Raw genomic sequence first — 137,376 nt, 5'->3', positions numbered from 1 at the left:
CCAAGGCGGTCCGGCGCCTCATCGACGGTCCTCTCCTACTCCTAAACTGCCCTACATGGACCCGGCCAGGAAGAAGGCTTACGGCACAGCCGAACCCGTTCGTCGACGGCTTCGTGCTGATCAGCCACTCGACGAAGGACGAGCAGCCGCTGCACGTCTCGAGGAACACGTCGTTCGACAGCATCGACGGGACGAAAGGGGTGGGCAGGCTGCACCGGCTGATGGGGTAGGGGTCGATCGGCGAGCGAGCTGCTCCGGCACTCCTCGGACCTGTACGAGAGCTTCAGTGAGCGGACGACGCCTGACGTGGCCACGTGGGGCACTAACTAACGACAGGAGAGGGAAAGGTGTTTGCGTCCGGCAACGACTACGACGCGGATGACTCGGATGAGGAAGACAGTGGCGCGCTGAAGAGATCAGCGGCGAGAGGGTCGGGATGGACGCTCCCTGCAATTGATGCTCCCCAAGGGGATCCGTGTCCTCGGCAGCTTCGTGCCATCGTTACTGGTGTTTCTGGCAAGACGAGATGAACCTGATGGCCTCCAGCATGGTGGTGACGTCGACGGCCAATCTTTAGGGCTCCTTTGGGAACGCGGGGAGCTAAGACAGGGGAGGTACGCCCCCGAGAGGGATTTTTGCGGAAATCCCTTTCCCCGTCATTTTCCTGGGTAGTTAGTCCCTGTACGTCGCTGCTGTTTGGGAGTAAAGGGCCCGTACAGCATATAAAAATCAATACAGATGTAAAGTTTCAGATCACGTCTCACAACAAATACAAATGCCATCCAAAATTGATACCGATGTACGTTGCTGTCCATCATTGCATGATCATTCATACATTCACATCAACAAATACAAATGCCAACTTCATGTCTTAAGTTTCGGAGCACGTCTCACAGCAAAAAAACCGCTTTAGTTCACTTGTATTTTGCCTCCAAGCCAATGCATCTCAAGGTTTACCATCACAAAAATCGTAAAATGTATCACTTCCAACTTATAATTTAGGCACCAGCTCAAAACTAACACTTTTACTATGCCATAAATGGCATGACAAAAATAGTAACAATGTGAATCTGAAAAGTGATGACAAAACCATGCAAGATCATCCCGTTGAGTCCCTCAGGAATCTCCTCGCCGTTGTGCTCCCATGAGACATCTGCAATATACTGTCTCATAATGCCACATGTTTGCAATATCAATTGGAACACCAGATTGTAAATATTTTATCTCATGAATAATGGAAGTGAAAGATCAAGCAACAAAGAGACATGGGTAGCTAACTATGCTAATCTCACATGAATATATAGTTGATCATTTATGTGTAAGGTAAGTAAACTACGGCATTATACTTTGATTACTCTGTATGTGGTACATATAGACATTCTAGCTCTATTTACTCAATATATGAATATGAGAATGCTTAATAAAAAATAAGTCTCTACAAGACAGACCTACTTATCTCCTGGACTACACAAGTAGCAAAACAAAAAGGTTCTGAATCTACTATTAATGAAGCAACAAACCAAACATGGTAAGATACAAGTTACTGAAATTTTCATGCTCAAGCTATTAGTTTGATTTGAACCATGTCAGTGCTAATTAGTTCAGGTCTCTGAATCTACTAGTTTTATTTGAACCTTGTCAGTGTTAACAAACCACTCAAGCAAGTGTGCTCTTATAGCAACTCCAAAAGTTTTCCAAAAAGTTCTTCCTCAAAACTATGTATTGGGGGCTCTTCCAAAAAAAATTTCCTCCAAAAATATATCAACCCACAGTAGATCGCTAATAACTAGCCCCCTATATTTCAAAATAGGCCACATCATCATAATTGGGCCCATTAGTTGGGCTGCTCACCTGCCCCTCACACAAGCACCTCCCCCTCGCGATCTCCAGTGTCGCCGCCAGGAGCTCACATCGCCGGAGGAATTTTCATGCTGCCAGGAGCTCATGTTGCCGCCAGAAGCTCACGCCGCCAGTCCCTACGCACAGAGGAATTTTCAGCCGCCGGAAGCAGCCCTGCGATTAAAGTAAGGTCAAGTAGATAAAGCAGGTTGAGGTCATTTTTTTTTTGTTCTTGGAAGCCTGTATAATAGTCTACGCTTTGACCTGCGATCAAAGTAAGGTCAAGTAGATAAAGCAGGTCAACAAAAACAAAAAAACACTATTTCATGGCTGCAATCTATTTATTCTTGCGATAATGAGGATTGTGTCGCCGCCCTTGCCTAGGAAAAGTAGTTTCTACGATCTCCAACTCCAATTGGAGATAGATACAATGGATTCGCTATGAGTCGACCAAGCCTTTCAATGCAACTGGTGCTGGATTCATCGTTAGATGATGACAATGATGATTTCTTCCTCTCTGTTACTCATGTGGTCCTGAATGCGGATGAGTTTGATGATGAAATAAAACATCGTGGTTCTATCCTAGGGCATCGAGTACTTTGGCGATATAGACAGGCAGGGCATCAGTGGTTGTATCAAGATTATTTTTTAGATGATCCTACGTACGAACATAGTTATTTCAGACAACGGTATGTAAATAATACATTTATTTTGACCATTTTTAAAAAATTCATATTATATATGTGTCTCATTACTCTTGACATGCAGGTTTCGAATAAGGCATACATTATTTGTACACATATGGAATACCGTAGAACAACACGATGAATATCACATAGTATCATATGGAAAAAAAACATCACAATAGCTACTAATACTATTTAGAAGAATCGAATTCTAATTAAGTACTCGGCTCATGATCTTAGCCTGCAAGCACATGTAGTATTTCTTTTGCTCGTCTGGCACGAAAGTAAGGTCCATGGACCTCCTGCCTCATCACCTCAAGAAGTAGTTTTTCATTTGCAACTCGATCCTGTTCAAGAGCAAATGCTTTGTTGAACCTCTCCTCTTTTTTTAGCTCTTTCTTCCCATCAGTTTCTTTCTTCTATGCCTACACATTTTCTAAGGTTGTTGTCACAGTTTTTTTCTTCTCTTGCAACACTGTTGCTTTTGCTTTCTTCTTACCAATTGGCCTTGTCAATGCATTATCCTCTAGGCCTTGAACCGCACCTTGTCCTATTTCACTTTGTAAACTTGGACTCAGATCAGCAGTTGAGCTTGTCTTCTGCTTCTTGTTAGATGTTTTAGCAGCAGCCAATTCATCAATTTTAGCAAGCCATTTTGGTTGTGTTCTCAGCTTATTCCAGCAATGCATGAACTGAAATACTTTCTGATGTTCGTCTTCGGACTTATACAAAGCACATGCCTCTGCAATCTGCACACACCAACATCCAAGGGATATTCATATATGATATATAAAAATAAAATAGTCAAAACAAATCCTGGTATTGCATAGTGAGTAAGTACCTTGTCTTGTATTGTAGTACCACTTTGACGTCTTAACTCAATCCATGTTAGACATCCACAAAACTTGTTCACACATTTTTGTGTGGTCTCCGCTGGTGCATGAGAGAATTTATGGTACGCTTTGAGGGACACATTTTGTGTTCATGGAAGTACTCATAGATACGAGACCAATACTTTCCACCTTTTTGATCTCTGCCTACGATTGGATCCAAACTTACATTCAGCCATCCTGAAACTAAAACCTCATCTTCATGATCACTGAAATTCTTTGATCTCTTATGGTTTGGCCTTGCGGAGGGGGCTGCTGGACCGACTTGCATGGCTTGTGACTATTGGTCAGCATGTGTTGTTACAATTATCAAAATCCCCTAGATTGGTTTCATCCATCACGTTGGAAAAATATCCATTTCCTACAAGAATTTAACCAGTGATAAGTTTTCTATACTAATTAATGCTTCCAGCTTTGTATCTATGTACATGTCAATTTACAATTATTTTGCATATGCTTCCAGCTTCTAGGATGGTTTACACAAGCCATTTGAGCTGTTGCTTTTCTCTGCCCATTGTTAGTAACTACAAAATTACTATCTGACCAGCCACTCCAATTGAGTACAATCAACAATATCCTAACTACAGTGATCATGTAGTACTTCATTCACAAGCATCTTCAAAGATATGAAACTTAACAGAAAAACAGCTTTGGTTTCAGGCATACAAGCCATGCAATTAGAACTATGTTCAGTTTTTTCATGCGTGAACAGAAGCTAGCTAGTGGACCTGTTGCATCTGTGCCACTGAATGGCTACTAAGTCAGTAACAATTGTCGCGGCATCCAGACTCTGATTTTCTATATAAAGTTCCTAATATGTAATAATAGACAGCAGACCACAACATCTCCACTGTCTCCATTATCCAATCAGTAAATTCATCTAGGTGTGATCTTACTGTTACGAATCAGGTACAGGCATTACCGTGGTTTGAATAATCTGAAGGCTAAACCATAATTATACAGGCTGCACTTTGCAGAGATCAAATGACATGTCAAGTAGATTCTTGAAGACAGATTATCAATCTAGCACTACTGATTTCATTTAAAGTTTACGAAAGAAGAAGATAAAACAATATCTCATCAGGTCATCATAATGATAAGTACAGAACATGGGCTTTATTGGAGGATAAATTTACTGATCTTTTCTTGATGTAAAACAAAGTTTCAATAGTATGATAACAAGAAATGATGGGTGCCAAGATTATTTGATAGAAAGTAGAAAAAAAAGGAACTTAAATCGTACATGATATCATAATGCCACAATTATGAACCATACCCAAGATTTTTCAGTTCATGAGATAGTATTGTTGAAGTTTGCTATGTGTTTTAGATTTGCTAGTAGCTCAACAAAGATATGGTATGGTTTAGCTGATACTATAGAGAGACAGTGGCTCCAGTCTACATTGTTGTGATTGTTATATTGTTCGCCGCTCTTATAGGACGAATGGGGAACAAGAGCCCTTTGATTCTAACAGAAATAACTATATTCAACTGGAGAACATATGAAAAGGCATTGCAAAGGTACATGGAATGTATTATCATCAAGAGTGTCAATGAATTCAAATCTGTGCAGGAATGACTACATCAGTTGCTACAATATGCTGAAATCAAATGCATATCATGCTTAAGAGTTAACTTTAGAAAATGCTGAGATTCTAAGCAGTAAGATAAAGTGCCAATGGAGCTATAATACTATCAGTTAAAGTTTTACTATTCAAGGCATGATGAATAACTTGCACAGACGGAAGATGAAACTGCATGAGACTAGCAACATCAGGCATGGCATCCAATTTGCAGTGCCAAACAAAAAGTTAGCAGTGGGCTAGTCAAATAAACTGAAAACAGTAGAGCAATGGACTAGAGCAGCTCACGTAGAAAGATTAGCATAAGATACATACTTACATAAGCATTCCAGATGATGCTGGGATTACAGACTATCTCATATCATAGAGAATTGAAATGAAGAGCTTATGATTCATACCATTCACAAATGAGTTGCCGATGGCCGCTTGTTCGAAGGCAGCAGAGGGGTCGCTGGATAGGTACAGCACCGTCGATACGGAATCCAAATCTTCGTCGGCAAGGGCTGCCATCGGAGGACCACCAGGCAGGTCGAGGTCGTCGCCGCTGGACCTCTGCAAATTTGTGCCGCCACCGGTCCATTGAGGGATGTGGTCACCGCTGGGCCATTGAGGGTGCTGGCCGCCGACGAGCACCACACGCCGTTGAAGCATCCCACCGCCGTGCCTTACTTGGTCCTGCTGGACAAGAGCGGTTGGTTGTGGTGCCTGCATGTGCCGCCCTTCGCTCTGCCACCGCCGCTCACCCCGCCGCCACCCCTTTCCCCGTCGCCGCTGTCGCCCCTCGCCCTACCGCCGCAGCACCTCGCCCCGCCGTTGCCACAGAGCTTCTTGCCTCACACGCGCGGCAAATCTTGCGGGAAGAGACTCTCACGCACGGGAAGGGGGCAATTGGGGGAGGAGGCTGCTCGTGAAAATATGCGCGGCAACCGGCTCTGTTTTGCCATCACGAATAGCTTGGGGAAGTTTTGGGAGAGCTGTTGGAGTTCTTTTTTTCTCCCTAAACAAGGTATTAGGGGTAGGATACAGATTCTTTTGGAGTTGCTCTTATTCCCAAAATCAAACATTGCCCTAGACAAGTTAGCAGTCAGATGGAATAAGGTACCTATGCTACTCCAGAGACTACCTAGTTACTATTCAGACTGAATACGGTACCTATCCTACGATGCTCATGGCAAGATAATATGGTTTCACATGACATCAGCATTGGAATATCAGTTATAAACCCCCACTTTCAGCATCCTGCCATGATGGTTTGCCATGCTAGATTATCCGTGTATCTTAATTGCAGTTGCAAATAAGCATATCAAAATTTCATATGTCAGTACAACATTTTACATGAAGCAGATCATAGAACGAGCCTAATCCAACAAACGTAGATAACATATTGCAGAAACTCTATCCAAATTCAAAACTTTCAGCAGATAAAATAGAAAGGGCTACCAAGGAAAGTGAACATCATACTAAAAAAGGGTACACAACTGAGAAAGGGAATATACCTGAGCAATCTTTTTCTTCAACCAAATCAGCCAGACACTTGGATTTTTGTGCCCACCAGTATTTTTCTACTAGTAGTAAGGAGCTTTCATAGTAACACATATGGATACTAGGAAAGATAAAAAATCGATGAAGCAGAAGTGCAGAACCAACAAGGACAGAACAACCATCAAACTTTGAGGTAACCAATTCAAAATATATTTGATAGAAAAACTCTAGTTCACTAGTAAACACCAACCAACATAGCAATCTATGGCTTAATTACTACTTACCGGTCTTTCCACCAACATAAAACAAACATCAAGACTAGTAGTAGGCATCATTCTTAATATTTTTATTTGGCCACATTATTCAGGAAGATGTTGTTTAAGAAAAAAAGGCACATTAGTTACAAGATGTATATCCGCTTGAAATTCTTCATACAAAAGTTTTTTTAATTTGTTATTTGAGAGGTGAAACTACAAACATTCTGCGTAAGGCCGTAAGGACATCAAGAAGATGAGCCAAATATCATGTGGGTTTTTCACTCGCTGCTGTGGCCACAAGCCTATTGATATTCGTGCTGCAATCAGTAAGTAGAAGTATCATGGGTCACTAAAAGAATTAATGGTTGGATGAATTCTTTTTGTGACGAGTGGTCCGGTATTTGCCTGCTCCAAGTAATTTTGTGACATTTATTGAGTGTCACTCATTTGCTTATTGTCGTTTGTTTAAGTGGCAGATAAGATGCACCGTATTTTTTTCTTTATTCCGAGCTATTGCTATCTCCGATTTCTTTTTGTGGGAGTGCTGCGCGATTACATAGTGGCGTAGTTGTATATGTTTACAGTTCTAATGGAAATGATCATAGGTGCACTGATGGAACTGCGATGTTCTGTGATGTCTGTTCTTGAGTTTCTTGGGATCTGGGCTGCTGCTGCCTTCGGTGTTCTTGATGTGTGATTTCTCCAGGACCCATCACCCCTCGTCCCCTCCTAATCTGGAGCAGCGCAGCATACCAAATTGCTGATGATTACCATTGCGATAGACAACATGTAAGCAGGACTTGTGCTGTTACTGATAGGGGAAAGCTATATGATGCTCGAGCATTTTCAAGCCTCCCCACACTCGAATTTGCGGCCAATAAGGAGACGCCACGCGGTCTCATCTTCCTTAATCCCGGCAAGCTTCAGCGAGCTTTTAGGGTCCGGGGGTTTCGAGGGGAGGGGGTTGTGTACCTGTATCCGGCGGCCGTAGAGGGAGCTCCGGGGTGGCATGGTAGCGGGCGATGGTAGCGGTTCGTGCTAGCGGGGCGGCGAGGCGGCGCGGGTGGCGAGACGGCGTGGGCGTCGCCGGCCGCGGGTAGCCGGTGGACAACCGGTTGGCTTGTGGAAGCAACGATGTGAGAATCGGTGATGGGTTAGCATGGTTGAGGTAGTGGGCGCGCGGGATCTCCGCCACCAGAGCCAGTGGGTTGGTGGCGGCAGCAAGGCGAGCAGCAACTAGCGCCGGATGGATTGGGAAGAGCCCAACGGGGGAGGAAGGGAGCCTCGCCGACAAGGAGGGAGGGGCGGAGGAGGGAGGGAGGGCCATGCCGACGCCGAGGACAGCGCTGGTGTCGTTGTCCAGATCAGCGGATCAGGACTTAGACTAGTAAATTTCTTTTATGCGCGTGAGCCTCAGATGGTTGCACGGGATACACGGATTAGACTGGTTCGGGCAAAGGAAGCCCTACGTCCAGTATCGAGGATGTTCGTGTTGCCCGCGCGGGGATTCTGTAGTAGGGGGTTACAGATGGGCGAGAGAGGGACTGGTCCCAGGTCTCTTTTACTTTTTGTGTTCTTAGGAGAAGTGTTGATCTCTTGATCTGCCGATCCCTTTCCCCCGGCTCTAGGTTCCTCCTTTTATATCGCAAGGAGCCGGCCGGAGTTACAATTGGGCCCGGGTAAAAGGCAAAGAGTGAGATGGTAAAAAAGGTCTGGCGTGGAGGAGGAGGGAGAGCCAAGGCGCTTGATGTCCTGCCGACCCTGAACGCGTGCCGCCGTGCATGCCGGGATGGGTGGTCGCCAGACGCCAAGTGTCGCCGCTCCCCGCAGATAGCTACTTCGGTGTTCGTAGGTTCCAGGTTAGGTCATGATGAGGTGGTTTCGTCGTCACCCCGCTGTCCGTTAGGGAGGACGGTGGATACCGCCGCTCTGGCGATAGCTTGTAGAGAGGGGGAGCTTCACGCCTGTACTGCCGTTCGCGCGGGGCCCGAGGGCGTGCGGGACCCGAGGACGGGGCCGCTCCCTGCTTCGCTCCGGTCGCCGCAGGTCATGAGTACCCTGCGACGAATAGAAACCGGCCGCCGGCACTGTAGTTCGCACAGGCCGGTCGTGCACGGGTACTTGCGCCGGGTTGCGTGAGGGGCGCGGTCGCCCTGCGCTCTGCCAGCTCTGCGGCGCATTTATGGTGAGGCCGACGGGGGGACCCACAGGATTTTGTCCTGTTTACACGGATCGTATCCGAGGGGGATTCTGACCCCGTGGCCCTCAACACGCCCGACTCTTTCGCTCGGGGTCGGGCGAGGCGGAACTTGCGCGGTACAGGGTCGGGCGTTCCCGACCCTGGGGTTACAGTCGGGCGAGGCGGAGGCCTCGCGGAGGGAGGTCGGGCGCTCCCGACCTTGATGCCTGGGTCGGGCGAGGTGATGATTTGATCATGCTTTGGTGGGCCTGGGCCTTTATGTTTGTTTCCTTAGGCAGCGTATTAGGGGGTCGTTAATATTTCCCCTCAATAGTAGCCCCCGAGCCTGTGGTGGAGCAGGAGTGCTCCTCCGGAGGCTCCTTTCGCTGTTTGCCATCGGTTCCTGCATTATGGCGCGCTTGTTTCATCTTCGCCACGCTTGAGAGAACCTATCAGTTTGTGACCACACGTGTGGCAGTTTTTTGCGAGGCTAGCCCCCGAGCTCCTGCTCGCTGCAGGAAACCGATCAGGAGGCCAGGTCGACTTTTTGATCGTTGCCCCTCAAGCGCCCGTTCGCTAGGACGGAGGGGTTGAGCCGGGCCACGTTATCCGCGTAGGACGAACCGTGGTGCTCGTTTGAGCTGCAAACGGGTAAGTTCGAGTGGAGTCCCGGTCCCCGTTCGGGGGGGTCCGGCTCGGGCCAAGCTGGTGGCGTACTCCAATTTCCCGTCAGTCAGTTCATATAGTTCTCGGATCCGTTCGATCGGATCTGAGGGCTCGTTGCCTTTCCCCGTGGAAAAACCATGAACTTTATACCGAGCGGGACTCGAACGTGAGGTTGAGGCGCCCTTGGCGTTTGCTCGCCTGGGTGTTGGCCGCTAGCGGGCCCGTCCCTTCTCACCCCTTGCTCGGGGATGTCCTGGGGCAACTGTCGAACCCGTGTTGGGCCAGCTTTCGAACCCCTGGACCGTATTGGGCCGTAGGGGCGTTTTCAGCCCCGTATCCCTTTCTTACCTCCCTGGGGGCCTTAGACCGGAGCGGAGCGGTTGATGTGCCAGGGCCGATCGTGGGGAGCGTCGTGGGCGCGAAGCCCGGGGAGTGGAGTTATGGAAGCGTCGTCCTGCGGATCGAGGAAGATAGGATGTTTCTTCGCGGCTGATCGTGCGCGCGATTTTCGAAAAGAAACGGGCGTGGCAGGGGCGTACCTGGCGCCGCATTTATGGCGGCCGGGGCGTCGATTTGGCTTCCCCAGCACTCCTCCTATAAAAAGCAGAAACACGCCGCGCCGGTTCCTCTCCTTTCGCGCTCAAGCCTTCTTGCCTTCCTAGCGCACCTGTGCTCGCCTTGCTCACCTCGTTCCTGTCGCTTCTCGCCGCGCGTTTCGTCTTCGCCTCCGTCGGTCCCCTTCCTTCTTCGGCGATGGCCTCCTGGGGAGCCTCCCACTTCACCGCCAACCGCGCCGAGGGCCTGGTGCGTAAGGGGCTCCTTTGCGAGAGGACGGCGGCGGACGAGTGGAGACTGCCGGGGACGGAGCAGGTTCCGTCGCCGCCCGATGGCTACGTCGTCTCCTTCGCCCACTTCCACGAGCGGGGATTCGCCTCTCCCCCAAGCCGTTTCTTCCGCGGGCTCCTCCACTACTACGGGCTCGAGCTCCAGCACCTCAACCCCAATGGGATCCAGCACATCGCGACATTCGTCGCGCTGTGCGAGGGATTCCTAGGGATCGATCCCCACTTCGAGCTGTGGAAGTACTTCTTCACGGTGAGCCTATACCAGAAGGCGGGGAAGGCCGGGAGCCAGCAGCGGTCGCCCCCGGTGCCGATTGGGTGCGCCGGGATCCACCTCCGTCATACTCGCTCCAAGGAGTACATGACGGTGAAGACCTCGGTGTCCCACAAGGGGTGGCACAATCAGTGGTTCTACGTGAAGAACTACTCGATCTCCCCCCAGCCGGCGTTCACCGGCCGCACCATCGACGCGGTGCCCGATGTGTGGGCGTACGGGCCGGTGGAGAAGGAGAAGAGGAAGATCTCCGACCTGCTGCAGGCCATCGGGCAGCTGAAGCGGGAGGGGCTCACTGGCGCCGGGGTCATCGGCGCATACCACGCCCGGCGGGTGGCGCCGCTGATGCTCCGGGCCCGGCCCCTTGGCGTCATGACCCCCGACATGCCGCCCGAGGGCACCGTCATGGCGACAGGTGCGCTCGCCGCCTCCGAGATCCAGCAACGGCTCCGGGAGGCGCTGGAGGATAAGGACGTCGACTACCCGATCCCCGGGCATCCACCTATGCGCCCGGAGTAGGGCTTCGTGGACCTGGTAAGGCGTTTGGGCCATCACTTCTCCTTCCTGCCGTCGCATTGTCTTGTTGTTCTGACGTGGATCCTCCTTTTGCTTTGCAGGGCATGCTGACCCGGGTTGCGGACTCCCTCCTACCGGTGCCGGAGGATGCCGCGCGGAGGGCTCGCAACCGCCTCCAGGCCGAGAAGGACAAACGCCGCAAGGACAAGGAGACGGAGAAGCGGCGGAAGAAGGCCGCCAAGGAGCTCCAACGGCGGCGGAGAGGGGTGGCCGTGTCCGACGACGACGACGATGACGAGGAAGAAGAAGAAGAAGAAGAAGAAGAAGAGGAGGAGGAGGAGGAAGTGGAATTGTTTGCCCCCCGTTCGGGGGCTTTAGTGATTTGTGACGCACCCCCGCAGACAAGGGCAGGGGGTGCGGCGGCGGGAGCGTCCGTGCGGGATCCGGCTCTCCCCGGTCCTGGGGCCGTGCCTCAGGGGCCAGCGCAGCGCGCGCTCCAGGAGCCTGCGCGGACCGCTCCTCAGGGGTCGGCGCAGCGTGCGCCTCAGGAGCCGGTGCGGAGCGCTCCCCAGGGGGTGACGCAGGGCGTCCCCCGGGGGTCGGCACAGGACCTCCCCCAAGGAGTGACGCGGGGCGTCCCTTCGGGGTCGTCCCAGGGTACCCCCCAGGAGCAGGCGCGGGGTGCTCCCTCGGCGCCGGCGCGGGGTGTCGCCCCGGCGTCGAGCCGGAGCGCCCCTCAGGGGCCTTCAGAGTCCGCCCCTGCCGCAGTCTCGGGTCCGGCGCGGGGCGCCCCCCAGGAGTCTGCTCGGGGGGCTCCTCGGGGATCTGTGGGGGCTGCCCCCGCCGTCGTGCCTGCTGGCGGAGGGCAACGAGGCGGAGACAAGCGGCCACTGCCGGACGCCCCGGGGTCGGCATCCAGCTCGGAGTCGAAGCGCGCGCGCCGTCCCTGTGCTTCGAGGGCGTAAGTTGACTCTCCCCACATGTCATCCTTTCTTTCTCCTTTCGTATGTTTCTGTTTGACGCCTAACCGCCGACGTGCAGCACTTCTCCTCGCGGCGTTACCCTGCGGCTAGCGCCCAAGAAGCTGCTACGGACGTCGTCCTCCTCCGGGGGGCGGGCCGCCACCCCGCCAGCGGCTACTGGCGGGGTTCCTGGCGTGGCCGCAGGTCCCCCGGTGGAGGTGGTCGCTGAGGAGCCGGTCGTCGGGACGGCGGCGGGGTCAGCCGCAGGAGGGGGAACGGACCCCACTCCGCCTGTGGCCCCACCGGTCGCCCTTCCAGCTCGGGTCGCGATTCCCCCGGGCCCGCAAGTCGGGGAGGTGATCGACCTCGACGCCGATGAGGCGGAGGAGGCGGAGACGGTGGTGGGCAGGGCGGATGCCCCCGCTGCCGTGGCGGGGTCGGAGGCAGAGGGGGCGCTGGCTCCCGAGGGCGCGACGGCGGTGAAGGCATCGGTGTCGGAGGCCGAGGTCTCCATCCCGGTTGCTCCCACGGAGGTGATTCCGGAGGCCGAGACGGAGGTGCCCATAGAGGCGCCGTCGGCGGCCGTGGTGGCGACGGGTGCGCAGGCGCCGGAGCTGTCGGCGGATCCGGGGGTTTCTGGCGTCGTAATGTCGTCATCGACGACGACGTCAGAGTCGGGCCTTGTTCCGCCCTCAGCTTCCTCCGTCCCCGGGGCGTGGAGAGGGCACATCCTCCGCTGGACGTCCCGCGACGACCCGCCGCGACGCCTCTACGCACTGGATGATGCCGCCGAGTGGCATAAGTGGCAGGCGATGCACGGCGGCGTCGCCCAGGTCCAGGCGGCTCTGACCTCGGCGTTGGGGGTTTTGGCCAACACCGTGGTTCCCGGCAGCCAGGTATGTTGTTTCTGCCGCTCGGTGATGAGCTCTTTCCTTTTTACTTTTTTGCCTTGACGTCATGCCGCTTTGCAGGCTCTCCAGGAGGGCAGCCTGGAGAAATCCGACTTCCTCCGGCGGCAGCGGAACCTCTGGGAACATTACAACACCGAGAGGGAGCGCTCCAGGGGTCTGGCCCTGCAGCTCGGTGCCTCCCAGGGGGCCGTTCGCGACCTGGAGGGGCGCGAGCAGGCGGCGCTGGAGGGGGCGTGGCGTGCCGAGGCCAAACTCCAGGCCGTCGCGGAGAAGGCCCGCCTCGACCTCCAGGAGTTCCAGGTTGCCATGGACAGGGCCCGCCGCGATGCCGAGGGGCTAAGAGCCGCGGCTACTGAGCGGGCCCGCCGAGATGCCGAGGAACTGGCGCGGCTGAGGGGGGAGAATGGAGCCCTTCGCACGGAACGCGACCAGTTCCGTTTGCAGGTGCACGGGCTCCAGACCGCCTTGTCCCTCAGTGTCGACCGGGAACGCGAGCTGAAGGCCCAGGCCGACGGTGAGGCTCTTTCTGCTTCTGTATTTTCGTGTCGTTGATGTTTCGTTTCATCTGACTTGGTGGGACTTCTTGATCGGCTCCTGCAGAGGACCTTGCCAGGTTGCGGGTTTTGCTCGACGAGGAGCGCGGCGAGCATGGCGCCTTGCGGGATGCGGTCCGCGTCGTCTGTGAGGACTTCGGTGTTGCTCCGGAAGAGGGGTCGAGCTCGCTGCCGGCCCGTGTTCTTGAAGTGCGCCGTCGCCGTCGTGAGATTGCCGTGGACGCGCTTCACCTTGGTATGCGGCGTGGCTTCGGGGTCTTCGGCTCTCACTATGCCGACATTAACTTTGTCGGGATGAGTGAGGGGTACTGCGCCGGCTACACCGACGCCGAGCTGGACGAGATCGACTCCGCGGTGACTGCGCCAGCAGAGGCCCTCGCGAAGCTTCTGGAGGATGAAGCCGTCCCCCCTGCCGACCCTGAAGCCGCTCCTGCCGGCCCCGAGGCTCCTGCCGCCGCCGACCCTGAAGCCGCCGCCGTCGCCGACCCTGAGGCCGTCGCTCCTGTTGACCCCGAAGCCGCCGCTTCAGCCGACCCCGGGATTACTGCTCCAGCCGACCCTCCTGTCAATTAGCTGTACCGGGCTTGTGCCCAAAAAACGTTTGTATTTAAGTCAGTCGTCTTGAACTTGTTTGCGCTGGCCATACGGGCCTGTTCTTATGACTTTTTATTTTGTACTAAGGAAACCGTTTCCCTTTGTTATTCCTTTGGTTTTTGAAAGCGTTCGGATGCGTTGCCGGGCGTGTCAGTAAGTTTTTGATGAGCGAAGGTACCGTAGCCGCTGGGGCGTAGGCTTTTTCGCAGTCCGATCGCAACTTGGCTGAGTACCGTTCACGCATCCTTATCTTTTTGCGTCCAAAGGTTTTCGAAAGGGAGTGTCCGATTTTTTGAAAGAAGAAAAACGTTTTCTTTTTAGCGGTGCCCAGCGGCTTGGGTTGGGACCCCTGATAGCCCCCGAGGGGTGTGCGATCCTGGGGCCAGGCCAGGGTCGGATACCCCTGAGCTTAAAAGAAAATGCCTTCTTGTTTCATGAAGATCAAAACTGGTAGCCCCCGAGGGGTATGCGACCTTGGAACGAGGCTAGGGTCGGATACCCCTGAGCTTAAACGAAAAGGCCTGAGCCGAGGTGGCTCAGGGTTTCTTTTTAGCAGAAGAACAAAACTGGTAGCCCCCGAGGGGTATGCGACCTTGGAACGAGGCCAGGGTCGGATACCCCTGAGCTTAAACGAAAAGACCTGAGCCGAGGTGGCTCAGGGTTTCTTTTTAGCAGAAGAACAAAACTGGTAGCCCCCGAGGGGTATGCGACCTTGGAACGAGGCCAGGGTCGGATACCCCTGAGCTTAAACGAAAACGGGGGCAACGCTATGTATAAATTATAAACGAGAGCTATGGGTAGAAGCGCCTTAGCTGTTCTATGTTCCAGGCGTTGCTGAAGATTTGCCCGTCAGGAGTTGCCAGCTTGTAGGTGCCTGGCCGTAGCACCTGTGCGACGACGAATGGGCCTTCCCATGGGGGAGTCAACTTATGCCGACCCCTGTTGTCTTGGACGAGGCGGAGCACTAGATCTCCAACGTTGAAGGCGCGGCCTTGTATCTTGCGGCTGTGGTAACGCCGTAGGGCCTGCTGGTACTTAGCCGAGTGTAGGAGGGCTACATCTCGCGCTTCGTCGAGTTGGTCTTGCGCGTCCTCGAGCAACGCCTGGTTTCCCTGTTCGTCGTATGCTTTGACCCTTGGTGACCCATACTCCAAGTCGGTGGGCAGGATGGCCTCGGACCCGTAAACCATGAAGAACGGGGTGAATCCTGTCGCCCGGCTGGGGGTCGTCCTCAGGCTCCAGAGGACTTCTAGGAGTTCCGCAACCCATCGTCCGCCGAACTTTTTAAGGCGGTCGAAGATCCGCGGCTTGAGACCCTGAAGTATCATGCCGTTGGCTCGTTTGACTTGCCCGTTCGTGCGGGGGTGCGCAACTGCCGCCCAATCCACTCGAATGTGGTGGTCGTCGCAGAACTGGAGGAATCTCTTTCCGGTGAACTGCGTACCGTTGTCGGTTATGATGGAGTTCGGGATCCCGAAGCGGTGGATGATGTCGGTGAAGAATTGTACCGCCTGCTCGAACTTGATTTGCGCCACAGGCCTTGCTTCGATCCATTTGGAAAACTTGTCGACAGCGACGAGTAGGTGGGTGAAGCCCCCAGGCGCCCTTTTGAAGGGTCCGACGAGATCCAGCCCCCAGACCGCGAACGGCCACGTGATGGGGATGGTTTGTAATGCCTGCACGGGCAGATGGGTTTGGCGGGCAAAGAATTGGCATCCTTCGCAAGTGCGGACTACCTGGGTAGCATCCGCAACCGCGGTTGGCCAGTAGAAACCTTGCCGGAAAGCATTGCCCACAAGCGTCCTTGGCGCAGCGTGATGACCGCAAGCCCCGGCGTGGATGTCCTGGATCAGCGCCTTTCCCTGCTCGATCGGGATGCAGCGCTGGAGGATCCCCGTGTGGCTTCGCTTGTAATGCTCCTGGTTGATGATGGTGAAGGATTTCGCACGGCGCGTGATCATGCGGGCTTCGGTCTTGTCAGTTGGGAGCGCGTCGTGGATAAGGTACTCGAGGTACGGGGCTCTCCAATCGGTCGGGGGGTCGGTCCCTAGTGCGGGGCCCGCCTCAATTTCCATAACCTCAGGGTCGGAAGGCTTGGCTTTCGGGGTCGGGTCGGGTGGGGCAGCGTTGATTTCCTTGGGATTGGTGCTCGGATCCAGGACAGGTGGTGTGTTGCCGACCTCTCCTGGCTCGGATTCCGACCCCAAGGCTGGGCATGCCCCGCCGACCCCTGCTGGCTCCGGGTGATGGATCGAGGGCTTCAACTGGTCGCTAACGAAGACGCCGTCGGGGACGGGCATCCGGCCTGATGCCGCCTTTGCGAGCTCGTCGGCGGCTTCATTGAAGCACCTTGCGACGTGGTTGAGCTCTAACCCGTCGAACTTGTCCTCGAGCTTACGTACCTCGTTGCAGTAGGCAGCCATTTTAGGGTCATGGCAGCTCCATTCTTTCATGACTTGCTCGACGACCAACTGGGAATCGCCTCGGACGTCTAGTCGGCGAATGCCAAGCTCGATCGCGATGCGGAGCCCGTTGAGCAAGGCTTCATACTCGGCGACATTATTGGACGCAGGAAAATGGAGGCGGATCATGTACCTGACGCGTACACCCAGCGAGAGACGAAAACGAGGCCCGCTCCGGCGCGGGCCCTCATCAGCGACCCGTCGAAGTATAGCGTCCAATACTCCTGCTCCTCTGCCGCCGGCGGTGTTTGTACCTCCGTCCATTCGGCCACGAAATCGGCAAGTACCTGGGATTTGATGGTGGTGCGGGGGATGTAGGTGATACCCTGGTCCATAAGCTCGACCGCCCATTTCGCGATCCTCCCTGTTCCATTTGGGTTCCGGATTACTTCACCAAGCGGAAATGAAGAGACAACCGTTACCGGGTGGGAGGTGAAGTAGTGACGCAGCTTCCTCTTCGTGATGAGGACGGCGTAGACGAGCTTCTGGATCTGCAGATATCGTGACTTAGATTCGGACAACACTTCGCTGATGAAGTACACCGGGCGTTGCACCTTAAGAGCATGCCCCTCCTCCTCCCGCTCCACCACTAGGGCCGCGCTGACCACCTGGGTGGTTGCCGCGATGTAGAGTAGGAGGATCTCGCCGTCGGCCGGCGAAACCAGGATTGGGGCCTTCGTCAGGAGGTCCTTGAGCCGGTCAAGCGCCTCCTGCGCCTCACTGGTCCACTCGAAGCGGTCGGATTTCTTCAAGAGCCGGTAGAGGGGAAGTCCTCGCTCGCCGAGGCGCGAGATGAAGCGGCTTAGGGACGCTAAGCATCCCATGACGCGCTGCACTCCCTTCATGTTCCGGATCGGCCCCATGTCGTTGATGGCCGCTATCTTCTCCGGGTTCGCCTCGATGCCGCGCACGGAGACGATGAAGCCTAGCAGCATGCCCCTTGGGACACCGAACACGCATTTCTCTGGGTTAAGCTTGATACGCTTATCCCTTAGCCTTTCGAAGGCTAGCTCCAGGTCGGGGACGAGCTGATCGCTCTTCCTGGATTTGACCACGATGTCGTCGACATAGGCCTCAACGGTTCGCCCGATGAGATCTCCAAAGCACTTAAGCATACATCGCTGGAAGGTAGCCCCCGCGTTTTTGAGGCCGAATGGCATCTTAACATAGCAGTAGGGGCCAAAGGGAGTGATGAAGGAGGTAGCGAGCTGGTCGGCCTCTTTCATCGCGATCTGGTGATAGCCGGAGTACGCATCGAGGAAGCTGAGTGTTTCGCACCCGGCTGTCGAGTCGACTATTTGATCTATACGCGGCAAAGGGAACGGATCCTTTGGACACGCTTTGTTGAGACCGGTATAATCGACACACATTCTCCATTTCCCATTCTTTTTCGGCACAAGAACAGGATTGGCCAACCACTCGGGGTGGTGTACTTCCTTGATGAAGCCGGCCGCCAGGAGCTTTTCGAGCTCTTCACCAATGGCCCTGCGCCTTTCTTCGTCGAAACGGCGCAAGCCCTGCTTCATCGGTTTAGAGCCGGCCCTGATGTTCAGGGAATGCTCGGCGACTTCTCTCGGGATGCCTGGCATGTCCGAGGGCTTCCACGCAAAGACATCGCTGTTTGTGCGGAGGAAGCCGACGAGCGCGCTTTCCTATTTGGGGGATAGGGCTGCGCTGATCCGCACCACCCCTCCACTGGAACAACGGGGACTGAGAGGGACTTCTTTGATACATTCGGTGAGCTCGAAGGAGGTTCCTGATTGCTTGGCGTCGGGCCGGTCCTCAACTGTTTCCTCAAGCTGGGCCACCATGTCGCCCGAGACGGTGATGGCCGCGGCGTACTCGCAGCACTCGATGTCGCACTCGTATGCCTTCTGGAAGGTCGTGCCAACGGTGATGACTCCGTTGGGTCCTGGCAGCTTGAGCTTCAGGTAGGTGTAGTTGGGATTGCCATGAACTTTGCGTAGCATGGGCGGCCCAAGATGGCGTGGTAGGTTCCGCGAAAGCCCACCACCTCGAAGGTGAGGACCTCCTTCCTGTAGTTGGAAGGGGTCCCAAACGTGACGGGCAGGTCGATCTGCCCGAGGGGCGTTGCCTGCTTCCCTGGCACGACGCCATGGAAGGGAGCCTTGCTAGGACGGAGACGGGAGCGGTCGATCCCCATGGCATCGAGGGTCTCAGCGTAGAGGAGGTTGAGGCCGCTGCCCCCATCCATGAGTATCTTGGTGAGACGCGTAGTGCCGACGATGGGGTCGACGACTAGTGGGTAGCGCCCCGGGTGCCGGACGCGTCCGAGGTGGTCTGACCGGTCGAATGTGATGGCCGGCGCGGACCAGTCGAGGAAGGCCGGGGTTGCAGGCTCGGCCGCATAGACCTCCCGGCGCTCCAGCTTCTGTTGGCGCCTGGTGTCATATGCTGTGGAGCCCCCAAAGATCATGAAGCAGCCATCTACTTTGGGGAAGCCGTCTTCCTTCTCCTCGTCGCCTTTCTTTTCCTCATCGGGCTTCCGTTTCCGATCACCCTTCACCGGATTGCCCACGAAGAACCTCTTCATGAGGTTGCAGTCTTTGTAGGCGTGTTTGACGGGGAACTCGTGGTTCGGGCACGGTCCCTCGAGCAGCTTGTCGAAGAAGCCGGGTGTGCCCTCGGGGGGCGGCTGCCCTCGCTTGCGTTCGACTGCGGCCACGAGGGGGGCCTCGCGCCGCCGCTTGCCCTTCTTCTTCTGCTGCTGGCGGTTGGAGGTGCCTTCGTCGGCGTCCTCCTCCCGCTTCGCCTTGCCTTTGGAACGATCAAAGATCGCTCCGACAGCCTCTTCGCCAGAGGCATAGCTAGTGGCGATGTTGAGGAGCTCCTCCGTGGTCCGCGGGCCTCGGCGCCCTAGCTCATGGACGAGGGGTCGACAAGAGGTTCCTACTAGGAAGGCTCCTATGACGTCAGCGTCGGCGACGTTGGAGAGCTCGGTGCGCTTTCTGGAGAAGCGCCGGATGTAATCCCGGAGGGACTCGTCCGCCCCCTGGCGGCAGCTCCGGAGATCCCAGGAGTTGCCAGGGCGTGTGTACGTCCCTTGGAAGTTTCCTACGAAAACCTCCTTCAAGTCGTTCCAGTTGCGAACGAGCCCTGAAGGGATATGTTCTAGCCAGGCTCTCGTGGAGTCTGCCAGAAACAAGGGTAGGTTGCGGATGATGAACAAGTCATCGTCCGCCCCGCCGGCTTGACATGCAAGCCGGTAATCGCTGAGCCATACCCCAGGGTTGGTCTCCCCCGAGTATTTGGCCACACTCGTAGGTTGCCGGAAGCGCGGCGGGAAGGGCGCATTCAGGATGCGCGCAGAGAAGGCCCGAGGCCCAGCCGCTCCAGGGCTCAGACTGCGGTCTTCCCCACTGTCGTAGCGTCCGCCACGGTGGACGTGGTAGCCACGGTCCGCCCCGTCCGCCCTGTCCGCGCGGGAACATCTCCGCGCGTTCAGTGTGTCGCGGGCGTCGCGAACGGGACCAACGCGCTGGTGGATGGATCGGGCCTCGCCTACCGCGAGTGGCGGTGCTCGCTGGGCGGTCGCAGCCGGATTCGCCTCCGGAAGGGGTTGATGGACAGATTCCCCCCGCCGTTCCGGGGGGGCGCCCTGCGTCGCCCTACTGGCGTTCTGGCCGCGTCGTCGAGACGCCGAACTTTCTCCCTGCTGGACGGCGGCGCACTCGAGTAGGTTACGCATCTCTTGGCGCGCCCGCCGCTCCTCAGGTGTTGCCAGCTCGGGGAGCTGTCGGAGTAACACCGCCGCGGGGGCGACGTTCTGGCTGGCGCGGGCAAAGAGCGGTGGACGTTCTCCATCCGCACAGATGCATTCCTGGACGTCGCGCGCTCGTTGTCGTGCTCCCCCCTCGTGGTGGGGGTGCTCTACTTCTTGGCGAGCGCCCATGTGCGCTTCCGGTTGTAGAGAGCCCTCTGGTGCCCTGGGTAGGGCCCCAGTCGTAGCTGCGGCGCGCGAGGGGGGAGCCCGTTGCCTCCCCTCGGCACCATCGCCGTTGGACCCCTCGGAGTGCGCGTCAGCCATGAAGCACTCGCGCGAGGGGCCAGGATTCTCGTTACTGGAGCTAGTGTCGGAGACTGCCCTTGCCACGCCCACGAGCTCGTTGCTTGCGGGCGACGTGGCGAGGGACCGCATTAGGAGGCAGCCATGAGCCCCCGTGGCGTTGCGTAGCCCGAAGAGCCATCCTTCCGGCGAGGCCCTTCTGGCTGGCATCCGGCCGCTCGTCGCTGTCGTGGTGGTGGTGCCGATGGGACGAGCGGGCAGGACGTGGACAGGGATCAACTCGATCCCATTTCCGGTGGCCAGAAAGTCCAGGCTCCCGAAGCGGATCAGGGAGCCCGGAGCGAAGCTGCTATCGCGATTGGCCATCTGAAACTTGGAGATGCACGCACAAAGGTCCCCTACCTGGCGCGCCAACTGTCGTTGTCCAGATCAGCGGATCAGGACTTAGACTAGTAAATTTCTTTTATGCGCGTGAGCCTCAGATGGTTGCACGGGATACACGGATTAGACTGGTTCAGGAAAAGGAAGCCCTACGTCCAGTATCGAAGATGTTCGTGTTGCCCGCGCGGGGATTCTGTAGTAGGGGGTTACAGATGGGCGAGAGAGGGACTGGTCCCAGGTCTCTTTTACTTTTTGTGTTCTTAGGAGAAGTGTTGATCTCTTGATCTGCCGATCCCTTTCCCCCGGCTCTAGGTTCCTCCTTTTATATCGCAAGGGGCCGGCCGGAGTTACAATTGGGCCCGGGTAAAAGGCAAAGAGTGAGATGGTAAAAAAGGTCTAGCGTGGAGGAGGAGGGAGAGCCAAGGCGCTTGATGTCCTGCCGACCCTGAACGCGTGTCGCCGTGCATGCCGGGATGGGTGGTCGCCAGACGCCAAGTGTTGCCGCTCCCCGCAGATAGCTACTTCGGTGTTCGTAGGTTCCAGGTTAGGTCATGATGAGGTGGTTTCGTCGTCACCCCGCTGTCCGTTAGGGAGGACGGTGGATACCGCCGCTCTGGCAATAGCTTGTAGAGAGGGGGAGCTTCACGCCTGTACTGCCGTTCGCGCGGGGCCTGAGGGCGTGCGGGACCCGAGGACGGGGCCGCTCCCTGCTTCGCTCCGGTCGCCGCAGGTCATGAGTACCCTGCGACGAATAGAAACCGGCCGCCGGCACTGTAGTTCGCACAGGCCGGTCGTGCACGGGTACTTGCGCCGGGTTGCGTGAGGGGCGCGGTCGCCCTGCGCTCTGCCAGCTCTGCGGCGCATTTATGGTGAGGCCGACGGGGGGACCCACAGGATTTTGTCCTGTTTACGCGGATCGTATCCGAGGGGGATTCTGACCCCGTGGCCCTCAACGCGCCCGACTCTTTCGCTCGGGGTCGGGCGAGGCGGAACTTGCGCGGTACAGGGTCGGGCGTTCCCGACCCTGGGGTTACAGTCGGGCGAGGCGGAGGCCTCGCGGAGGGAGGTCGGGCGCTCCCGACCCTGACGCCTGGGTCGGGCGAGGCGATGATTTGATCATGCTTTGGTGGGCCTGGGCCTTTATGTTTGTTTCCTTAGGCAGCGTATTAGGGGGTCGTTAATATTTCCCCCCAACAGATGGCGAGGTGGAGAGTGGTGGGCGGTGGTGGATCGACCTTGGGAGTGGGGTGCGAGCGGTCGGGTGGCGGAGAAGATAAGGAGGATGTTGACTCGATCTGGGCCATTCGTTTTAGATCCAAGGATTTGGAAATTCGAGTGTGTCGGGAGAGATAAATGTGCGGGTGGAAGGTAGGGAACAAAATTGGGTGCATCCGAGATGCAAAACTCATCCTGTGCATACCGCCACTGTTGGGCGACGTGTGGATGCCGAGCCAATCCAACGGATCGCCTGCTCCACCTGGTCTCGCATGCTCTCGGGCTCCCGGCTCCTCCTCACAGACAATCTCGGCTCGGCTCCCTCCCAGCATGGCGAGTACGACGTGCAAGTCTCAGGTGAAGATAGATGCTCAGCAGTTAATACGTACTACTTGTATGCTACTACTAGACAAACAAACCAAGGCCATGTTTAGCTTCCACCAAAATCCCAACTTTGACACTATGCAAAAAGAAGATTCCCCATCACATCAAACTTGCGATACATGCATGGAGTACTAAATGTAGATGAAATCAAAAACTAATTGCACAGTTTTGTTGTACTTTGCGAGACGAATCTTTTGAGCCTAATTAGTCAATTTTTGGACAATAATTCACAAATACAAACGAAATGCTACAGTTGCGCATTTATGATAAACTCCCAACTTTGGTACTCCCAAATTGGGAACTAAACAAGGCCCAACACTAGTTCACATTTTGGTTCTAGCTATTTTGCACAGAAAGCTTATCGGAGAACTACTAGTCAAACAAACCTAACAGTAGTTCATATTGGTTCTAGCTATTTTGCACAGAAAGCTTATCGGAGAAGCTTGTTTTGTTCGCTTGTTGTGTAAAGGTGAGAATGAGATGGCGGCTGAATATACACTTGATGCCACTTTGCAGTTTTTTTTTATTATGTTGACATATGGATCTTACTTGGCGCAATTTATAATTACAATTTGATAAGCCATCCAGCGAGTGGGAGGAACGGATGGATGTTCTCAGGTAGCTCTATCCACAGTTTGTGTCGGATGCCAGCAGCTTCTCAGCTTGTTGCTTGCATTTTATTAGACACATCCATCATATTTCAGATTTCCAAGCATCCATATGTATTTCGAAAAAAGAGATACAATGTCCACTGATCCTGAGAGACCATCTACAATACAAATAGGTCTGCACACATCATACATTGACACTTCATCCTGCCAATACAAAAAATCAATCTACACATGTAAGTTCATCCCTACACTATTGCCTTGCGAGCACTGCTGAAGAAGGATGTGACGACGTGGAGACACATCAACATATATGACTTTCAACTAGGAGTCTGAAATAAAATTGCTTTAGTAATTGCAGACATCTTGAACAACTTGACATATTAAAAAAACCATCATCGTCTAACTTGATTGTAGTACCTGTGCGGCCATACCTGACACAAGAACAACAATAAGCATGTACTCAAAATACCCTAACCAAAAATGTCAAACTCAATCATAATTTGTGAGTTGTGACTCACTGTCCCGAAGCATTTGGGTAAGCCACCATTCCGAACCCAAGTTCTCCGAAATTATCACAGTAACAAGATAAATCATAAAATAAAAACTTCTATGGAACCGCCTTATCCGGAGCCGTTCCTCTCATCTGCCGGCCTCCCGCCGGGGCAGCATCCCTGGCGCACCCCTTGTTCTTCACATCAACGGCCACTTCTACCTCCGCATGGTGTATCAGGTTCATCAATTGATGTTCTGTTCTACAGGGCATAGGCCAAATCAAGTATCGTCAAAACTATCAGAAGTGGCACCAGAAGATCATCGTCCTTCTAGAGTGATGGCGGAATGTAAGGAACAAGGCTAATATATGTGAAGTGTGCCCAGGATTAATGTTGTTTTTTTATCACGTGAAGCTATCAAATTTGGCTAATAATCAAAGTGATCAAAGCTCAAAACAGCATAACAACAGTAAATGGAAGGCGCTCCCCGTGAGGCCCTGAATCCATTTTGCTCCATTTTGTGAACAATCCATTTTGCTCCCATTTACTGTTTGAGATCTTGCTGAATAGGTAGTAGCTGCTTGAGCAGGAGCAGCAAATTCTCCATTGGGTGCTAATATGACTATATGAGGAGGATACTTAAGTGTGATGCAGTATCTATGATTTGGCGATTGTCAAGATTAAGAGACTTCAGTGAACTCAAGCTAAGAATCTTCAACCAACGTAAAAGAGAGTGCTTCCGGAAAATAACGCAGAACTGTAGAAACAGAACATCACAAGAACGGTTTTTCCTCTAAACTAAAATATTGTAACGATTTAAACACAACATCCTAGCACGACACCTTAAAATTGGAAATCATTAGGTGTATGGCTACGAAGCATCTATTGAGAACAAAGGTCAATTTTATAAAGGACGGTAGAAACAACAGTGTAAATTAGCAAGCTAATACGGGATCTAAACTGCTCTATGCGCAGAGATTAAAAAGAAAACAACCTGCGCCATGGCCTTTTGCAGCATGACCTGCAACACGACAGTCCCGGCTCCTTGGCGCCGCTAGCTCCACGGACTGGCGGACTGCATGAACCGAAGAATGCGGGATCCCTCCGCTGACCACAGGAACCAGAGAGCTTGTGCAGGACCTCCCCGGAACCAAGGAAGGTGGAGGGGACACGGCGGGAGGCGGCGGGGGCAGATGAGGGAAGTGTTGGTGACGGAAAATGGAGGAGGCGGCAGCTCGCTGATTTGGGAGGCGGCGGGGATTTGGTGCTTTGGGTTTGCGCTGGGAGCGGAGACGCGTTGCAACCCTCGCTCGCTTGGAGCCGAGCCGCGTCCTCGCACGGCGCAGGAGCCAAGCGCTGCAGCACTCTCCGAGTGTGGCAGGCTGGCAGCCGAGTCCATCCATATGGAAGGGGCGCCCACGTGTCGTTCATTCAGGTTCAGGGACGGTATGCACAGAACGTAGTTTGCATACCGTCTCCACCGGATCTTTTTCTAAAAGGTAGACAGCCCCTACTGATAAATGGCAATTGGCAATAGGACGCCCTACGTCTTTTTCAGTTGTCTGCTTGCTGGTACTAGTTTGCACAAATCTCATGTTGAAGAATGTCAGGTTTGAAGCTAGACGATATTTATAAGCTGCTCATTCAGAAACTTGATTTATGCGGAGCGTTTTTACATTTTTCGTTACGCTAAAATTTATCTCAGAAGTTTTTACATTTCACTCGAAGGTTCTTGCCAAACCAGCAAGGTCACCATTATGATCATCGGGTGCAGCTGGTCGACTGCTTGAACCTGACAAACCGGTTCTTGAGGTCGAACTCCCAGAGGTGCTCCTGCTGCAGGATGTTGCCGATCACGGAGACCCCGGGCCACTCGCCCTCCTGCACACCAATGCACTTCACGCCCGGCTTCACGTCGATCACGCAGCTCTTCGCCGGCGGCTCCAGCCGCGCCGACCCGGCGAACTGCACCGCCAGCTTGGGGATCTCCGGCGCCCCCGGACGGCGCGCCGTCCAGTTGTAGCAGTGCTCGAACGGGGGGAAGGCCACCTTGGGGATCCCAGCCAGGTGCGCGCTCAGCGCCGCGACCACGGCCTTGTACGCCGGGGAGGCGAGGACCGTCAGCGTCGTGCCGGAGTCAAGGATGGCGCCGCCGTTCTTCGACGCGTCCCACACCTCGGCGGGGATGGAGAGGGCCTTGCCGGCGACGTGGATGGCCTCGACCTTTACGCCGTAGAAGGGCATCTGGGGGTCTAGCAGCAGGGGGGTCTGCGCCGCCGGCGCCGCGTCCCGGGGCGCTGGCCCGCCGGGGCCGAAGGCGAGGTACCCGGTGGCGTCGCGCGGGGCGAGGTGGTCGACGAGGCAGTAGGAGAAGCTGCCCCCGAAGCGCGCGGCGGCGCGGGAAGCGAAGGAGATCTTGCTGTTCCCCAGGCTGAGCACGCCGTCCGCTGCCTGGAAGCTCTGGCCGTCGTGCGTGGAGGAGCAACCCAGGACGACGTCCCGCAGCTGCGCCACGTTGCCGCCGGGCAGCGCGATGGTCGCCGAGTCGGTGCCCACCACGCCGCGCGCACCCGCCGAGCCTTCCTTGTACCTGTCGTGCACAATGGTTCAGCCCGATCCCAGTGGAGGATAAAACGCGCCAATGCATGGAGTGCGAAGAGCACGATGGCATTGACAGGAAGAAGAGCGAGATCGATGGATGGGCAATGGCGTAATGGCGGTACTGACTGGTAATCGTAGGAGCAGGGGCTGGCGGGCGCGGAGCAGTTGGCGAGGGAGAAGGGCACGTCCAACTTGCACGTGTTGGACGAGCACGGGATGGGCGCCCACGACTCGGAGTTCTTGGGACAGAATACGCGCCCAGGCGTAGCGGCGCCGGCGCCGTGGCACTTCACCCAGGTGAGGTCGCTGCCGGTGTCCACCACCAGCGTGAACTCCTGCGCGGGCGTGCCCACGAGGAACTTTACAAAGTACTGCCCTGTGCCGGCGTACGCCCCCGACGACACCGGCAAGGAGGCCGCGGACGACCCCACCTCCGCCGCAACCCGCCGGCTTCCGCCTCGGCGCGACGCCAGCTTGGCGGAGATGTACGCGTGCCGGTGCCGGTCGTCCCTCGCCCGCTCGGCCACGGACGCAACCGGCGTGGCGGGGACCAGCTCCAGCCTCGCCGACTTGCCGCTCGCGACGGCGGCCGCCGCGGCGAGCACCAGTACCGCCAGAAGGTTGCCGCTCCACTCCATTTCTCGTGAGAGATTTTCTCCTGATCCTTGACTGCTTGCTCCCTTCACGTCGCCTCCCTCATATAGGCAACGGGAAATAGTTAGCGGCGTGATTTGTGGAGAAGAAATGGCAGAAATCCCAATGTTTTTCACGAAAGATATCTTGAAAATCTTTAAAGAAAAGAGACGTTAGCTCGCGGTGCCCTAATTAAGGTAATCAAAAACTAAGCACAACCTGTGGATGGTATTTGCGCTGGTGATGCACTTCCTAGTTTGAATGAACCCTATTTATGGTAATCAAACCATAACCAATGAAGGGTATTTGCGTTGATGTGGCAAGTCCTTATATACGACGCACGTACTACACACTTAACCCGCTATAATCTATATTCTTAAATTATGCTCCTTTAAACTTTCCATATGAAGTTGCTCTTCAGTATTTTTACGTATCCCCATCTTGGGCTATTTTAAGATACACCGATTACTTACTAATAAGTAAGAGTCCAAATAAAATATGAACCCTTAAATATTAGAAGAGATAAAAAGAAAAAAAAAGAATATAACCTACCCCGGTTATCACCGTCTACATACATGCTTCCTTGCATCTAGGATGAAGAAACAATTACTGCATTTTGCGTGCGTGCGTGCAATTTGTTTCCTTCTGGTTGCAACCAACGGCAGATCTGCACATTTCATGGAAGGTAATCCGACAGAAGACGCAAAGCTGGCTCTACACTCGCAGGCTTCAAGCGCTGCTATCTTCCATGTCCAGTGATTTTATGAAATTCACGGAGCTAACCATATGTTCAGTTTGGGATATCACAACAACCATAGCGATTCGCCACTAGCATGTCACCTAAATCCCTGATTACCTGAATCAGTGTTGTCCGCGCAGTCACACACCCGTTGTCGTGAATTTAGAAGTGTCTCGACTATGTTCTGGAACTTGATTGCACACACAGACTGTTGGGTTTCAGAAGTTAGTTCATTTTTTATGTTTTGAGTTCCATGTAACCATGCGGTCTGAGGTTTGAACAAAGATTCTTGGGTCATGTCTACAGTCACGCGTGCAAATTTGAGCTGCAAATTTCTAGAGATTTCCTATTTCTTTCAGTGCTGCCGTGGGATCTGCAAAGTTTCAGTTCACATAGTTCAGATGGATTCAGAAGTCAGTTCCATTTTGTTTGTTGATTTCATGCCGTGCGGCCTGAAGTCTGAACAGAGATTCTTTGCTTCTGTCTGCAGTCACGCGAGCAAATTCGAGCTGCACATCACGAGCAGAACCGCGATCTCAGCTGAACATTTCCCCATCGCGCTGAAAATTATCTTTCCATTTAGAGAAGCCAATCACTCGAAGGCCGTTACAAATTTATCAAGACGATGGATGGATTAATCGTGTGCACCCGTCGTCAGCATCATTGGGCACAGCGCGTGTGCTTGAACCGGAGCCACCGGTCCCTGAGGTCGAACTCCCAGAGGTGCTCCTGCTGCAGGATGTTGCCGATGACCGACACCCCTGGCCACGCGCCCTCCTGCACGCCGATGCACTTCACCCCAGGCGCCGCGTCGATCACGTAGCTCTTCGCCGGCGGCTCCAGCCGCGCCGAGCCGGCGAAGTGCACCTCCAGCTTCGGGATCTCCGGCGCGCCAGCCGTCCAGTTGTAGCAGTACTCGAACGGGTCCATGCTCACCCTCGGTAGCCCCGCGAGCTGCTTGCTCAGCGCGGCGACCACGGCCGCGTACGCCGGCGTGGCGAGGATGGTGAGGCTCGTGCCGGAGTCGAGGATCGCGCCGCCGTTCTTTTCGACGTCCCACACGTCCGCCGGGATGTCGAGCGCCTCGCCGGCCACGTAGACGGTGTCGACCGTCACGGCGTAGAACGGGCTCATCCGGCGGTCGAGCAGCAGCGGCGTCTGCTCCGGCGCGGCGGCGTCCACGGGCCCCGGGCCGAAGGTGAGGTAGCTGGTGGCGTTGCGCGGGGCGAGGTGGTCGACGAGGCAGTAGGAGAAGCGGCCCCCGAAGCGCGAGGCGGCGCGGGACGCGAAGGAGATGTTGCTGTTGCCCAGGCTGAGCACGCCATCGGATGACTGGAAGCTCTGGCCGTCGTATGAGGCCGTGCAGCCAAGCACCACGCCCTGCAGCTTCGCCCGCCTGCTGCTGTCCGCGCCGCCGCCGACGCGGCCGCTCGCGGACAGCGCGATGGTCGCCGAGTCCGTGCCCACCACGCCGCGCGCCGCCGAGCCGTCCTTGTACCTGCCACGACGGTTTAGGTAACGTTAGTTCCGCGTCAGCACGAGTAGTTCCCACATGGGAAGATTCGGCTGCAACAACGCTGTAATGATGCTTAAAAAAATGGCACATGTTTAGCTCAAAATACACTTAAGATGATGTCAGTGGTACGATTCGAGTTGGGGACCCAGGGCCTTTTGGGTGGCGACAGAGGGGGTACCTGCAAGAGCCGGCTTGCAAGTCACTCATCTTGGATATGGTCTGAATCAGAATCGTTAGGACAGTTGGAAAACGGAAAGATACGTCTCGTCATGAACTGTAAAGCGGAGCTCAATGAGGGGGCAAAGTGGCTGAAAAAGAGTAATCCCAACTCATACGGTGGTTACGGCCGGTTCCAAAGATTAGCGCATTTCCAGTTCAGTTTTTTTTTCAGCCGTGTTAGTACGGTGCATTTGACTAATTAACTGCAGTTGTTAGCTGTAAAGCAGGCCACTCAGCTAGCGGCCGCCGATGGCAACGAGACCGGTCAAAAGCCAATCTGGACAACGAGATCGCCCAGAGATAGACGAACCACGCGTTTACTGTCCTCGGACCATACAGACAGTACAGTACTGAGCCTAGAGCACGCACCAATCGCAGTAAACTGCACGAGAAGAAGGGAAACGTTTTCAATCTGCCAGAAGAAGGGTCACGAGTCGTCCGCCGCGGAAGCCAGCCAGCCTGCCTGCCTGAGCACATGGCGCGCGCGCCGAGCACCTGCTCCGCGCCCCCGCCACCTCGGCACGGCTCTCGGCTCGGCGGCGGCGTCACCGGTCACCCATCAGCCAGCGCCGCGGGCGGCACAAGTTGCCCCCATTTTAAAAAAAGGCCGGAGGCCGGAAGCGACAGCGCATCGGCGGCCGCGACGCCGCCCTTCGGTAACGTGCGCGCCATGATCGAGTCGGGCCGGAGCCCCGCGCGTCCGGATCGCGCCCGCGCACGGCAGTGACCGGTGCCGGTAAAGATTAAATGTGAGGTCCGTCCCCACGCGCCCCCGGCCGCAACCAGATCACCCCAACAACATTAACGCCGCATCCTTAGCTTCCATCCGATTTGGCAGCCTGGAGAGACTCTCCACTCGCAGTACAACGTAGAACGTACTACCGGCTGGTCAATCCCTAAAATTACTGCCACCGTGAAACGAGTACTACTACCGTATCAATGTCTCGAGCACTACCCAGTAACCAGCGTACGCACGCGAGTAGAGACAAGTGAAGTGAAGTGCAAGCAATTCGGAAGAAGCACAGGGCCGGCACACGGAGACCATCGATCCAGCAGCCAGCACCGGCTCTCGATCGGCCTGCCCCAAAAGGAAAAGCAGGCAGGCGCGCACAACCGAGCACGAACTCATGTCCACATCAACAACAAGCCGGCCGCGTCCCGACCCGAGCACGTCTGGCGAGCGGGCCAATTGAATGCCGCGCTCTGCCGCGGCGAGGCCGGCAGGCAGCAGGGGGGGGGGGGGGGGGGGGGGGGGGGTGTACGACACGCGCGGTAAAAAGCTGCGCGAGTAATGGCGCGCGCGAGATCCCGACCCCCACCCGCCCACCAACCAACACTTACTCCTGCCGCTGCCCCGCTTGGGGCTGCGGGCGCCAGCCAGCCCGGCCGGCCGCGGCCGTGTCGCCCCCGGAACCGGGAACCACCGGAGCCGTACCGTGCCGAGATCCGGTGGAGTGGCGAGCACGCGTTCAGTGGGGCGAATGGTACGAGATGAAAGACGATCGATCGATGGAGTAGGAAGCACGGCAATGGCGTCGAGAGGCACTGACCGGTAGTCGTAGGCGCAGGGGCTGGCCGGCGAGGAGCAGTTGGCGAGGGAGAAGGGCACGTAGGACGTGCACGTGTCGGAGGAGCACGCGATGGGCGACCACGACTTGGATGCGGCGGGCCGGAACTCGCGCGCCGGCTGGGCGGACGGCGGCGATCCTGCGGCGGCGCCGCGGCGGCACTTGACCCAGGTGAGGTCGCTGCCGGTGTCCGCCACCAGCACGAACGGCTGCGCGGGGGTGCCCACGCGGAACCGCACGAAGTACTGCCCCGTGCCGGTGTACGCCCCCGACGACAGCGGCATCGCGAACGCCGACGCGCCCACCTCCGCCGCGCGCCGGCGCGACGCCATCGTGGACCGGATGTACGCGTTCCGGTGCCGGTCGTCCCGCGCCCGGTCGGCGAGGGAAGCGTCCGGCGCGGAGGGGATCAGCCTCAGCCGCGCCGACTTCCTTCCGTGGTGCCGGTGCCGCTGCTGGTGCCGCCCGCCGCTCGCCATGGCCGCCGCGGCGAGCGCGAGCAGCACGAGCAGCGCTAGCACGTGGCCGCGCGCAGCCATCTCTTGATCCTTGGCTCCTTGTTCCCTTCACGCCGCTTCTCTCTCCCACAATGGCAATGGCAATTGACGGAAGTGGCCGCAGCAAGCAAGCAAAGCAACACTCTGCTACGCGAGAGGAGCAGAGGCCATTTCGATGGCCGCCTCCCCCGGCTCCGCGCCTCCTCGAGCTACGAGCTCTGCCTCGTGTGCTACTCGGAGGACCAGCCGGAGGTGCGTTTTCGCGGGGGAGCTTTTTGGCTGCGTGCGTGCGTGTGCGTCCGGCACGGCGATGGTAGAACGGCGTCTTTTATAAACAAAGGCGCGGCACCCGCTGCTGCTGCTGCGCTGCCCGTGGATAGAACGCGGTTGGGTCGGGTTGTGCGTGCTTCGTTGGCATTTGGCGAGTGTGATTGATTGCCGGTTCGGATCGTTTCCTGCCCCGGGTCCGTTCGGTCCGATCGCTTCTGGGACGAGAGATTTGCTGTCCCCGTGGGCCATGGGCCCTCACCCGTAGTTGCATGGCATGTTCATGTGGGGTCTCACACTACTCTCTCCTCCCTCCCTCTTCCATGGCTTCGAACTGGATCGGAAAGCAGCGTCTTTACAGATAAACCCAGAGACAGAAGATAAGCTTTGTGAACCAATATCGCCCAAAAAGGAACTTTGCGAATCAAGCCGCTGTTGCCAAAATGCATGATATGAAATCTGCCACAGTAATTTATGCTAGCGATTCGTAAATCTTGCTGTACGTGCAAGATTGCCGACCGGTTTTTCATGTGAAAATCAGCGCAAAGCCGATCTGCAGGAAGATGACGACGATGACAAGTGCATGTCAGCAGGTCTTGCCACCGTTTCGCGACGCACAGGCACAGCGGGTTGTTGTTGCCGGATTTCGAGGCCGATCATAGGATGCCAATCACCGTTCCAACAGAAGGATTCGCGACCTTGATTGGCGATTCCAATCAGATCGAAAGAGCCCCGATTCTCCAATCAGCACGAGCGCTGAACCCGAACATGCAGCCCTCTGAGGTAGCCTGATTACATGCTAATTTGGCTTTTATTCTTACGCATACGTGCAAGATCTCGGCTCGATCAGACCAATCAAATAAAAACGTCCAAATCAGCAACTATGGAGTATATGCCGAAGCTCTGCAAGTTATCCCACACCAACCGCGCCATGTTGTGCACCCAGGCGTGTCCACAGGCCCCCGGTCATTTCCCCCTTCCCATGCACCGTTGCCAGGAAGCAGTACGATAGCAACGTTTTTTGACCGGACGTAGAGCCACTTGTCACCCGGTAGGCACAGCTCCTCCTGCTGATGCATGCACGGCCGCGGGAGCAGCTGCCAAGTGTGCACGCCGACCGGTGACGTGTGTGAGTATGACGTACACGGCTGCACTACGCACTCGCTAGCTGTGACCTGCGACTGGAACTTTTACATCTCGTTCCTGCCGTGCATGCGTCGTCAAGGCCGGTGACGCGTGCATGGTGGCACGCGGCAGCCGCCTTAGCGCCTGGCGCCTCACAAGGTGCCCGGGAGACGCCGGCCAGAGCGATGGGACAGCACAAGCACGACGACGACGACGAAACCGTACAGGTAAAACCCTGGCCCGGACGGACAAGTCATCATCGCCACATGGTGATCGATCAGTCAACACAAACCGCAGTCGGCAACGATATTTTCCCTGGCACGTAGTACGTGTATCCGTGGACATGCATCCGCATACGAGATTAGTAGGTGTAGCCGTGTAGATTCTTACAGCGATGAGACAGAGCTACAGCTTCCGGCCAGGCCCGGCACCGGCAATCTCGCCAGCTCACGGGTGCGAGCGTGCGAGGCGAAAGGCACTGTGATCTTGAGCTAGCACGCACCAAATCCGCCTAGAAAAAGCGCGGAGGGGGAAGACCGGCCGCACCAGAGACGCTAGCTGCCGCAGCAGGTGGGGCGCGCGAACATGGCGTGATACGCTGAAACGGTCCAAAGACAGAGATGCTCGATCGATCGCCATGTTTGTGTATAGTGAGTGGGTGGGTGCTCCTGCTGCTGCAGCTGCTTGGTAGTGCTGCCTGCCCGGGCCAGCTAGAGGGCACGCTAGCGGAAAAGTGAGCATTAGTTTCGGTTGGAGAGAGTCATATCTCTCGAATATCTAATCGGGACTAAATGTCCTCCTCTTTAATCCCGGATCACTCACCTGGGACTAAAGACAAACCTATTACTAACTAGGACTAAAGAGATTTTTCGAAAATAAAAAAACACACGTTGGATTAGATCCAGCTTCCAAATGTGCCCGCTTCTCCAAGAATCACAATCACAAATTCCTTACGCGCGCACGCGGATTTCACAAGAATAAAAAAATCACAATCACATGAATCACAGCAAGAATCACAATGCACCTCGCAACCAACGCTACACAATACAACCGATCAAGTAGTGAATCTGAAATCTGTTCAAAGGCTTCTACGAACCAACAAAAACTTAGCATGTACTCCCTCCGTCCACGGATACTAGGCGCGATTCAAAAATTGCAAAGACCAAGGAAGATATTAATCACGGCTCGTTGCCAGAAAAAACATTCGGTTCCTCCCCGTAATAACTTCACGCTCCGCATTCTCCGTAACGCGCCGTTAACCGAGCACGCTCCGCATTCTCCGTCTCCAGTGCATGCATGCACCATGCATCTCCGTCTCCAGTGCATGCATGCACCATGCAGCCGCTCGCGCGAGTTTTTCCGAGAGCCCGCGTTCCTTCCCGTTTCCACGCGCATTTTTTCCTTCCAATTTTCACACCTGCATGCAGATCCAAATCTCACCCGCGCTATTTTTTCGGCTTTCATCTACATCCGCTAATTTTTCAGATTCATCTACGCCCGCACTATCTTTTCAGCTGTTGGCGCCTAACTAGTTTGGTTTTTCGGCATGCAAGTGGCGCCACTAATGGCTCGTTTGTGTTCCTATAAATAGGCAATGCAAGCACGCGTGCGGCTGACAACATTCCTTTCTCTAATCTTTCTTCTTTGTTTGAACACCATGCCTGGTTTAGATTTGAATGAACCTATCAACTGGGATGAGATTGGGGAATTTGAGGGAGAAGTACATGAGTTGAACTACGACTATGTTTGGGACGACGGCAACGAAGGTAATCACAGAGACTTTTCTCCTTTTTTTTGTATTCTTTCATTGTACGAGCGGTGTACTTATTGGCAATGATACAGCTGACGGCGAAGACAACAACGACCAAGATGAAGATGGCCAAGGTGAAGGTGACGGCAACACAGCTGAAGCAGAAGCAGTCCATGGCGAACCTGAAGCAGTCCATGGCGAACCTGAAGCAGGCAGCGGTGCACACACAGTGCAGCAAGTTCAAGGGGCGGCCTCTGTGCAGCAAGTTGAGGAAGCTGGTTACGTGCCTCAAGTAGACGCCGGCGATGAAGCTGATGTTGTGGCATTTGACTCAGGTACTCCATTGCATGCACTCATTATTTTATTTTTATTTTTATGCATGCAAAGCTGATTGAACAGTCCCATGCAAAATTTGAGTATGCCAATGTCTTTGTGTAGGCACTCCTGCCAATATCAAGAGGAGGCGGTACTACCCTCCTGAATTTAAAAGAATCATGTACGCGATGTGCTTAGAAAGAACAACTCCAGGCGTGCTGAAGGAGGGAGTGACGAAATCTGTTGCTAGTGATATGGGGGTGCCGTTGAGAGTTGTCCAGCGTGCATGGCGTGAAGGGAAAACTGGTGGTGGAATTTCAGCTTTTGATTCCAATAAGAAAAAAAATTGTGGCGGTAAAAAACATCCATTTAACCCAGATGTAATCAAAGATGTGCCACTTAGAGAGCGTCAAACTATCCGTAGCCTAGCCAATTCCATTAAGATGCCAAAGAGCACATTGCATAAGCGTCTACAAGAAGGAAAGTTTAGGCGCCATACAAATGCCATAAAGTTCACCTTAACTGAACAAAACATGAAGGAACGTGTGCGATTTTGCACACAAATGCTTGACAACCTTAACTTACCAGATGAACCAACATTCAAATCTTTGTACAATGTCATTTTCATAGATGAGAAATGGTTTTATAGGACAAAGAAAAACCAAATTTATTACTTGGCGCCGGGCGAAGAGATCCCTCGTAGAGCTGTGAAGAGCAAAAATTTCATTGAAAAGGTGATGTTTCTTGCTGTGACAGCCCGCCCAAGGTTTGAGAATGGTGTATGCACATTTGATGGTAAAATAGGAATTTTTTCCTTCACTAAATTGGAGCCGGCCAAGAGAAAAAGTCCCAATAGGCCGAGAGGTACGAATTTTAATTTTGTTTAAATAGGAGCACTAAGTATAGCAACTTTACTTATCTTGGTTACTCTACTTGCATGCATGGTTGATTACAGGAACCATGGAGCTAAAGGCCATGACATCGGTCAACAGAGAAACTATCCGTACGTTTCTAGTTGACAAGGTCTTGCCTGCCGTCAAAGAAAAATGGCCTGCTGAAGAACGAGGACGCCCAATATTCATTCAACAAGACAACGCGAAGACTCACATTGCAGTTGATGACCCGGATTTTTGCCGTGTTGCAAAAGAAGATGGGTGGGATATAAGGTTGACGTGTCAGCCACCCAATTCTCCTGATCTTAATGTTTTGGATCTAGGCTTTTTTGCAGCCTTGCAGGCATTGTTTGAAAAGTCATCTCCATCAACCATCCAAGAAATTGAGGCTAATGTGGTTAAAGCCTATCTAGAATACCCGGTGGACAGGGCAAATCGTGTGTTCCTTACACTACAAGCATGCATGAGGGAGATTATGCTTGCAAAAGGAGGACAGCATTACAAAATTCCGCATATGAATAAGGGAACATTGGAGAGAACTGGTCAACTTCCAATAAGGCTGCAAGTAGAGAAGGAAATTTATGTAGATGCAGTGCGTTTCATCACTGCATAGCTTACAACATGTCTCTTTTTTGTTTGATCTTCAGCAAACTAGACTGCATGTAATCGATTACATCATGAAAACATTTAGATCATTCATGCAATTCAGGAAAACTAGGAAAAACGATTTTGTACATCATAGGACGGACGATTGCAAGGGCCTTCTCATTTGCTTCCCTTTCTTTTTCTCTTTCGGCAGCAACAGCTGCAGCAATGCTAGCTTCTTCCTCGACGTCCTCAAATGAGTCTGGAACATAGGTGTCGCCGGCTAGTGAGTCAGGGACATACCGAATGCTGTCAAAGTCGATCTCGGCGCCATGATCGACATCGGCCTTGGTCGCAAGCGGATGACCTCCAGATTCACCGTTGGCTTGCTGCTGCATGGAGACGGCATCTTCATAGCTTTTCTTCGCCAGCTGCCACGCGCGGATGGCACGGACACGAAAGGCTCGAGCGCGGCGGAGCTCTAGCTGCGCTTGCTGCTGCATGCATCGGGCGCGCATGCAACGGGCACTCACGACCTGCCGCTTCGCCATCGTCGGTCAAATGCAAGTGAAGTGGTAAGAGATGAGAAGCCAGCGAGAGATGCATGCAAGGACTACTATTCTGGGTAGATATATGGACTCAGTTAACGCCGTAACGTGTAGATTCATGGGAGGGGAGTGGTACGAGGAGTCCAGCGCTCCAGCAATTAATCCAGTCGCCGATCCAGCGCATGCGCAGCCCCTTGCGCCTAGTATCCGTGGACAAATAGAAAAAGTAGTTGCGCCTAGTATCCGTGGACGGAGGGAGTATTTCACAAACATTCTTCCTATAGTGGTAGTGTTTACTACCGAAAACCAGCATGCCATCGACGAAGAACATGAAGCCGCAACGAGCAGGAGCTGGAGGACCGGCGGCCCGCACGCCTGCGACCTGGAGGGCAGCGGCAGCCAACGAAGGGAGGATAGAGCTGAGGGAGGAGAGGAGGCTACGGAGGGAAGAGAAACGAAGTAGCCGGTGGTGAGGGAGGCCGGTGGGGTGTTGGAAGAGATAAGGATAGGCTAGGGGGGATAAAAAAGAGTCAGAGGAAATAAAAGAAAAATCTAGTCCCGGTTGGAACCCTGGTTGGTGGTTTCGGTTGGAGCTATCAACTGGGACTAATTCATTTATCCCGGCTGGTGGTTCCAACCGGGACTAAAAGCTCCACTTTTATCTCGGTTAGAACCACTAACCGGGACTAAAATGACCTCTCACGGACTATGAAATTTAGATCCGGAACTAATGCTCTTTAATCCCAGGTTCAAAAATAACCGGTTGTCTCCGGATGGAAAGTTGTTTCTCTGCCAGTGGCAGCAACAGCAGGGGCAGCCAGGGCCGGATCGGATGGACGGACGAGCAGAAAGAATCGCATGGCATGGGGTCGGGGTGCTGCAGCGAGGGAACACGATCATGGCGAGCAACGAAAAGCCGGCCCTGGTTCACATGGACGCATCATGATCGGCCGCTGCAGGCTGCGCTCGCGTACGTGCGCATGCGCTCGGCCTAGCTTCGGATACGGGAAGAACTCAGAAGCGGCTGCGGCGAGAACGCCGCTGTCTTTGTTGTTGCTGGGTGCTGTGCAGTATGTCAGTATGCGTGTACGCATAATGCCGGTAGGGCCACCATGCATTTACGTACCGTACGTATAGTACTACCTGGTTTTGGAGTTCGATCTGCGCTGTTCTGCGGGGTCCGGAGGATGTCCGATCCGATCCGCTCGTGTTCGACTGTTTAGGTAGGCGCGCAGGTCTCGGGCACTTTGTTGGTTTGGCGGCTTGGGCGCGCGCGGCGCCCGTCGTAGACGGCCACGGCGTGGGATCAGCTAGCATTCCCGGATTTTGGCGTCAACACATGCATGGTGGCTGGTTACTGAAACTGTTTCGGAGTTCAGGCTTTCAGCTCGCCGTTTCGCTCTTCCGAGAAGGTGGACGGTGGGCGCAGCCGATGCGGGTACGTAGCTTGATCGGCCAGGCTTTGCCTTTCGCTTTTTCTTAACGAACAAACTGCCTGCTGCCTGGCTGGGACTTGGATTGATTACGACTCTGTTGGCCGCTTGAGTCTCTTTATCTACCTGGACTATGATCGATCGGCTCTAAGTTCTCATCATTGGATCCACGCACGCGCCGTCATGATTCGCCTCGGTGTTCCACTGCCCTTAATCGATCGAGTGATCATTGTTCATAACTGTACCAGTCCTCTCGCGACGTCATGCCATCGCTCCGTCAAACTTATGCCAAGGTCCAGGCATCAAAACGCATGAATTAACCTGAACCTCTCGTCTGATTTTGCTGTCGATGCTGCATATAGCTTGTCCGTGTTTCTCACCAGCTGATCTGAACCGTGCATGCAGTAGGAATTAGCCTTGTGTCTCGTCCTGTACACACTTCGATTCGTTCATCGATCCAATCTATAGCTTGCTCTGAACTCTCAGCTCATTCTCTCGTGCTTTCCGTGTACGGGGCCGACGAAGCTGCGTCGCGGGTTCGCAATGTTAGCTCGTTTGCCTTACAAAACTTACCCGATCCGGGGTCCTATTCCCGGCTACCTGCATGTTCTTCTCAGGTCTATTAATCCGCTGCGTGCAGATATATACAAAGTTCCCAAATAGAATGTCAGACCGAGTCACCACTTGGACGTACTGGCCCTAACTGCCGATTACGGATTTGATGGAACCAAGCCACATGCCCTGCGGGAATTCGGCCAAAGCACACGCACATGGCCGAACGGCAATAGAAAAGGGCGGGTAGGGGAGAGGCCCGGTAGGGATGTCACTCGTTCTTCGTCCGGCGAATAATTCATTTGACTGCCACATGTTTGGTACTGTCTGTATCAGTACTGGAATAAGAGTGTTGCGGCTAACCTTTGTTGTTCAAAACGTTTAGGCTAGGCTGTCCAGGGAAGAACCACCGATGGAGTTACATGTCTTTCTTCAGAAGAAGTTTTATACTCCCTCCGTTCCAAATTATAAGTCATTCCAATTTTCTTGGAGGGTCAAAGCATCTTAAGTTTGACCAAATTTATACAATAAAGTACTAACATTCATGATATCAAATAAGTATCATTAGTTTCTTCATTAAATATATTTTCATAATATATCTATTCGGTACCGCAAACTTTTGTGATCCTCTCTATAATTTCGGTCAAACATAAAATGGTTTGACTCTTAAAAAATTAGAATGATTTATAATTTGGAACAGTAGGTTACAGTTTGGTCAGTACTCGGAGTGGCAGAATGCAGACCAATAATCATGCAGAGATGATTGCCATGGCAGTTTGTAAATATATACCGTGGATCTTGGTTGGTCTTGGTAGGTGACTGCAGTAGAGACAAGCTTATCTTGTGGAATATTGTCACCTAAGATGCGAGAGAAAGGAGGCAAAAACAAGTTCTGATTAGATGTGCATACTCACCTGCTGAGGATGCTAAACTCTGAGATGCCAGAGCCCAGAGGACACAAAAGTGTCTCAGCCGGTAGAAATTAGTATACATTATCGTTTTTTTTGTGGGGATAGTATACATTATCGTTAAGAAGTAGGTACAAGTACAATCCGTGATGTGATTGTTCACTTAGCTTTTTCCAAAAAACGAATGAGGCGCGTCTCTTCAGTGTCTGGTTGTCTGCTAGGCCATATGTGTTTAATCCAGGACCGGGACATGAATTGGCTTCAGTGCACAGAAAAATCCCTTATTTTTCCGGGGCCCACGGTGGGGAACGAGAGTCAGCCCCCACCTGCTTGTATATTGTATCAACAATCATTTTTCTTGTGATGGATGAATCGTGATTCGCGTGAAACAAATATAATGTGAAACAGCGGGACATTAAAACCTCGAACGGCCCAAACTAAACAAGGCGTCCAAATTACCTGACAATTTGTTCCGGCCCAGGATACAAATTGGGCACGGCCCAAGCTAAACAACTCCGACGCTCGAAGACTTCGATACGGCCCAATCACCGCGGGCTGTTCCGGATAGAGACGCGAGGCCGCTGCCACTGGAGCGGGGAGCGCCACCGCCGCCACGCCGCCCGCCCACGCGCACGCGGCAAGCAGACTGCAGAGCCGTGCCCGTGCCCACTGCCCACCGCCCACTCGCGAGTGACTCGAGGCTCTTTTGTGTCGGACCCGAGTAGTAGAGCGGCGTGGCCGGTGGTGCGTGCGTGCTGGCCTTTCTCCTTCCCCAAGCCAAAACCCAGAGAAGCGCGGCGCGGAGCAGCACGGGATGGAGCCCTCGCCGGCGCCGGGAGAGCTGGGCGCGATGCTCCAGGCGGCGGGCGACTTCGCGTCCTACCCAGGCAACGCCTCCTTCCTTACCTCCCTTCGGATTTGGGCGGAGTTTGTTGCTCGCTTTGTTTGGCGCCCGGCCGTTCCTGGGTTGCTACTACTTCCGTAGGGAGCGGTTTTACTTGTATCTGATCTTGAAAACGGACCGGATCAGGATCACTTTGGGTGTGGAGCTTGGTGCGCTGGAACCCTAGTAGGGGTACCTGGCCGGGGCGGGCCCTAAACTTCGGCATTCGATTGATTCACTGCTGGGTTCCGCTGTTGGTTGCAAAAATATGATCACATATGCTGCGTAGGCCTGTAGTGTCACTACCTCCAGTTTTATCAGTGAACGCATAACTATTTCTAGTTTGATTTTGAAGCTGGAAATGCTAATGGCTTGTATTTGCAGCTTCCGTCGATTTTGTGTCTTTCGCCTGAGTATGTTTTGGTGGAAAGCTATTTTTCCCCATCAGAAGGGGATTACAAGTAGGACAGGATGATTCAGGATATCATGCATCTGCTGAAGTAGTGCATATCGAAGACTTGAATTTTAACAGGACTAGTTAAAGCTTTGAAAGACGGAGATAGGCTAGTCATGTGCTGACTAGGAGACTGAGTCTATATTTCATTGTTGCAGGGTTGCATAGTGATGATACTGTGAGGCAGTTCCTGGAACGTTGTCCTCTGCCTAAGCTGTTAGGGTAAACCTCTTTTCCTTCAATTTTTGTGCTGTCTCTTGTTGTATGTTCCTGTGTTGTTTAATGTTCTAACATGTTTGAAGCATATGTTTTGAGAAGTTATCTTACATTGATAACGTCAAATTTTCTATTTAGTGCCTTCACATATTGTCTACTGGAAGCTTGTGTATAGTATCCTGTTTTGCTGATTTCTGTTGTAATTTGTCTTCGTCATGTAGTGCATTGCAGAGTGAAGCAGATGCACCTGGGATGGTTGAAACTGTCACAGAATGCTTAGACAAAGTATTTTCCTCAAGATATGGAGTGTCGCTTCTACCAAGCTATGGTGTATGTGTAACATTCTCCTTCCAATTTTCTATCTAGACATGTCTACCTACAATCAACATAGAATATCTTGCGAAGTGATCATTGTATCTTCTTTGTGAGAACTATGGCTTAGTTCTTATACATATTGATAACTAAAGGTCTTCATTGCACTTTTATCTTCCAGGCATTTATTCGAACTGGATTGCTCACAGACTCAAAGGACATCAGAAAATTAGCCTGCAAAGCTGTATGTACCTGAATGTGTTTCTAAGTGCATGTTATTTGTGAATGTTGCTGTCTTTATTTGACTCTAGTTTCTGCTACACATTTTGGACATTTAAAAGTGTCTTTATTTGACTTTAATTCCTGTTATCCATTCAATAAGTGCATACTATGGATTTTTGCTGTAGTTTCATCTGTTTGCTTTGCTCAAATGGCAAATGCATAAAGCACAATTTCCTTCTAGTACATAAAAGTTTTTTTTGTAACCTTCAAGAATATTTAATCTGGACTCGACTCATCTAGCCTAGAATAAAAGTTGCGGTGAAGTTTGTCTCCTAACAGCACACTGGTGTGTTTTGTCAACTCATTCAAATGCCTTTTCATGAATGCTGCTTATCATGTCAGTTTCGAAAATGCTTTACAAACTTTTGGTAAAACAATGTCTCTAGCCACTGAATGTGAAAAAAATTCTGTCTTAACTATATCAGGTACTCCATCTTCTTGACAAAGCTGAAGATGGTGCTGCTGCGGTGGAAACAGTTGTGCAGCACAATCTGTATCCTGTTTTAATCAATTGTTTGATTGAGGGGTAATTTATTTAACACGCATAAACTTCATTTGACAATTCCTGTTGCATCATATGCATTGTAATTTGGTGATAAATTTGTATTTGCTATCTTTGGTTTCTGCAGAGATGAAGAGATTTCAGCAATCGTTCTGGATGCTGTGAAGCGTTTAGCAGAAATTCCTAAGGGAGCTGTGAGCCCAACAATTTCTTGAAGTATTGAACTCTGCTCTGTTCGATCGATACTGTAGTCATATTGTAGTCTGTTTCTTTCCTGTTTGTAGGAAATCATATTCCCACTCCCACCAGATGGTCAAGGATCCGTGCAACTTGGCAAAGTGGCATCTCAGTCATCCTCTTTGGTATGGCATCTCGTGTCCACTATTCTGACACAATTGTGCAGAAATAACCAATAAATGCCCTTGTGGACCAATGCCAGTCTACATGCACAGCAACAGAAGCAAGCACGAGCTTTGAAACACACCAGTTAATCATCAAAATCTAATATAATAATCACTATAACCGGTACCTTTCTACTTTCATATATATTATATCATCGTTGCTTGTGGCTCTTGTTGGATTTCATCCCTAGCCTACCTCAATTTGCTTGGGATAAAAAGGCTTTGTTTGTTTGATAGTGGCATACAAATACTAATTTATGAGGAATCTGTCAATAACATTTTCACGTGGCTGCCAGAGTATATGTGTAGCAGTAATGGCCAAAGGTCCTGCATGCATCCTAGGATATCGTTGGAGCTGAAGCTGTAACCATAATCAGTCTAGTTATTTATCTTCAATATTTTCAAATGTCTGCACACTTCCCTTTTCCCTGTTGCTAACAGAATGAGCTTCAACAATATAATGAAGTGTTTGTCTATGTTTTACTGGAGGCTCTTACTGTTTATCTGCAAACCGCAACATGACTAACTCTTATTCATCTTTATTGCCATTGTAGGCACGGATTCGTATTCTATCTTTGATAGCTAAGCTCTTCACTGTTTCAAGTTATACTGCTACTGCCATTCGTGACTCAAACCTTCTCAGCATATTTGAAGATGAAATAAAAGATAGAAGAGATATGCTTAAAACCCTCAGCGCGCTGGAGGTTCTCTATGAGGTAAAAGGATATTTTGTTCTGTTCATCTGTGCCCTTAATGGTTGGCTTGCTCCATGAGGGTTTCGTTGTAAACACTTTTGACTTATGTGTTTACTTTTCATAAAAGGATGTATATATGTAACTATGTTTTTAAGGAGAAGGGGCCTATCCCTTTAGTTTAAAGATAATAATGCAAGCTAGTACATCTGATGGAACAGGCTTATTTTGGCTTTGTATGATGATGTGCGTTGTGTATAAGTTCTAAGTTCAGGAATTGTGATTCCTTTGCAAAAGGCTTGCAATAGTACTGTTTCGTATTACATGCTTAGGGCAATAGGTGTCATCACATTGTTACAATTGTTGGTTCTTTCCTTGCCTATCATACCTTGTCTTGTCACCATGCTACATAATCCTGCAGTCATAGGTATTTTGCTATTGAATGACTGATAACGATCAATAACTTCAAGATTCTGTAATTTCTGGGAGAAGCTATACAATTTGGCTAATCATGTCTTTTTATCACACTGCAGCTCGTTGAACACCCTCACAGCAATATTTTCCTGCTGAAGACCAACTTGCTTCAACTCATAATTGATGTGATCAAGTACTTGCCTTATGCCTGTACATCTCTGTTTTTACTTCTGTTATTTTTTCAGCTATTCTATAGTGTTTTTTCTTTTGGTCCGTGTGCAGTGACTCCTCAGCTGATTCTGTTATACGGTCAAGGGCAGCATTAATTAGTGGGAGGCTTCTTTCATCAGCTGATGCTTTCACAGCAATAGACCAATCTTGTAAGTATCATTATGTTCAGTTGTAAGACTTCTGCTCACTAATCCCCCCACAACTTTGAGCATTGAAGGAATTTTATTGTCAACCTTTCCTCATCTCTTATATATATAAAAAAAAACTTGTCATCATCCTGCTTTAAATGTTATCAAGACAATCTTCTGTGGTTTTCTTACATGAGGAGCTAGACAGACTTGATGAAGATTTTGTCTTGTTAGGTGTTACAAACCTGCTCGCAGCCATAGACAAAATATTGAAGATGGAAGAAAACCAGAATACTGATGAAATTGAGAGTGCATTGGAAACCTTAGGTCTCATTGGTACAAGTAAGTCATGCTTCTGCTTGATAGTATTGGAATTTTCACCAGATTGCCGGAACACATCCTTATTGTTTGCTTGATTTTATGGTAAAATAGCAACTCAAGGAGCACATTTCCTGCTGACATCATCAAATGTTGCTAGACATGTTGTCGAGTCATCGTTTGACCGACAGGGCAGAGGTAGACAGCTGGTAAGTTTGTGTACACATTTTCTTCTTGTTCCATTTACACTTGTTGCTGCTGGTAAAGCAATCAAATCGTCAGAAACTATACCTCTGATGTGTTATGATACATGTTCAGGCTGCTTTACACGCCTTTGGGAGCATCTGTGGTGTTGATAGGCAAGAAGACCAAATGAAACTGGATGGTCAAGCCGAAGAGTACTTGAAGCGCTTGGTCTATACCACTGCAGCAAACAGTTCAAAATTAACCCCCTCAGTTAGTAGCAACACCTTTTCTAGTGTGCTCATTTATCTTTAATTGCTTATGGTTCTGCCTTGCTTAGTTGGATGTTTTTTCGGCTTTATTGTTTGCCAGGCTCTTCTTCTATCAATTCTGCAACAAGATCCAGACATACGGATAGCTGTAAGCAGCTTATGCTCGTTAAAGATACTTTTGCATAAATGAATATTTCTAATCTCTTTAGCTTGGTTATTAGTATTGTGCACAGCCAGATGAATTTCTACCCACTACAGTAATTCTTTTGGCTGAACACATGCCCTTGGATGTCTGCAGGGCTACAGAGTAATATCAGGACTGGTTGTCCGGGAATGGTGCCTAAGGGAGATTTGCTTAAATTCAGATATAATCAGACTTGTTACTGATCCAACAATGGAGACAACCAAACTTGGTAAGGAATTAATACATCTGGCCCTAATGAAGTAATTGTAACCATCTAGACTTGTTTCAATAGGATCTCTGCAGAATGATATTCCTTTTAGCATTTGGATATGATGCCATGCTTAAGTCATCCATAATTACTAATCATGTCATGGACTACGCTAATTTCATTTAGTGGACCAATTAAGTGGTAACATTTATTCGCTGTCGTAGGCATGGAAGCACGGTACAACTGCTGTGTGGCAATCAACAAGTCTTTATCGTCTTCGCATCTTCTGCATGAAAAAAGTCTATCTGAACTCATTGGGAAGGTATGCTCTCTCAGGTCCAGCATCTGCCACGTTTTGTTGCTTGAATCGTGTATGTTAATCAGCAAAACGAAACATTTTGGTGCAGTTGAATGATGCGGTGAGACGGGGCCCTTACCTTTCTGAAAGGAAGCGCGAGGAGGCGCGGCCAGTGGTTGTCCCTGCAGAGAGGTTTTAAGTTTACCTGAAGTCTTCATCCAAATTCCAAAGCAAAAGACGAGCGCACCATGTAGTTAGAGGAAACTGGGCTTGCCCTGCTTCTGAATTTCTGATGCAGTTGGCTTTCTGTATCATCAACAAAAAAACATATATGATGTACTTGGGACTTGGGTTATGGGGAGGACATATACGACATGAATGAGTTGTACAAAACATGCTGTGGAAGTGTGGAACTGTGGATGCAAGGCAGAGTGAGCATGCTGGGCTGCTAGTTGATGGTGAGTCCTTCCATATCAGGCAGTATGGCCTGTAAATGGACCCATCTATTGCAGGGTCATGCCAGAATTTGGGAAATAGCAGGATCAACCGGCCCTCTCTTTTTCTACATCTATCTAAACTGTTCCTAGATTTGCAAGGACTGAATTGGCACACCAAACAATCAGCCTCTGTGAAGTGTGAACTCTGTATTTCTGTGCAGAATATTACGTTCTCTGGCGGGACCCACGCGGAACGGATAATGTGGTGTACGAGCCAGCGCGACTACGCGGCAGGGGCACGTGTCTGGCGAACTGCCCATCAGAAGCCTCAGCTATGGACAAGAACGCATGGACTTGTCCAAATCCCCCCGAGTCCTGACTAACCCTGCTATCCAATCCACGAATGATTGGGTAAAGTTTCAGCATCTGCAGAGCCCCGCAGGTTGTGAGCTCTCGTGGGGTGTTTTCCTTTTTCTTATTTTTAGCACATGTCACATCGAATATTTAGATACTAATTAGAAGTATAAAATGTAGACTATTTATAAATGGAGGCTAAACGGCGAGACGAATCTATTAAACCTAATTAGTTCATGATTTGATAGTATGCTGCCACAGTAAGCATTTGCTAATGGTAGACTAATTAGTTTTAATAGATTCGTCTCGCCGTTTCTCCATCTATGTAATAGATTTTGTAAATAGTCTACATTTAATACTCCTAATTAATATCTAAACATTCGATATGACATGTGTTAAAAATAAGCAAAGGAACCAAATGCTGGTGACATCCCGTTGGTTCTTCTTCTGAGGCGGAGGTTCCCTAACTGAGTTGGTTAGTGGAATCGAGTGGCACTCCTCAGGTCCTGGGTTCGACTTCCCGTGGGAGCGAATTTCAGGCTGGGGTTAAAAAAACCTCCTCGTCTATCCCACACCAAAGCATGCTGCAAGGCCCGATCTAGGCTCACGCAGGCGCAGGTGCCGCCATGTAAGGATGGGGTAGGGGTTCGGGGGTTTTCTTGGCCTGCGTGAGAAGGTCTTTCTTCTTAAGTCAAAAGCCCGGGAGCCGTCATACCCCCCGCAGGTCAAGTTTTTTTTTTTTTTTTTTTTTTTTATAGGCGGTCCTAGTTGTTTCTTGAATCTTGAACTGCTTACCTGGCAAAAGAAACAAAAAGATATGTGAAGGTGAAAGGGAAAGGTTGCTGTGGAAGGCAGGCAAAGAAGATGGGAAAACCAAGCAAGCAAGGTGAAGAGAATACCCTTCAACCCTTATCTCTATTTAATCGTCTGATCAAAAGAAATTATCATGCTGATTAAAGAATTTATGCTGGAGGTGGTGGAATTGCAGTTGATCACTAAGTGGCGGAGTTGTGTTGGTTCTTGGTGCGAGAGCAAGGGTTAGGTGGCTAAAGCGGTAGTGAAATCGATCCCCATCTCTTGTCAGACACCGTCTTGTCGACGCAAATATTTTTCGCCGATTGCTGGTGCTTAAGATTCTTGATCGAAACTAGGACTGGCGCTAATCGGAGTTTCTTTCGTTTCATGCGTGCTGATTGCATCGGCAAGATAAGAGGTGAGTTCTCTTCCCGTCGCTTGTCATCATTTCGTCGGAATTCATGCGATCTCCTCCTCGGCTCAACCGTGCTTGTAGACTGCAGGGAAGGTGTTTGTGGAATTGCCTCCTTGGGGGACGGCTGAGGAGAGGGAACAAGGATGACGATGCCGTGGGGGGTCGCGGTCTGCATCGTGGACATGGTGTGGGCGGTGCTCGCCGGCTGGGTGTCCACCTGCCTGGTGGTAGCCAACGAGCTCGCCCGCGCCATGCGCAACGGCGAGATTGGTCCATTTGTCGTCGGCTGAGTTAATTCGACGTAGTTTGTTCATTCGTTCCTTCAGGTACGCGATAATGCCTCTGAATTTCTGTGGTTTCTTGTGATACTTCTGAGTTCCTAAATTGGGGAACTGGCAGATCACAGTTCTTTCCTTTTACAGTAGTTTGTGCTATGAAGGAATGTGTATGTGCTATGAAGGAATGTGTATATCTTTTGTTGACAGCTCTTCTGTCCATCCTGAAATTTTAGATATTTTTCTCAGTTTCGACTACCATAGTACTGAAAAAAAGAGGCAACAAAGATGTATTAGGGGGAACTTTGCATTTCTGTTTAGGTTAAATTGAAGTAGGTATCATGATTTTCTTTCACAAAAGAAACTTGATGTCACGGTCATGTCTGGTCATGTATCATACTGGAATTTTCTACATGATTTTAGCAGAATACTTTAATGTGAGCAGCTGTGGTTCATCAGGACAAAAATAGCAGTGCAGTTGGGTAATCCCCTATTCGGAATATTGTTGGTTACTCTTGGATGCTTAATTTTTATGTGCATTGGATGGGAATTGATATTTAGTGTTCACATGGGATGGTGACGAGCTGTCCAAATTATTCATAAGAGCTAGTTATGCTTAGCTACTAAGCTTCCATGGCTAAAAAACACCGGATTTTGTTCCCTAAAAAAATGCTTTATTACTTTAAGTGTAAGAACAGGACAGCATCAGCCCACCTCTAGATCCATATTCTGTTTCAATTGAGTCTCTTGAATACTGTTTGGCCTGATCAAACACTTTTGCCCATCTGAATTGTCTGACTTTCAGTGGAAGCAGCTGGAACAGCTACTCCTGAACAGCATTTCTGCTGAAGCCATCTTTGTATTTCTTACTGCACAGCATTTCATGGTTTTTGCAATGTTCAGCACATTCGGTATGGTTGCATGAAAAATGTGTTAAGATTTTAGCTTGAGCATTCTTTAGCGACCAATTTTATCCACAGCTGTTTGCTTGGAATTAATGTTAACACAAAGACATTCTGTTTACCTTTCCTTGTTGCAAGCTTATATCTCTTTTGACTGTATCTAATGTTTTTTTATCTTCTGTTGCAGGTAGTTCTTTTTTCAGTCCATTACGTTCAATACACGGCATTATACTGTACAGAGACCATAGATTGCATGGCTTTAGTCTTCAGAATTAGATGATGGCTTTCTTTTGTTTTGGGATTTTTGAGTTGTGGTAATGTTATCAAGCCTTCGCACAAACATTCTCTCTTTCAGTGGTATGGATCAAGAATTAGTCCTGTAAAGCAATTCTGAATCGAAATTTCATATTTAATGTTCTGTATACCACCCCAGTCTTTCAATGATGTCTGCATCTTTTTTTTTCTTGAAAGATATACTGGCTCCAGTTCTCCAAACATACCGATGCCCTCTTATTGCCATGTCTGGGGTGTCAACTACATGTAAATCCCCCTACTTGAATTATGAAAGAACATCAATTCATAAATTGGGAAACAGGGAGGCTTTCTAAAAGCAAAGTAAACCATTCATATTGAGAATCGAGTATGATCCATGCTACGAATGTAAATCCCCCTACTCGAATTATGAAAGAACATCAATTCATAAATTGGGAAACAGGGAGGCTTTCTAAAAGCAAAGTAAACCATTCATACTGAGAATCGAGTATGATCCATGCTACGAATTTTAGGTCCATTTTGAGTGAGGAACTAAAAGATCTCACAAAATGGTGTTCGATCTTACCATTTGCAGTCAATTGTAATGTTCAGTGAAACTTGACAAGTAGCGCGCCAACGATCTTAATTCATAGCAAATAAACAAATCTGTGAATGCTATCTGATGGTCAACAAATTCTTGAGCACGTTTATTGACCTATGAACCACGTAATTAATAGATTGACATGCTTCAAGACCAGCTCATCAAATACTTAAGATATTGGACATGTTATGTGTGCCTGCCAAAAAGCATAACACTCTTTCATCAAATGTTAAATTAATCATATTAGGATAAGGGCTAGACACTTAGACTTGAACAACACAACTATGAAACAACACTATCATATGAACCATAGTCCATTCTGCAGTGTCGATTTTTCATACAACAGAGATTTCAAGTTACAGCAACAACCAACTAGCTGCTTCTTTCAGGGCAGAACCATTGTACAAATGTCCTGTTTGGCAAACAGACACATCACTCCCTTCTTCGGCTTTTCTGGTGGTGGTGATGACGATGTTTGGATTTCTTCTTGTACTTCTCCTTATTTTTATCTCTCTTATCTTTTTTCTCTGATTTCCGTTTCTTTTCTTTCTTGCTCCGTGGTTCAGAGCTTGACGACTTTCCATCCAACGATTCCTTATGCCAATCATCAGGAGATTTGGATTTCAAAAACGAAGGCTTCTCTGGGCCTTGCACTCGGCGTTCCCATTTTTCTTCCACACGTATGTCAGGACTAGGCTCGTTGTCTTTACGATGGGACAACAAATCAAGGTATGGACCGGGCTCGTCCATCCTAGAACCAACAGCCCCACGTCCTCGCTTCACCCTAACAAAGTAGCAACAAATTGCACATGTTACCAATAGTCACAGATAGGTAACACCAAGCAAAGGTCCAGAGGGCATGCACAAATTCACAATATGCCACATAATAGGATACCAGCACCCACAAATAGAATAATGTGCTACTATCAGGAGGTGGACAGATTGCATGATTTTCATAAAAGATCACCAGAGTTTTTTCTTTTAAAAAATCATAGTTACATGCCAGGTGTTCATCTAGAAAATAATGGACTTTTCTCACAAAAAGAAGATACTGAATATTCTAACTAACCTTGAATGAAGAAATCTTTCAATTTCATCATCACCCAGACCATCCTCCTTGTCTGAGTAGGAGTAGGCAATCCCTTCTTGTTCAACCCTTGAGCTGGAGCTATGGTTTCTGGAGTCACTTTTACGCTTCTCACCTCTTGAGTCATAAAGATCTTTACTTTTGCTACTTCCGCTTCTCATCTTGGATTCCAACTCCAATTCCTTTTCCCTGGCTCGCCACATTTCATTGACCTCCACAACACGGTTTGCTGCAGGCCAACAGCTTGATTCAATTCAACAAAACGTATGGAAAAGCTACTTGATGTAATTAAAAGAGATAGTAACATGAGTCCTATACAGGAAGCAAGAGCCAGGTAGAGTTTTTACAAGATCACGTGATTGCAACTGTTTTATTGTTTTCAAAAATATAGAAAAAGAGTGGCAAATGATTCAATAAACTCAAAATACAGCTGCAACAATGGCATTTCAAAGGAGCACAATGCTAACCTTGCTGAACTCCACGAACTGTGGCCGTGAGGAACCGAGAGTTTGGACGATGCCTTACATTAGGCTTTCGAAGATACGCATGGACACCTTCCCTGTCAGCCTCTAACTGTAATCTTCGCGCTTCTTCAAGTAGTAAAGAAGCAAGACGATTCTCTGTCTCCAGATCCATAGTCTAACTCCAAGTTCAACTGGCAATCAAGAAATAAAATTTTTAGTATTTATAAAAATAAGATAATATCAAATGAAATAAACAAAAAATAATAATGGCATATACTTCAGAGTTATATTTATGAAACATCAAAGTTCTTTAGAGAAAAACTAAAGGAAACTTAGCATTCCAGATTTCCATCATATAATCATTAATAATGTACTGATCTGTAATATTTGGCTCGGGCCTCGGGCATAAGGGCAACGTGGCTTGGGCAATAAAAGAACCAACAGTGGAATGCCCAATAATTTTGTAGACCATGCAAAAGTTTTGAGCCTCGTACACAACCGTTATCTAGGTTTGATCAAATCAAGGAGTAGGATTCAAACCAAGCTGTCAGGTTACTCACGAAAGCAGAGAGGCACCAAAGCGATGTGGCAAGGGTGGTGCATGGATCTGGACCAAGTAAGGCAGCAGTAGTTGCAAAGAAATAATACATGATGTTGCTTGGTGTAATCTATGTTGGAATTCAGGAGTGGCCTTATATATATGCTATCCATCTAAATAAAAATTGATTGTAACATTACCAGCCAAAAAGATGTCTCAAAACTGTTCAACAATGAGTCATCAAGAAAGACAAAAATACGAAATGCAATTGAGTAATTCTTAAGAAACCGCTCTTAAATGAGAAACCTAGGGAAAACACTACAGGTTTTGTTTGGATAGAGAATAGTCCCATCGAATACATGCGTATTCGGAGGGACTGATAGGAAAATTAGTTGATTACTTGATTTTCCACTCCATTCCACATGTACTGGGACTGGGAGGGAGTTGTGTTATACAACAAGCCCTAAGAAATTCCGTGGGGATCGGGTTGAACCCCAAGATTTCTTTGCAAAATTTACTAGCTTCTAACAGTTTCGCTACAAAGAGTGCGGGTTGGATCGTGAAGATCTGGATTTGATCACTCAGAGGTGACAGGACGCGCGACCCGCCCAACAACCAAGCAAGGTTAGGGTTCCTTACCAAGTGCAGAAGAAATCGATCCAAGCTCGGAGGAATCCCCTCCACGCGGCGGCCCCCCAGCGCCGAGGAGGTGTAGGACGACGACGACGACAGGAGGAATCCCTTCGAGTCTTCGACTGTCTGCGGGGCAGGCGGCGTGTCCCCCTCTGGCGGAAGGAGGCACCGAGGGACCCTTGGTCGGGAGGAGAGCGCTCGATGGGGCGCGAGCGGAGCGGACCGCGGAGGCGGAAGGGAGAGGCGACGGAAGAGGCCCGCGCGTCTTCCCTCGCCGCCGCGGCGCCGGCCGGGAGGGTGAAGGACGAAAGAAGGGGATTTCCTTGGCTACAGCCTACAGTGTATAGTTGGATCCCTTGGAACTTAACCAAACGCCACACTTTTTCGAAGGGGGCTACGGCAGGCAAGGTTAAGAAAAGCGCGCTAAGCGTGCGGTGACCCTCTCCCTGTAGCTGTAGCTTAAGCGCGTGTTTGGTTGACTGGAGGAGTATAGCCTGGTTCGTACCAGTTAGCTAGGCTCCTCAGAGCTAGATTCGATACATGTAGGAGCATGGTGTTTGGTTGTCTGTCTAGGCTCTTCCGAAAATTTGTTTGGTTGCTTGTACGAGGATCGGTTGTATGAGATAAAAATATATAAATAATTATCGTAATATATTTATTGCGGAAAACTATTATCTTATAACTCTTAGTTTATCTTATTACTCCTTAATATTAATCGAAATATGTTAATATCATTTAATATGTGCTAATAATGTATTAATAACATCATTAGATGGCTAATTACCCGCACCACGCGAGCCTGGCTCGGCAGAAACGACCAATTTCTGCGTACCTCCAGAGCCTGGCTGCAGGAAAAATCTTACACACGTGGAGCCTGATCGAGCGGATGCGCAAACTAAACAAATAGGAAATGTTGCATCGGTAGAGCCTGGCTAAGGGCAACCAAACACCTTTAAAGCGTTTTGTAGTATAGCAATGCTGAGTCCTATAATTTGGAAATCTAGGATAGACGAAGCAATCATAATATACTTGTAGGCCCAGCAAATTATAGTCCTACGACTGAGGCCCAGCACTCAGTCGTAGCCATGACCTATTGACCTTTCAGCACAGTAAAGTCAACCTCAAGCCCAATTAGCCCCACAAGAAAATATCTTCTTCTATTTTGTTCTGACGTAAACAATCCAATCGAATCCCTGGTCAGATCAATCGAATCCCAGATCCCCTTCCTCAGCTCCCATCCATGTGGTTCTGCCACAAATCGGAGCCCTCCCTAACCCATATCCTGAATCCAATGCAAACATGGATTGTACCTGTGCACTACTCCTCTTATGTAATCCAAATTTAATCGGAGATAGAGGTGGCCGAGAAGGGATCGATGCCAGTGATTGGAAAAGCAGAGAGGGAGGAGCAGATAAGCTATGGCAGTATGCGGGAGGAGCAGGTCAAGGTCGCGGCTTGCAGGAACGCAGCAAGACGACGAGGAGGCCGAAGACGTCGACCTCAAGCTTGGGTGCCGCTCCCGTACTGCTTTTCTCTACCTCCTTGGTCTACACGTGCCTTGGGAGCGCTCCCGTCGATTCGATTGTGGATGTAGAAGAAACTTTCGCAAAAACTTTCGTAAGTCTACGAGACTTCCGGTGGAAGCTTAACCTGATAAAGTGCGTCTTCGACGTGCTTTTTGAGAAACTACTCAGGTTCATCATTAATTACCGAGGCATTGAAGCTAACCCTGAGAAGATCTCCGCCACACCGATATGCATGCCCTATCACCGATAGGCATCAAGGACGTCCAAAAGCTGACTGGATGCATGTCGATCTTCAACAGATTCATCTCAGGCTTGGAGAATGGAACCTACCATTCTTCAAATAATCAAGTGGCAAGACAAGTTTCAGTGGACCGAAGAGCCAGATCAAGTCCTACAACAATTAGGCTCCGTTTGGTATCGCTATTATGGGGCTTGGTATTGAATTGGTCTCAATACCAAATCAGAGTAGTTTAGGGAGAAGGTGGTGAAGGTGCTGGTTAGGGAGAAGCGCTGCGAGGAGGAAGCAGTGAGTGTAAGGAGGTTTGGGTTCCAGACAGTGAGAATGCCCCTAGAGGCACCGAAGGAGGGAGAGAAGGAGGCAGGAAGGAGGTGGCTTTGAAGTTGTCAATGTGTTGGAGCTAGTAATAGCAGGCAAGCAGGAGGGAAGTGCAAGCCGGATGTTGTCACATTTGCACTTGTCACTTAAGCCGTGAACATTCCAAGTCAGGATGGTGACCGGTCTTGTGGCGCTAGCCATGGAAGAACATGGAGATCATCGAGGCGAGCAACCAAGCAAGCGATGAGGAACAGGCAAATGCAAACAAGTACACGATAGGATTGTCGAAGACAGGCAGATCATGCTCCAGCAGCGAAAGACGTCCCGACAAACAGGACGACCTATGGAGGTTGACAATCTCAAAACACCGAGCCAAACACTCTAAAATATGATTTCAAAAAATATGATTTCACTAGAATGCCATAGTACATATACAGGTTGACAATAGCGTTCCAGCGTGTATAATATTGAAAGTGGCAAGTGAAACTATCTTTTTCAAGTAACGGGTGGCTTCTTAAAATCAAGTCTAAATCATTTTTTCTCGAGAAATCCAAATCAAATCAAACCAAACCAAACCAAAAAAACATTCGAGTTATGTAAAGGTTAGGCAATATATTGTAAAATGATAATCCATATTGTGGGAGGTTCGGTAGTGGAGTTGGCAAACACATGCAGGGTGTAGGAAAACCAATGCCTCGTAAAGGAGAGAGAAGGTCGAAACCTCAAATTGTAGTAGGTGGCGATACATGAATAAATAATATTGTACTTGATGACTTTGCATGAATCATGAATAAAAAATGTCCAACACGCAGAGCTGAGACAAGAGGAAATGGCCTCACACACAAATGGAAAAGGAATATATGATTCATATTTTTTTACTTATTTCGTGGGGTACAGTGACAATGCTTACATAATGCAACATATTAGAATTGGTGCTCAAATATTAAGTTAGGCATAGATCTGGCCGGCACCTACAAATTGATCGCAAAGAAGATTAGGGATGATTGTTTTTTCATTAAACCGAGCAAGGCATGAGCGAACCCTTTAGCAACCAACAAAAACAAGCCCAAAACAAAAATCAATCGGTTTATGAACTATTTTTATCCTGAACCATCAGAATGTACAATCTTCACTATTTACAACATGCTCACTACTGAACTGTACACCACGGCTAACGAAACAATCAAACACAAAAAGAAGTAGAGGGGTCGACGACAGTGATCATCGACTGACTGATCGAACTATTTTTCCCAATCTGCTGAGCAATAGCATCACTCGTTTTCTTATATTGAATGCTCAAATAAGATAATTTCTACATATCTAAACTGTTCCTAGATTTGCAAAACCTGAATCGGCAAACCAAAATATCAGCCGCTATTGGGCACTCTATATTCTGTACAACAACAACAACATCTCTGACACTGAAGTATGCAGCATGCGCCCTCTGCACTATTTACACCATGCGCACGACTGAACTGCCCTGTGCCCTCTGTACACCACGTCAAAACAAGACACAAAAACGGAGAAGCTGAGGCATCGACGACGACGACGACGACAACGAAGCGCTCAGACGTCGGTGTCCTCTTGCACCGCGATGAGCAGCGAGTACTTGACCTTGAGCGCGATCTTGCCGCCCTCGACGCACAGCTTCGCGCCGGTGACCACCCAGTACCCCGGCTGGTCGTCGGGGCCCCTCATCACCTCCGTGGTGTCCACGTGCCTCGCCATCTTCTGCACCGGGAGCGGCACCGGCGGTCCCTTGGGGAATATGGCGGAGTTCACCTCCACCTTCTCCTCCGCGGCGGGCGGCGGCGGCACCGCCTGCGCCAGGCCGCCGGAGAGCGCCGCACTGAGCCTCGCCGACAGCGAGCCGGACTTGAGGGGCACGACGGAGGGCCCGTCCCACTCGGACCGCCGGATCTTCGTGGCCGCGACGCCGGAGAAGCCCAGCCGCAGGAAGAGCACCTTCTTGAGGCAGCAGGTGTCCCGCACCTCCAGCCACGCCCTGGTCACGATCGCCGCGCAGTCGTCGATCCGCGCGCCGTTGTACTGCACCGGCGCCGTGCAGACGTGCGAGAGCAGCGGCGACATCACGGGCTCGATGTAGTCGCGCTCGTCCACGATCGCGTCCTCGGCCGACGCCGCCTCGCCGGCCACCGTGATCGTGCCCGGCGTCACCGACAGGTGCTGCAGGTGGACCCCCAGCCGGTCGTTCTTCTTGCCTTCCAAGAACAGCCGGATGCCGGTCACCGGACGGTTGCCGGAATCAACCTGCACGACACAGAATTTTGTTTGAGTTCTGCAACTGCAAATAGGAACAGTGATCAAGACGACAGGTTCCTAACAGGATACCTTGGCAGTATTGACATGAAGCTTAGGGCCCATGAGGGTGAACTGAAGAGACGGCAAGCTGTTCTTCCTCCTGTGGAGGCAAAGAGGAAGCTCACCAAACTCTGGAGCCCAGTGCCGCGGCACCTGGAACTCCAGAAACTGCTGAAGCTCTTCTATGGGCGGTTTGTCTGAATCCAAAAGCAGGAAATGGACGGCCGATTAGACGTCTGAACTGACTCCAAAGTGGCAAAGTGACAATGCTGCATCAGATGATCAGAGACGCTTACATCTGAGGTAGAGATTCACCGCATGGTTCAGGAACCCGCAGCCTCGAACGCCGGACAGCAGGGAAGTTATGGGCACGAACGACATCGAGATGACGTCCGGGTAGCCGGTGATCGTCGAGAGCCACTTGCCGTGGCCCTGCCCGCTGTCGACGCCACCTCTCCTGATGTGGATGCAGACAATGTCCTACCAAAATTCAACGGGACGCAACGCAACCATGTTATTTCTGGGCTGTTGTTGGTGGTGCCATCGCATTGTGATCAGTAAAATCGTTGGGCGAAATGCTTCCTTACATCCTTGTGAGACACGACTGGTGATCTGAAAGACTGCCAGGCCGCTGATCCGGGGCCGAAATTTCCCTGTAGCACAACAAGAATTGCTCATTCGTTTCACACATGCAGCAGGTATGAACTCATTTTTTTTTTCAAACGAGGCATTCATATTCAAGTGACTGTGACACTGTGAGCAGAGGTGCACGCGGAGCAGAGAACACTCACGTTTAGCCCGTGCGTAAGCCTGTCGTCTCCGGCGGCGGTGGGATTCCCGGCCGGGCCGTCCTGCGAGAACTTGCCGTCGGCGAGCTTCTTGAGCCGGGCCTGCACGTCGCTCTGCGTCAGGCTGGAGCCCTTAAGCTGCTTGACGCACACCACGTCCTTGCCTCCCATCTTCACCCCGACGACGACGTGCGTCCCGTACTTGTCGATGAACCTGCAGAGAGCAAGCAGCCGCATCAGTTTGCTTGCTCTGCGCATCGTCACGGCTGGGACGGGAGAGGATAGCGGCGGCAAGCGTACTCGGCGAGCGCGGGGGGATCCCAGAAGGGCGGCAGGTCCTCCTTGACGCTGTCTCGCAGGGCGAGCTGCGCGCGCACGGCCTCGACGCTGTAGAGCTCGACGAAGCAGCCGTCGAAGCAGAGGCTCCGCGTGGCGGCGGCGTCCCGGTGCCAGCACCCGCGGTAGTCGAACATGACGTTGAAGGCGCCCGAGGGGATCTTCCCCGCCAGCGACAGCGACTGGTTCACCTGCTCCGCCATCTGCGGCCGGGCATCGATCACTCTCAGGGCTCCTGAGAACTCAAGTCAGTGGGGGAAGAACGAAAACCCAAAGGAAGCACACCTGAGCGAAGGAGAGGACGTCGGAGCGGAACCGCGTGCGCTCGCCCTTGTCGGCGACGATCCCGGCCGGCACGCCGGAGACGACGGCCCCTCCAGGAAGGGTCAGGTCCCGCGCCGGCGCCGGCGCCGCGTCGATCTCCACCAACCTCCCCGCCGGCTTGGCGCGGCCCAGGCGGAGGTCCCCCGTGAGGTCGTACCCGCACCCGACCGCGCCCACGGCCGCCTCGGCCGCCTCCTGCGCGGTCATCCGCCGCGCGCCGAAGGACCCCCTCATCGTCGCCGTCCTTTCCCTCCTCTGCCCCCAGCGCGTTATAAGCAAGCCGCGCCCGTGCCGCCACCGGTACGGTGCTATTCCATCGGCCTGCCGTGCGGCGTGGTGTGGACTGCGGAGCCCATCCGCTTGCTCCCCGGTCGTCTTGTACCGGGAGTGCGTGTGGTGTGGTGGCGTGGCGTGGCGCAGCCTGGCTGCGTGCGTGGGCTTCCGCAGGCGGCGATGGGGGACGACGGTGACGGCGCGCGCGCGGGCGGGCGGGGTCAAGGTCGCGGGTGGTGGGGCACCATCCGGGGTGGGCCGGGACGCCGGGTGACGCCTCAGTGGAGTGACGTGCGGACGGTGGCAGCCTGGCAGGGCGTGGGGTTGACGGGGTCGCGGGAGGGTCTCGTCGCCATCGCCCTATCGCTATCGCGCGGCGGGGCTCGCGCGCGGAGGCGGCTAGGCTTTTACCGGTCAAGCGACGCGGGGTCGGGCCAAAACTGGGCGTTGGGCACGGGGGTTTGGCCGTGTGGGGGCGTTTCGGCAACGGCAGGCTGGCTGCAAGCCTGCAACTGGAAGCCGGCGCCGCGGTGTGCGGGGGGCTCCGCCGTGATGGAACCGAGCAGAGCAGCCGTGCCAGAGCGAAAGGACCTGTTTGGAGGCTTGCTGTTTCGTCCTCTTATACTTTTACTACGGAAGTGGTTATGACTAGAGATTGACCCGTGTCATGTGGTATTTTTTTAGAGAAACGGTGGTTTGGAGTCATGTCATCTGGTGATTTAGGTGTTGAATGTGTCAACAAGGCTGCAGGTTCATTCACCGGGGGAAGAAAAGTTGGGTGAGGTAAGTTCAGCTTATAAGCCGGCTGAAAAGTTGAAATAGCTGATTTGTTGTGAGAGAAAATACTATTTGTTAGCTGATAAGCCAGCTGAATAAGCTGAAGTGAACAGCCCTCCAGCCTGCACCCTGCAGTCCTCACTGCCAACATGGGAGCCTGCCGGCGTTCTCCCGGGACTGAGCTGAATTCCAGTCACCTTCATGGCATGGCAGTGAACTGCAAGTTTGGTTCCTCGTAGTTGATCGACCTGGAGTCGTCGATGCCAATGGAAAACGACCATCGCGCTACCTTGCTCCCTGGCCCCAGCTTTCGGTGGTCCATCCTGCGACTTCCTTCTGCCTGACCTTAGAATTGGAAAGTCCCATGGTCTGCAACCGTGTCAGCACAGATGTTCTCGTCAGTCGTCACGGTTCTATAGCAGTCTAGCGCTTCGCAACGTTCAAATCTGACCTGAGCTTTCTTACGCGTATGAAATCGCGCACGAGGAACTTTCGAGGAGGGTGGGCAACGCGGGCGATGCACGCTAGTGGGGCGCCGTGCAACAACGATAGCAAAGACAATGTACATCTGCGAATAATTGAAGGCATCACGTGGTTCGTAACAAGTGCCGCCAATGACCTATCGGATCAACAGCTTCAATCACAATCAGGCCACAACTGCGGATTTTACAACCCGGGCCAGCAGGTGTCATCCACCTTACACACAGGAAATGAACTGAAACGATATAGAAACGGGAGGTGTTTGTTTCTTTAGTAGCTCCTAAAATTCCTGTCACATCAAATGTTTAGATACTAATTAGGAGTATTAAATATAGACTAATTACAAAACTAATTGCACGTATGGAGACTAATTTGCGCGACGAATCTATTAAGCCTAATTAATCCATAATTTGACAATGTGATGCTACAATAAACATGTGCTAATGATGGATTAATTAGGCTTAATAAATTCGTCTCGTGAATTAGCCTATATTTGTATAATTAGTTTTATAATTAGCTCATAGTCCTTCTAATTAGCCTTCGAATATTCGATGTGACATAAATTTTAGTCGGGACTAAAGATCCAAACACCCCCGAAGAAATGCGATAATAAAAGACCCACTTGATCTGATGCACAAAACAAGAGGCGAATTACCACCTCCTGACAGAGAGATGCTGACACATGAGGAATGCTGCAAAGTATAACTTGCAACAGAGTAAAAGGCATTAAGCATCCTAAATCCAGGTGCAAAACTTGCCCAATTTGTGTATCATCTTTCGTATACATGCACGTGATTTTTGCTGCAAACAAGCACATTTGTAAAACAAACATTGACCAGGAACAGTTATTTCTTCGTTTACTTGTAAACATCCTCTACATTTCCTTTGTAACAATGATGTAAAAGCTTGTCGAGAACCGACTGTAGGAACCATTTCGAATCCACTCAGCTTTTCTTAAGAACTGACGGTGGAAACCATTTCATATTCTCTTGTCTTCCTGTTCTTCGAACAAAGGAAGAAAGCACCTCCAAGCCGCTGCTGAAAGAAGAGAACCACTGACAGTAGCATTGCTCCACAAGGTATCACAATGTCCCATGCGAGGCTGAAGAGATCATCATGAGGGCTAGCATACATGTAAGATGGTCTCAAGCTCGGCACAAAATGCTGTCTCCTGAACACATCATACACATGAGGCAGAGCGCGGATCATGGTGCTTCCGATGTAAAACCCTGGGGAAAGGGCTCTAACTTTGGAATCTGAGGAAGCATTAAGGATCACTTGAGGGAGCAAGAACCCATCGAGTATTAATCCACCATAAGATACAAGGTCCTCCCAGAATGCATGTCCAACTGGCTTGATTTGTACTACCTGCCTTAGCATTCTTCGGCTGTGATTAAACCTCATGTGAACAACCCAAGTAATAACTCCTCCAGTGATGTACAGTGGCAAGCATATCCAGAGTACTTTCTTCTCGGCAGCCCATGACTCAGCTTTGCTTACATCCACAGACCGTGCAGACCATGCCAACTGAAGAAGTCGCAACTGTAGCAGAAATGTTATCATGGTAATGATTCGCACCATAACTTCATTCACCTCAAGCCAACCACCGCCTGCAAGCGGGAAGGTCTGTTTGTTGCTGTTCTTGAAGAGAGCCTCAAAGTTAAGTACAAGAGGGATCATGTAACCCAAAGCCAGAACAACAAGCATCGTGATTGACATGGCAGGAAGTGCTTCAGGGACCTTGTTGACATGAAACAGCTGCACAGCGATGAAGATGCATGCCAGTGTCATAGAGATCAACGCCATGGTGCTTTCTAAGTCCATTCTCCATATTGATTCATCCACTTGGTCTATGAACATCCCATATGAAGCAATATACAGTGTTTCAAAGAAAAGAGGGTCAGTCTTCTTCCTCAAGCTTCTGATAGTTCCCTTTACATGCTGTGCTACTTTTGCATCCAAAGAAGAAAACTGAGCAGTCACCAGAATTTCACAATCTGATGAGACATTAAGCTCTCGACAAGCGATCATGCAAAGGGAGCCTGTCTTAGTATCATAAACACCCTCCGCTGAGATATGTCGACGATGGAATGATTCTAGAGACCAATTCCCAACATAGTAGATGTCGTAGCTGACATTAATCAGTCTCTGCTTCATCACGCCTGTCACATGATGAGAAAAGGGATCCGGAGCCACCAAAGAGTTTCCATCAAACAACATTGACCCAAGTGTGACAGGCGATGCATATCCAGAGCCACCTCCTTTCTGCACAAAAAACCTGAAAACCAAGTCCCGGTACGAACTGCTGTCTGGGAACTTCCCTTTCCTGTCCTTGTTCAATCCAGACTTCTTATAGTGCTTCATCGCCTCATCCACCTTAGTGTAATTATACTTCAAACCAGCAAGATTGCCCCTGTAGTTGTGAGTGATTGCACTAGAACCTGCAGCAATGGCTTCACCACTTTTCAGACTCGTATTCCAGACCAGACCAGCAGCAAAGCTCCGCTGCTGTAACGACCACACTGCCGGGAACCAGAAGCTCATCCCAATTCCACATTCACCCACTGCCAAATCAGCAGGGGATGGCCCTGAGTTCACGACGTGACACCCTTTGAAGCAAAGCCGGCTTCTGCCATGATCCCAGAACCCATCCACCACAACTGCCTTCTCACCCAGCATGAAGTAGTACCTTGATGCCTCTGTCTGGTTAGTGAATACCACATAAGCGCGGACGGCACCATCATCCTTGCATTGCATCCGGTTGACATACATGTACCTTTGGTGAAGCCCCAGTGAGGATGCGGTGGACTCGCTGCCGCTCTGGTAGTGCAACCTGAACGGCGATTTGAGCATTGAATTGAGGTAAGCACACGAGAAAGTCCTATTCTCGAACACCTGGAGCGCGTCGAGCCTCCCCGCAGGCGGGGGTGGGCAGGAGGCGCTCTCCGCGTACGCGTATCCCTCCTCAGCGTAGGCGACGAGTGAGAGGGGGTCGATGGGTGTGATGGTGTCGACGCTCTCGAGGCGGCCGGTGACGAAGGACCGCGTCAGGTTGGCGGGGGTGGGGAAGCCGAGGCGGAGCACGACGGGGAAGTGCACGGGCGTGCCGTCGGCCGCGCGGCCGGAGCCCGTGCCGACCATGCAGAGCTCGCCGGAGCCCGTCGAGTAGTATCCCTCCAGGCCGAAGATGATGGAGCCGCGGCGCCCCGTGAAGCGCGGGAGGCGCGGGCGGAAGTAGCGCGCCTGGACGTCGTCCTCGAAGGGGTTGCGGCCGCCGAGCCCGTAGCGGCCCGGGCGGCGGCCCCCGGAGACGGATAGCGTGGCGGAGACGTGGAGGAGCGAGGCGTTGGCGGTGCGGACGACCGAGGAGGGGAGGAGCGAGAAGGACCGCGGCTGGGAGGAGGGTTCGGGGGCGAAGATGCGGGGCCCGCCGCCGGAGAAGTAGCCGGTGGAGAGCTGGAGGGTGGGGAGCGCGTGGCCGTCTCCCGCGGGGACGTCGGGCGCCGCGGGGAGGCCGGGGCAGTGGCGGGAGTACGAGAAGGTGGACAAGGAGGTATCTCCGGCGGCGGCGGCGGCGGCCGGGATCAGGAGGAGCAGGAGGAGGGGGAGGACGAGGAGCGGGTGGCGGCGGCTAGGGTTAGCGCGCGGTGGCGCCATTTGGGGCGGGGAGACGGAGGGGAAGCGGGGAGTGAGATCTCGCCGTCTCCTCCCTTCGCCCATCTGGTTTTGGGGAAGGAGACGATGGGAGGGAGGACGAAGCCGACGCGGAAGGCTTGACTTGTGGGGGTTTAAGCTATCGATGGGTTAGAGGAAATGGGATTTGTTCTTTCTTCTTCCATTTTTTTTTCTGGTTTGTTTAGATCCATTGGTGTGGTGTGATCATTTACTAAGTTGGTGGGCTACTAATTTGGATCTGCCAAACGCCCATACCGGTGGCACAGTCATGAAGCGTGCACAGTTCAGCCGGGGAACAAATAGAGAAAAAAAAAAGACGACGTGTAACGTGTGCATTTTTCGTGATTCGCACTGATTGATACCGGCGATGCGAGCAAATTTAAACAAATCCGTTGGAAATGATTCAGTTCCATGGCAAATTAGGAGGTAACTTCCATTGCAAATGAGACTTGAGGTTATGAGCTACTAGAATGCTTTGAACATTTGTGGTTGACTGAATGTGGAAGGAATAACCGGGGACTGGAAGCAGGTCTCCCGCTGACGTCCACATTTGTGTGTTTCTGACTTTCTCGCTCCCCAATTTCAGCCAGTTGCATCAGGGGGTCAATGCTATGTTCAGATTTTTTTTTTTGCGAGGAGTTATGTTCAGAATTAATCTTGCACCACGTTTAAAATTAGCGAAAAACAGTCCAAGACGGTGCTGCGGCTCAAGTGAACTTTTTTTTCCCTCTGAAGATTGGACATAATGCCAATGACATTCACCATCAAGGTGAAGCCGCGCAAGCACCAGTGGACTACAGAATGGATGGAAGCATCCAAAGCTGCTAGCTCCCAAGGGATCACAGGCGGGCGATTATACCAAAGCATCATCGGCCACTGGAGACACTATTTATATAATGGACATGCACTGAGACAGACACACAGGCACACAGCATCAGGTAATCACTCTGGGCCTGAGATCCCAAGACGAATTAGGCAGGGATCACCCGACAGATCTCATTTTAATATCCAAACGGAGACCACAATCATATAAGAACACAAGCTGCGGACGAGGGCTCCGCCGATAAATGCCCTTGCGGGCCATCACTCCAGTAAAACACTGTCCCTAAGCGCACGAATATGGCAATTATGTTTTTTACCAGGCGGGCTAGACGGATATTTACATAGGCTACCTACAGAAAGCAGTTAGATCTTCCAGCATAACTTGCTGTGCGGCAGACCGAGGATAGGAGCGGTAGCTTGAATGGCAAAATTATTACTTAGCGCACGATGACTCTGCCTTATAGCCTCAATGTGGTGTCCGCGGCCGCTGCAGAAGCTCCAGATCTCCCCTTTTCGGCGAGGAACTTGTCACAGTCCGCACCCTTCACGATGAACTCCATCAGAAGTTCCTGAAACAGTCTCTTCAGTGATTGCTTAAACCTCACGGAGCAGCTCTTATCACCCTCATCGACATCCTGCACTCCATCCCCAGCAAGGCATCCAACCTGGGCACCGTCCAGGTAAGCTCTGCAAGCTACAAGGATGCTGCGCCCATACTCGCGGAAATGGCCAGCAACAAAATCCTCAAAATTCTGCAGAAAGTACACCCACATCAGATTTGCATTTACCAAGGTTGTATATGACAGCCAAGATGGTTAAATGTCATTTAATTAAAAAAGGGTACTATATTACAAATTAAATTGCCATGTTGGAGCCCCATATTCACATGGCAGTTGACAACTTGCCATGGTTATATTAGTTTCCAAGAGTTCAGGATCATTACAGAAACAAGTACTCCTCCACTAACTAGGACAAGAAAAGAGGCATACCTTGGGTGGATTTCGAAGAGAATACAGCATTGTTCTGCATGATAGAAGGAATGTATCTTCATTGTATGTCAGGGATTTCTTCTCCCCATGAGGTGTGTTAGCTTGCATAGCATAACCAGGCTCATTGAAATAAGGTTTGGCATTCAAAACCAAAGCCTGAATGGAGACCAAGACCTGCAGCATAGTTGAATTGGATGGGTTCCACCTCTCACATCCACTGCCAGTCCATGTGTTTAGAAGGCTAAGGCACACCTTCCCACAAGCATACAAGTTTGGATTAAGCCGCAGACCACCAGCGCGGTAATTCACCATCTGTGGAGAATTAACTAATCATCATAAGATCCTTAACGCAACTGAAGAAACAAGGAAAATAACTGATGGAGATAAGCTGCTTAAGTCAAGAAAATCTTACTGGCGGTACATTTGGATATTGTGGAGGGAAGTAAATGTCAAAGAAGAAGAGCCCATCATGGTAAGGAGTGCCAGCTGGTCCCATAATGACAGCTCTAAGCAGGTCCATTCTATCCTCATACGCCCTCACAAATATAGTATCTATTTAATTTGAAGAAAAAACCAAGTTAACATATTTCTAAAAAGTATAAAAGCTAAATTATAATCTTATTGGTCCTTAAGAATAAAGTGCTTCTAACTTCTAAGTACTAAAATAGTAAGCAAATGTCATCAGGACAAGGCAATTCAACTAACAAAGGCATGGCGCATCGAGTCATACTAATGAAAAACATTAGTACAACCAGCATTCATAAAACCAGAGTATAGGAGGCACTAGCTACCTACCTGGCAAATCTTTTTCTAGTACTTTCCACTCATGCTGAATACGTTTCGCCCAGTCTTTTGATGGCTGTTGAAAGAACTTTAGCACTGAACTAAATTAAGGCAACAAGTGGTAGAGAGGGCATGTAAAAAAACTTACCTTTTTCACCACCTGGACCTTTCTTAACTCTGGCTTAGAAAAATAATGATCACTATGATCATCAACAGTATCAAATTGCTTAAACGCCTTGTATTTTTCCTCTATTTTATCATCCACGATCTTAGTGGGTTTGGTCTTATTTGCAATCTCAATAGCAATCGTCTGAGTCCACGGTAAGGAAGCCTCCACACCAAGTGGAATATCCAAGCTATCAAACTTGGAGGACAAACTATAGTTATACTCACTTTCAACAAGTGAAGCATCATAACCATCATCTTCATACTCATCTTCATCATATGCATAGTCTTCATCAAATCCCTCATCAGAATAGTTGTAAGCTGCATCGTCTTGAAACATTTTCAGGTTGTCAACCCATGGATTGGCATATTTTGGAGCATATGTGCTTGGGCCAGGAATTTCATGAACCAAACTACTCTAAATTTGTTTAAAGAAGAGAATCTGTCAGAAATTGACATGGAGCAGAAGCAAGTGGTATGAAAAAGGGAATGACATGAGGGAAATACCTTGCCATGCTTTGCCCAATCCATAGGGTATACGACAGTTTGCTTATTCTTGTCCACTGATGCTTTATTATCACCAATAATCATAACTCCATCAGGGTCATCATCATCAATTTCGATTACTTCATGAGGTACAACCTACGATTCGGAAGAAAACGCATCAATCAGAGTAGTTACCAGAACTGTATCAACATTCTTTCAGTACAGTATAATTGTAACATGCAGGCTGCTCAGAAGCTATTTATTTACCATATCAAATGCTCTAAAAAATGAGCGACATGTCAAAACAGTATAATACAGTGCAGATAAACTGGAAACAAAAGAGATCTGGCATGAAGAACCGAGGAACCTAGTTGTGTGATATGCAGGCAACACACATGGTATGTCTTTATTTGAAAAAAATATATATACCAGTTCCTTACAACAATAAAAAAAGTATGCTTCGAGAAATGGCAAGGACTACTTGTGCATCATTAAAAATTCCAAAGTGTTTCTGGCACTTCTACTAAGGAGGCATATTTTACAGTTTCATAGAGCTAAAAGATTATTTTGGAGTAGCATTTCTCCAAATGAACTAATTGGCAGAGATAATTTCTGGAGATCAGCTATAGTGCCCAGTGGCAAAGTATGCATGTGTGCTGATCGGCGGGCAGGTACTCAGTCAGGATTATGACATCCACAATAGAAGCCTGGATGGTTTTCAAGGCAACACCTAGGCGTCCAGGCCCTAAAAAATCCTGGGTGTCCCAGTTGCCTAACTTAAAAACAGCAAGAGAGGGGGAGGGAGGAGGAAGAATGTAACCGACCAACAAGGCCCAGGGCTACCGCTACCATTCCTCTTAAGAACCATGGAAGCCTGAAGCATATTGCCCAAAAGATGTCCAATATGGTTAAAAAACCCGCACCTTTTAAGCTGAAGGATGACCAGGGCTGCCGTGAGTTCCCAAAAGAAAAATATCAAGGACCTGGTAAATGAACCAAAGATGCAAGGGGAAGCAAGAACCTATTTTGTTCTAGGGAACGGAGCATCTCCAGCAGATACCCATTCCCCAATCCAACTACCATATTGGGAGAGTAGGTAAGAAAATAGTGCTCCAACAGTCCCTTTACCTTTCCCTTTTCCCAATAATTATTGGGACAACCTAATAATTCACCGCTGGATTGGGATGACATTATTGGGAGACTGCAAAAGTAACTCTCCCAATAAAGATAAAAGTGGTATTACGATATCCCTATTAACTAGTTATTGGGAATATTTATTGGGAGAATGCTGGAGATGCTCTAAAGAAGCTGATATAGTTAATAAAGTCATGATGTAATTCTGCTCTCCCATGCTAATTGTCTCTAAGAATTACTCCTAGGAAATTGTTCAGGGAGTGACATTTTTTTTTGGGTATACAGCAAACTGCAAAGAAAAAGAGAGAGATGATCATCAAAAACCATACATCTCACATTTCCTTCAAACATGACTCACGCCAAACTTATTAACTGCAATTTTGCAATCAGATAATCAGCAGGCCTTATCAAAACCTATTAGTTCTCTAGCACAATCGCAGAAAATCAACCACTCAACCCGACCAATCATAAGGTATCTAGAGAAATAGTCTCAATTCTGCGCCGATTGAGTTAGTCATTTTTACTGAGCATCACTGAAGGATCACATAACCAACCATTTTCTTCCAGTACAATCCGATGACAATCCCCAAACCGCATCAACCATCCACACGCACCACAATTCCCAATCCGAAACAACAATAGCAACAAAACCACGCGCAGTGAACAAAGGGGGAGGCGATTTCTACATCACCTGGCTCCGCTTCCTCTTATGGTGGCCCGAGGCCCACCCCCCGGCCGCGGCGGTCGCCGGGGACACCTCAACCACGTCGGGATCATCGAACGACGAGCTGCCCGCGCACAGGTAACTCCTGTGACGGGTACCAGATTCACCGGACCAACAAAATCCGCATCAGAATTGACGCAAGGGGGCTAAACCGAACGAAGAGAGCGGCCAAATAGATCGGCGCCGGGGGGTGACTCACTTGGAGGCGTGGGTCGCCATCGGGGGCGCAGCAATGCGATCGCCGCCGATCCCCCGCGCCGGCGGCCGCCGTTAGGGTTCCGGCGAGGTTGGTGGGGGAGGGTTTGGGTGGATGAGTGCGGCGTAGACTGACGAGAGAAAGAAATTTATACAGAAAAAAAGATTTTCGAAGAGGAGAAATGCGAAAAGGCAGTTTGGATTTTGCGATTTACAAAGGCCCGGTGCGCAGTGGGCCCTCGTCGGCTTTCTGCATTCAGGCAATCAGATCGCACGTGGGGCTTTACTTCAGTATATTTTGTGGACCCGGCGAACTTGGGAGGCTGGACTGTGGGCCCTGGGCTACTCACGTGCGTGTCTGGTGAATAATAAAGTATTGCCACACATGTTCTGATAATCTAAGGATTAGAAGTCGTGTGAGGATTAGAAGACGACTATCGATGCATCTAATCCGCATTGCAAGAACGAGCCACGCGCTCGCGCGGCTATGGACCATGGACTTGTATTATTTGATTTGCTTGAACTCTATGCATTGCACTGTGCATAGCCTACACTTACTCATGCTTTTCGTATGTACTAACTTCACAATATCATATAATTTTTTCTAAGTTTAAAAAAAATCAAATCTTTAATTCAATTTACAAAAAAAACATATAACATCAAATTAGTTTCATTAAATTTACTATGATATACTTATTTGATATTAAGAGGAACTCCTTTTTTTAGCCATTCAACTATATATTCAAGTGTGGTTTTGGTCATCCAATTTTGAAATAGAGATTGTTAACATCCAACTGTTGAGATGTTCAGATTTGACCTTCCAAATGGTTTGATGGGTTTTACGTGAACTACACATGGTAGTAGGCCCAAGTCATTTTTATACTCCCCCCTCCCAATGAATTGAGCATGTCACCATGAGAAACGTGAGCCCGCTATGGTCGGCAAGGAGGGCAAATGCCGGCGGAGCTTGGGCCGATGATGACCTTTGAGCGATGCGATCAATCAGCGCCAATCCGAGCCACCATATGGAGAAAGAAAAGGATGGTTAACGATGATGCCTGACGGGTGGGCCTAGTGCCACTTGCCGTCCAAACCAGTGAAATCCACCTTGGAACCAGTTTGACAGCCAATTCGTTCGGTTTTGATAGTTAGGTGAAAATTTCTAGTTTTAGAATTAGACGGGCAAAATGAGACTCAAGCAATGATTAAAAAAATGGATTTTTTTTCTAGATGTAAATATATAATTTTCTATGAAATTAGTTAAATTTAGATAAGTTTGACTTAGGATAAAATCAAAACAAACATTTTAAAATGAGTAAATATATCTTAAACCCTCGTATCCATTTCCATGTTTGGCAAGAGTTGGAAGAAGCATGAAAATGTAAGATAGAAGTTGATATACATAACTTACAAGGAGTTAACTTTTAGTCCTAATCTTTTGTTTAGCTGGTTATGATAATTAAGAGGAGGTGTTCCTTTTTTACCATCAAGCGAAGTTTGGAGTATAAAAACATGGAGTAAAACACTGTATCTCATTTTAGCCTTTATTCAAAATTTGTTAACAAGTAAAACACTATTGGCTCATGTTCACCTTTGTCGCATTAATGGCACGCCTATTAAGTTTATTGACTCTTGATGAGAAATATGATTCATACAGGTACGCACCTTCTTATAAATCCTTCAAAACTGCTCAAATTTGACTTAAAACTGACATGGTGCGTTTCTATCTGCATAGAAAATTAAATAAAACACTAAAAACAAGACACAGTTATGAAGTTTTTTAAAAATATATTATCTCTAAGAAATTAGCCACTAGTTCGTCGAAAACCGACATGAATGAAGAAGCTGTTAAGGGTTTGAGAGTGATGATGATAGTTTTTCCTTTTCTTTAGAGCTCCAAATGGATTTTAAAAACTGAATTACTCATTATGTTCTAAAATGTAGGTTTGTTTTGGTTTTGTTGTAAGTCAAACTTTTCTGATTTGGACTAAGTTTATAGAAAAAATATAACAACATTTGTAACATCAAATTAATTTTGTTAAATCCCCCATACAATATGTCTTGACAGTGCATGTATTTAGGGTACACAAATTTAGAGTTCGCAGTAAGAAATTAAGAGAAATGTTTCCAACTTTTTCCCCCAAACACATGTTCGTTTTAAAACTTGGAATTTATTGAGACCGACGACGCTGCCGGATTTGCCCTTTGATACGTTGCCTTTTTTATTTAATTTCAGAGTGCAGTACGAGCAAATATATATACAACTGCACTGTCAATAATTTAGACAAACCTTTAAAGAACACACATTTACATATTTTTCACTCTCAAGTCTCAATGTAGAATTACAACCCAAACCCAGGCACTCCACACTGGAGCTGCCTTTAGCTTAACAATATCAGTTCCGCAATCATGCGTATATACCGTTCCACATTTACAAGACACACAAAAGTAACACATACACCAGGCAGCATTTTATTTGGAATACACAAGCATCAGCAAACACACAATAATTACTGATAAAGGGTCCCAATTTCATTACTGATGTAGGGAGCAGGCTTTTTTTAGATAAAGGATAAAATCCGGCCGCTGGATATATATACAGCCAGTGTAGGGAGCAGGCTTGCTCTAGTTTACTGGCCGCTGGTGATTCCAGCCTCAGAGAAGGCAGCGGCAAGCTTCGGCAGAAGCTTACCAAGCATAATCTTGAAACCGGTTGAACAGCTCTTGCTGCCATCCTCTGATATGTATGCTTTGTCGTGTGCATGTCCAACGAGATCACCACCAAGATAAGCCTCGCAGGCATCCAGAATGCATGGGGCGCGACAAGTGAAGTGCTCCTTGACCAACTTCTCAAAATGCTGAATTTGGAAAAAGGGAGAAATACATCAATATGTATCTTCTTAAGATTGAGCGATACAGCAGAACTTAGCTAAAACAGTACAGATTGACACATTACTCAACTCATAGCATTCTAACTTCAGAAGCACTATTTACTTTTTCTAGTTGGATAGGACTTACGAGTTCAGTTGAAGCATATGAACTGTTGAAGTAGATGCATAAAAAGTAATAAGTTTTCAGAGATTATTCAGTACGAAAACTTCAGAGCTGATGGCATACCTTTGGTGGTTTGTGCAAAACATACATCATGGATTTGCATGACAGCAGGAAAGCATTCTCATTGTAAGTGATGGAGTTCTTCTCTCCATCAGCCTTCCCCAAAAATTTGTCATAGCCCGCCTCATTGAAATAAGGTTTTTCATTGAGAACAAGGGCCTGAAGGGATAACAGCAGTTGAAGAACAGTCGAGTTCTCTGGATTCCACACTTCGTTACCAGTTCCTGTCCATGTTTTCAGAAGGCTGAGGCATACTTTTCCCGACTCATACAAATTCGGGTTCAGGCGGAGACCACCAGAGTGGTAGTGAACAGACTGAAAAGAAAATTTACAGAGTTCTTTACTATTTGATAAAAAAAGAACCGGAAGATTTATGCAAGAACAGTAGAGACTAGATGGAAGAACTTACAGGTGGTTCATGGGGATAGTCAGGAGGAAAGAAAATATCAAAGAAAAAAAGATTATCATGATAAGGTGTTCCAGCTGCCCCAACAATGCAAGCCCTCAGAAGATCCATCCTTTCCTCAAAAACTCTTGCATGAATACCATCTGCATAGTTGAAACAAAGCATACATATAATCGTCAAAATATATCCCATCACCTTTTTAGATGGACTTACTGCATTTAATGCTAATGAACTGAGCCTAGCTCAGTAAAACACAGACCACACAAGTTCATGTCCTTATAGACGCAAATTTGGGTGCCTATTTCCCACCTAGTTCATCCTAGGTTGGTCTAGGTCTTTTTTACTACATCTAATAAAATAGAATAACTTATTTTTTTAATTGCATCAATGATAAGATTATGATCACTTAGTAATAGGTGGCAAATATTTTTTTCGTCAACCAAGGCCAAGAACCTCCAAAGAGAATTGTTGTGCTACCCACCATCATTATGTTTCCAATTGTTCATGTAGTGCAGTAGCAGTTTAACAGCTTACTTTACACTGAATATGCACAAGCCCATACACACTACACATACTACACCTAATTGATTTTTCAGTACTCATGAATGGATATGAATAAGTGTAACTGCTTGAGATGGAATAATTGCATGCTTTTTTTTTGGAAAGGAAAACAGGGGTAGATATATTATATTATAGAAGGAAAGAATATAAACCCTACATGGAAAAGGCTTCCTTTTCCAAAAAAAAAACATAGAAAAGGCCCTTGGGCCCGAACAAAAGGGGAAAAATTGTAACTGAGGGATCTAAAGGAGAAGCAGCAGTCTAGTCTAGAGCATCAAGCCAAGCAAGAACTGACTGCTTAAGAGATCATTGAATCTGTGTTCTTTCAGCTAGATTTCATCCTTGAAACCTTTCCTTCATCCAGTGAAGGAATGCCGATTTCCTTCAAAATAAATAGTGTTCCAGTATCCTGTGGAGTTTGGAGTATTTTGACTTACACCTAGCCTTAGACACCAATGCATGTATGCAAGCACACAACGTCATGGTACATATTGACTACCAATAGTTCCAACTATCTCTAAGAAATACCAAGTGAAATAGACAGCTACTGAAGTTTCACATTTAAAACAGGAATCAGTTACAGAAAGTGCTCTGATTGAATAAACTACAAACAACAGAAAAGAGCACCTGGTAAATCATTTTGCAGGATCGTCCATTCTTGTTGGACCTTCTTCACCCAACCTCTTGTAACCTAAGAGGATAGAAAATAACCATCATTACACAGAATACTCTGTAGGCACCAACGGCTATCACTTGAAACAAAATGAAACTGAAAGCTTCAGAAGATGCATTACATTTTCATGGCCACTTTCCTTCACAAAGTGATGATCTGAACAGTCAGTCACCACATCAAATCTTTTTGAGATGTTATCTTCTGAAGAGAGATTTGGCTTCTCAATCTTTGCCACCAGCTCCACAGTCAGTTTTTCTTCTGGCAATTCGTCTGCAGATGTCTGCATTTCTGCCGTCATAATAATTTGATATTGAGGATCTACCACAACCTGGAAGAAAAACTTCACCTTAGAATTCTGAAAAAAAAAAGTCTTATTTTGAAGAGATAAATGGAACTTACTGAGCTTGGTGATGGAGAACCATGAGTACCAAACAAACTAGTAGCCACATTTGTCAGGAAATCAAAAGCTGTCTTGGGAAAGAGAAAAGCAGTGGCTTTGCACAAGGAACCAGTGCAGTCAGTAGACTCCAGAGCAATCTGAATAAAAAATGTTCTGTCATCTCTTAGTAATTTTAAAAAGGTGAAGATCCATAATTGGTTTCATACAGGATAGAGAGAGAAACAGACGTTTGCATTTTCATGGTGCATTTCCTCCTGCTCAGCCACGTCTACTGAATCACCGGTAGCATGTTCCTCATGCATCGATTCTAGTGAACTATCAAGAAGCTTATCCAATCCAATTATTTCAAAATGCTGCACCTGACATTGGACAAGAGAGAGATCTGTTACATAGTATGTTGAGGCACATATCTCAAACTCAAAAGAAGATCAGAAAATATTACTGATATATAAGAATCAACAAAGAACACAGCTTAAGAAAGTAAACAATTGACCAAACATGACCAGGATCCAGGACTAGCACTTAAGAAGATAGTGGCAGAGCTAAAGCTAAGCTTACCTTGGATATCACACCATTAGCCCATTGGACTTCGATTCCATCATCCTTGTACCCAAGCACATTTCCGATGCATGATAAGAAGTCAGAGTGGGTATCCAATGATTCCCTGCTTGCTAATGACCCATTTGTGAGATCTGCTTCAGACTTGTCTATGTTCACAGCTGACCTGATAACAACCTCACCAGTGCAGAAGGAGAAATCTGGGTGCTCTACCAGTTCGTAAGCACTCACAGTCTCCACTGTAGGGCCACTTCTTCCATAGCTGACAGCGTCACTGCCTGCAGGACTAATCCATTTTACATTTACTGTCCGCTCGAGTGCATCCACATCTCTCACTATCCCAGTTCGTTGACATCTTGCAGAATCCTCAACAGCCAGTTTCTCCAGGACAAATTGCCCTGGCCAAAAATCATAATCGCCAAGGGTACTCACAGGAACCAGTGTCTGGGGTTCCAGACCAAGAGATATGCTTCCATTTTGCCATAGAACATCAACAGTGCTCTTTGTCTTGGAGACAATATATGTTTGAGAATAACCTGAACTATAATTTTCCAAACGCATGTGCCCATGAGAGTCGCACTTCCAGGCTTTACTAAGAATGCAAGACTTCCCAGAATCCATCCACAGACATCCATGGTCATCAGATGTAAGAGCACACCAATCACCCAGTTGCCAATTAGCATAAGGGAAGCATGACAGCAAAGTGAGGTTCTTTGGATCCTGAATGTTTCCAGGACTTGATGATTTATCTCCCCAAACATTGGTCACAGATGTAATCCAGTTCACATGCACCAGCCCAACATCTACATGAGAGACAACACCATCATCTCTATTGGCCCTCCATGATCCACACAACCATGTTGCTGACTCGAAAATCGAGGGTTGGACAATCCTCACACGTTGACCGGGATAGTAAAAATAAGGTGCATCTTCAAAAAGAATAGGAGGAATGGGCTTCAGTGCCTCAGAATCCCTTACCAGCATTTCACACTTCGCCCCGTCACTGAACAAAAGAGTAACAAGGTCAAATGCTCTGATCACCCGTCCAATCCATGGTCCCATAACGACGCAGTCCCCAGAAACGAAGGATCTCACTCTTGATAGCTTCTTGCTGTTTACATCTGTAATTATGTCACCAGAGCTTGTCTCCAAGTCAACAAACATTGCAACACCAACAACGCGTCCAAGCTGACCTGAGGGATCAGAAACAGGGCAGACTATGTCCCCATGCAGAAACCCTCTTTCAAAAGTCAGAAAATTATCGATCTTGCCAATGCTCTCGTCCAGGCTGGACAAGATATTTTGGGCATGGTCACTGTACGTAAATTCACATTCTTCTTGGTCTTCGCTGTCACTGGTCCCACTATATGACTCACTATCCGAGTCAATTGCAAACAAGTCCATGATTGCAAGTCCTGCAACACCACTCTTGGTCATTTCATACGGTATAAAAGGCAACCTTGTCAAGACATGTTGGATTCAATGAATTCTCACCTTCTTAGAATAAGTTGTGTACTGTATGGATAACGTGGTAATCTCAAGAACAACCAACAATATGCAAGTTGACGTTTGGAATGGCAATATACCAAGGCAGCTGGCCAAGTATTCCTGCAGAAAATAAAGGCAATATAGGAGGATTAGAGATCATAACGAGACAAAAGAATATAGAACTAGATCTTTTTACGGTGTTTGCAATGTGTTGGGAGGTACCAGCACCTAAAGAACACCAAACATTTCCCCAGAGGTTAATTAACTTAAGGATAATTTAGGTCCCTTTTTTTTGTCAAAGTAACAGTTCCAAATTGTTAAAACCCTTGGTGTGCTCATGATTTCTCTCTTTAACATTTAGTTCTGCTATTGGCATTGGAGTTTTTGTTGCTCCATATGCTTATTTCCTTTTTGGTGCCCTTCCATTCCGCCATGACAACTGAAAAACCATGATTATATCAACCACATGAGGAATGGCAGGAAAACCTTATGGAGGCGTTTTCATTATGATATTATGTAATAGGCTAATCTATTACCTATCCACTCCCATGATCTGTATGGCCCCTTAGCCTTCTACTGATGTTGATGGCAAAATTTGTCTTCATCTTCTCAACCACAAATAAATTAACCATGAGAGGATTGGATAAGAATTTCTCTCTACCCTTATTTTCTAATTTTGAGTTAATACATGTCCTATGATTTAAGTACCTCTAGTTATGGATCATTGGACTACAACAAACGCATGACCGTTATAACTTTGTGGGCACCACAAAATGTCACGTTGAAGGAAATCGGTGTATTACCTTCCACCGTCCAGAAGTACTTCTTGATATTTTGGTAGAGGTTGTGTTCACACAGCCAGCACACTTGACTGTTAATGCCAAAGGAGAATTACCCTGATATAGCTGCTGCTACTAACAGCTGGAGGAGACTTACCCAAAATAGTAAATAAGGTAGTATTTTTGCCAAAGGAGATTTGCCCAAAGAGCAGCCTGAAACTAAAGCTAGAACTAAAACTAGTGCCAAAGGAGATTTGCCCACAGAGAGATCTGGAGTGCCAAAGGAGATTTGCCCAAAAGAACCAGTAAGTAATGCCAAAGGAGATTTGCCCAGCAAATCAGCTAATACACGACGGAGGAAACCTGAACGGGAACGGAACCTTCTGAAACTTCCACCAAACTAAATGAGGGATTTCTAAGGGGGGTCATTTAGAAGTATCTTGCTGCTGATATTTCATTCAATCAGAGTAACAGCTCAGGATAAACCGACAAAGTGATGAACTCTGAACTATGTTTGCCAAAGGAGATTTGCCCTAAAACAAGGACTTTCTTGTGAAGGGTGGTAATTCCAATAGAGGAAATGCCAGCTGCCAGAAGGTATTCTCTGGATGATCAGAGGACTTAAGTGACCAGGAGCATCAATCCACAATCAAGCACAATCACACAGAAGAGAATATGCTACCATCTGGGTGACCAGTACTCAAGAAAACAACCAAGGTTACAGCTTTTCATCAGAGAGGGCTTCACTTATAATGCGATCACAGAATAGAGTGGTCTTTCCGAACCGATTGCAAAGATCAGCAGACCCTGAAACCATATAAAGACAGATTAGTCCAAATGTTCATCTTATTACAAAAATAATACCAAGCAAGCCCACAAAGAGGAAAAAAAAATTCCATGCTTCAGAAAATATACTGATCAGGTAAGATCAGACTTTTAAGGATGAAGGCAGTAGCCAATGCCCTCAATTTCTCACTATACTAGGCTATTTCCAGGGATGGAGTTTGTCAGAATAAACATAGTGAAAAGTTAAAACTGTTTCAAAATTAAAAGTTATAGCATAATAAATAAGAAACAGATCAGAAGAAGCTACCTTTTTTTCTCAGAATAAAACCAAGCTCAAATAAAAAGTTCCTTTAAGTTTCGTGACATCACTGGTCTTATTGATTGTTCAGTAGCAACAAAATACTAATTATTGATAAAAAAACCCGTCAAATTCTTTTCTGCCACTTTGTTTAAATTCACATTTTGTTTACAAAACACCATAATGACTAGTCTAAAATACCTAAGAATTAAAAAGTCAGTTCAAACTGACAAAATAGAAAACATATGAATCTAAGGGACGGGTAAGCGAAACTGTTATATTAAGGAAATTAAGATTATTACCAAAGTAGCAGCAGAAATTGGAAGTACAGACCTTCACTTGCTATGAACACACACACATATGTAAACATGTAAATGTTATTTCTCTGATCGATGTAAATCTACAACAAATAGTATGTCCCTTTTCCACCGCAAGGTCAAATTAAAATAGGTATTTCAGTACAATGAAACTTCTTCAAGTTCATGCTGAAGCACTAATACTCTAATAGATGGGGCATGCAAAAACCAAATCATCCAAAGAAGATAGAGTGGATGATTCGAAAAATCTAGATCACAAAAACCAAAACTTCACATTGGAAGCCCCTAAAATAACCTAGAAACTTTATTGAATCGAAGAACCTATCAGACAAACAAGTTCGGATCATGGGAACCTAGTTTTTTAGTTAACAAATGTCAACTTGTGAACTTGACTTGTAGTTTAGATTCTTCCTAGTAAAAATGGTAACGACAAATCTTCCTTTTCCTTTGGGTTCTAGTTTGAGAACCACTTTTTTTTTTCAAAAAAGGGATTTGGCTCAGGATCGCCCATTTTTCATTCCAGGGTTTCTCTGAATTTGGAAGTTATCACTTAGCAGGTTTCCATACCAAGGTTCAATACAATCAAGTCCGTAGCGTCTACCGATTTCGCCACATACAGTTCGATATCTAATCACTTATAAGCAGCTAAGTGACAACCCATCCAATGAACAGGCCTCCCAAACAGATCAAATACAACAAATTACCACTCCATACTAGTCGCTTCCTCCTAAAAACAAGCAAAGATGGGGTCAAACTAAACCTTAGCACCCTATCCAATAATTGAAAAATGAAAAAATTCATCCAATCCCACAAACTTCAAAGCCAACAAATAATTCAGATATTTCGCTTTCAATCGACAAAAAAAGAGCTAACGACATGACATCTGCGATACCCAAATTTTCACGCTGAGATATGACAGAACTACAAGTAGCGAAGTTTGCCACCTAGGCCGCCGCGTGCTCTTTTAACAACGATCGCGCGGCTGGTAGTCACCGCGGCAGGAGAGGGGGAGGAGCAGCGGTTGCGCCACCGCTAGAGGCGGGGAAGCCGGGGGAGCGGCGGCGCGCCATCAACAGAATGCGAAATGAACATCCAAACCAGGAACCAAAATCGAGGCCGGGTGAAATGGCATCCATACCTGTGACAATTCCCACCCGCCGCCATGCTTCCTCCCGCGATCCCACGAACCCAGACCCGATCACCGAAGAAGAGGAAGCTACCCTCCTCTTCCCCCAAGCCTCAATCCATCCCCGAACCCTTCGACCATGGCCAGCAAGCTCCTGAATTCCAACGGTTCCAAATCCTCCAAGGAAGCAAGAAAGGAAACCGAAGCCAAGACGCACACCGCCACCACCAAGTCGCACCAAATCACAGCACGGAGCAGTGGAACACTGGAGTGGTCGTGCCCACCGATATTTCAAGTGGCAGTGAGGACGTCAAAGCCTAGAGAGGTTCTTGCTGGGTGCTCGGCGGCTGCTCGAGTGGCCGTGGTGGGGGTGCCGGCAACAATTTCTACGGTGCGCAAGCGCAAAGGCCTCGCCTTTCCGGTGCCACACTCAATTCTTTTGGCTTCTTTAATCGAGAGCGGGCCTCATTGCGCTGCGCTAATGGGATTCCGTCCTGCCGCTTTACGAGCTCGCCTTTTTCCTCTTTTTTTCTTCTCAAGTGGTGCGAACTGAAGCCTTCGGTTGGGCTCTCGAATTTTCATTTCCTCGCCGTGATCGACGTTTACTCGCGTGAAATGATGCGGACCTAACTCACGGTGGAAGTAAATCAATCAGCCAGTAAATTGACCGGTTAATGGAGCTAAACGGAGGCGATTGCCGATTGGGTTCTTCCTTCCCGTGCCACGTCAAGTCGGCCTTTCATTTGTTTAGCATGATTGCTCTGGGATTCACACTTGTCGTTGGTAGAAATTTCCTACTTTCATCTCACGGACTTCTTGCTGGCGTCTCGGCTCCGAGTTTCTGGAAATGTGAACAAATTTAAGTTCAGCTTCCACGATGATTGTCACGATATTGGCTTGAAAAAATATCTATTATGTTTTGTAAAATAGTATCTATCTCTATTATTATAAAAATAACTCCCTAAATTATATTTAGATTATACAACTTTTACTATTATAAAAATAATATATTAACACATGAATCTTTACCTAATTTCACAAATTCACAACAAATATTCCAAAGCAACATTCTAATTTTGTATTCTAAATTGTCCACATTTGGCGTTATTAAAAATTAGCCAAAGTACCTACATCATGTATATATGTTTCTAAATTACTCACTTATATCATTATTAGGTAGAAAAATACTAACTTAAGGCATATATATACCATATATACATGTTTGTGAAAAGCGCTAAGCATATCTATTTCCATGTCAAACACATAGCTGCCGTTTCAACTAAACGGATGCCAAATATACATTGAGGCGCGATGCAAAAAAGAAAATATGAATAGGAATGGAACATCTTGTAACCGAGGACTAAAGTATTAGATAAGAAAATATGTGTTAGAATACGAACAAAAATGAGAAAGCTTGCAAAATTAAGCAATTCCCTGCGACACCGTGAAGGGATCGTGACACCCAAAGAGAGGGTGAATTAGGTGTTCTAAAAACTAAGACTCCGAGCACATATAAAAACCTATTCTAATTTCTATCTAGACGTGCACTAGATTTTTCTATGTGTTGCTATCTGTACCGCAAAAGAGTTTTGTACTCTAGGTTCCAATCCTATAAACTATGCATTTAATAAAGGTAAACGTAAAAATGTAAGTGCAATAAAAAATACGAAAATAAATGAGGTAGAGAAGAAAAACTCCCGCGTGACAACACGGCAATTTTTACCGGGTATCGGAAAGCAAAGCTTTCTACTAGTCCTCATTGTTGGAGCCCCCCCTTAAAGGGAATGCCTGCGCAAGGGCATAAACTACCCGGTCAAGTAATTCCGTAGGATAGTCGACGGGCCTTTCCACGCGCAAGTGGGTCTCCGCCTAACTTTTACCGGATGCTTCTTGCCGCTCTTCACTTGGTAGAGATTCGTCAAAACACCGAGGGCCTCTACTCCCTCTCACAAGCACCGACGGCCACTCCACAAACGCGGTTGGAGGGTCTCGCAAGACTTACAAGTCCTGGATTTACAACTCTTGGTGCGTGCAGGCACCGATACAATGGAAGTGTGCAAACTTTGCCTAACTCTAGGATAAACCCTAAATAAATGCTCTAATAGGCTTAAACTAGCACTAATCAAGACCTAAGCCTTATGCTAATTGTCTTAATCTTTACTTTAGCACTTTGGTGGTTAAAGCACTTGTGTGTATGTGAGAACCAAGTCTATAGGTTCTCCAAGCTCTAACACACCTCAAATACCCGGGAAATGGGGTATATATAGCCCCAGCTCCAAGAACTAGCCGTTACATAGCCGTTGTAACTTTCTGCGTATCACCGACTCATTCGCTGCCATGGTTATTGTAGTCACCGTATAAATCGGTGAGACCCAAATTATACTCCAAACCTCCTAGAGCTGATTTTGAGCCGAGCCGATGATCACCGACTGATTACCAAAGTATGAATCGATAGTAACAGTGCACGCGCCTACCTTGGCCCTGCCTGTAGTCACCGACTAAATCGGTGATGGTTACTGTTACCAGAGTATGAATCGGTGGTAATAGTGCACGCGTCTACCTTGGTCCTGCCTGTGGTCACCGACTGAATCGGTCATGGTTATTGTTACCAGAGTATGAGTCGGTGGAATGTGTTGGTGCATATTTTCAGTAGGATTCGCTTCAAATCTATGCGTGTCTTTGTCCCGGCTTCATTACCATCATTTGTAAGCCTTCGAATAAGGCTATTTCTGGATTTTTTACTATCATTTGGATGTCGTAGAATTCTTCTAAGTCTTTCTTTTTCTTCTCGCTTTGATGGTTTTGTAATTCATCCTTGGGACCTATAAAATACCTATAAAGGTACATCTTGTAAACACATTAGTCCTAATGACTACGTTGTCATTAATCACCAAAATCATTATGGCCTAGAATCATTTTCCTTACAGCCCGAAACATGAGAAATCTTTCGGTTTAGTGAAAATATTGAATTGACTATAGAAGCCTCAAAGGAAACGAAAAAAACACATGAGATCTAACCTAAAATGGTAACAAAACCAACTCTTGTTGGGAGGGGGATATACCCGATATTCCCGAGTTCAACAAACCAGCGCCCACGATGCAAAGCCCCCCAGCACTCCTGCACTCCCTACCCCTGAAAGTGCACCCATCCTTTTCAGGATCCGGGGATCGCCTGCAGAATATCCCTTCCACATGGCCGTTGCACACACCGCTGGAAGTGCAGGCGGCGCAACAACACTGGCCTCTCCTTTTCCCTTCGTGACACAGCCTTTCTTTTCCGGCCACCGGAAAAGCATGTCAAGGTATTCCTAGTTGGAGTTTCAGGTCTCCAAACGCATAAGAAAAAATAGCCACACCCAGATGGCCGCCGTTTCGTGTCGGAATTAGCATGGATTTTGCTGTCCTTTTTGGCACGTCAAAATGTTGTTGCAATGGGATGCATTGCCCAACTTTCTCGTCGTCTGAACGTGAAGGGATCCTTTGTGATTGAAGAGGGGGTTGGAGTTGGCAAGTGGCGTGTGCTCAGCTCAAGGGATCATGTGATGGCTCTCCGCTTTTTGAGGTATCCCAACTGGATATTCTAGGGAACATGAATGGAAGAAGGGAGTGAGTGATACATGCTGAAAACGAAATGGGTTTTGGATGATCTGCAGAATATGCTCCCATCTGATCCACCTTGTTACGGAAGAGTGTGAGTGTGTGGATTCAAATAGCAATCGTCATACTTTTTATGTCATGTTTGCTTGACAAACCAGTTCATCGTAGCTGACACGCCTAGAGATATCAGGTCTGTCTCGACTTTTCGAACATGGACATGGTGTGGACTCCGGGTTGTCAAACCGCTACAGCGCTAATTACATTTTTTATATTCTCATGTACTCACTTCCTAGCCCCGCTATGCCGGGGCCATTAGTTGGCGAGCGTTCGCTGCTACATGTTAGCGGCGACCGAAGATACCGTTCTTCTTCCTCCTCCTATTTTTCTTCCTCCTTCAAATTTCTTCCCTCAAACAGCCGGATGACCCCAGCTCCGCCGACCTCCACCACCTACCACGACCGGTGGCGACCGTGCTACTCCACCCACCTCCCGCCGCCACCTCCTCCCCAACCCTTCCTAACCGCTTCTCTTCGTCGCCCCCGCCGCCGGCACCGCCCACCGAGGGTCCTCCACCATCCAGCCGGTGGCGCCATCGCCACCCGACCTTGCCACCCGTAGCCCGCAGCTGCTACCGGACATGCCGCCGCCAGCAGCCTTCTCTCTATCGTCGGACATCATAACCCCAAATCCCCAAACCCCAAACCCTAAAGACCCTAATCAGACTCCTCCAATACTAGGAGCAGGATCTCACCAGCCGGTGATGGCCGGTGGCGCTAATCTGTTTTTACAGAGGGGCGATGGGATTTGAGACTTGGGAGATGAGCGGTGGCAACAAAAGCACAAGGAGGCTACCCCTCTGGGTCACGTGCGTGGGCACAATGGGTGCCGCGTGTCGTTCATCGGTAGCAGCTAGCGACGCTCGCGCGCCCAATAAGGAATTTGGCAGAAGAAGACAAGGTTTCAAGTGGCTTCTTTCCATGGAGCACGCATTATCGATACACATCATGTATCTGTCTAAGATTATTTGGAGCAAGAGCATCTCCACTATATGGATTGCTATACCTAAAAGTTTTAGGCTATGACCTAAGTTTCTCTCTCCAATATGAAAATATACCAATCCAACTCTGAATTGGTAAAACTGGAAGCATGAGCACGGGAGCGCCAACTGCCTGCTCGGAACTTCTCCGCACCCGCGCGCGCCACCGCGCTTTCCCCGGACGGTGACTCCTTTGACGGCCGGACCTCACTGCTAACCTTGTCGCCCACAAGGCCTCACCTCTCTAGCCACCGGATCCCACCTTGTAGCTCACCGTCACCATCCACATCCCCAATTTTGCTCCGCCACCTCTAGCTGACCAGCTCCCGCCTGTTCGGCCGTTGCCCTGGGTGAGGGCGAACTGTGCCGCCATGGAAGGGAGATGACGGCGTGAGGAGACCATGTAGTTGGAGCTTGATTTACCTTATTTGGAGCTCGATTTGTCGATTCGGCTGTGGAGGGAACTCGAGGGGGGTGGCGGTGTCAGGGATAGATCCCCAGTACTCGCAAGGAAGGAAGAAGACGGGCTCCTACTAGGATTCCTCTATAATCCTATTAGGACTCATAACACATAATCCTACTAGGACTCCTCCTTGTAACCGACTAGGTATCCCGCCCCCTGGAGTATATAAAGGAGGGCAGGGGTACCTAGATCGGCAATTCAAAAATCTCAGAACCACCAAGAGGTTCAACACCAAACAATACCCAAGCGTAGGGCGTAATATACAACACCCCAAACAGGACATAGGGTATTACGCTACTCTGGCGGCCCGAACCTGTATAAATCCGTGTCTTGTGTCCTCGCTTTGACCTTCAAGTTTTAGGTTCGGCGATTCCCCACCAACCAATCTACTACCTCGGAAACTCTCTCTGTAGGTTGCCGATATAAAACTCCGACATCTGGCGCACTAGGTAGGGGTGATCGTCGAGATCATCAGGAGAGTTTGAAGTACCTATTCTCAAGATCAATCTACTCGACACGATGTGTTGGCACTCTGTGCAGATGAATCGGCGGATCAATTCATCGAGTTGAAGATCGAAGCAGACAAAATCAACATCCATTGCCAATAGATTCGCCGCCATCATCGTTGGCTGAAAAAGAAAAAAAAAGTTCGCGTCAGGTGGCTGGTGCGGAGCGATTCCACAAAGGTTTCTGGATCGGTTTCCGAGGCAGGACCAACATGAATCCTTTTCTGTCTCAGAGTCCACTGCGCTGCAAGTGCATCAACTCCAAGGCAGATCCAAGCGACTTCGTGTTCCTATCCAATCTAATTTCCATGATTGCACTGTCGTGAGAATCTGCGGAGGAAGCAATCACCGACTCACGTGCATCATCGAGTTCGATACAGAGTCAGCATACTCCAAGACCGAGTTCAAGTTGAAATCGAACTTGAACCTCGAATGGATTACTGCGTGTCGATTTCCAACCAAAGTTGCAGCACGTATAGGATCAAATCAGCTATAGGATCGATGCTAGAATCTCCTGATTACGTGCATGAAGATGAAGCAGAGCATCGACTGTTGCCTCTGTTTTTGTGCGGGTGAAAAAATCAATCTGCTGAGTTGCCTATTTGCTAAGCATACACTGCGATGCACCAAGAAGGCTACTAAAGGAACTTCAACTTATGTGGCAACACCAACAAATCTTCGACGATGCAATCGACTACTTTAACAAGAGCAAGACCGCTACACCAGCTCGCCAACGACTACTTCAAATACGTCGTGATGCTCGCCAACGACTATTTTGACTACTCGTCTTGACTAGAAACTAGTCGGGACAGGCCTTGCACCATCAATAACTAGTCGGAATCGACTCCGACTAGCCGGCTTCACCAACAACCATGCGACCTCATCAACAACAACCTCAACTACTCATCTTGACTAGAAAACAAATTGAGGGTGGGTTCCACGTGATCAACAACTAGTCGGAATCAACTTCGGCTAGTTGGATTCATCAACAATCGACACGTCTTCCTCGACAATCGTCCACGAATCAAGCTAAGTCATTTTTTAATTATTTTTATAAATTTTTCGGCTTGTTTTCCGCATGCAGGGAAATGCATCGACTACTTATTTGTGTACGCATCTTGACGGGAATTACCCTACAGAGCTACACTTTGCTAACTATTCTTGGGGCATGTTGACCGACAGCTACGGGCTTGGTACACCAAATTACGAAGGCTACAGCCACGGATTTGGTGCACTGAGTTTTGGAGGCACCTTCAATAGCCACAAATTTGATGCACTAAATATTGGAGGCTCACAATGGTTACACCCTAACGAGGCACAAATCTTATATGCACAACACGCACTTTATTCGCCGGAGGGAAGCAAACTCTTGTGCACAACACATGCTCTACTCATCGGAGGGCAGCAAACTCTTGCGCGCAATCACGCTCTCTTTTTGTCACAACGTTGACTACTCATTTTTGTCTTCTCTTAAGGTCACTAATCTTCTCAAGCAGAACACGCCTTAATTCGTGAAAGTCTCGGATCATCTGTCATGCCTAAATGTTAGCACACATACACGAGACAAAGATCTCAGCTGTGCAAACAGCAGTGCCCGTACGCATACAAGAGATAAAGATCTCGCCACGCAGTGGCTACGACTAAACAGAGACCGAGAGCCTAAACGCAACATGCTATGTGGCGGATCCACTTCGGATTAGCTTGATTAAACATGGTTAAGTCGCCTAACATGCGACACCCATGCCTTAGCCAAGTTAACACGAAGTGCCGTCGGATTTCATCCGATTTAACCACTTGAACAGGACCGAGTTAGCAAACTCACACGAAGGTGAGTGGTTCCAGAGAATACAACAAGTCCACTGAGTTAAACAACTTAACCATTTAGTTCGGCCATAAAAACCAACATCAGAGTTTTACAAGGTTCAAAAGAAACAGACAGAAGGCAAAAACGAGCGGAAGCTACTTCGTCGGGGTCGGACGTCCTTGGTGAGGCCTGCCAAGACGTCAGTGATCCCTTTCCTCGCCGTCCGAGGAGGGATCCCACTCGACCGTCCAACCCGGAGGGAGTTGGGGCGGCCAAGTGCCAACAGGGGAGGACTCGGGAGCAGCAACTTTACCTGAAAAGAAAGGCCACAACAAGGCTGAGCTACTAAGCTCAACAAGACTTAACCGACCGGGGGTAACTACTCCACCACTTCTAGACATGCAAGGCTCTTTGGCTGAGGGGTTTGTTTGCCAAAAGCACTATGTAGATCCCTATTTTCAAGTTTTAGCTCAGGTTCTAAGTTCATTATCCGGTCTAGGTTAGCAACTTACTCTAAGCAACCATAGAACCAAACAGAGGGTATATAACATCTTCGAGACCAAGTTATCCTCAGATTCCATCATTACTCAGGGTAGCATAGCGATCAAGCAGTCTCAAACTGTGAGAGGCAGACGAATCGATTCGAGTTCTTTAACCATGCATGGTGAACCTAACCTCACGACATCCGCGCACCACCGAGGGTCGCTTCCTGTGTCGGCCTTCCCCATCAATTCCCTAGCCCGTGTCGGGCCTATTTCCTTTGGTGCAAGATTCCACAGACCCGGCCTCTGCCGTTCTGTGACCACACTTGCCACCACGTGCGGCCGCAGGGGAAACTCCGTTCCAAGGACAATGGGGCGACCGCTCACGTCTAGGTTCAATCCGGTACTAGGCTTCCTCATCCCATAATAAGTATGAGGTTAATACTTTCAAACACTTGATCACGAACACCACCACTGTCGGGCCTTAGCAAGTTTCATAGACAGACGGGGCGATCAGCCAACCACCAAAGAGTTACCCAAAACCCTGCCCCGTCCATCGTCCTTACAGTTGTAACAGAAGAGAGCTCAACCAACTCCTATAAACTCGCGAGTGACAGGAAATCACTCGGCTTTTACCGCTTCCTACTTGAGCAAAGCATCTACTCGGTCCAACAGCTAGTGTTCAGATCAAGGGAGCTAGGTTATGCATCTATGGTTCCAAATAACTCCTATACGTAAATGCACAAGCATGTTTAAAGAAGGCATGTGCAAGTTTGGCAAAACATAGGGGATTCATGCATCCGGGGCTTGCCTTCAAGCGAGAAGGAAGAAAGCTGCTCTTCTGCTTGGGCAGCTTCGACTTCTGGGGGCAGGAGCTCGGCTACAGCTTCGTCTTCTGGCGCCGGGTGCAGCTCATAGTAGCCGTCGGCGAGACGCAGCTCTACACGAAATGCAATGCAAGAGTTAGCATAGACGGTTATTTCAACAGCAACTCTTGCAAGGTTTAGCCCAAGATTTTGTCGCAAGGCTTCGGAAAAAGGTGGGGAAGTGTACTTGGGTTGGTAGAGGTCACGATATAAGGATCGGATGGGAAGGAACTTATGATCTGACCCTTAATCTAGAGGATTTGGTGTGCTAGGGGTCCTCAGACTCAATGCTGAAAGGTCCCCAAGTTTTACACATATACTCTCGATTCAAGGAAAAAAGATACAGCCGAGCCCTCGGACGAGGCGGAGAAGGGTCGGCGGAACAGACAGGGTCGGGCGAGACGGAACCGGGGTCGGGCGGATAAGAGGGGTCGGGCGAAGTGAACAAGGGTCGGCAGAACAGATAGGGTCGGGCGAGACGAAACCGGGGTCGGGCGGATAAGAGGGGTCGGGCGAAGCGAACAAGGGTCGGCAGAACAGATAGGGTCGGGCGAGACGAAACCGGGGTCGGGCGGATAAGAGGGGTCGGGCGAAGCGAACAAGGGTCGGCAGAACAGACAGGGTCGGGCGAGACGGAACCGGGGTCGGGTGGATAAGAGGGGTTGGGCGAAGCGAACAAGGGTCGGCAGCCTACCTTCGTCTTACAGAGGAGGCTTGGGCGGAAGAACTGAGGGCTTGGGACGGCGGCGAGAATGTCCGGCGGCGGCGGTGCTTCTTGTGGATCACAAGCAAGCTCTTGGGCAGCACTGAAAGCAGTGGCTGGTGGATTGGAGAAAAGCGATGGTGCTTGAGCAGAGAGGAGAGTTCCTCAGACTTAGGTGGTGGCGCTGTGAGCTCGAACAGGGAGCAAGAGAGATGGCAGCTAGGGCAAGGGGAAACTTCGGCGGGGCTTGCGCATTCCCTTTTATAGCGGCGCGGGAGTGAGAAGGGGAGCGGCGCGAAGGCCGGGGAAGAAGCAATGGAGTGCTCTGCCCGGGCGGCGATTGAGCGACGAGGGCGGTGGAGCAGGACTTCGGGGATGACGCCGACGGTCATTGGGCACTGACGTCAGGGCGCCGCAGGCGCGGGCTTGCCGGTGGTTGAGATTTGGCGGAGGTGGGCGTCGTCGTGCGGTGGATATGATGGATGTGACAGAGGGAATGGCGCTAGAAGCGAGGTTGCTCAGGTGAGAGGTCAGGCAGGCTGCTGCTGCGCGGGCGAACGCGAAGCAACACTCTGTCGGGGCGCAGATATGGCAGGGCGGAAAGGAGCTGTCGCGACCAGGGCCGGGGTTGGCGGAGGAGGAATCGTCACGTAGCGCGGACCTGGGCGGCACGACTGTGAAGGGGCGACGGAAAAACCGGCAGACATCGGGACTTGCAGCCAGGGGTCCGGCGAGGTGATGATGGGCGCGAGCGACGAGGCGCTGCAAAAAAAGTTGCAGAGGGCTTCCGCTGCAATTGGGGAAAGGGGGCGCGGGAATCCACCTGGTCGCGGCCGACGACAGGGCGGAGCGGCGGGTGTCGGAGGAATTGAGCCACGCGGCGGAAAAGCGCTGAAGCGAGCATGCCACTCGAGTGCGTCTGCACCAGGAGATCTGGGAAAAAGATTGCAGGTCCACCGATCAGTCTCGGTTGGTCCACTGCTCAGATTGAAAGGAGGAGGTGTTGTGGTAAGACTTAGAAGATTCGGCAGGGTGGGTTGGGGTCGGCAGGGTCGGAACTGGGGAAACGGCAAGGAGGGGTCGATTCTCAGGGGTCGGGACCAGACTGGAGGTTGAGCACTTAGGCTTGGAAAAACTAAGACAGGTGATCAGGGGCTCGGATTAAGATTGACGCGAAGGATTTTTTTGTCCAAGGCCGTCACAGGCTAACTACTCGAGAGAAATATGGCCGAAACAAGAGCATGAAACAAAATATTTATATTGATCACGGAATAAATTTCAGTAGTTTTCAATATTCTACAAATATGCTACATAATGTATGCATCTTTTCTTTTAGGTCAAGTTTCGGCGACGACGCTATAGGACACTAAGCGTACCTCCAAAGGCACAGTTAGTTCCCAAACTCGGGGGCTAAGCGTCAATTACTACTCGGAAATACTTTCAGTGGCTCCGCTAGCTCCCAGGATCGAGGGCTAAGCGCCAATTACTACTTGGGAATATCTCCAATAGCTCAGCTAGCTTCCAAGCTCGGGAGCTAAGCACCAATAACTACTCGACGTGACTTACACGGCTCACTTGGCGCATAAGCTCAGGGGCTGGACGCTGCAAAACTACCCAAATGATGACTTGCGTGAAGATTCAAGATCCTTGAATTGATTATTCAATCATTTTAAGGCTCGGGGGTTGATAAGTTACACCTAATAATTGATTTTTTCAAGTTGAAAGAAGAAAATTCAAGATTTTATTGGCCCTCAGCCTGATTCTACGATTCAACCTAAGGCTCGGGGGCTACTCCATATGGAGGGTGACTTTCATCGCCCTCCATATATGAAGATTACATAATCAAGACGATCAAAGACTTTGAGCACACCATAGCCTCATGGCAGCTTTGAGAAACTTTGAAGATTCAGCCAGACAAAGTACTCGAGGAGCACTAAAACTACTCGGCGAGGATCTAAAAAATACTCAAATACTGCTGCATTCGACTATGAAGCACTCGGGGGCTTGTTGAGGATAGATCCCCAGTAGGAAGGAAGAAGACGGACTCCTACTAGGATTCCTCTGTAATCCTATTAGAACTCATACTACATATTCCTACTAGAACTCTTCCTTGTAACTGACTAGTTATCCTGCCCCATGGAGTATATAAAGGAGGGTAGGGGTACCTAGATCGGCAGTTCAAAACCCTCAGAACCACCGAGAGGTTCAACACCAAACAACACCCAAGCGCAGGGCGCAATATACAACACCCCAAACAAGACGCAGGGTATTACACTACTCTAGCAGCCCGAACCTATATAAATCTGTGTCTTGTGTCCTCACTTTTACCTTCAAGTTTCAGATCTGGCGATTCCTTACCAACCAATCTACTACCTCGGAAACTCCATCGGTAGGTTGCCGGTATAAAACCCCGACAAGCAGCTTGTCGATATGGGCGCAGAAGGAGCTTGAGGGGTGGTGCGAGCGAGGTCCGCCGACTAGCCCCCGCTTCGATTTGGTGAAGAAGCCCAATTTAGCGCTGCATCCTCTTCGTTATACATCGATTTGGATTTGGTCAAAAAGAAGCTCGATTCAATGGAGCTTGATGGCGAGTTCAAGCTTGGTCGTGCTCGCGAGCTCACTTTGGTGCGCCGCCACCCATCCCGACTCGTGTCGCAGCAGCAGCAAGCCATGGGCCGTGTGAAGGCTGGCATTGGGCGGTGCCCCTGATTTGGCCACCACTGGGCAGAGGAGCGTGCAGCCAACAGAGAGCGGAGGAGAGGCACGGTCGCCGGAGAGGTGGGGGAGCTGCACGTGTGAATGAGCGGCACGGCGCACGCAAGAGAATGAGAGAGGAGGGTGGAGAAGGAGGAGCGAGACTGGCAGGCAAATGCGTGAGGATCTTGCATCAAGAAAATAGGTAGAACATTATAGGTAAACTGCCGAAAAAGGTAACATTTGCATATCTAAATTTTTCTCCCTCATATACCTAAAACAAGTTTTAAGTCACCAATTTTACGTACTCCCTCCATCCAAAAAAACATGTCATCCACAGATTAACAAGGAGGTAAAATGACCTCGATTGCCCCTATTTATTAGCCATATTTGATGCTAATTTACTGCTGTATACCCACATGCACAGGCACACCTACTAAATTGAGTATAACGTCTTGTTTTTTAGATAAATTTTGAATAGCAGAATGACATGTTTCTAGAGATGCTCTAAACATGTTATTCTGAGCAACTGGCGTTTGTTTAATTTTTAACGTTAATTTGCCGCTGCGTCACTGCTCCACTAGCGCGGTGGTGGGTGGGGAGGAGGAGGTGGTGATATTTTAGTGCCACAGCATGCCAGATATGAAATGCACATCTTCCTTGCACCATGATTCATGAGCATGAAAACTGCCTACGTGGCACCAGTGACGAAGCACGGTTGTGCATTGAGCTCTTGACACGTCATCAGCTATGAGTTGTGTGCGTGTTGGTTGGGTTGTTAAGAAAATACATTGGGTCATAGTGGAACTGTATGGTAGGTAAAATATGTGCAGTAATAAGGATTAAGGAACTACAAGCAGGGTACATTATTACTGGCCAGTGGCTAGACCTAAAACTCACTGCGACTAGCCTGGTTACACTATTTGATCATTCAATGGACGGTGCACATCAAATGCTAGCTTGTGCAGATCTCTAGGGCACTGTCCCGCCATGAACAGTTTGCGCCATATATGTAGGTGCAGTGCTGTTTGCATCATGACAAAACTGCAACAAATCCAAGTTAGAAGTCACCTTGTTGCGTACTGTTATCGCACACAGCACGCTAAAGTCCTTTGAGAACTGTAGAGGCACGATTTGCACATGTGTATAACAAAGTCCATTTCTGAAAATCATCCTTGATAGCTAATTAAAGGCAGAAAAAGGAGAATTTTTTTTTATTTATTATAAGATCACATCAAATTTTAGCAAATAAATGCTATGAAACATCCACTTTTGCTATAGCAATGGGAGAACTGTTTGCTACAATGCTATAATGCAGTGTTGCTGTTCATAGTGACGCACTACTGCTTCCATTTCAAGTTTCCTTTCTCTCAGCAGTAGGTCTCCACCCAATCAATTCGTCATGGCACGAGAGTCATGTTCAATTCTGCAATCAGTGATGCACTTGTGCAATACCCACTAGATCTTGGAGCCACTAATTCATATGGGCCTACTAAAGCATCTAGGTCAGCGAATGTGTCTATTCCTGTTATCCTCCCTGTTCTTTGTGACTTGTTCCATTGTGGCATTGATCTCAACATTCAAAAGGCTTTTGCCATGCTTTTTTTTTTCAAAAATATAAAAATAGCAATGGATTGGTGAAAACTTGGAAATTGCAGGACACCGTCATCGACTGATGATGTTAGAGAGTGTTTATTGATGCATGTTTCAGGAAGGCAGTACAATTAATTTTTTTTGTTTCAGGAAGGCAGTACAACCCAGCTTGCAGTACAATTGATCATGGAGTTAAAATATTAATCATTTGGAGTCTTTGTGAAAAGTGAAAACCATCTCTATACCAAAAGTACAGTTAACTCTTGCAGCATATGCCATCCTGTGTGCCGTCAACTTTCCAAAGAATCCAGCAATAAGCAGATTAACATTTGGTGAATGGAAGCTTACTAGAAAACTCATCAGATTAGAATAATCTCAGAATCTTCCTGAGGCCAACTTTACAAACAAAAAAGCACAGGCCACTATTGCAGCATATTCTGTTATGCTCCTAATTAACTTTCAAAGCTGCAGGTTGAGATTTTCTGAATGTGACATTACAAGCAAAGGCCTCAAACCACTCTAACAGCATATGCTTTACCCCCTTTAGCGTTAGCCTAAATTTGCCACAAGACACAACTGAGGCATTCAGCTCAAAAGTGTCTACTGAATTTATGTTCAGTTGCATCTATATTTCAGGGCCAAAAGAAGGTGGATCAACAGGAAGGTGATGGCCTTTATTCTTGTCACGAAAAAGAGGATCGCAAGTTGCTTGCAGCAAGGAGGAAGAAGGAATTGGATAAGCTTGATCTACTTCAATGAGAGACCATGACACGAAGTAGGGGATGGGGAGTGGCACCTAAAAAGGAAGATGCAAAGCAGGGCGCCAGATCAGTTCTTTATAAAACCAAAAACTGGCGCTTGAAGAGGATATGCTCCAATCTGAATGATCGGCACAGTTCCTCCATTACAGCCTGGGATGTGAGACCTGCGATGACACCCACCAATGGTGGCGCCCTTAGCTTTGCCAAAGCGGCTTTGCTCATCATGTACACTTCAGCTCTGACTTTTGGTGTGGCAACTTTGCACCGGTGGAGGCGATGTAGATGAACACGGCTTCCAACTAGCACTGACTGCCTTATCAAAAAAAAAAAAAAAAACTAGCACTGACTGGGTCCCTGACTCCTGAGACTCATGACTCCTGATGCTACCACACGCCTGGCCAGGTTCAGAGAGAGTTCAGTATGCAAGATCTGCAAAGAAAGATCGTCATGATCCGTGACAGTTGCATCATGCATGCTGGTTTGGATCTATCTGTTTGTTGATTTGTTGCTCAGGATTTGTCTAGTGAATGTTTGTTAGCCAAATTGTTTATGCGCTTATCCAAACTGAAGGCCTGGAGCACAATGCCAAGCATATGCATATCCATTTATCCGTGAAAAGGACTGTCTTGTGTTGATACATCATTTGATTTCTCTAGTCGGAAATACGCAACACCAGCTGAAACTGTCACGCGCTGACAGGCTGGTATCAACTGAAGATTTGTCAGTTTCTCACTCGCTGGCATAGTAGCATGTCTCAGCCAGAATCATTCCAGTCTCGAGTTTGCCAGCAAGTAACTTGGGGACAGATTGTTCAGTTTGCCATTGAAGAACCTGGGAATATGGTCTGCATTCTGAAACAATCATGGTGCCATGAGCTACAGAATGCTGAATTGCTGATTCCTCGTCGGATGCAGTTGCTGGATCATCATCAATCAGAGTTTCAGGCTCGAACCAGATAAGGCAGATGCATGGAGGAACCAAAGGTGAAATCAGGACAGCAGCAGCAGCAGAGGGAAACAATTCGCCATCGTAGTGGGCCAAGATTTCTTCTTCTAATAAAAAGCAAAACAAAGTGCTGCACATCCATGTATACACATACGTATACGCATGTAAAGTTGTTAAGCAAAACGCAAGTTTGCAACCTCAACCACACGAAATGACACAAAAAAGGAGTCCGTATCACAGGTCGATCCCATCCGCCGCAGGGATCCACCAAGCGCACACCAGCAGCACCACCGATTAAAATTAAACCCAATTGATTAAACAGCGGACGAGTAAAATTATTACACACAACGACAATTAATTTGTATAACTATATAAATGAAAGAGTGTTCGTTGGTGCTAGTGGCACTTGCATCACTATGTAGTTAATGCCTTGCGATGTGCAAAGTGGATGCCAGGGTGAATAAAGTTTTTTTTAAAAAAAAGGGTAAAGAAAACAACTATCTGCATGAGGAATAAGCACACGGCCTCTGGCTGCTGCTACGTTTTTGATTCGAGAGAACATGAGGGGACAACAAGGACTACAAAAAATATACGAGCAAGGAGCGTATACGAGTAGTATAATACTAACATAGAATGTGACAGGAGGCGAACGATTAGCTCGTGCCCAATAAGGACCCACGAAACCTTTTGCTTTTTTTTTCTCTCGTTTCCAAAGCTAGTGCGACGACAACATAACAGCAACTTCAGCCAGATGAATCTAGCAGAACTGGTGGAGGAGCTGGATGAATGATGATATCCGGTTATGAGTTATAGATAACTCCGACAGAGCAACCAAGTTCATATTAGCATCAGAGCACAACAAAGTGCAGGGCTCCTGCGTCTCCCTTCGAGTGATCCCATCAAATTGAACCGGGCACTTCCAGTTGATGCATCTGCAGCTTTGCTCGCCCGAATGAAAGCCGGAAAGCCCAGGCACAGAAAGCTTGGGTAGCTAGCATGAAAAGTACGAGGTTACTTGCAAGCTGCAAATCCTCCCACGATATCAAGAACGTAAGCGTAAGATCCGCAGCTACATTTGCATAAGCAGCGCTTAGGGTTTCAGTTTCCAACCCCGAACCAGACAGAAATGAAGCATTGCACTTTCATTATTACATGGCACCGATGAATCAGAACACATTTGTAAAGCATGTGTGCAGCAAGAGCTAACCAAAAATGAAAAACCGGCGTCACTGTAAACTACAACAGCCGATCCACTCCAGACTCCAGAGCACCCAAACTGCTCGGTACATTGCCATGTTGTCAGATACTGCGCCGAAAAGTCTGAATGCCGAGACAGTTTTATCTTTCACTTCACGTTTGGAATTAACAAGAAAAGAAGTGGCATTACACTCGTATCAGCTATCAAGATCTGACTGAACTTCTAAAACCAGCCTTAAGATTGCCTGGGCATTGCTGACATAAACAAAAGGCACTGTTCCTTCCTTCTTCAACCTGAACTTAGGCAGCAACAGCAACGGTCTCTGGCTTATCTATTCCTTCAATGTTGGTTATTCTAAGTTTTGTCAATTCCTGGAAAATGGTTACAACGTACAGTAAGAACTACAGGATTCCTCGCAGGTGAGGCAAATACCCAAAAAGAACAGTGTATAGTAAAACTACAACAACATGAATTTACCTGACGGTGGCCCTTTGTTCGGCGGTAATTTTTTCGCCGTTTCTTCTTGAATACGATCACTTTTGCGTCTAGGGCCTGAAGATAATCAAGAGAAATTAAACTCAAATCTATCCTACAATATATATAGTGAGGACCAATAAAATCAAAATGAACTCTACCTAACACCAAGATGTGTGTTGACAGAGAGATTTTTCTTTTTGCATAATCACATCTTTAACAGTAAAACACTGTCTCTAGATGTCTGAAGAACATATTACGACAGCAAAAATCTAAACTATAGTTGTGCAAAACCATCAGACGTGATTCAAGGTACAAGCATAAGAACCATGCAGTCCAATGTGGCCATCAATAGATCAAATAGGTGGTCCTCAGCGCATATCAACCAGTAACTCATAAATTTAGTTGATGTTGAGTAGATGCACAACAAGATTTTATCACTTTTGTAAACATACACCTAAAGGTGCCTTAGGACTACAAAACAAGGATGCTAAAAATTACAATCATCGAAACATGGTGGGATCAAAGCACAGACATTAGAAAATGAGTACAAATCGTGGACGACTAAGTTATAACCAAACAAGGAAATCTGCCAATATGGCTAAACTACTATAAGCTATGATAGCTCAACCGCATCAAACCAGCTGGTGTAACTAGGTCGTCACTCAATAAGTAGGAAGGCATGCATACCAGTCAAATTATTAAAACAAATATGTTCCAATAAATCTGAAATCTGTATAGATCGATAAAAAGGGCTGGAGCCGGACACGTATTTTGCAGACCACAATTCCACTAATAAAGTGGATATACTTACAGACTTGTGTTGATGAGTTTAAAAATCACTTCTTAAGGTTCATTGTAGTGAACAAGGTTGTAGCAACAAAAGAGTGGAGTTAAAGAACTAAATATCCATCTTACATGCTCTTCAACAACAGCGTGAACAGTAGCTTCAGAAAGAATTGGCCTCCCAATAACTGTTTGAGTTTGTGAACCAAGCATGAGAACTCGGTTTAAAACCAGCTGCTCAAAGTCATGCAGGCAACAGCACCAACAGCAAACCATCAGTAGAATGAAATATACAGGATAACAAGCAGAGATCTATGCTGGTTGCTAGAATTACAATAGGCATGATACACAAAATAACATTAGCATGAAAATCAGGCAGAGATGTGCTATACCTAACTAAAAGAAGGCTAGAATGGTAATCTTTCTTAATCACCAATCAGAACGACTCAAGATGCTAAAAATTCAATGCTGCTTTGGAATTGAAAGGAAAAGGTTAGCCTAAAAAGAAAATTCCGCAGACAGAATAAACAACATAAACCTATAAGGCAAAGTTCCCAAATTCTCAACATAAATTGGATTAAAATTTCAATGGACCAAAGCACTAACAGATAAACAGAGTTATAACATTGGGATTCACATTACATGTTCGCGCAGTACAAATTTCTAAATATCATTGTGTAATGCATAGCAGCATTATCTGCTCCACGTCAGACTATTTGAAAATGATTCATGAAACAACACGATCAAAAGTTAAAAGAGAAATAGATTGCCATCGAGGTCCCGCTCTTACCTTGTCATTTACATCACAGAACTTCAACCTCTCCGTAAAGATGGAGTCACCATTGCTCACCTTGAATTGATGAGAGCCAATCTGCAGGTAGAAACAAGAACACGCAATCACACACTAGATCCAACCCCCAACCTCCAAATCGAAAGACTAGGGCCAAATGGAGCAGACCTGTACGACGGCGAAGACGGGCTCGTAGGGCTTGAAGGGTTTCTCGTCGGGCCCGAGCGGGCCCACCACCTTGTACCCGATCTCCGCCGCCTCCGCTACCATCTCCTCCTCTGTCTTCCCGCTCGGTTTCTTCGCCGCCACCGCCTCATCCTCCTCCCCCCACTCCCCCTCGCTCCCCTCGTCGTCGTAGTGCCCTTCTTCGTCTTCGTCTTCGTCGTCGTCGTCGTCGTCGTCGTCGTCGTCCTCGTCGCCGGAGGAGCGGGTCGCGAAGTGGCAGCGCGAGGGGTAGTAGAGCCGGGGGGAGGCGAGGGCGCGTGGAGCTGGGGTTCCGAGGGGCTCCGACAAAGAGGCTAGGGTCCGGGTCGCGATCGAGACCGATGTGAGGGTTTGAGATCTCTGAGGGACGAGGCGGGTCGAGAGGAGGCGGAGAAGGTAGCGCCGCGACGCCATGGCTGCGGCGACGACGGCGGCGGCGGGTGGAGGCGAGCCAGGAAAGGGTAGAAATGGAAATATTCGTCGAGCAGCGGTTTTGATGAGGGTTTAGGGGCGGAAGCCTGGAGGAGACGAGAGAGTGACACTGACACCGGGCCCCCTTGTTTACTATCTTGGGGACCCAGCACTTGTTACTTTACGTGACCTAAGAGCGAACGCGGAATCAGCAAAGGGATAACGAATACGTGTATCCTGAGATCAGCCACTGCCATGCTCGTGTGTTTATTATGGGTGAAATTACTCGGCAACAGTGTACTCAAAGAAGAAGAAGAGGCAATTGAATGATCTATGGGTATTAGATGTATCATAAATCGATAGGGGGGAAATATTAAATTAAAATGTGAACTGTGAAGACAATAATACATTTATCTTTAGAAAAAGAACATAATTCATCCCGAAAGAGCATATTGTTCGTCAAAAGTCAACAAAATGGCATATTGCCAAGCTGTATTTGCTTCCAACAAAGTAAAGTACAATCTAATTTTCACTATTTCCTGTAAAGGCTATAATATTCTATCATTCGCTGTAGTCTCCCTCTGTGTGACGTTAGTGCTGCAGTAAGTTTCAGTTCATGACACTGGACGTAGACTTCAGGCACAAACATTTTTGCATAAGCAAACCAACCATCCAGAGCTCCGGATGAGAAGATGGTCAGCATGATTTCTTGTTCTTGCCAATCTCAACGAGCATGGCCAGCAGAGCCTCGCACATCTCGCTTGCATCAGCCTCAGCGCTGCCCTTCTTCAGCGTGGAGTACACCATCCACGCGTGGTCCAGCCTCCTCTCAGGCCTCACCACCACCGAACCGGGCACCTCGGCGTCGCGCCGGGTCACCAGCCCGTCGCTACTCTCGCCGTACCGCAGCCGCAGGTGAAGCGCTGTGAAAGCCATCGCCGCCGACACGGGCGCGACCACGGGGACCTTCAGAGAGGCGAGCATGGACTCGACGAACTCGGATGCTGACAGGAAGAACCGTGGCACGGGGAGCCATGGCAGGAGCTCGGCTTGGGCCACGCGGGTTAGTGTCGCGAGCACTGTTGGTGCAGTGCTAGCTTCGGTATGGAAGGAGATGATCGGCAGCTCATCGACGGGGAGTTTGTGCTTGGAGATGAAGTCCTTTCTCTTGGCGTATGTTAGGTCCTCCAAGGCCCTCATGTCACCCTGCAATACTCTGAAATGGATGAGACTGTGAATGAACAATTTGCAAACAATGGATTTCTCCTGTTTGCTATCTTGTGATTGGCAGTGCCCCTGCCCTTTCAATAAAAAGAGAAACAACGGATTTGACTGAGTAACAGTTCATGATGAGGACCTTGATTAGTCTGCATACGATGAGCTCCATGATCCTTCTTGTCTCCTTATCAGCAATCTGGCCTTCTCGAAGGATATCAGAGGCGACCGGGGTGCCACCATATGGGCTCTGAACCAATGCTAGGCCGGCAACTTTGCCTTTGAGCTCAGACCAGTACAAGGAAAGAGCTGCAGCTGCATCAACTCCACCTTTGCTATGACCAAGGAGCAAAACTTGCTTACCAGATCCCCAGTAGAGCTCCTCGATGTATTGTTTCAGTTCCCACGCATTTTTCTCAACAGATGCCTAGACAAAGCAAAATGTAAATACAAGGAATAACAGTAGGAAAAGTAGCACAAGCAGCTGGTGCTTCAGGACATAATACGAAATGAGAGTGAAACCTATGCTAGACATACTAGGGGGAAACGACTTGCATGTGAGCCTTCAGCTCAATTACCTCGCTATGAATTTTTGCAATATGGCAAGCCAATCCCATTTTCGAAAAGAATCTTTTTGTATTGGTGAAGTAAAGTGGACTGTGGTTGCTAAAAAGGCCTGCATAAAGGAGTACAGATGAGACGATTTGTAAGCAATGGCATTTAAGGGTCATTTGCAAAAACTTGTTACATTGATAAAGATGTCTCACCAGGAATAAATAGGTAAACCAGTGTATCAGGCAGGCAGTGCAGACCATTTCTGAAACATAAAGCAGCTTTTAGTATTGTTGGTCATTCTTGGTACTGATTCACTTTCAGGTCACCTTAATCGGTGTGGTCATAATTTTCACACAACAATATTTGAATGCAATGCTATAAATGCATTCTGCAAAAAAGAAATGTGGTAATATCCTTGTACAGAGCTCACCAAAACTGGGCACAAAAAAAATCACCTGATTTCATGCAAAATCTCCGTGAAGCGACCTGTGCCATCAACTGAACAAAGAGATGCTCGAGTTCTTTGCAACCATCCTATATCTTCACAAGATCCCTTTAGTGTTGTCCAGAAACGATGTAAGACCCTGTGATAAAAATGACATATTTGAGAACTAATTAGAGCAAACAAAACTGGGTCACCCTCCATAGACTTTTGATTCATCGAACTGTAAGGTGCAGCAGGTGCATAAGAACACACCCAAGTAAAACATAGAAGTCTGAACAGAGAAAGCGTTAACTAACCTGGTTAGTTTGGCATGTATTTCACTTGAAAACAGACTCCACTGATCTCGTACACGGAATGCCAATCTTCTTACCACCCTGAAGCCATGCAAAAGATAGGAAGGCCTGCCATATGATCTGACAACACAAATAGTTGCAAAGTGAATATGAGATACAAGACAAAAACACATGTCAGTGTTAAATTTCTCTGAATCAGCTTACTGACTGATGAAGCTATAAGAAAACTGAACCTTTGATAAATACTGGAAAATCCTTTTCTGAGAATTGTGCCATCAGATATTCCATTTGCAGACTGCTTTTCCGTAGTAGCATTACTAACAGATAATGCATATGCCCCTTCATGAGTATATCCTGTGGCGCTAGGCAATGATCCTCCATGGCTAGCAGAGAATTGTACTTCAAGACGTTGAGGAATCCAATCAATGTACCCGAGCAAATTTTCTGCCAAGATAAACGACAAACACATAAAAATAAAGAAAAACACCCATTTTCAGGTTTCTCCCAGTTCCGAGAAGCATCTGTTTCTTTTAGTGGCGATCAAGCACAGCCTCTGAAAGTCAGGCCATATTGCCTCCAAAAAGAAAAGGTGCTGTGTCTCTCAAAATGATATTACATCTAGAATAGAACTAATTGCTCCATATAAATCAAGGAAAGAAAAATAGGAACCCTGTAATTAGAACCTTGTACTTCAGAAACAGCAAAAGAAACACGACCCATATGAGCACTGAAATCAGCATGCCCAAATCCCAGTTGGTTTCGTTAACTAAGACTCTAAGAGATACAAGCTCAAGTTAGCACCTATCAATTCTGTCAAGTATTGTCTTAACTGCCAACCAAGGTTCAGGAAGCGTGTAAAATAGTCCTCCATCTATGTTCCAGGTAGATGCATCACCCCCGATGATACATTTTTTACCTAACAAAAGAAAAAAACCACGTCAAGAGCTCAGTACCATCTACAGAGCCAACAAGGCTCTGCATGAAGTCTACTACAGGCAACCAAATGCTGAACAATGTGTGGCGCTGTGAAAAATCTAGAATGTACGGCGTTGTTTAAACTAACAAAAACGACGCGCATTGCTAGCATAGCTACGCCTTCCAGCGCCTGACAGCCTCAAAAGGATAAGGTTTCATGGAGCTCTTGCTTGTGAACAAGACTAAGGAAAACATTACAAGCTACGACGGCCCGACCAATTAACCTTTAATTCCTGGATCAAAGGAGACGAAAGCTTGCTCGCAGCTTTACAAGCAAGAATCCAGGTGAGCAGACGAGATCGAAACAAGGAGCGTCCTAACTCAAACTCCTAGACAGAATCTTCTCTCGCTCACACACAGGCTGATAGGCATTTCGACAAACAGTTGAGGCGCATGCCAAATCGCACGTACAACGGTACAGGAAATAAGGCCACTGTACCTCTCCCAGAGAAGCGGGAAGGAGCTCCCTGGACGCTGCTCGGAAACCCGCCGGGCAGTTACCTCGAGACTCCCAGACGATCTGGGGTGGCGTCAAGCCGTCAAAGGCTCAAAGCAGTACCTCAGGCTTCCAAACGGAAACGAGAGAAGAGGCGCGGCTGCGCGAATCAAAAAGGAGCGGCGGGATCTGAGGGATGGAATGGGCAAATGGGCTTATCCGGTGGGTGACCGGTGACGCGCGCCAGGGCGACCACACGAGAGGACCCGCGCATGGGCGCCGCGTGGGGGCTCGCGCGGCTGCGAGCCGTGGCACGCCACGCGTGGGGCCGCGTGCTGGCTGCACTGCGCGGCTGCGCCCCAGCCTTTACGGAACGCGAGGCCGCCGCCCGCCAATCGCGGCCGGGCGAGGTCGACGGGCGGGGCCCGCGCCACCGTCATTGCCTCTGAGGCTCTGAGCTTATCGTGACCGCCGGCAGCCGTGGCTTCTCGCGCGTGGGGAGGGCTGGCCGCTTGGCTCGCACGTCGCCTCCAAGATCGGCGCAGAGCATAGATTAGAGCCAGGTAGCTGTATTGTATTGGACGGGTGGCAGCCCCAGGCCAAGGCTGCCAGAGATGGCGCGACGCGAGGACGTCGCGCGCCGTCGAGCTGGACCGTTTGACCCCGCTCTTGGGCGGCGAAGCTTGGCATCTAAAATTCAGTGATAAAAGAAAGCATCACCACTCATCAAGGTCTTGTTTAGTTGCTCAACTTTGAGGTGTCAAAATTACTGTAGCAACACTGTAGCGTTTCGTTTCGTTTGTACTTGTGAATTATTGTCCAAATATTGACTAATTAGGCTCAAAAGATTCGTCTCGCAAAGTACAACAAAATTGTGCAATTAGTTTTTAATTTCGTCTACATTCAGTACTCCATGCATGTACCACAAGTTTAATATGATGGGGAATCTTCTTTTTGCATAGTGTCAAAGTTGGGATTTTGGAGTGAACTAAACATGGCCCAAGTAACTCACTCAGTCCAAGTAACTCACTCAGTCCAGGTGCTAAGTCGGCTATCAAACACTGAAAGCAATTGATCATGACTGCAAGATTTGTGGTTCCAATTACAGCTACTCCAGATATGGAGGACACTAAAGATGGAACCTTGCTCACCTTACTGACGTCTCAAAGGAGCGTCATATTCAGGTGGTCAGATACACCACCAGACAGAATGAAATGCAAACATTCCAGAATGTTAGGGAAAATTTATGATCAATTCTGAGAGAGGGAGAGATTCGACAAAGCTGAATGCTTATGATGCTCGCACCAAAATGGTTAATCAGATTTTGCATGAAAAAAGTACATTGCCGGGATGAGAAAATGGATTTGCAAACAGAGAATAAGTCAGATAATAGTATCCAAAGATTGTCATTCCAGTATACAACTAGAGATGATTTGGGAGTATATGCATTGGTTTTTCTTGGCAGGATGTACAGCACGAATGAACTAACTCGTCTAAGATCAAGTATATGTGAAGTTTCTCCTTGGCAGCGCATGAATGAACTAACACTTGTCTAGGATCCTGGATCTTAACCACGACGTATTCCAATGGATGTAGGCATGCAGCCCAACAAAGTGAAAATATTCATCATATACGCTGTGTGAAGCAACAATATTGGTTCAGTGAATGAACAACATAGTTGTGTTGTGTAAAATCTGGATAATGGTGACATGCTGGGAGAAAGTACATAAGTCGATTATGCAAATAATGCTGCCTAATGTACTAAGAAGATAGGTCACAACTCACACGAGATAATTCAAAGAAGCCAGGGCAACACAAGTATCTCAGATGGACACAAAACTGTTACGATTTGAATGGGGTACATAGCTTAGCCAGAAACAGTCTCGCCACTCTTCTAACCCAGAGGCTTGAGCTACTAAGCTAACAAAACCTGAAGAAACTTCAGAAGAAACCTCTGTGAGGTCAAACGTGATAGCATTCTGCGGTACAACTGATAGGCCATCTTCTCAAGTCAAACCTACCCGTACAACATGGAACCTGGACAGAAGATGATTCTTCCAGATAATGACTAACCCAGTTCATCAATTTTTGGAGTCTGCAACTGGCCTCAATGCAGAACAGGCATTTCCAGCAATAATATCAACTGTAACCATACTCTTACAGTCTTACCCTCTCCTTGTCTTCTTGATCTTGCCATCCAATTTTTTCCCCTTGCTCTTCTTGTCTTCCAGGCTCTCATCTACGCAGACTTCATCCTTCATGCTCTTCTTTTTCTTCCCCTCCTCAATCTTTCCTTTCTTATTCTTCTTATTGCCTATACTGGGTTCTTCCATCTCATTTTCCAAATCACGCTTGCCCTTATCTTTACCCTTCTTGCCAACCTTCTTCTGCTCATCAACAGAAACCACAACACTCTTCCTCCACTTCTTTTTCTCTGTCTCCACCTGAACTTCTCCCTGCATCTCAATATTCTTGATCTGATCCTTCTTATTCCTCTTCCTCTTGCCACTCTCATTGGCAACTCCCTCATCACCATTGGCTTCAGCATCCATCAGCACCTTCTTCTTGTCAGTCTTCTTCTCCCTAGTCTCCAATTCCACAGCATCAATGACCTCCCCAGATTCAACATCCCCAGGCACCTCAATCTTCATACCCAACTCCGGCACAACCTGGTAAATTGGCAGGGCAACTGAATCCACAGCCTTCAGATGCAGCGCCCTAACGTTGGCCCACTTCTTTGGCACCTTTTCCACAGCTGCCTCCACCGCAGCCATCACATTCTCCAAGATCTCTTCTTCATCCATATCCAGCCTACCCACTTTGATCCCCGAGCAGGTCCCCGTTCGCAGGTACAGAAAAGCGGAGCCCAGCACCTTGCGGACCTGCTCCGGCCACCCGACGCGGGTGAAATCGACCCCGATCGGAGCCTTCTTGGTGGAGTAGAACGCCTTCCCGAGGACGCGCGGCAGCAGCGGGAGGATGCCGCGGTCGGCGATGAAGAGGTCGTGGGAGGCGGCGAGGCGGCGGCGCGACTCGTACGGGCGGTAGTCCGTGCGGAGGGTGGAGAGCGGGATGACCTCGGAGACGGGGAGGCGGTGGAGCGACTTGGACGCATCGAGGAGGTCGGAGGCGGGCGGGGACCGCGAGTTGGGGCGGTCGTCGGAGATGACGCAGACGGAGGCGCCGTCGTGCCCGACGACGGGGTGCGGGAGCGGGAGTAGGCGCGGCCTGGTGGTCGGCGAGGCGGGGACGCGGCGGAGCGAGAGCTGGAGGATGACGAGGTCGTCACGCTCGTCGGCGAGGAGGTTGGGGGGCGCCTCCTCGGCGCGCTTCTTCATCCACTTGGTCAGTGAAGCGACGGCGCCGGCCACCGTCTCACGGGGCACCGGGTGTGGCTTCTGTGGCGTCGGCGGCGACATGGCGGCGGCGCGACAAGAGAGCAAGGGGGGTTTAGGGTTTGATGCGCGATGGGAAGGGTACGATTTATACGACTGCAAAGCATTTGCTAGGATTGCTCCCTATGGCAAGCGAGTCCAGGAGACACGTTCGAAAATGTCAGCAACTGTATTTGGGCCAAACTCAGTACCTTCTTCTTTGGTTGGTGAGGAGCAAAAGCCGTAAAAGTCCACAAGAGGCCCACAAACTCCGAAGGCTCAGCCTACACACACATTCCTCCCGTCACCAGACACCAGCCCAGCCCATCACACCTCCACTGAACGCGGCTCCCTCCCAACCCTCACGGTAGCAGCAGCACCGAGCGCGAGCGGCGACGGCCGACGGCGTCGAGGCGTGGGGGGCGGCTTTGCCGTCGCGCATCAGCCTCACGCTCAGCCACGCGACGCGTGGGCGTGACGGCACGGGAGTCTCGCGGAGTTGGGCGGGGAGCTGCCTCCCCTCCCTACGGGCGGAGAGACCCTCGCTGCCGCGCCGCCGCGCATTCTCACAGTCACAGGCCCCAGGCGCTGCCGTGAGGTGTTGTTCTGTTCTCAGTCTCTCGCCGATCGCAGATTAGGCTTCTGTCCAGTTTGGATCGATTCGTAATAGATCTATTTTCTTGTCGATTTGTGAATGCAAGACCAATATCATATGAAGCTTTCGAACTAATTGTATTGAACCTGTATGCCTAATTTTCAATCTGTTATATGGGTGACCAATGATTTGCCTTCGATTCATAACGCACGCATATCATCCGGCATAATAGTTTATTCTTATTTTTTTGCTAGATCACAGACACTCGTGCACCCACATTGCTACTTTTGTGGATCCCTAGCTGGATGCATTTGTATGTTCCGATCTCTGGCTACTCCTTGTTTTAAATTTGGTCCTATCTCCATGGATGGTTTCAGTTGTTAAAACTTAAATGCATCTTCAGAGCTTCATGCATCCGGTGGTGGTTGTTTGTTGTAGCAACTTACAGAATATTCACTTAGTCCAAAATGCATGTATTGACTATTCTATTGTTGTGATACTTGTCAATATTTTGGTTGTCACTGAAAGGTTGTCTAGTTGTCTTATCATCCGACAGTTTGTTTTGAATGAGTAAACATGGTACTAGTATACTCCACTTACCGGCTATGTTGTCCTTGCCAAATGTACCGTACAAATGGCACACATGCTACTAGTATGGTTGACCTGTGTCTTTATTGTGTTGTTGCAGTTTCAAGCATTGGCCACACGATTGCTAGACATTCGACCTTATTCTTGGAAGCCTTTGCTCCTGACTGCTCCTGATCGAAAGACTAACTTTTTGACAAATGAGTGCCGGTAAGGAAGGCTGACCACCTAATCTTTCTTCCTATCTAGTATTCATTGTTTTTGTTTGCATTAGGCATCTGTTACAAGTTTTTAGAGTGACATTTCCTCATTCCCATGCTGTTATTTCAAAATTGCAGGATTATATTAATACGAAGATCTGAATAACAATCTGAATTGTCACAGGTGGTGCTTTTGGTGGAAATAGAGGGGTCAGGCCTGTACCTCCTGAAAAAGGTGTATTCCCATTGGATCACTTACATGAGTGTGACTTGGTAATGCTGAAGACTCTCTTTATCAATTACCACTGTCATTGTATGCTTGTTATGTGAGTGGTGACTGTTCAAACAGGAGAAGAAAGATTATCTTGCCTGCCTGAAATCTACAGGATTTCAGTCTGAAAAATGTCGACAGTTCTCAAAGAAGTATCTGGAATGTCGGATGGAGAGGTTAGTAGGCTTAGTTCTTATTATCTACATGCTAAATTTAAAGCTGTAAAAGTTATCATGATATAGATACGTAACTTCGTTTCTTGGCATATCAATAATTTGCCAAACCTAGCAACAATTAAGTTTTATGCTTACAGGATAAAACTATAAAATTAATGTCCCAATAAGCTGTGCAAACATATTAATATGTATGGATTGGAGTCAAAGTATCAGTAACTATCAAGTTTCTGGATAGTTGCCTTATTGCTTGGAATTAATTCTCTGTCCTACAACCATAAATGCTTTCAGTATTCATTTCTTTTTTGACAAAAAACATTTTAACATGACTGGCAAATATGTTATTTTTTGGGCACATATTCAAGCTACATCATGTTCTGATCCATTTTCAGTTGTTGAGGGAAGTAACTGTTATGGCTACATTAGGCCCCATATGGATGTCAGGACTAATTTTTAGTCCTGGAATTTGACATGGACTAATCATGGTTAAATATGGACTAATTGCTGAACTAATTTCACTGATAGTGGCTAATTGGTGGTTAGATCCCATTAGTCCATGTTTAGCCCATAATCACACCTAGGACTAAACTTTAGTCCTCTACTTTTAGTCCATCCAAACAGGACCTTAGCCTTCGACAACCTAGTTTGGCCTCCCAGCATGTTCCTTTGTTTGCATCCTTGGATGCAACACATGTGCAGTGTGCCATATCGTTGTCAGTGTTTGGTGATTGAGTGAATCAATCAGTATGCCAACCACAAGTGGGCATGCAGCTACTACTTTTAGGGCACGTTTTGGTGCTGTACTGATTGTTTTGAGATAGTGTTTTGTTGTTTTATCTTGGAAATTCTTACTAGTCCTGGGGTGAGCTCTTAGTTGATCAGCAAGGGAATTGGCAAGTATGAGAGAGGACTCTCTCTGTCTCTCCGAGTTTCACCAACTTTGATTTTTGAAATTCAGCATCTGAGCTCATAACTAGGTGCACTTAGCATTAAAATGTTTGCTGGTCCATAACAAGATTACACTTTTTGCTTCTTCTTTTTCTGTTTGCTGCTGCTCTTTATATTTAAGATTTCAATGCATCGTTTCCATGTGTCGTGCTAAATCTCTGAATTTATCTTCCTCAGAAACTTGATGGCGAAGCAAGACATGTCAGAGCTTGGGTTCAGAAATCTGGTTGAAGTGGATACAGCTCCTGACGATAGCGGCAAACTGGAGAGCAGCCCTCCTAATGAATTCAAGAAGAAAACCTAGCTGTTTGATTTTGATGTAGCTTCTGTATGTTTTTGATGCAAGTTGTTCATCCAGGAGATTTGTCGAGATCTGAGAGCAAAGAAAGGTTTAATAAAAGAAAAAATGATAGCAAGTTTGTAACCAATGCTGAAACTTATCTATTTGCTGCTTTGACGTACGTTCCTGAGAATATATGATCGGGCTGCAGATTATATTGACCATAAACCGTTTATTCTATGTATCGGCGTTCTCTAAACTTGTTTAGGAGTGTCACATAGGTCCCTGAATTATTAAATTGCAGTTCCACGTTCTTAATTACTTGAATTAAAAAAGGTGTTACCTGAGGTCAAAATTTTGCTAATCAGTGTGTAACTGTTCATGTGGCATGCTAGCAACCACGTGACAACGACCCATCTATCTTGTCTCTCATTGAGCAACTCCTGGCAGGTAGGGTCGACACCTTCTAGATGCCAAGTAGGATGATGAACATGTACTAATATGCAATGTTTAGATCTCGAATTAACCACTTAGGGCCTATTTGGAACGTAGAAATGGAAAGCAAAGGAATGAGTAGAAATACAGGAAAGGGATAGGAATGAGGTTGCAAAACATAGAAATGTGGATAGGAATGAGGTTGCAAAACATAGGAATGAAAAACACAGGAAGAAAATATGAAGAGATGTTTGGAACTCAAGAATCCAAAACACATGAATAAAGGAATGTAGGAACCGTAAACTGATATTAATATATTAACAATCAACTAATTGATAGATGATTTACTATTATACTTGCAATATTAATTCTTTTATAACTAAGCAACATGGGATGGTTATGACTTCGTATGGCCATGGATGTTTGGGACAACTTTGATGATACCATGCATTGCTAATGCACAAGGCTAGATAAAGCATGATTAGGGAGGGAGAGTGCCCGCCAGCTTCCGTGGGAAAGTTTCCCATGAGCTCAGAGCTCATTTTCTCATTCCTCCAAAAGTACAGGTGCAGTTGCCATTCCTTTGGAAAGTTTTGTGCCAATTCCTTTGTTCCAAACGGTGAGAGAGAAGATAATTTCTATGAAATGAGTTTCCTTTGTGCCTCATACGTTCCAGACGAGGCCTTAGCAAGTTCAGGATAAGAAGCTGCAAAATAATAGTTTAGAGACCAAAGTGGCATCTCATGACAAATTCGGAGACATGTGAAATGCACGAACATTGAACATGTCATGAAGTTTTAGAGACCCACGAACTTGAAAACTCTAGATAAAGATTCATAAATTTATTAAAATGTATCATCCAGTCCAAAGTACTGGAAATGTGTCATGAAGTTTGGACTCGTCAATATAAGATCTCCACACTGATGTGACACACCACCATCTAGCGCTATTTTAGAAACTTTGGACCTAGATGATACATCTGATAAGTTTAACGACTTGAATATGTCTTTTTTAAAGTTGACGGATCTGTATAACACTAGATCACAAGTTTAAGGGTGGTCTGCGCATTACACTCTTTAAAGACCTAAGCGACACCTTAAGACAAATTAGAATGACTGTTGCACAACTTTCCGGTGTTGTTTTGTTTGCGCTGTAATGAACCATACGAAATCCAAATCAAAATTTTGACACACTAAATTCAAAATTACCAAAATTTTTTTGACAATTTGACATAATTGCATTACACTTTGGAAAAAACCTTATATGAAGGGAAATAAAGCTACAGTCATTTCTTGTATATCTTTTAATTATGAGATTGATATTAAAAGCTACAGCTCAACAAAACGGGTTGTTGCATCTTAGCATATTTGGCTGGCTGTCAAAAGTTGCCACAATTAAGATTAGACATGTGTTTGAAGGCCATTAACTTATGTCAAATTAAAGGTGTTTTTTGGTTGCCTTGACTAATTTAAGCTATGGTAAATTTAGGTGGTAACTATCTATAGGGTGGTATCTATAGGTGGTCAGCATACCACCTTAGTCTTATATACCTCATTAGGCGATGGGATTTTTCCTACACGTTGAATAAGTGCGATTAATATCATTGTTAAGCAAATCCATAGTTATTCTAGATAGAAATTATTTATAATCATTTTCTGCTCCTTTAATTGTTGATTTTAAACCTGATTATTATATTATCCTCTCCCAAGAACTATGCAGGAGCAGACACACGAGGGAGCTAAAAGCACTTTAGTCATCCTACCTCCCTTTCCTTTCATATTTGGAACAAGATCCATCGACCGAGATCAACTTTTAGCAACAATAGAAACGACAAATTTTTCATCCCCTCCCCCTAGTTTTTTTAACCATTCGATCCCCACAGCTCTGCGCAGTTTTGATGACGAATTTACCCTACATGACGCCACATCAATCGCGCACCCCGATCATCTTCTTCTAGAGCAATGTGTTGTCGAGGTTCTTGACAATGAAGAGGTTTGGGTCGACCTCATTGGCACCGTTAAGGAAGATATGGTTCCTAATGCGTTTCCCTCAAGCTCTATTGGCGAAATCCCATTGCTCAAGTAGTGGCGCTAACACTGTACCGATCAAGATCTACCTCTCCATCAGCGGTGGTGAAAGGATTAATTCAACATCAACCTTAAGCAGCTTACTACTTCGAGAGAAGATGATCCAGGGGATGGAGGAGCGGCAACTCGTCGAACGGGGACGCTTTTGACCGGCTGTCATTGTTTTTATTTTTTTTAAAAAATAGTAGAAATTCATATTTTTTTAAAAAAAAGTATTTAGAGTACCTCCTGAATATCAATGCGGTCCGATTTACCATCAGATATCAAATATGCTACTGTAAGCTGAAGTCGGCGGTTAAAATTGTGTTGCGAAATACGAAATTTTAAAAATTAATGGAGACCGAAAATTTTGGGTTAGAGAAAAAAAATTAGACTTATCGTACTTTGAGAGGTCATATGAACTTTCTTCCTGTTTTACCCAATTCCAACCGCTGCCTTTCCTCTTTCTTCTTGGCCTTCGCTGGTTTGCGCGGTTCTGCCATTGACGGTGTGCCTTCCCTCTCCCAGTCCCAGGTCCCAGCCGAGCCGAGCCAGTCTCTACTCGAAATCTAGAGGTCGACTCGCTGCTACCCCAGGTAGCTGACGACGGCAAGGGGGCAAGCCTCTCTCTCTCTCTCTCTCTCTCTCTCTCGGCGAGTCGGCGGCGATTACTGGGTGAGCGGCGCCATCCTCTTCGTCGGGCCCAGCGCCGGCGATGAGTATCCACTAGGTACGCCCTTCCATTCATTTCCCTTCCCTTCCCGCTGGCGAAATCGAGCTCCCCAAACCCTAATGTAAGCCAATTTTATTCGGATCTGTACGCATGTATTTCCCTAACTCCGATTCTTTGCCAAAAAAAAAAATAATATGTACGCCCATGTACTATACTGGATCCGCCCCTGGTGCGATGGGGTTTATTTTCCAAATATGTTGATGAAGCCCCAAGTCCCAGTTTAAGTCCGTCCCCGGTGTGAAGGAGCGTTCTGACGAAAAACATAAGACATATTCCTATTCTAGGACATCGGGCCTTGGTTTCCTGTATAAATCCCATGATTTCCTGTGAAAATCTTGCAACATATATGAATGCTGTAAATGATTTTAAGTTAATTTATGTTTCCACCTGCCATAAGCTATCGAGTTACCGTAAAAATTCTGCCTCTCTCTTACCCAAGGTATTTATTGCAGGATGATGGTTTGAATGGCAAGGACTATACAATAGTGTGGTCTATGCTATCCTTAGTATGTTGAAGAAATAGTCTGTAACTAGGCATACATATCATTAGAATTAACCAATAACTGGAAATGGACGAGGAGAATGGCCTTGAGCTTAGTTTGGGCCTCTCTTTGGGCGGATCATCTGGGAAGGCTAAGGCTAGAGATGCTCCTCTAGAACCAAAAGCAGAACCTCAAGTGGAAGAAAGCAGTAGCAAAGGTGGTTCACAAACTCCTGATGCTCCTTTTGGAAAGTATTATCAAACAAACCCTGAGAACCAAGAACACAACAGTAAACAGAGGCACAGCCCTGTTGCACCACAATTTGGGAATTTCTGGGGACAACCAGGGAGTTCCTCTGCTCCAGTGGTAGATGGATCCGCCGAACCAGTGAGCCATCAGCCTCAGCTTCCCAGGTATCAAGATGGGAGGATGCCAAATAACAATGGAAATAATTCTGAGGAACAGAAGCCAGTCTCAAGTAACTGCAACTTGCTTTCTGAAGAGATGAGCTTTCAGAAGAAGCATCAGACAGCTGGTGACCAGCCTGATGCATTCAGTAAGAGCTCTGACGGGGGTGCGAAAAATGCACCTATCTCAATTAGTACTGATGATGGTTCAACTGGTGAAAATGAGGATGTTGCAGAGTCAGAAGCAGAAGGTTCAAATTCTTGGTTGGTTGCACAGCGTGAAGACAGTGCTAAGGGCTCTGTTGTTAACAAAGCATCCGATAGGAAAAGATCCGCTGATGATGCTGCCGTTGGTTTTCAAGGAAAGAGGCAGCCAAGTTTCTCAGGAAGTGAGTCGAGCTCAGGAAAGCTGCCACCTGGGAATCCATTATCTATGCAGGCATCAAATGTAGTGGCTGTGCCTTATCAAGTCCAAGCGCAGGTTTCTGGTCCTCCTACCATAACTAATGCACCGAATTTTCACCCGGTATGTCCAGTGCAGTTGAGGCCACCTACAAACGGTGGACTAGCTGTCCAGACAATGAATAGTGCCTCTCAGGTTGCTTTTGGTTATCCGGCAGTCCAGCTACCAACACTTGAAACGAGCTGTTCATGGGCTTTTGGTGCTCCGCCTCAGGCTTTGTCTTCTTTTACTGTAAAAGACAAAGCTGAGCAAACAGGTTCCAAGCAAGCTGATGATGGCAAGAGACCCCAAGGTTAGTGCTTGCGCTCCTTTCCCAGACAAATAGGGGGAAAAAAAACTCCTTGTGTTTTTGGTTTTTTTATGTTTATTGTTAACAGTAAAACAGATTCGATACAAAAGAAAGTAAGAGTTAAATGCTTGATTGGTATATAACCTGTGTCTATTTAGAAATACATTTTAGAGAAGATTTAACATCTGGTTCCATCCCAAGGGTCCTTCTTGGTTCCACAATGCATTTGGTATGGTTGAGACCATACTGGTGGCATGTCATTAAGCTCATTTATTACAATATTATGATGGCCTCGTTTGAGATATTGGACCAGTCTTTTCTTTATGTATGGCCTGCTAATAATCTGGTAATACAAAATGAAACATACTGCAAGATAATTCCATATTGAGCTTGTGTGCATTTGTTATGTTTGCTTCCAAAATTATCCATGCTTGTTTGAATGTTTTGCCAGTTGATCATATGGACCGTCGAGACTGATTTGTTTTGCTTTTTTGCAGAGGCAGGTGCTTCTTCATCCGCTCATGTGGAAGATGAGAAGAAGGCTGAGAGGGTGCTCCCTCTTATGGGTTCTGCTATAAGGCCAGGCATCGCACCAAATGTCAAATTTGGAGGGTCTGGATCCTATCCTGATCTTCCTTGGGTTTCTACCACTGGTACTGGACCAAATGGCAGAACCATATCAGGTGTAACATACAAGTTTGGTAGAAATGAGGTGAAGATAGTATGTGCCTGCCATGGCACTCACATGTCCCCGGAGGAGTTTATGAGGCATGCAAATGCAGATGCTCCAGCCCAAGAAAATAGTGAAACTTTACCAGCATTCCCTGTCGGCAACCAAGCAGCTTCTGCTGAAAACTAATTTGCCGGTTTCAGAGAGAATGACAAATAATTGCTGCCCCATTTGTGTCTATATCACCAATTCATTGCATCACTATCAGTTCATCTCGTAAGGTATTTATTATGCAAGTTTAGACGCTTGGTATTGAACTTTGTTTGAGGACAAAAATTGTGTATTTTTAGCTCTTTGTATCTTCAAGCAAGATTTAGCTAGTTCTGAGTTCCTTTCGAGCCACGTCGAGAATTGAGATGCTAAACCACTCGGTGGTAAAGCAGAATATTCAGCACATTATTTGAACTAGATAATTACTTTGGAAGTTTATCTAGTTTTCTTGGGATGAGTTCTATGATTCATTCTGCACATTATTTGAACTAGATAGTTACTTTGGAAGTTTATCTAGTTTTCTTGGGATGAGTTCTATGGTTCCAGCTATCCGTTCCATGATGCTGCATTTTTATTCATTTCGAGTCAACTCCATATTCCAAATTCGTATTCCCATCAGCATCTGAATGATGGCAGTATCTTGGCACAATTATAGATCCACAAAATTTTGAGCAAAAACATGTTGCTATTAAGACATTGATATCTTTGAGCAGACGGGTGCAATACAAACTGACGAGCGCTGAGATAATCAGCATACAATGTCACGTTCAATTTGTATCCGTTAATTAAAATTGTCAAGGAGAAACAAATCCGAATGGTTGCTTTTGTCCATCATAATTAATTATATTTTGTTAACAAGCTACCTTAAGCAACTTGGAAGTTCGTTGGAAGTTCGGTACAAGAAACTCAGGAATTTCCTGTCCACTGCACTGCGCCAAATCCATTCATCCAACCAGCAAGCCCATTACACAATGAGTTGAGGCCACTAGCCTTCCTACTCTGTCGAGTAAACATATAAATGCAGTGTTACACAGATCAGTCCAGACTTCAAATGTTACACGAGCGGGTAGATGTGATTCGCCTCTTATGGTTAACCACGCTGACACTCCAGCCGCTTTGTGTTCTCCAACAGCACCTGTTTCAAAATGACAGCGACCAATCAACATATGACATTGGGCATTCATGGGGCATTGAGAAGTTCCAATGTGTCAATAAAGTCAACGTAAACAGAAAACAAGCTAAATAAACTGCAGACAGGTTTAATGGAAGAGCAACAAAAAGTTACGTACCTCTCGGATGTAAGTTGCAATTGCTTTGCACCCTTCTATGGCAAGTCCCATTACGTTTTCAAATGTATCCATTGCTAATTTTGCATCCATCTGGGGGAAAAAAAAACTTTTCAGCTGCTTCCTTTTGGTGATAACGAAAGGTATATAAGAAAATGATAGCACACAAAAGAAGTATTTCACAAGAGAGAAAAATTGAAATGTATAATTTTGTTGTGCACACAAACAGACTAGAGTTAAGAAGTTGGAACAACAAGAGTGCTTGACCCTTTTACCTGCAGAAGAGTCACTTTGTCCATTTTTGCAAGAATACCAACTGTGACATCTGCACCCCCAGCACTGTCTTCTAAGTAATTAAGATCTGATAAAGCACATTAGAATAATTTTGAGTTCTGTCTGTACCATAATATTCTTAGCTTATCAAAGATATGAAAAAAATAATTGTGTCTTACCGAGCAAAGGAGTAGAACACAGATACCCAGCACTACAAGATGTGACAATGTCTCGCATTGGAATCCCGGCATCTGCAAGAGCTAGTGTTGCAGCATTGATGCATGCTGACCTTGTTCCTGTTATACACAAGGTCATGGTCATGACTGTCATGCTCCAGATAGCAATCAATTTTAAGCATAAAGTATGATTAAATTATTTCAAGCAAGCAAAAGAGCAATATACCATAGCATGACTGAGTAATGCAGCAGTAAAGAATAATATGCTATAGCATGACTGAGTTAAATAGCTAAGGAGAAAAGGCACACATCAGAATTGGTATACATTCTCCATCATGCCGCCTCATCATGCAGAGCATAAATCTAGATTAACTCGGTCTATGGAAAATAAGTAGCGTTGCTTGGCTTCATTTTAGGACAGAAAGAAAAGAGAGTCCATTTCAGAATAAATAATAGAGGGGTCCTGGGAGTAAATACAGCCTGGAGACAACTTAAAAAAACTGAAAGTAGGAAGGTAGCACACTTACCACCATCAGCTTGAAGAACTTGGACAAATATATCAATCTGCAAACAAGTATAATAAGCATCGGAAGTTGGCACTGATATCATTTAAAACTGAAGTTTCTTAAAGGATATCACCTGTGAACGTGGCATTAAATGAGTTAATATGCTTGCCTCCATTGTCTGTCGAATAACAAGAGAAATTTCCGTTGATCGCCTGCCAGATGATTGTAGCTTTAGTTTACTACTATAGTAATATGGGAAAACAGACGCCATGTAAATTCCTGCAACCTGAATTCACTTTGTACACTGGGTGTTCACCTCCAAAGCACTAAAGTGAGTTAACAAAACTATACTGCAGCACTATTTGCTTATGTTATGACTCTTGAAAATTCCTGATCTTAATAATGACTTAAGTTATTGATGTGGCAGAGAAGTGTGGAATTAGGCAATGAGATGGAGGCAAGTTCACCCTCTCAAGGAAGCCCTGAACTACTGGTTTAGATTAATTAGGGATAAATCTTTGCTTGCCAAATTCAATAACAGATGCCCTTGATGTTGATCTCGGTGCGTAACAAACTGACTAATAAAGAAGCTAAATTTCTTCTGAAGAACCAAAACAAACCAACTAACTAATCTCATTGCCAATCATCTGCTGCAGTTGTGGCACCTGGCTGGTGGTGTCACACTGCTTTGATCGAGAGTCCTTTACTAGGTAATTCAATCGTATTTTGAAAATACTACCCTCAAATCAGAAGGCAGAAACAATACAAAGACATGTCAAAAACCCAAGATGTAGGGAAAAGAAGCTTGTTGACTAGGTAAATAGAAAAATAATACACATTTTTCCATGTCAGAAGTCTGTTTTGATAGAATATGAAACTTTATTGTAAATGCAGAAGGACTGGACTGTTATTTTTAATCAATTGTTCAAGTAGGAACACACCTGTCACCTTTTGGCTTTCTCCTCCGATCTCCTGTACTAAATTCTGCCATCCTATACTCACAACGAACCTGCATACAGAGCTCACTTATGAACAGGTCATAAGGGAGGACCTCTAACTAATGAATGCACTTGGAGCAGTGAAACTTTACCAAAGCCTCTTTGCTGTTTACTTGCTGACCTTTGTTCTGGACCTGAATGGGCAAAACCAAGAGCATGAAGTTTTAATTAGACAGCATTCAGTTTCACTGAAAAATGAACATATCTCCCTGAAAACATAATGCAGGACAGGGTTCCCTGGTGCTGTGTGCAGTCCAACAGGAAAGAACGCAGATAAATTCGAATTTTCAATTTCCATAATTCTAAGTTCTCCAGATACCTCACTGTGGATGAATATGGCATGTCCTACTGCCCATATGCCATTATGGATCCTAACGGTTTTCAAACATGTTTTATGCATAGCAGGGAAAGTAAACAACAAACCAATTTTCCCATATAATTCCCACTTTCTCTCAAAAAGACTCAAGGCGAAGCAATGTTGATTTAGAGAATTCAACTAGAGATCACAACTACACCAGTAAATGAAAATCCCCTCTAAGGAGCATTTCCTCAGACATGCCGTGCACATGACCTATCCGCATGCACACGGAACCACACAAATCAGAGTAGGGATCTATGGGAATCACCTCTCGAGGACCATAGACAGCGGCGATGACCCTGGTATTGCCCATCTCGAACAGCGCCGACCTGCGCAGAGCAACAAACACCGGCAAAATCCGATCAAAAGCGAGCACCGCACATCTATAAGCAAAATTCCATCGAAAGCAAACACCACCACCAGAATCCTATTCGACTGTTGGTTTACTCACCCGTCGGCCCGCGCGACGACGCCGACCTCGCCCTTGAGCTTCCGCATCTGCGCGAAGTCCAGCAGCAGCGCCGAGTGAGATTGGGTTACGCGTGAACCGTGCGATGTGGGGCGGTAGGGAAAGGGGAAGTGGGCGTCACCTCGTTGGGGCGGCGACCGTCAACGCGGAAGCCGGTGAGGGGGTCCACGTACTCCATCGCCGGGTTCGCTGCTCTCTCTTCGTGCTCCGGCGAAGCGCCGCAGCGGCCGCGGGCAAGGGTTTATTGTGGGGGTTTCCTTCTGTTCAGAGTTCAGACCTGTGTGCGCGGATGTGCCTTTTTGGTCGAGAGCCAGGCTTGAAAGCCCAACTAGCCCAAGTCTGTTCACGCTCTCTTACTAGCCGGGCCTGGAGCCCATTGGATCGATCTCTATGTCGTGATCGATATTTCTTAACATTCAGTTTGATGAGTGGAAATGCACAAGCCATTCAGTAAATCATGGATTTCGAACCTGCTGCAAAAGTCATTCAGTAAATCCTGGATCAAACATACAGATAGCTGCACCAAGATTGGCACTGCGAGCTGAGCGGCTGCAATACTACACATAGTACTCGATAAGTCCACATTGACGGCCTTGGAGTTATTTTTGATGATCGATTGCTATAAATCAATGCCATGCTAAAAGATACGAATTTATTCATATAACTTTATGGGTGCATTATTATACATATAGTGCGACTAATTTTTGTAAAAAATTATTAAGTCCAATATTTCAAATATTATACGGCTTATAAAGTAGGAGTAGCAGAAAGAGTAGCACAACAATCTTCTTGTTTTTTTTTAGGAACCACAGCAATCTTTTGAAGATCGAGATACCATCCGTTTGCACGCATGTTCTAGGCTTCTTGCGCTAGCTCGCCGCGTTGATGCAATCAGCCAAGCATGATCACAAGCACACAGTGGTAATCCGTTCAATCTGATTCCCATAAACATCGATCCCTACATTAAATGGATCACGACCCCAGGGCGATGCTCGTCGCAACTCCCAGAGCGGAATTTCATTCACAGAATCTTCACCCACGCAGCCACGCTCGGCACGCCCTTGGCCACCACGAACACCAGGTAGTACCCCCGCGGCGCGAGCTCCGGCTTCCCGGGCGCGTCCACGGTCACCGTGTAGCTCCGCCCCTCCTCCCTGAACGCGGTCACGGACAGGATCAGCAGCCGCTGGTTCATGGAGTAGCCGTGCGTGGTGAAGGGCGGCGCGTACATGGTGACCTTCACGTCCGCCTCCCCCACGGGCTCGGAGGGCATGGAGAATCGGAACGTGAACGGGGACCCGTACCGCATCCCTCCCGCGGGCACCGACGCTGCGTCGATCACCGGCCGGGTTGCGGCGTGATCCTTGCTCAGGTACGGCGGGCAGAACCGCTCCACGCGCACCTCGGTGGGGAAGTCCACGTCGCTGAAGTTGTAGGCGGTGTTGGTGTTGCCGCCGGCGACGAGCACGGTGGCGTCGGGCAGCACGGCGCTGGTGGAGTGGTACATGCGCGCGATGGTCGACGACGCCAGCGCCCGGAACCGCGACCCCTTCTCCTTCCGCGGCGAGTACAGGACCGGGGTGAGGACCGGCTGCCGGCCGAAGCCCCAGCCGGCGCAGCCCTTGGCGGCGCCGTTGAGGAGCAGCAGGTCGCCGGTGGGGAGGATGAGCATGTCGCCCATGACGCGGCCGACGGGCATGTCCTCGGTCTCCCACTGCGCGTCGAGCGCGGCCAGGTTGATGCGGGCGCAGTCGCGGAGCGCGGGCAGGAACGTGTTGTTCTCGCCGAACCTGAAGGCATTCTTGAACGTCCCGCCGCAGATGATGATCACCGGCTCGGGGTCGGCGCCGCCGGTGGCGTTGCGGAGGTCGAGCGGGAGGAGCGCAGACATGGCGGACGCCGGGTAGTTGCGGCTCCCACCGCCCAGCTGCGGGAGCTCGCGCACGATCCTGCCGGCCCTGTGGTCGAAGATGACGGAGCGGTTGTTGGCGAAGAGGAAGAGCTCGCCGCTGGGGAGGAGGTTCGCGAACGGGTACAGGTTGTTCTCGACGTCGTCGGTGGTCTCGCGGAGGAACGGCATGTAGGTGGCCCTGTCGTTGGTCCTCCCCGGCATCGGGACGAGCTCGGAGCTGAAGGCGCGGCGGCCGCCGAACACGATGAACCGGCCGTCCGGGAGCACCAACGTCGTCGCGTACCACCTCCCCTCCGCGAAGCTGTTGGGGTGCTCCAGCCAGTCGCAGGTGTCGCACGGGCTCAGCACCCTCACGACCTTCTCGCCCTCGAAGTAGCCGCCGGTCTGCACAAGGTTGCCGTCCGCGTCGAACGCGCCCGACGAGCACCAGGTGTCCGTCAGGATCTTGAGAGGGCGGAGGCCGCCGGTGTGGTAGTCGAACTCGACGGCGTGCGCCCAGCAATCCATGGTGCCCTCCTCCTTGGCGCGCGGGTCGATGCGGCAGTTGTCCTGGGGCAGCCGCATGAGCGACCGGCCAGTGGTGCTGGTGTCGAACATGACGGCCCTGCCGTGGCGCATGAGGACCATGTGCATGGCCGACACGCCGGAGTTCTCGCTGACGATGGTCCACTCGCCGACCGGCCCGCCGCCGGTGTCGGCGGCGAGCTCGACCGTGTCCTGCGCGGCCTTGCTGGGCGGGCCCGAGGGCGGCACCCTGGTGAGGCCCGTGGCGGTGGCCGGCGCGGCGCCCTGCTCTTCGTGCTCTGTCTGCGTCGGCACCGCCTGCTCCTGCGAGCCATCGAAGGCGTTCTGGAAGAAGTCGTCGCTCTCGGAGCGCGGGCGGAAGATGTTGAAGATGTCGAAGAACGCCTCGCCGGAGGAGGCCAGGAGGAGGAGGGCCACGGCGAAGGCCGCGGCGCGGGGCAGGGAGTACCCCATTATTATTGCGGCGGCGGCGGAGAGGTCGAGGAGCTGATCTCTCCCTTCCCTCCGGCCTCCTCCCGTGACCGGCCCAGCTAGAGCGGGATCGGTACCTCCCTCCTCAGCATGCTTCTCTTTTTTTTGGAAGCTTAAAGCTCCTCCACTAATTATTTCGGCGCCTAAATTTGGGTCGTCTTCAAGCTCGCCGGCCGCGGTTTCTAGCCCCGCTGGCTGTGCACATAACTGGCGCCGAGCGCTGCCGGTTTGCACCATTCTCGCGGGAGGGCATGCGCAACGGCCGTTCAAATATAGCGGGAGCCACCTCGTCGTTAACCCGGCCAGCTCGAGGAGAGGATGCCATGTGTTGCACTTGCACGCGTAAGTGGATTAAATTGCACCGTCGATCCTCAAACTTGGCAGTGTTATCTAGGCTCCCGAACTTCTAAAAAATTGCATATTCAAATTTCCAAACTTGCTAATTAATTCGCGCGAGGTCTAAAATCTACATAACCTGTGTAAATTGCATACGTGATATGCTAACGGTACATTAACATGGACCCGACATTTAAGGCCCAATGCCAGGTCCACCTATCTTCTCTCTATTCTCTCTTTTCCTCACGTATGTTTCTCTTCACACGCACTGCTTACACCGGGAGGAGATCCCTTGCGCTGGCCACCAACGCCATGGAGACCTCCAAGGATCTACTCACCACACACACAACTGAGCAACTGAGCATCGTCAAGATGCATCACGCCGTCACGCACACCCAGCCTAGCACCGTCAGCGCCCTCCAAACCGTGTACCGCTTCGACCGAGCCCGCCCCTGCCGCGGCCTTCGAGCCGCGCTGCCGCTGCCCCCACAGGCCCGGCTGAACAAAGGCGGCCTCGCTGCTGTACTACCACATCCATCCGCCATAAGCTCGAGGACTGCAGGTCGGCGTCACATCCATCCGCCATAAGCTCGAGGACCGCGGGGTCGACGCCGAGGCCAGAAGCTCTTTCTCCTTCACCGACAGCTTCAAATCCACTGTGTGGGCGGGAGGGCGGGCTGTGGCAGCGGTCGCTACCCGGCGAGAGCGGATGGTAGCAGGCGCGAGCGAAGGGGCGGAGCGGCGAGCCGATGGCAGCAGCAGGCACAGACACCGGTGAAGAGGCAGACTGTAGGAGGATTGGGAGGCAGAGGTGGGGAGACAATGACGACCATCACGACCGAGCTCCAACTCGGGGAGGCAACGACAGAGGCGTGGTGCGGTGCAGGGGCGAGCTCCCGCTCATGGGGACAACGGCAACACCCTCATCCGTGGCTGGAGTTTGCCAGGAGCTCAAGCTCGAGTGCCCCCGTCCGCCGCCCAAGCTCGAGTGCCTCCCCGCTGGAGGTAGCTTCGCCCAAGGTGGCGGGAGATGTAGATCCAAGGAAGAGAGAGTGGGGGCATGACATGTATGTCCCGCATATGCCATACAGGTAGTTTAATGTGGGTTATGTAGATTTAAACCTCACTTAAACCGGTTGACAAGTTTAGGATCTGGACAGCACTCCCTACCAAGTTCGAGGGGTGAGGGTGCATTTGCTATGCTAAGTGGGCACCGTCCTCTCGTGTTTTTTTTTCTTTTGTGACGGTTAAGCCCTAAGGTTGAAATAATGAAGGAAGGGAAACTCGAGCAGAGCAAGCTCGCCCAAAAGCACATCTCGGCTTGTAGCTGTGATATATGTGACGTTGATACTCAGGTCGCGGTGGAATTGTAGAGACTTCAACCAGTTGTTAATTGGTCAAAAAATGGTTGATTAGTTGGCTATTTCTTCAGGCATAAGCAATATTAGCTGGGCAGTCTAGCTTAGCTAGGACGACGTAGAAACGGAGATGGAAAAGCGTTTCGTTGTCTTGGAAATGGACATACTGCATGCGCAATGGCAATGGCAATGGCATGCCGCTAGGCACAACGGGAAGTTGTTCCGAAGATGCATTAGAACACAGGAAATGTGTATAGTACACGCGCATGCATGTTTTAAAAATTTTCATCCCATATGGGCTGCTTGTGTCGCCACGCTAAAAAACACTACTACGCCACGAATTGACGCCGGGAATCCACTGCATATATGAACTTTGAAGGCTGCAGTGAAAATGCCATGTGTATCCAACGCTTGCATGTACACACGCATCTTACTATTACTAATTGGAAACTTCTTTTGAGGTCTTCGGGTGAAGCCACCTAGGATTCTTAGGTGGACAGTCTAGAAAAATAGAGAAATCCTAGAAATTCTCACAAAAGAGCAAAACATCCGACCATCAATCGATAGATTGAAATCATCATAGCCTTGGATCTATTATGTTTCTAAACAATTATCCACCTATGCCATTATGTAAATAGCCTAAAGTAACCCCCCTAAATCTACATATAAATTACCCACCTCTGCTATTATATAAAATAGACTAAAGTAACCCCTAATCTTCCTCCAAATTACCGACTTATGCCATTATAAATAATATTTAAAATAACCCCTAATTTGCAATTGAAGCCTACCACTATTACTTAAAAAACTAAAGAAACCCTTTAAATTTGCATCTATATTACCCATTACCCACACATGCCATTATTAAAAATAACATGGGGTAACCCTATGTTTGAATCAAATAATCTTAATTAAAAATATACAGCAATATATGATTCTAAACCGTCTATATCTTTCACTATTGGTATCTGATATAATAATTAAGATCTATACGCATGATGTGTGTCACCATTTATAAGGATATAAAGTCATGAGAATATAGATTTCTATACTAAAATTGTATCTCAAACTTAGGGTTCATTAAACAAATTCAAGCACATACCTGCGATGCAAAGTGAAAAGTTAAAGATTATAAATATGGTTGAAAATATTATAGAGTAATTACTAACCATTTATAAGGATATAAAGTGATGAGAATATAGATTTCTATGCTAAAATTGTATCTCAAACTTAGGATTCATTAAACAAATTCAAACGCATACCTACGATGCAAAGTGAAAAGTTAAAGATTATAAATATGGTTGAAAATATTATACAGTAATTACTAACTAAAATCTATCACAATTGGATGAAGATATTAAGTATATATCTACATAAGCATTGTGTTCGAATATTTAACAAACGAGAGGTAGCTTATGGTAATAATTTTGTAGCAATGTAATCTCATTTTTTTCCATTGGAGACTCCGCATTAGTTCCCATGAGACAAGCTAGAAAAAAGAGATAAATTCTCATAAAAATTAAAAATATCAAACACCAATCCTGTAAACTCTAATAATCATAGCCATTGATCTATTATATTTTCTAAAAAGTTACCCTCCATTGTTATTGTGAAAATATTCAAAAATGAGCTCTAAAGCTATATCTAAATTACCGAGCTCGGTTATTATAAAAAATAATCTAAAGTAACCACATAATCTTCATCCAATTTACTAATACACATCATTATAAAGCATAACTTAAAATATCATTTTAAAACTTTATCTATGTTACCCACGTGTGTCGTTATTAAAAATAACCGAAAGTAAACACCTAAATATTAATCTAATTATCTTCGTGTGCATCATACAGAAATGTCAAAAAGTAAACTAATATATAATTCTAAATTACTCATTGTTAATATAAAAATACTAAGTTAAAGTATATACACATGATGAATGCCACCATTTAGACCATTTATACATGTATATGAGGAATTGATGAAAAATATTGATTTGTATGCTAAATATAATGTATGGAGGATTGGATGTGTGATACAAAATGGAATAAGTACGAATATGGATGAAAACGTGCATAGAGTAATTATTAATTAAAAATCAATCACAACTGGACAAAGATAGGTACATATCTATATAAGTATTATGTTGAAGTATTGAAAAATAAGAGAGTAGTAGGTAAACAATTTTGATTATTAGTTAGGAGTTTAATTTTTAAATAATTTTCAAATATAATAGCTTCTAAAAACATTAGCCCGTGCGGAGCACGGGTTGATGGACTAGTTATTCCAAATTATGTCAATCAGTTTGGATAATCCAACATTTCATATTTAATTGGCATAACAACACAAGCATAATCAAAGTCTTACAGAATGGAACAAAATTAAAGAACTACTCATTGCTGATCTATTGGTCTGATATTATTTACCAGTCCAAAGAATCAACATTATTTCTCAAAACTATATGCATCAAGCACACACGATCTCTCAATGCAAACACATATGTCTAAAACATTGGAGCCACACACTCCTTAATGATTTGTTCAAGAGATCTTTAAAGGACTAGGATCACAGCTTCAGGTCAAGGTTCAGGTCCTGCGGATCATCAAAGTTCTTGGAAGCGGGCTTCACAGGTAGGTTGTGGTCGCCCTCTCTCTTGGAATCAGCATGCTCATCTTCCTATAAATATTAGAGGGCAAACGTGATAAGTGATTTTAATTTGATAACCGATGCAGTTGAATATATAGCATGCACGTACTGAGCTCCTTCCCTAGCCACAAGGCTTGTGTAAAACAATGTTTCTGACGAGCATTTCGCCTAGCATTGCTTCGCAAAAAGAGAAGAAGAAGAAGAAAGAAAAACAAAATATAATATTAGTAAAAGAAGCAACCACGTTCGTCGAGAGGATATAGAATTTCTCGTGTTAAGAAGAATATACACCCTCATGTGTATCCAACACTTGCATGCGTCGTGTGTATCCAACACTTAATTGCATGCATACACATTATTCCAAGTTCTGTCAATCAATTTGGATATAATCCAACATTTCATATTTAATTGGCATAACGACACAAGCAGAATCCAAAGTCTTACAGAAGGGAACAAAATTAAAGAACTACTCATTGCTGATCTGGTCATCAGTCCAAGAATCGACAATATTTCTCAAAACACAGCATCAAGCACACACGATCTCTTAAAGGACTAGGATCACAGCTTCAGTTCAAGGTCCAGGTCCTGATGATCATCCAAATTCTTGGCAGCAGGCTCCACAGGTAGGTTGTGATCGCCCTCTCTCTTAGAATCAGCATGTTCATCTTCCTACAAATATTAGAGGGCAAACGTGATCAGTGAGTTTGATAACCCATGCAGTTGAATAGTATGCACATACTGAGCTCTTTTCCTAGCTACAAGGCTTGTGTAAAGCAATGTATCTGATGAGCAATTTGCCTAGCGTTGCTTCGTAAAAAAAAAAAGGAAAAATAAAAAAAAGAGGCATGCACGCATGTATTTCATGCTACTACCTGAGCAGAACAACAAGCGTGTGCTTTGTATGAAGAAGGTCAGTACTGCATTTAGTCTAGAAAAAATAAGAACAACGATCTGGATATGTACCATATGATCAGGAAAGAGCTGGAGTGTTGTAGGTTCTGTGCTGCTTGGACTGACATGAGATGCTGCTCCAGGGGTGCTTGGAGGCCCGGTTGGCACTGTGTTGCTTGTATTGACATGAGATGCTGCTCCAGATGTGCTTGGCGGCCTGTCGCATATTGTACATTTGTCAGGCAGAGAAATATTTCATCATGATCTAGGACATACTTGAAAAAAAAGGTAATTTGCAAGAGATTAGTGCACAATTCCTCCTAAATTTTTAGTCCTCTATTCCAAGAACGTGGGCAGTAAATATGGCAAATTAATCGTGTATACATACATGTTTACCTGGCGAAGGGAACGATGAACAGTCCAGTCATGTTTTCTCCTGTTCCATGTGGATATGACATCTACAATAAATCATAATAATAATGTCAGCCGTCATCATCCATACTTGAGAACCAACATATATATGCTAAGGGCATAAGGTCTATGGGAGAAATGCTATTATCGATCATCACACATGAGAAGTAGTCTGTACAAATAAAGGCCTGGTTTGATTCGTTTGCTTATTTTTAAACACCCGTCACATCGAATGTTTAGATACTAATTAGGAGTATTAAATGTAGACTATTTACAAAATCCATTACATAAGTGGAGGCTAAACGGCGAGACGAATCTATTAAGCCTAATTAGTCCATGATTTGACAATGTGTTGCTACAGTAAACATTTGCTAATGATGGATTAATTAGGCTTAATAGGTTCGTCTCGCTGTTTAGCCTCCACTTATGTAATTGATTTTGTAAATAGCCTACGTTTAATACTACTAATTAGTATCTAAACATTGATGTGACACTTGCTTAAAAATAAGCAAAGGGAACCAAACGCCCCAAAACAAACATTGGAAACAAAAAAAATGCGATGCTTTCAGTTTGAAGAACAACTATCAACTAGTAGGCTCAAATGCCGCGTACTAGTGGACTGGGTAGTGCATTGAATTGAAGCACAAACCATGTGGGAACCACACAAAATGGACCATACAAGGGCATTTGCAATTTTTGCAAATTAGAGAGAGAGAGAGAGAGAGAGAGAGAGAGAGAGAGAGAGTTGTGCTTAGTGCTTACCATGCCTTGGATACCAATTCCAGGTCCAAAAATGTGTGCCTGGCTAAAGTGGTCTTTTAAGTCTTTCATTGCCTCCTCTGCCCTCATCTTCTCTAGGTTGGCAACCCCTAACCCTCTTTTTGGCTCCCTCAGCTTGTCGATGAAGCTTTGAGCGGGCCTTTTGCCGTTCCCATGGTTGCCATCTCTTGTACTGCTTCCATCCATGAGCGCCTGCATAGAACAAAGCATCCATAAAAGATAAAGGTTAGCATGGTCTATGGCATCGATCTACAATAAATTAAATCATAAGAGGGGTCAGCCGTGACTCATACTTGAGACACCAACATATATATGCTAATATAAGGGTATGAGGTCTAAGGGAGAAATGCTATTATCTATCACCACACATGAGAAGTAGTCTGCACAAACAAACATTGGAAACAAAACAAAACAAAAAAGCAGCGATGCTTTTCAGTTTGAGAACAACAATACTAAAGATAGGCTCATATACTGCATAGTCTAGAAGGACTGGATAGAGCATTGAATTGAAGCACGAACGTAATGCAAGGACAGTAAGATTCAAGTGGGGTTGGAGGGGGGAATTTCGATTTTTCCCCTACTTTGAATTTTCAAAATAGAGAAAATTTATCACAAAGATCGTCAGTATTGTTAAATACATGTCCCTTCACATCTGTTCCAATATGAGGGGAGGTGCTGGTAATAAAAGAACTCAATGGCGATATAACCTAACCACAAATTACCACAGAATTTTGGAAGGTGCTGGTAGGGCAACAAGCTAAGAACCAGCATAAGCCTGATATAAATCACAAACAATGCAGAAACCACACAAAATGGATCATACAAGGGAGCTTGCAAATTTCGGGGGGGGGGGGGGGGGGGGGGGGGGGGGGGGGGGGGGGGGGAAGGTGTGCTTACCATGCCTTGTATACCAATACCAGATCCCGAAATGGGATCTTGTAAGTACTCTTTCATTGCCTCCTCTGCCCTCATCTGCTCTAGCTTGGCAACCCCTAACCCTCGTTTTGGCTCCCTCAGCTTGTCCATGAAGCTTTGAGCGGGCCTTGTGCCGTTCCCATGGTTGCCATCTGTTGAACTTCTTCCATCCATTAGCATCTTCTCTAGCTTGGCAATCCCTAACCCTCGTTTTGGCTCCCTCATCCGCTTGTCGATGAAGCTTTGAGCAGGCCTTTTACCGTCCTTACCGCTGCCATCTCTTGATGAACTGCTTCCGTCCATGAGCGCCTACATAGAACAAAACATCAATAAAAAAGATAAAAGTCAGCATGGTCTATGCAAAAGTATATCTAGGAATTTACGAAAAACTTTTAGATGCATACAGTCAATATCTTTTCTAATACAACAAGGATATCTACAGGCTTGCTCCCCAAATTTTTTTTTCATTGGCGCACCTCAAAGCCCATGTATATATAGTGGTGCCATGTATAAACATGACCTCAAGCCCAACGTTCATAATTTGATTTGCTGCAATCTTTTGCTCCCGCGTCATAATTAAATGCGTATATTCGTATGTGATATCTTTTTCATGCTTGGTACATCTGTAAAGTAGTTTATAGTAAGTAGCAATAATTCAATAAAGACAAACACCAATGCAAAATCTGGATGTTTCTAGGACTATAAATGTGTATATATACTTTGATATATCACGGAGATCAAGAGTATATAGACGCTGCAAACTGTTGATGAAGTGTCAAATTCCTACTTTGATATGTCAAGCAATTAATGTTTGGAATGACAGCATCTTCAATATGTTTGATACTTTGAAATCTGGTTTGCTAGCTGTTTGGACAACTATACGTGTATTAATTGATTAATTACAGTTAGCAACCTCATGGGATTTTGAAAACTGTTGTAGCAAATATCCACCAAGAATTCAATATTTTTCCGACCGTTGTAGCAAATATGCGTCGCTCCAATAATTTTCTTGAGAGGGTACATCAAGAACGCACATGACCCACCGCACTCCGCACGTCATCTTGATGCTTCATTAGAATTTAGCGCCAAGTAGATCGAATGGCAACCATATTATACGCTATACTAAATGATTATTTAGCTCTATTTGGATCCACTTAAATTGTGGTATCCAGCTTTTATTACAATACAACTCGTGACACCCACATTATGGTTCAGATTTTACAATCCACCAACCCCAGATTGTGAAATCCCACGAGCTGTCTCACCCTAACTTTTACCAGCTCGTATATATGATCCAACCACCGTCAAGCTAAGGGATCTAAAACAGCCACAAGCTTTTACAATCCAGCTAGCCTTTTACAGTCCATCTGTTTACTGTACAATTAAGCGCTTCTACAATCTGGGGTGGATCCAGACCATTGTTCCAGCGCTGTGTTTGCACTGTGTCGTTCTGTTGCTCGAGTGTTTTGCTCGGCTGTCAACGCGCACGGCGCGGCAGCGCGTCGGTTTCGACTGGGCCGTCCAAGGGCACATCATGTCGAAGCAGTTGCTGAGCCCATGCGACGACTGACGACGACGTACCGGAAAACCTACCACCTATATAGCTTTGGGCAGTCGGGCCGGCCCGGAGATTTCGACTGGGTCGTCCAAGAAGGAAGGAAGGGCACACCATGTCGATCGAAGCAGGCAGCTAGCCGGTCGGGCGGAGGTCGATCGGAGGAAGATGGCAGCAAAGCACTTTGGCAGACTACCAAAGCTAGTTACGAATTACGATCTCGGAAGAGCGATCAGTTTCTTAGTTAATTTTACCTTGTATATATATAAATTCATACGTATGGACGTGTGGTATGTGATTCTTCGATGCACCTAATATACATAAACACCTGCGCATAGTTGCTGCTGCAAATGAATGCAGGGGAAAAAAGCGAAAATTGCCGGCGACGCACGTGCGTAAGATGGCACGGCGGCAGAGATTCCAGTTGATAGTCGCGGTAGCTAGCTTGGGGTCCTCTCTACAGGACGAGCCTTTGCAACTTGCCTCTGCAGCCCTGCAATCGAACCCTGCGCTTCTGGCACCATGATTCAGCAGGTGGGCCAGCAGTGTCCCAACTCTACATAATTGCATGCATATATGATTAGGAGCGCATAAACATATGCATATTGATTGGCGCCATTTGTATGACCCAGAATCAAACTAAAGAGCCCTCTAACTTATTTGGAGGTTGCGACATGAGAGAGAGCATCTGGGTGTTTAATTAGTTTTTAGCAAGTTGCAAGAAGAGCGCGCGTCCCTTCCCGCTTTCAAATGCCAATTATTTCTTTTTAAGAGGAGACTTCTTCAAATCACCAATTAGGGACACATGCATGCGATGATTACTTTGATGTATCGTTAGCTAGTTTAATACTGCAGCTTCAGATTTGGGGGTTGCAAAGCTTATTGAGATCTCCCGCGTACGCGCAGCACGCAAAAATAAAGGTAGCTTCTGTCATCGTGCACCGTTGCTTGGATTGTATAGTCTTCTCACTACATTATATTTCATACAGATTGAAAACTGGTGGCAGGGTACTACTACGCTGCTGCGGATCACCAATCCATAATATCATATAGCCTTTTATTGGTAGCTATTGATCATGTACAAGAAAGGCCAGGCATGAAGGACAATATCCTGATATCGATCAGTGTCAGGTTACTTGTATAAGAGATCACCATGATTTTGTGATCTTGCAGGCTTTTCCTGGAAAAAGCTACAAGGCACCATTTATTATGTTCTCAATTCGTCAATCCAAGCATATGCACTTATATTATATTCGTATTATATTTGTTTACATGAGGAACAGAATTTAGGATAAAATTACACTTCTATCATATATATAGGACTGTTGGATTGGGTTAGTGTGTTGGATTGAGTGTGTGATCCTCACTAGAGATTACAAACAGGAGATTAAATGGTGCCTTAGCTTACAATAGTCTACAACCACATGTTAACATAACCAAGCAGAGAACATCAAATGGCTTATTAAATCACTTAGGTGGTGATTATTTTTCAAAGGAGATGGATGACCTGGTAACTCGATCAGTACGTTTTACAAATGATTTGCATTTTGAAGCATTTTCCATAACAAATACCTAGAACCTGATATATGAGGAAGAGCGGCAAGAGAAAATTCATTACTTATAGCGCAAGAGACTCCGATTCAATACAGGAGCATAATAAGAAAAACACACTAAATGATAGGTATTTATGAAGTTCTATTATTAATTTACTTTCTGAAAATATTGCTACCCTACTCAGATACAAGGGTTAATAATTGATAGATATCGCATTTAATACATATATAGTACTGGCTATCCATGCAGTGTACTGTATACGTGCTCAATGTGCAAAGTTTTATAAATGTCTACACATGCTCGAATACTCGATCATGGAATTCATATAAAGCTAGCTAGCATGAGCTACGTTTCAGAGTGATCAAGTTCGCACATATGATAATTATAAGAAAAAAACTATTTATTGCTATCCTAAGCAATCTACTTTGTTCATTTGAACCCCTGATAAAAACTTTTAATTTGGCTCAACTTACTTCCCTAAGCTATTTTAGTTGATCCAGTTTACCTCCGGTTGAAATTTGTCCTGTTTATTTCTCCACGTACAAGTTGAGTTTTAAGTTGAAATTTTGTGAGATGATAGAGGACTACATCATATACTATGTTAGAAAATATTTTAAGAATCTTTATCATGGATTAATTTAGTGTTAGATGCTCCTAAATTATGAAAATAACCTTGAAAAAAATTCAGTTATGATGTCCTATGTCAGCCAAAAATAAATTTAACTTATACCTCAACCCATACGTGGAGAAATGAAAAGATAAATCTCAATAAGAGCCAAGAGGGAGATTGGACCAATTCAAATAGCTTAGGAGAGTAAATAGGGGGTCAAAAGGATAAAGTGGATTGCTCGTGATAGTAAAATGGATGTTTTCTAATTATAATGTAGTTCATGTTATTTTCCCTTGGAGAGAGAGAGCATGGATTTTCTCAACAATAACAAAAATGCCACTTTGCAAATTATAATTTGTTTATCCTAAATGTCATATATTTAAGATCAGAGCGAATATAAAGATTGTGATCCCACGAAAGGTAGATACACACAAATAAATCCGAATGCAAGCCTTGCATAAGAAGATAATAAAGCCTCACCACATCATGTGCAAGCTAGCAGGCACAATGCCAAAATCCCACAAACGGCTAACTGAGAGATCGAGCACGAGCCACGAGCATCAAAATATGCAATGCACACGTACACAACCGCACATATACTTGCATGCAGACTGTGCATGTCTTGATGAAAATGCGCCATGCACGCAAACTTGTCAGTGTTTGAGGTTGCAACACCACGGTGAGAAGAAACTACTAATCATTCTATGCTAACAATGTTTACAGCAATTGTACAAATTAACTAGCTAGCCAGCATCACCAAATCCAGCTGGTTCTTCTTCTTTCTCGTCTCAGTAACTCATCAATTACACATCGTCACCCTGTGACTTAAAGAATTGTGCATGTGCATATTTTTTTCTTATATATGATCCATGCATGCATTACACACAAGACTGCAAGCACTTTAGTTCTTGTGGCACAAACAATCAGGCTGCGTATAGCTTAACTGAGAAGCTAGAGGGCCAGCATATTTTCGATCATAGCTTGAGCTCAAGGTCTACCTCTTGATCATCCAAGTTCGACGAGTCCACCGTTTGATTTAGATCGTATGGTCTATTCAAGCAAATCGATTCCTGAAGAAGTGAAGTTTGGTAACACGCAACTCGATAAGTCAACGATAAAACTGAAACTATTTTACACTAGTATAGCTCATATGTTATATCAAACATAAGTACCTCAGGTTCGAAGAGAGGCAATGTGACGTTGCTTGGATGGGTATGATGTGCTTCTGATCCATACGTAGCTCCATGGTAATTGGGTGACCTGAAGATACATATATATAGGTAATAAATCCATGCTCACATGTTACTGCATTATCGGTGTGCCTAGATCGTCTCTGATATGATCACAAGTTCAGATGGTAGACATGAATTCCCTTGACCCCTTTTACATATACTCACCTGATGATTGGATTATTGGTTTGAAATGCACCATATCTTATGTCTCCTGATCTCTCTCCATAAGCCATCTACGTACAAGGCACATGATTGAGGTTAGGTCGCACCAGCTGCTGTGAGATATCCAGCCAGCTGGCTAAGCCCATCACGTGCATGGCAGAATAAAATCTCTTGATCTGCAATGATACTCTCTTGTTCATCTTTTGGTGCTAGGATTAATTATATTATGAATTCTTGTTCAACTTTTAGGCTTCATGATCTATCATTCCTTGGCCCAAGAGTAATATATGATGCATTCTTGATTTGGTAGTACAGAAGTACTTGCAAAAGCAAACACCAAAATAAAAGGGCAACAAGACTGTCTTTTTTGCTAGCTTTTCTGATCTCATGCATCTCATTCTGCTGTTGCACTATAGTAACCAACCAAGTTATCAAATGAAAAATTAAGGATGCATATATTTGTCCCTGTTAATCATGGAATATATGTCTAAATTAACCTATATAGCATGTAAATTGCAACGACATACAAGGTTTTGGTAATAAGCTAATTTGAATGATCACATATAGTTCTTAATGCACTGGTTGAACAATTATTAAAAACAATCGCATTTAAGATGTACCGCAAGATTTGGACGATGAATTGGGTAGGAAGATGAAACCCCGATATTAGCTTGGAAGGGGGAGGATGGAGACGATGGCAGCGAGTGAGACAAGCGCAGTTCTTCCTGCTCAATCAATCAATTACAATCAAAATCATCACATCGAATCAGGAACTTCAGTAGATGTGACTATATTAGCAACCAAAAACCACCGAATGAATCAAATTATCACATATGCCTGAGCGATTACCAAGTTGAAGCTGCCAGTTCTGTGGATCGGAGGCTGCTGACCAAGAGGGTGGTGCAAGTACTCCGCCATCTCACTTTCTATCCTGATCTTCTCCAGCTGCGCGACGCCGAGCCCTCGCTGCGGCTGCCTCGGCTTGTCGGAGCTGCTGTTGCCGCCTCTCTTGCCCTTCCTGGAGCCAGATGACCTTCCCCTTCCCCATTCCATGCTGTCCCCGGATCCGGAGTTGCTTGCACTCATGGATCCCCTTGGTAGCTGGAGTGTAGACGCGCGGCTAGACCTAGAGGAAGACCAAGAAGCAAGAAATGGGAGCGCTAGAAAGAAAGGAGGAGATGGATGGTGCAAAGAAGCCTCTTAAAGTGAAAGGGAGAGATCGCCTTACACGTCCAATAGCCCCATTAATTAAAAGGAGACAGCAGATTTTTCACAATATTTTATTGGATTTATTAATTTAATCCATGTAGTGGCATGGGCCGGGCTCACTAGCACAGATAATCAGCACCATGTGCCACACAAACATTATCACTAATAAAACAAAAGGAGAAAACAACTTAATTGTGCTCCTTGATTTTGATAGGCTTCTTGGAGACGATCTTGGGGCATCTTTGTCGGCAAATTAAAATGCACCCAAAAATTTTCGTAGAATTAGCACAGAAATTAATTATGAAGGTGCTGCGTAAAAAAAAGTTGTCTGTTAATATAGCCGCATCATTTCAATATTAATTATTCCTAGCTAGCTTGCTAGCTGCCTTTAAAAAATTCTTCTTGACCAGTAAGTGAACTAAAAGTCTGGGATCTTGGATACTTGATGTGTCAAATCAAACCACATACCTAGCATCCCATTTGATGGTACAATAACAACTGAACACAAAGTAACAATGTACAATCAGACAAGTGGTGAAAAGGCATGGAAGAGAATTCCAAAGTGCCAAATCAAAACACAATAAAACTAACAAATTAAAGCGATGCGCGCATGATATGATAGATGATGGATTAGTTTGATGAGGAATTGAGGATACATGACAGCATGTACGATTATCTAAAAGGGACTGGAGGGGGGAATCAATTTAGAAATGGCTGGAGGGGGTGGGCGATCGCTGGAGGGGGAGCAAATCTTCCCGGCGATCTCGGGAATCAGAAACTTCGCTGGTTGCTGCATGGATCAGACTCGGTTGGCCCGGACATGGGGTGTGGGTGGGATCGCAGGGTGGGTGGAAAGGATCGTCCTCGATCGGACACAAACCACACACACTGGCATATGTTATCAGAGGGCACCTGCATCTCTAAGCTAGCATATTTGCCACTTGCTAGTTGCTACAGTTCTGGTCGTAGATTTCAGTTTCACGTGCGGCCTGGATCTCCGGCCTTGCATTGTTGGTGTGGTGATGGATGGCAATGATAACACGCATCGATCGATCGAAATCGTTGACAGTAGTCTAGGGCTGGAAAAATCTCATGAGATAATGCGCAGCATCAGCGCTAGCTTTGCCAGAACGCGTGCAAACTGGAACAGCAACAACAGAAGTTGAAGAAGACGTACAAACGGCATCATCATCAGCCGAAGATTATACTAATCGATCGATCTAATTTTATGCTAATTTTAAAAAGGGTTTATCGAGATTTGCAGCATCCGATCCTCGCAAAACTCCTTAAAGGGAACAGCACCTAACTCCCAAAGGGCAAAGGGGCAGCCTGATCCCCTTATAGTTAATTGGTTGGGGCGTTTTCAATTCTGAGCAATATTGTGGTTAGAAAACAGCAGCACGCCGTGCATGCTTGATGCTCCTCCCCCCATAGTTTAGCTGCATGTGTAGCAGCTTTTCGAGACGAATTGCGGCTGATTTTGTTGAATAAAATACAGTCGCTTTCACCTGCCATAGAAAAACAACAGCTGTGCGTGCCTGCAAGCTAGCTAGCTGAGGTAGGAGTGCTTCGTCACTGTTCCGCGTGAGCTAAAGGGGGAGCCTGCTACTACTCCTACCTTCAGAAACTTCAGTTTCCGGCCGCCCTAGATGTTTAGAAAAGCTGAAACAAGATCTATATATAATAATTAACCCGATTGGGATAGAGAAGCACAGTACGTGCATGCATACCAGCATCCTTTTCAACCCACTGAAAGCAAAGTTAGCTTAGAAATTTGTATTGTTCAGCTCAGGCCCAGTACGTGAGCACTACTGAATCAAAGACCAAATTAAATAAGAAATAATAATAAAAGGGGCATGAAATATTTTTAGACCAAAGGCATTACGCCCAGCTTTATTGAAAGCTTAGTAGGCGGATTACATTCGGTCAGTAGCACCACGTTACC

At 47.6% G+C, this 137,376-nt stretch overlaps 17 protein-coding genes and 1 long non-coding RNA gene across 21 annotated transcripts; 4 read left to right on the top strand and 14 right to left on the bottom strand.

Annotated features, from left to right (window-relative positions):
• Nucleotides 1–23,427: 23,427 nt before the first annotated feature.
• On the bottom strand, nt 23,428–25,223 carry LOC117850232 (uncharacterized). The gene is made up of 2 exons (XR_004639209.2): nt 23,834–25,223; nt 23,428–23,746 (listed from the first exon to the last, which is right to left on the bottom strand). It is a non-coding gene; the product is annotated as an uncharacterized lncRNA (long non-coding RNA).
• Nucleotides 25,224–25,567: 344 nt separating this feature from the next.
• Nucleotides 25,568–28,186, bottom strand: LOC117846970 (aspartic proteinase NANA, chloroplast). Its single transcript, XM_034728098.2, has 2 exons — nt 26,534–28,186; nt 25,568–26,396 (listed from the first exon to the last, which is right to left on the bottom strand). The coding sequence occupies exons 1-2, from the start codon at nt 27,043–27,045 to the stop codon at nt 25,568–25,570; spliced, it is 1,341 nt and encodes a 446-aa protein (XP_034583989.1). The 5' UTR covers nt 27,046–28,186.
• Nucleotides 28,187–28,334: 148 nt separating this feature from the next.
• On the bottom strand, nt 28,335–31,907 carry LOC117850926 (aspartic proteinase NANA, chloroplast). Its single transcript, XM_034732816.2, has 2 exons — nt 31,065–31,907; nt 28,335–29,277 (listed from the first exon to the last, which is right to left on the bottom strand). The coding sequence occupies exons 1-2, from the start codon at nt 31,619–31,621 to the stop codon at nt 28,440–28,442; spliced, it is 1,395 nt and encodes a 464-aa protein (XP_034588707.1). The 5' UTR covers nt 31,622–31,907; the 3' UTR covers nt 28,335–28,439.
• An 8,712-nt stretch (nt 31,908–40,619) lies between these two features.
• On the top strand, nt 40,620–46,498 carry LOC117848339 (uncharacterized). The gene is made up of 17 exons (XM_034729696.2): nt 40,620–40,842; nt 41,451–41,514; nt 41,730–41,838; nt 42,002–42,064; nt 42,528–42,628; nt 42,732–42,798; nt 42,889–42,966; nt 43,560–43,721; nt 44,231–44,304; nt 44,394–44,491; nt 44,705–44,812; nt 44,903–44,997; nt 45,107–45,244; nt 45,344–45,391; nt 45,542–45,656; nt 45,860–45,957; nt 46,043–46,498. Exons 1-17 carry the CDS (start codon nt 40,770–40,772, stop codon nt 46,130–46,132), a joined length of 1,581 nt encoding a protein of 526 aa, XP_034585587.1. The 5' UTR covers nt 40,620–40,769; the 3' UTR covers nt 46,133–46,498.
• Nucleotides 46,499–47,471: 973 nt separating this feature from the next.
• Nucleotides 47,472–49,538, top strand: LOC140222353 (uncharacterized). Of its 3 annotated transcripts, none has more exons than XM_072292680.1 (5): nt 47,472–47,610; nt 47,698–47,778; nt 47,876–47,937; nt 48,016–48,260; nt 49,299–49,538. In XM_072292680.1, the coding sequence occupies exon 4, from the start codon at nt 48,078–48,080 to the stop codon at nt 48,222–48,224; it is 147 nt and encodes a 48-aa protein (XP_072148781.1). In that variant the 5' UTR covers nt 47,472–47,610; nt 47,698–47,778; nt 47,876–47,937; nt 48,016–48,077; the 3' UTR covers nt 48,225–48,260; nt 49,299–49,538. The 3 variants fall into 3 exon arrangements, with proteins under 3 accessions (XP_072148781.1, XP_072148782.1, XP_072148780.1); XM_072292681.1 differs by having other exon boundaries at nt 47,476–47,610; nt 48,023–48,260; XM_072292679.1 differs by lacking the exon at nt 47,472–47,610 and having other exon boundaries at nt 47,618–47,937.
• A 592-nt stretch (nt 49,539–50,130) lies between these two features.
• LOC117848340 (uncharacterized) lies at nt 50,131–53,047 on the bottom strand. The gene is made up of 4 exons (XM_034729697.2): nt 52,693–53,047; nt 51,519–51,706; nt 51,034–51,280; nt 50,131–50,748 (listed from the first exon to the last, which is right to left on the bottom strand). Exons 2-4 carry the CDS (start codon nt 51,685–51,687, stop codon nt 50,397–50,399), a joined length of 768 nt encoding a protein of 255 aa, XP_034585588.1. The 5' UTR covers nt 51,688–51,706; nt 52,693–53,047; the 3' UTR covers nt 50,131–50,396.
• Nucleotides 53,048–56,024: 2,977 nt separating this feature from the next.
• LOC117847241 (MACPF domain-containing protein NSL1) lies at nt 56,025–59,015 on the bottom strand. The gene is made up of 7 exons (XM_034728412.2): nt 58,500–59,015; nt 58,179–58,417; nt 57,882–58,092; nt 57,678–57,743; nt 57,387–57,570; nt 57,121–57,287; nt 56,025–57,039 (listed from the first exon to the last, which is right to left on the bottom strand). Exons 1-7 carry the CDS (start codon nt 58,770–58,772, stop codon nt 56,335–56,337), a joined length of 1,845 nt encoding a protein of 614 aa, XP_034584303.1. The 5' UTR covers nt 58,773–59,015; the 3' UTR covers nt 56,025–56,334.
• Nucleotides 59,016–60,751: 1,736 nt separating this feature from the next.
• On the bottom strand, nt 60,752–63,870 carry LOC117849025 (uncharacterized). Its single transcript, XM_034730635.2, has one exon. The coding sequence runs from the start codon at nt 63,786–63,788 to the stop codon at nt 61,023–61,025; it is 2,766 nt and encodes a 921-aa protein (XP_034586526.2). The 5' UTR covers nt 63,789–63,870; the 3' UTR covers nt 60,752–61,022.
• Nucleotides 63,871–64,682: 812 nt separating this feature from the next.
• Nucleotides 64,683–69,205, bottom strand: LOC117849024 (putative ubiquitin-conjugating enzyme E2 38). The gene is made up of 8 exons (XM_034730634.2): nt 69,046–69,205; nt 68,814–68,931; nt 67,010–67,144; nt 66,486–66,920; nt 66,350–66,413; nt 65,967–66,106; nt 65,555–65,866; nt 64,683–65,317 (listed from the first exon to the last, which is right to left on the bottom strand). The coding sequence occupies exons 1-8, from the start codon at nt 69,063–69,065 to the stop codon at nt 65,024–65,026; spliced, it is 1,518 nt and encodes a 505-aa protein (XP_034586525.2). The 5' UTR covers nt 69,066–69,205; the 3' UTR covers nt 64,683–65,023.
• Nucleotides 69,206–71,332: 2,127 nt separating this feature from the next.
• LOC117847583 (probable ubiquitin-conjugating enzyme E2 24) lies at nt 71,333–80,042 on the bottom strand. The gene is made up of 11 exons (XM_072292678.1): nt 79,560–80,042; nt 77,045–77,827; nt 76,248–76,361; nt 74,754–76,168; nt 74,423–74,554; nt 74,195–74,332; nt 73,917–74,123; nt 73,750–73,813; nt 72,565–72,704; nt 72,159–72,470; nt 71,333–71,899 (listed from the first exon to the last, which is right to left on the bottom strand). The coding sequence occupies exons 4-11, from the start codon at nt 76,155–76,157 to the stop codon at nt 71,672–71,674; spliced, it is 2,625 nt and encodes an 874-aa protein (XP_072148779.1). The 5' UTR covers nt 76,158–76,168; nt 76,248–76,361; nt 77,045–77,827; nt 79,560–80,042; the 3' UTR covers nt 71,333–71,671.
• Nucleotides 80,043–96,120: 16,078 nt separating this feature from the next.
• Nucleotides 96,121–98,935, bottom strand: LOC117849787 (large ribosomal subunit protein bL21m). The gene is made up of 5 exons (XM_034731471.1): nt 98,414–98,935; nt 98,246–98,326; nt 97,588–97,689; nt 96,673–96,747; nt 96,121–96,566 (listed from the first exon to the last, which is right to left on the bottom strand). The coding sequence occupies exons 1-5, from the start codon at nt 98,861–98,863 to the stop codon at nt 96,495–96,497; spliced, it is 780 nt and encodes a 259-aa protein (XP_034587362.1). The 5' UTR covers nt 98,864–98,935; the 3' UTR covers nt 96,121–96,494.
• A 311-nt stretch (nt 98,936–99,246) lies between these two features.
• Nucleotides 99,247–103,253, bottom strand: LOC117849786 (uncharacterized). Its single transcript, XM_034731468.2, has 9 exons — nt 102,783–103,253; nt 102,170–102,284; nt 101,602–101,812; nt 101,372–101,488; nt 101,086–101,214; nt 100,843–100,892; nt 100,654–100,751; nt 100,218–100,502; nt 99,247–100,066 (listed from the first exon to the last, which is right to left on the bottom strand). The coding sequence occupies exons 2-9, from the start codon at nt 102,237–102,239 to the stop codon at nt 99,557–99,559; spliced, it is 1,470 nt and encodes a 489-aa protein (XP_034587359.1). The 5' UTR covers nt 102,240–102,284; nt 102,783–103,253; the 3' UTR covers nt 99,247–99,556.
• Nucleotides 103,254–104,602: 1,349 nt separating this feature from the next.
• On the bottom strand, nt 104,603–106,239 carry LOC117848968 (uncharacterized). The gene has a single exon (XM_034730576.2). The coding sequence runs from the start codon at nt 106,196–106,198 to the stop codon at nt 104,945–104,947; it is 1,254 nt and encodes a 417-aa protein (XP_034586467.1). The 5' UTR covers nt 106,199–106,239; the 3' UTR covers nt 104,603–104,944.
• A 232-nt stretch (nt 106,240–106,471) lies between these two features.
• Nucleotides 106,472–109,386, top strand: LOC117848969 (uncharacterized). 2 transcript variants are annotated; one of them, XM_034730578.2, is made up of 6 exons: nt 106,472–106,751; nt 107,003–107,061; nt 107,437–107,543; nt 107,718–107,806; nt 107,883–107,980; nt 109,103–109,386. In XM_034730578.2, exons 3-6 carry the CDS (start codon nt 107,534–107,536, stop codon nt 109,227–109,229), a joined length of 324 nt encoding a protein of 107 aa, XP_034586469.1. In that variant the 5' UTR covers nt 106,472–106,751; nt 107,003–107,061; nt 107,437–107,533; the 3' UTR covers nt 109,230–109,386. The 2 variants fall into 2 exon arrangements, with proteins under 2 accessions (XP_034586469.1, XP_034586468.1); XM_034730577.2 differs by lacking the exon at nt 107,003–107,061.
• Nucleotides 109,387–112,146: 2,760 nt separating this feature from the next.
• On the top strand, nt 112,147–115,258 carry LOC117848776 (ninja-family protein 8). Its single transcript, XM_034730311.2, has 3 exons — nt 112,147–112,436; nt 112,892–114,083; nt 114,578–115,258. The coding sequence occupies exons 2-3, from the start codon at nt 113,009–113,011 to the stop codon at nt 114,937–114,939; spliced, it is 1,437 nt and encodes a 478-aa protein (XP_034586202.1). The 5' UTR covers nt 112,147–112,436; nt 112,892–113,008; the 3' UTR covers nt 114,940–115,258.
• A 350-nt stretch (nt 115,259–115,608) lies between these two features.
• LOC117848777 (exosome complex component RRP41 homolog) lies at nt 115,609–119,148 on the bottom strand. Its single transcript, XM_034730312.2, has 11 exons — nt 118,989–119,148; nt 118,850–118,896; nt 118,667–118,727; nt 118,133–118,174; nt 117,984–118,051; nt 117,176–117,254; nt 117,064–117,100; nt 116,540–116,656; nt 116,363–116,448; nt 116,091–116,180; nt 115,609–115,936 (listed from the first exon to the last, which is right to left on the bottom strand). The coding sequence occupies exons 1-11, from the start codon at nt 119,043–119,045 to the stop codon at nt 115,892–115,894; spliced, it is 729 nt and encodes a 242-aa protein (XP_034586203.1). The 5' UTR covers nt 119,046–119,148; the 3' UTR covers nt 115,609–115,891.
• Nucleotides 119,149–119,888: 740 nt separating this feature from the next.
• Nucleotides 119,889–122,074, bottom strand: LOC117850962 (aldehyde oxidase GLOX). Its single transcript, XM_034732850.2, has one exon. It carries the CDS (start codon nt 122,010–122,012, stop codon nt 119,889–119,891), a length of 2,124 nt encoding a protein of 707 aa, XP_034588741.2. The 5' UTR covers nt 122,013–122,074.
• Nucleotides 122,075–133,508: 11,434 nt separating this feature from the next.
• LOC117850246 (protein SPEAR3) lies at nt 133,509–135,417 on the bottom strand. Its single transcript, XM_034732060.2, has 5 exons — nt 135,072–135,417; nt 134,843–134,947; nt 134,226–134,293; nt 134,001–134,088; nt 133,509–133,898 (listed from the first exon to the last, which is right to left on the bottom strand). The coding sequence occupies exons 1-5, from the start codon at nt 135,306–135,308 to the stop codon at nt 133,803–133,805; spliced, it is 594 nt and encodes a 197-aa protein (XP_034587951.1). The 5' UTR covers nt 135,309–135,417; the 3' UTR covers nt 133,509–133,802.
• Between the last annotated feature and the right edge of the window lie 1,959 nt (nt 135,418–137,376).

This window comes from Setaria viridis, chromosome 3 (assembly GCF_005286985.2).
Source record: "Setaria viridis chromosome 3, Setaria_viridis_v4.0, whole genome shotgun sequence".
NCBI classification, from domain to species: domain Eukaryota; kingdom Viridiplantae; phylum Streptophyta; class Magnoliopsida; order Poales; family Poaceae; genus Setaria; species Setaria viridis.
The sequence above is the reverse complement of the archived record's forward strand: the minus strand, read 5'-3'. Positions and strand labels throughout refer to the sequence as shown.

Coding starts and splice junctions, on each gene's coding strand:
- LOC117846970 (XM_034728098.2), bottom strand. CDS start 27,045: ATGGAGTGGAGCGGCAACCTTCTGGCGGTACTGGTGCTCGCCGCGGCG. Junction 26,397..26,533: donor CCCTGCTCCTACGATTACCA/GTCAGTACCGCC, acceptor TGTGCACGACAG/GTACAAGGAAGGCTCGGCGG.
- LOC117850926 (XM_034732816.2), bottom strand. CDS start 31,621: ATGGCTGCGCGCGGCCACGTGCTAGCGCTGCTCGTGCTGCTCGCGCTC. Junction 29,278..31,064: donor CCCTGCGCCTACGACTACCG/GTCAGTGCCTCT, acceptor CCGTCGTGGCAG/GTACAAGGACGGCTCGGCGG.
- LOC117848339 (XM_034729696.2), top strand. CDS start 40,770: ATGGAGCCCTCGCCGGCGCCGGGAGAGCTGGGCGCGATGCTCCAGGCG. Junction 40,843..41,450: donor CGACTTCGCGTCCTACCCAG/GCAACGCCTCCT, acceptor TCATTGTTGCAG/GGTTGCATAGTGATGATACT. Junction 41,839..42,001: donor CGCTTCTACCAAGCTATGGT/GTATGTGTAACA, acceptor TTTATCTTCCAG/GCATTTATTCGAACTGGATT.
- LOC140222353 (XM_072292680.1), top strand. CDS start 48,078: ATGACGATGCCGTGGGGGGTCGCGGTCTGCATCGTGGACATGGTGTGG.
- LOC117848340 (XM_034729697.2), bottom strand. CDS start 51,687: ATGGATCTGGAGACAGAGAATCGTCTTGCTTCTTTACTACTTGAAGAA. Junction 51,281..51,518: donor AGTTCGTGGAGTTCAGCAAG/GTTAGCATTGTG, acceptor GTTGGCCTGCAG/CAAACCGTGTTGTGGAGGTC. Junction 50,749..51,033: donor GAAAGATTTCTTCATTCAAG/GTTAGTTAGAAT, acceptor CTACTTTGTTAG/GGTGAAGCGAGGACGTGGGG.
- LOC117847241 (XM_034728412.2), bottom strand. CDS start 58,772: ATGAGGGGGTCCTTCGGCGCGCGGCGGATGACCGCGCAGGAGGCGGCC. Junction 57,571..57,677: donor CAGTCGTGTCTCACAAGGAT/GTAAGGAAGCAT, acceptor GAATTTTGGTAG/GACATTGTCTGCATCCACAT. Junction 57,288..57,386: donor GGTGAATCTCTACCTCAGAT/GTAAGCGTCTCT, acceptor TTTTGGATTCAG/ACAAACCGCCCATAGAAGAG.
- LOC117849025 (XM_034730635.2), bottom strand. CDS start 63,788: ATGGGCGAAGGGAGGAGACGGCGAGATCTCACTCCCCGCTTCCCCTCC.
- LOC117849024 (XM_034730634.2), bottom strand. CDS start 69,065: ATGGCGACCCACGCCTCCAA. Junction 68,932..69,045: donor ATGGCGACCCACGCCTCCAA/GTGAGTCACCCC, acceptor TACCCGTCACAG/GAGTTACCTGTGCGCGGGCA. Junction 66,921..67,009: donor ATTGGGCAAAGCATGGCAAG/GTATTTCCCTCA, acceptor AAACAAATTTAG/AGTAGTTTGGTTCATGAAAT.
- LOC117847583 (XM_072292678.1), bottom strand. CDS start 76,157: ATGGACTTGTTTGCAATTGACTCGGATAGTGAGTCATATAGTGGGACC. Junction 74,555..74,753: donor CTAATGGTGTGATATCCAAG/GTAAGCTTAGCT, acceptor GTCCAATGTCAG/GTGCAGCATTTTGAAATAAT. Junction 74,124..74,194: donor GTTCTCCATCACCAAGCTCA/GTAAGTTCCATT, acceptor TTTTTCTTCCAG/GTTGTGGTAGATCCTCAATA.
- LOC117849787 (XM_034731471.1), bottom strand. CDS start 98,863: ATGGCGTCGCGGCGCTACCTTCTCCGCCTCCTCTCGACCCGCCTCGTC. Junction 98,327..98,413: donor CCGTCTTCGCCGTCGTACAG/GTCTGCTCCATT, acceptor TTCTACCTGCAG/ATTGGCTCTCATCAATTCAA. Junction 96,567..96,672: donor GAACAAAGGGCCACCGTCAG/GTAAATTCATGT, acceptor ACCATTTTCCAG/GAATTGACAAAACTTAGAAT.
- LOC117849786 (XM_034731468.2), bottom strand. CDS start 102,239: ATGGAGGACTATTTTACACGCTTCCTGAACCTTGGTTGGCAGTTAAGA. Junction 101,215..101,371: donor ATACATGCCAAACTAACCAG/GTTAGTTAACGC, acceptor TTTTTATCACAG/GGTCTTACATCGTTTCTGGA. Junction 100,893..101,085: donor GAGATTTTGCATGAAATCAG/GTGATTTTTTTT, acceptor TTTATGTTTCAG/AAATGGTCTGCACTGCCTGC.
- LOC117848968 (XM_034730576.2), bottom strand. CDS start 106,198: ATGTCGCCGCCGACGCCACAGAAGCCACACCCGGTGCCCCGTGAGACG.
- LOC117848969 (XM_034730577.2), top strand. Junction 107,807..107,882: donor ACTTACATGAGTGTGACTTG/GTAATGCTGAAG, acceptor CTGTTCAAACAG/GAGAAGAAAGATTATCTTGC. Junction 107,981..109,102: donor CTGGAATGTCGGATGGAGAG/GTTAGTAGGCTT, acceptor TATCTTCCTCAG/AAACTTGATGGCGAAGCAAG.
- LOC117848776 (XM_034730311.2), top strand. CDS start 113,009: ATGGACGAGGAGAATGGCCTTGAGCTTAGTTTGGGCCTCTCTTTGGGC. Junction 114,084..114,577: donor TGATGGCAAGAGACCCCAAG/GTTAGTGCTTGC, acceptor GCTTTTTTGCAG/AGGCAGGTGCTTCTTCATCC.
- LOC117848777 (XM_034730312.2), bottom strand. CDS start 119,045: ATGGAGTACGTGGACCCCCTCACCGGCTTCCGCGTTGACGGTCGCCGC. Junction 118,728..118,849: donor GTCGTCGCGCGGGCCGACGG/GTGAGTAAACCA, acceptor TGCTCTGCGCAG/GTCGGCGCTGTTCGAGATGG. Junction 117,255..117,983: donor AGAAAGCCAAAAGGTGACAG/GTGTGTTCCTAC, acceptor ATCATCTGGCAG/GCGATCAACGGAAATTTCTC.
- LOC117850962 (XM_034732850.2), bottom strand. CDS start 122,012: ATGGTGCAAACCGGCAGCGCTCGGCGCCAGTTATGTGCACAGCCAGCG.
- LOC117850246 (XM_034732060.2), bottom strand. CDS start 135,308: ATGAGTGCAAGCAACTCCGGATCCGGGGACAGCATGGAATGGGGAAGG. Junction 134,948..135,071: donor GAACTGGCAGCTTCAACTTG/GTAATCGCTCAG, acceptor TTGATTGAGCAG/GAAGAACTGCGCTTGTCTCA. Junction 133,899..134,000: donor TGCCTCTCTTCGAACCTGAG/GTACTTATGTTT, acceptor TCACTTCTTCAG/GAATCGATTTGCTTGAATAG.